This window comes from Rissa tridactyla, chromosome 4 (genome assembly GCF_028500815.1).
Source record: "Rissa tridactyla isolate bRisTri1 chromosome 4, bRisTri1.patW.cur.20221130, whole genome shotgun sequence".
NCBI classification, from domain to species: Eukaryota; Metazoa; Chordata; class Aves; order Charadriiformes; family Laridae; genus Rissa; species Rissa tridactyla.
In genome coordinates, this window is record NC_071469.1 from 71,575,052 (window position 1) to 71,710,330 (window position 135,279).

The 135,279-nt window shown below is 54.7% G+C and overlaps 8 protein-coding genes across 16 annotated transcripts in view; 3 read left to right on the plus strand and 5 right to left on the minus strand.

The window, feature by feature from the left end:
• Nucleotides 1–1,511: 1,511 nt before the first annotated feature.
• CNGB1 (cyclic nucleotide gated channel subunit beta 1) lies at nt 1,512–31,119 on the plus strand. Its single transcript, XM_054199646.1, has 32 exons — nt 1,512–1,610; nt 1,874–1,931; nt 2,077–2,134; nt 2,251–2,380; nt 2,617–2,659; nt 2,830–2,932; nt 3,017–3,098; nt 3,641–3,680; nt 4,047–4,197; nt 4,302–4,377; nt 4,917–4,953; nt 8,424–8,598; nt 9,723–9,820; nt 12,543–12,673; nt 13,026–13,068; nt 15,168–15,306; nt 20,063–20,161; nt 21,150–21,307; nt 21,467–21,646; nt 22,769–22,977; nt 23,841–23,891; nt 24,007–24,093; nt 24,461–24,525; nt 25,011–25,133; nt 26,427–26,568; nt 26,812–26,971; nt 27,543–27,640; nt 27,726–27,809; nt 28,228–28,346; nt 28,957–29,103; nt 29,576–29,762; nt 30,733–31,119. The coding sequence occupies exons 1-32, from the start codon at nt 1,512–1,514 to the stop codon at nt 30,943–30,945; spliced, it is 3,585 nt and encodes a 1,194-aa protein (XP_054055621.1). The 3' UTR covers nt 30,946–31,119.
• A 14,179-nt stretch (nt 31,120–45,298) lies between these two features.
• KIFC3 (kinesin family member C3) lies at nt 45,299–62,176 on the plus strand. Of its 2 annotated transcripts, none has more exons than XM_054199534.1 (21): nt 45,299–45,399; nt 46,058–46,172; nt 47,833–47,978; nt 49,325–49,472; nt 51,558–51,754; nt 54,092–54,157; nt 54,843–54,992; nt 55,079–55,318; nt 55,555–55,728; nt 55,860–56,007; nt 56,111–56,241; nt 56,359–56,470; nt 56,704–56,885; nt 56,969–57,073; nt 57,313–57,443; nt 58,005–58,128; nt 58,579–58,708; nt 58,821–59,050; nt 59,718–59,852; nt 60,394–60,502; nt 61,027–62,176. In XM_054199534.1, exons 2-21 carry the CDS (start codon nt 46,088–46,090, stop codon nt 61,050–61,052), a joined length of 2,769 nt encoding a protein of 922 aa, XP_054055509.1. In that variant the 5' UTR covers nt 45,299–45,399; nt 46,058–46,087; the 3' UTR covers nt 61,053–62,176. The 2 variants fall into 2 exon arrangements, with proteins under 2 accessions (XP_054055509.1, XP_054055510.1); XM_054199535.1 differs by lacking the exon at nt 45,299–45,399 and adding an exon at nt 60,793–60,821 and having other exon boundaries at nt 45,637–46,172.
• Nucleotides 62,177–63,145: 969 nt separating this feature from the next.
• Nucleotides 63,146–81,913, minus strand: KATNB1 (katanin regulatory subunit B1). Of its 3 annotated transcripts, none has more exons than XM_054199538.1 (20): nt 81,601–81,913; nt 81,347–81,486; nt 78,581–78,711; nt 76,352–76,469; nt 74,438–74,538; nt 73,837–73,878; nt 73,056–73,139; nt 71,972–72,087; nt 71,386–71,457; nt 70,977–71,127; nt 69,905–70,092; nt 69,672–69,802; nt 68,803–68,853; nt 68,556–68,632; nt 67,797–67,916; nt 66,692–66,841; nt 66,280–66,356; nt 65,792–65,866; nt 64,932–65,048; nt 63,146–64,301 (listed from the first exon to the last, which is right to left on the minus strand). In XM_054199538.1, exons 2-20 carry the CDS (start codon nt 81,384–81,386, stop codon nt 64,169–64,171), a joined length of 1,974 nt encoding a protein of 657 aa, XP_054055513.1. In that variant the 5' UTR covers nt 81,387–81,486; nt 81,601–81,913; the 3' UTR covers nt 63,146–64,168. The 3 variants fall into 3 exon arrangements, with proteins under 3 accessions (XP_054055513.1, XP_054055512.1, XP_054055511.1); XM_054199537.1 differs by having other exon boundaries at nt 69,672–69,805; nt 81,712–81,912; XM_054199536.1 differs by having other exon boundaries at nt 69,672–69,805; nt 81,601–81,912.
• Nucleotides 81,914–84,035: 2,122 nt separating this feature from the next.
• DRC7 (dynein regulatory complex subunit 7) lies at nt 84,036–100,476 on the minus strand. Its single transcript, XM_054201488.1, has 18 exons — nt 100,281–100,476; nt 98,173–98,327; nt 97,595–97,769; nt 96,605–96,730; nt 95,209–95,403; nt 94,720–94,872; nt 94,180–94,398; nt 93,621–93,749; nt 92,608–92,683; nt 91,990–92,118; nt 91,028–91,156; nt 90,160–90,386; nt 89,003–89,218; nt 87,816–87,926; nt 86,573–86,683; nt 85,335–85,529; nt 84,687–84,826; nt 84,036–84,544 (listed from the first exon to the last, which is right to left on the minus strand). The coding sequence occupies exons 2-18, from the start codon at nt 98,307–98,309 to the stop codon at nt 84,454–84,456; spliced, it is 2,559 nt and encodes an 852-aa protein (XP_054057463.1). The 5' UTR covers nt 98,310–98,327; nt 100,281–100,476; the 3' UTR covers nt 84,036–84,453.
• Nucleotides 100,477–101,074: 598 nt separating this feature from the next.
• On the plus strand, nt 101,075–107,531 carry LOC128909008 (uromodulin-like). Its single transcript, XM_054200094.1, has 9 exons — nt 101,075–101,105; nt 102,028–102,094; nt 102,599–102,766; nt 103,538–103,743; nt 104,339–104,499; nt 105,060–105,311; nt 105,975–106,134; nt 106,573–106,717; nt 107,380–107,531. Exons 1-9 carry the CDS (start codon nt 101,103–101,105, stop codon nt 107,478–107,480), a joined length of 1,263 nt encoding a protein of 420 aa, XP_054056069.1. The 5' UTR covers nt 101,075–101,102; the 3' UTR covers nt 107,481–107,531.
• A 466-nt stretch (nt 107,532–107,997) lies between these two features.
• On the minus strand, nt 107,998–113,877 carry ADGRG3 (adhesion G protein-coupled receptor G3). 2 transcript variants are annotated; one of them, XM_054201475.1, is made up of 13 exons: nt 113,758–113,877; nt 113,232–113,261; nt 112,984–113,143; nt 112,784–112,901; nt 112,086–112,226; nt 111,878–112,000; nt 111,755–111,794; nt 111,569–111,669; nt 110,996–111,108; nt 110,562–110,845; nt 109,925–110,018; nt 109,170–109,456; nt 107,998–108,726 (listed from the first exon to the last, which is right to left on the minus strand). In XM_054201475.1, the coding sequence occupies exons 1-13, from the start codon at nt 113,801–113,803 to the stop codon at nt 108,611–108,613; spliced, it is 1,653 nt and encodes a 550-aa protein (XP_054057450.1). In that variant the 5' UTR covers nt 113,804–113,877; the 3' UTR covers nt 107,998–108,610. The 2 variants fall into 2 exon arrangements, with proteins under 2 accessions (XP_054057450.1, XP_054057451.1); XM_054201476.1 differs by lacking the exon at nt 111,878–112,000.
• Nucleotides 113,878–114,581: 704 nt separating this feature from the next.
• ADGRG1 (adhesion G protein-coupled receptor G1) lies at nt 114,582–127,140 on the minus strand. 3 transcript variants are annotated; one of them, XM_054201111.1, is made up of 15 exons: nt 127,012–127,109; nt 121,418–121,669; nt 121,163–121,250; nt 120,197–120,652; nt 119,598–119,721; nt 119,377–119,521; nt 119,164–119,292; nt 118,805–118,921; nt 118,216–118,261; nt 117,747–117,847; nt 117,551–117,666; nt 116,685–116,959; nt 115,960–116,071; nt 115,426–115,694; nt 114,582–115,256 (listed from the first exon to the last, which is right to left on the minus strand). In XM_054201111.1, exons 3-15 carry the CDS (start codon nt 121,200–121,202, stop codon nt 115,135–115,137), a joined length of 2,052 nt encoding a protein of 683 aa, XP_054057086.1. In that variant the 5' UTR covers nt 121,203–121,250; nt 121,418–121,669; nt 127,012–127,109; the 3' UTR covers nt 114,582–115,134. The 3 variants fall into 3 exon arrangements, with proteins under 3 accessions (XP_054057086.1, XP_054057087.1, XP_054057085.1); XM_054201112.1 differs by lacking the exon at nt 121,418–121,669 and having other exon boundaries at nt 120,221–120,652; nt 127,012–127,140; XM_054201110.1 differs by lacking the exon at nt 121,418–121,669 and having other exon boundaries at nt 127,012–127,140.
• Nucleotides 127,141–133,585: 6,445 nt separating this feature from the next.
• ADGRG5 (adhesion G protein-coupled receptor G5) overlaps nt 133,586–135,279 on the minus strand; it is a 6,472-nt gene continuing 4,778 nt past the window's right edge. For 2 of the 3 annotated variants that reach the window (XM_054199784.1, XM_054199782.1), the window contains 4 exons: nt 134,863–135,128; nt 134,679–134,778; nt 134,048–134,251; nt 133,586–133,865 (listed from right to left, as the gene is read on the minus strand). In XM_054199784.1, the coding sequence (XP_054055759.1) occupies nt 133,622–133,865; nt 134,048–134,251; nt 134,679–134,778; nt 134,863–135,128 (814 nt within the window). In that variant the 3' untranslated portion in view covers nt 133,586–133,621. Of the gene's footprint in view, nt 133,866–133,988; nt 134,252–134,678; nt 134,779–134,862; nt 135,129–135,279 lie in introns of all 3 variants that reach the window. The other variant, XM_054199783.1, reaches the window with a different exon arrangement.

A 135,279-nucleotide genomic window follows, 5' to 3' on the forward strand; every position in this document is an offset into this window, starting at 1 on the left:
CTTTCATTCCAATTCCTAATCATTATTCCTAATGGACTTTCCAATGGTATATCTGGTAATTTGCTCCCTTTCCTCTGGTCCTGGGTCTTCGATTTTGTCTGACCCATCTAGAAATTTTACTGTGGCAATTCCTACAGCCCTTGGTTACCAGTAAGAGTGTCTTGCAGGGGGTTTAGGACCTATCACCCACCCACGAATCCTATAGGAATCGCTTCGGTCCTTCACCGGCCAAGTCTCTCGCGGGAGATTGGAACCGGGGTTAGAAAACCTCCACAATCACTTCGGAACCAGGTTCCGTCTCAATCACACTCTTACACACAGGCAACCGAATCCCACCCAACCGAACGGTATACACTTTAAATACTTACGACTCCGTCGTCTTCGTTCGGATCTTCGCGCGCAGAATTATGGGTAAAATAAACTGCTGCAGCCGGCAAGGGAGCTCATAAAAATAAAAATAAAAATCTTTTCTTTGCTTGCCTTTACTCAGGTTCAGGATGGCGTTAGTCCCGACCTGACCTGATCAGGAGCCACCTAATGGTGGGGCGCCCCTCCTAGATCAAGTCAGAATTCAGGAACTAAGACCATCCCGGACGAGCCCCCAAATTGTGATAAATGATTTAATCACAAACAGGATTCCAATTAGAATTTATAATTTATTAAAGGAATAAAGGCAAGCAAACAGCGCTGGGTGTGCCGGGGGTCTCTGCTCAACCAAGACACACACCTTACAGACCCCATTTTTGGTTTATATCTCCTATACTAATACATATTCATAACTGCCTCTAAAATGGTTGACCCTTGCCAAAAATGGGTGTATCCCCCCTCTTACAGGTCACTATGCAGATAACAACAGGACCGGTTTAAGTTGGTATTCTAGAATGTTCGCCCGGTGGCTCCTGCAAAACACAGACACGACAGACACACCGTCTCGTCTGCGGCCATACAGACAAAACAATCAAAGGTCACACTTCACCCTGTGGCCCTAACACTGTTCCACACTGACACGAATCAGTTAAGCACATTTCACAGGACATGATCTTGTTCATGAGCAAACTCCACGCAAATTGCTGCTGTTTTTCAGCCCTTGGATGAGAAGTGAGGGGGAGCATCGAGGACCCTGAGCAGAGCATCACAGCTCCTGGGATCTGTCTCTGGGGCTTCACGAGCACTTCTCCTTGTGGGGCCCTAGCTGTGGAGGGCTGTGCAAAAAAAAAACCCAAAAGAGTGGTTGCGTTTAGGAAAAGCAAGTTTAACTAAGCCTGCAAGCTTAAAATGGGCGGTGTAGTTTGCTCACAGTAACAGTAATGGGCCAAGGGTTGAGCCGGCTTTGGTCCGGCTGCGCTGCAGTGCTGCGTTTCCCAAGCAGGACGCGGAAACGGAAGGACACTGAGGACCTTTTTGGGCTGTCCTGAGTACAGCGTTGAGCGTCTGGTGCACCCAGCGTTCCCGGGCAGCGTGCACCGTTGCTGCTGGCCAGAGACCCCTCCTGGCTACCCACAGGCGGAGGGATGCTGGGCTGGATCGAGCGGGTGGTTCCCCAGCCCCCGGTGCCTCATCTGACGGAGGAGATCCCCCCGGCCCCAGTGCGGGACCTGGAGCCGGCTAAGGTGAGCAGGGACCCAGTTTGTGGGGTACCGTGAACTGGGTGGAAAGATGCCTGGTGCCTCCATGGCCAGCCCTGGCGCTGCGGTACCCAGGGATGCTCCACAGCATCCCCAGGAACGATGGAGGCCAGGACGCACTCCCAGCTCTGAGCTGCTGGGAGACAGCAGAAGGGATGGGGAGTCCCTGGGGTTTGCAGCTGCCTTTGCAGAGGGGACACTGTCCCCTGCACTTCACCCTCTGACACCCTCTGCCTTTTACCCTGAAGGCACCGACAGGAAAGGCTGGTGGCCCTGGGGATGCTGCTGCCCACGCACGCACCGAGGGTAAGCCCCCTCAGCGGGGGACGCGCTGGCTCGGGCAGGGGACCGGCGTCACTTTACCAGCTGGTCCCCCTCCTGCCCGGCACGCCGGGGGGGCTGGCGGAGCAGTGATGGGAGCTTTCTTTTATTTTCCCTGCTGCCACTGAAGAAACGGAAAAGAAAGTGGGATTTGCGGTCCCCGAGGACCAAGGCTCTGTGTTTGAGAGGTATTGCACTTGCACCCTCCAACGTGCGACACGCTTTGCTGGGGATTTTGCTTTCAGTTGGGGGCTGGATGCCTGGGATGGGGGATCCCAGCCTGACTCACCCCCTTCCCTGGCAGCATGGGGAGCAGTGTACTCTCCTGGCTCTCCCAGGGGCTGGAGAAGGTGATTCCCCAGCCGGTTCCGGCCCCAGGAACGCTGCAGGCGCTCGGGAAGAGCTTTGAGATGAGCATCGACGTTCCCGATCAGGTAGGTGACAGATCTGGGCAAAGGTCTGGCATATTTGGGCTCCTAGCTCTTTTTACCTTCTCCTTGTCTTTTCCTTCCTATCACTCCCCCAGCGCTAACTGGGAGTATGAAACCTGCCCCTGGGGGTTCTGCCTTCATCCATCCCTGGGGAAAGGGCAGGTTTCCCTCCCCACACAGCAGGATGAGCCCCCCCCCCGTCGGCTGCCGGGCAGGTGACAGTCTGTTTGGCTTTTCAGACGGAGGTCCAGATCCTCAAGGACGAGGAAGTGGATGCTTTGGGTAAGGAGAGCTGGGGGCCCTTTCTGAGTCTCCCACATTCCACGTCCTACCTCCCCGGCTGGTGATGCTGGCGCTGTTGGCCCCTTGAGACCACTGATGGGGGGACCCGGAACTCCCAGGAGTGCAGGTCCTGTCTCTCCCCCGCCGCCACAGCACCACTCTCCTTGCAGAGATAACCCCCTTTGATCCCGAGGAGGACGAGCTGGATGGCGGCGGGTCGGAGACTGGCAGCTGCGGGCCGGAGGCTGGCTCAGATACCATGTTGGAGGAGTGGTGGGTCCTTGGGGAGGCTGGCAGGGGGTAACGGGAAGGCAGGAGGGGTGCAGGATGAGCTCCCTGACCATGCTCTCCCCGCAGGGCAGGAGCGCGGGTGCTCAGCTGGCTGGTGCAGGGCTTCGAGAGGATTGTGCCACAGCCGGAGATGCCGAAAAAGCCAGAGGTGAGCACTGCCTTACCCGGAGAGACAGGGGAGCTGCTGGGCAGAGGTGACAGCGGAGCAGACTCCCCTTCTTCTTGCATGTCCTGGCTGGGACCCTGGTGGGGGGAAACTTCAGGGGAAATTTAGCAGAGTGCAAGAGGGACCTCGGGGTGCTGTGCTGGCGCTCCCCAACCTGCCTGCACACCAGGGGGACCCTCCATATGGGACCCGCTGGTGCCAACAATGCCGCTGGGGTCTGGGTTTAATGGTTCTTGTCAATGAAATGGAGGCGGTTTTCACAGAATCATAGAATCTTCATGGTTGGAAAGGACCTTTGAGATCATCAAGTGGAGGGTGTGTGAGACTGCACATGGGTCCCCTTGGGGTGGGGGACATGACTGCCTGGGGTGATGTGGGGCCACAGACCATCCACCCATCCGTCCACTCATCCGTCCACCGATCCACCCATCCTCCCACCCACCCATCCACACACCCATCCATCCATCCATCCATCCATCCATCCATCCATCCCTCCCTCCCTCCCTCTCTCTGTCTCTCTGCAGCTGGAGCTGAGGGAGCAGAAGGGCAAAGCTGTGGCAGGAGGTGAGCAATCCCCCTTCCCTGGGTGATCCTTCCATAGGGGACGCTCTGCTATCAAGAACCCGGGTGCAGGCAGGCACCAGCGCCAGGGGCTGCCCTCCATCCCCGTGCCCCGGGGTACTGACTGCCGAGAGGGGTGGGCACGCCGGGTCCTGGCATCACGGAACTGCCACCATGCCACATCTGTCCCCAAACTGCCCGTGTCCTTGTCCCAGGCTGGGTCCCCGGGGGAGAAGCTGCCAGGGAGATGCCCCAAGCCCATCCCTCTGTGGGAGGTGACCCTTCCTCGCTTTCTTCCCTTCCCCAACAATTTATAAGATGACCACCGCATTGCCTACCCGCCTTCTCCTTCCAAATAAACCTGAGCAGGCACAAAAGGGACTAAAACCCAGGCAAAGTCAAAAAGCAGCGTTTCGGCTGCCCAGAGCCTCCCAGGAGCAGTGGAGCCAGTAGTGGCTGAGGAGCAGCCGGAGACGGTGGCCACCCTCATCCCTCCGTCGCTGGCTGGGGACAGCAGCAGGTAACCGTGGTGGGACATTCTGCCTGGGTACTGTGGCCAGAGGGATGGTGATGTGGGAGCAAAGGCTCCGGCAGCCAGGTCTAACAGCGGTTTCTGGTCACTAGGATGTTTGCCTGGTTCGTTCAGGGCTTGGAGAAGGTGATGCCGCAGCCAGTGACCAGGGAGAAGCAGGACACACAGGTACGCTGGCTGCTGGACAGGCAAAGGGCACGCGAATGCTGCGTCCCCAGCGGGGAGGGCATCCCCTGCCACGCCGGTGACACTACATCAGTGCTGGGGTCTGCTGTGGTTTGTCCTGTCACACAGCTCCTTTGAGAAAACAAATCCCCACGACCTGTCTAGCTGGCGAAAACCAGGATTTGGCCTCTAAGCAGCAAGAGAGAGCTCGTAGTGTGTGCTTTCTTTGCTGTTTCCTTGCCTTTCTGTGTAGCACCAGGTGGTGTCTGGGTCCAGCTCTAAGGAGAAGCAGCAGCAGCAGCTTTCCACGCTCCCCTTTCCTTCCCTGGCCCCTGGGAGAGCTCACTGATGCGCTCCTTGCCCTTTACCGCTGCACGTAGGGATGCTCGTGCCCATGGCCAAGCCATCTGACACGCCCCTAGAAATCACACAGGGAATTTAGGGTAAAAGGGGAGTGTTTACTGCAAATGGGGCGTTTAGGGTAAAAATTTAGGTTTACTCAAAATGGGCAGTGTCTCATGTTTCCCTTTCCCTCCTGGCAGGGAGTGGCTGCAGCAACCTCGAGTCCCGTGGAAGAAAGTAAGTAGTTGCTCCATCTCGGTTAGCTTGCCAAGGTCAGAAAGCAGTTATTGGGATGAGGACCTGCTGGTGGCTTTTATCCCCTGGGCTGCTGTGGCTGCCGGCAGGGACCCCCTGGAATCCCCCTGGGAAGCTCTGAGGGGCTGTTGCCGCTTGAGAAGCAGGAGCAGATCTGGGGTTGTGGCACGGACTAGGGAGATCTCAGGCGGTGGGAGCTTCTCCAGCATCCCGCATCCTCGGGTCCCAGGTTTTGAGGTTAGTGGTGATACCAAGTTCTGTCCTTGAGCTGTGCCAAAGGATGTTTGCCAAGCCAGCGGGATCTGATCAGAGGATTACAAGGGAACTCAAACCTGCCACCGTCATTACCCGCATTGCCACGTTTGCTGCTGAGCTGGAGGGTGTTTGCCGAGCCTGGTGTGAGATGTCTAGGGAGGTACCTCGGGAAAACAAAATCCTGGGATTATATGTGTTAGGTACGAGTCTGCACGGTTGTAGGAAGATGTTGTGGGGCTCATGCCGCTGCTTGCCTGCCCATGGAGGGGGGCACGGGCCAGCTCTGTGGGCAGCCCGGCTTGCCTCCTCATGCCAGCCACGTCGCAGGTTGCTGAGCGAAACGGGGAGCCCAACCGGGAGCCGCAGATGCCTCCATGGATGGGACCCAGCAGGGGAGGTGTCACAACCCCGTGCAAGTGCGCTCCCTGGGAAGGAGCAGTCGGTCGGGCTGTGGGAGCTGCCAATGTGAGCAGGGACCCGCTGCAGCATGCGGAGGCTGTGCATCCCTCCGGGTGCAGGCTGGAAGGTCACTCCCGCCGAGACAGCAGCCGCTTGGTGGGATCTCGGAGCGGGAAATCCTGCCGGAAGGCATTTCTCCAGGTGTTTGTACAAACTGGATGCCTGAGCACTGCCGTGGGCCTTGGGAAGAGGCAAAACCAGCGGGATGCTGCTGCACGGGCAGGGCAGATGCACCCTTTGTGCGTGGCTGGCCCCTGTTAGGGCGCACTTTGGTGCCTCGAGGCGTCTCAAGGTCCCTTAATCTGCCTGAGGAAGGGAGAGATCGGGTCGAGGGAGAGATGTGCCCAGCACCAAACTGTCAGCACGCTCATTAATGTTTTCCTTCTCCTTTTGTTTCAGGGGGCAAAGGGGCTTAGCGCCTCTGAAACAAATGGAAAACGAAGACGGTGGTGGGCCAGCCTGAGGAGAAAGGCGCAGCTGGGGAGGAGAAGCAAAGGGCAATCTGCAAATGGTCTCTAGCTCCTTCCCAGCTGGGGCAGCGGGGACACGAGGCTGGCTGCGTGTCCCTGGTCCCAAGGCTGTCCCTGTCCCGGCTCCCTCTTGGCTCAGGGAACCGGAGCTCTTGGTTTTGCAGGATAATGTCTATGAGACAGGAGCTGTAATTTATAGGAGGGTAGAAAAGCATTGCTCAGGACACTTTGGAGGCAGAAAGCCTCTTGCTGCAGCCTCCCAGCACTCCTGGCCCTCTCAACACCCTCGCCAGCATCCAAATATTCACCTCCGAGACCTCCGGCTGAAGCCCGCAGGTGTCTTTTAGCTGACTTCTGCCTCCAAGGTGTAACGCTATAAAGCTCTTTAAGCTCTTATCAGCTTCTTATTGCTTTTCTTCCATTAAGTAAGTGTTTTCTCCCAGCAAGTGGAAAGGGCTCTGGTTTGCAGCAGCAAATGCAGGCAGCTGAGGTTCATCTCTAGGCAAACAGGTAGGAGTTAATGGTTAAAAGCCTTTGCTCAGATCCTCCTTGTGGGAGAACTTACCCCAAACTCTCCTTACTCCTGGCTATGGCTGCTCACTCCTGAAGCTCACAGCTCCTTGGGTGCAGCACTGGTGGTGGTGGCAGGAGTGTCCCGGCAGGGAGGGGATCCCAGGGGTTGTCTCCAGCCCAGAGGCGTGCGAGCAGGTGTAGCTGGTGCCGGCACACTGGGCTGGATGGGGTGAGAGCCCCTACACCCCCGGTTCTTAGTACAGACCTTAGAATGGCAGAATGGTTTGGGTTGGGAGGAACCTTCAGAGATGATCCTGTCCGTGGGCAGGGACGTGTTCCACCAGATGAGGCTGGTCAAAGGCCTGTCCAACCCGACCTTCAACACCTCCAATGATGGCACATCCCCAGCTTCTCCAGGCAACCTCTTCCATTGTCTCTCTGCCCTCGTTATATGACATTTCTCCCTTATCTCTGATCAAAATCTACCTTCTTTGGGTTTAAAACCGCTGACCCTTGTCCTGTCACAAGAGACCTTGGCAAAAAGTCTTTCTCCATCTTTCGTATAAGCCCCTTTGATATATTGAAAGATCGCAGTAAGGTCTCCCACCATCTCATCGCATCTCTTCAGGACGATCTGGGCAGCCAAGCGACCACCCCGAGCCCCATCCCTGTGTCCTTAACAGACCCCGCTGGTACCAGCCTACAATTTTAGCATTTGCCCTGTTTTCATATAATGCATCCAAAAGTTGTGGCATGTTTTAAAAGCCATCTCACTCATTGCTGTCCTGCATTTTAATTAACGGAGATCGAGAGGGAAGAGGCTAAAGGCAGCATGGGCACCGTGGGGAGGGTAAATACAGCACAGAGCCGACCGGGGGTGGGTTTCCTGCCTTTCTGTAGTTGAATTTGCACGTTTCCTATTAGCTTCACTGCAGGCGTGTAAGATTTGTTGTCAGGCAGACCTCAAAATAAACTGGTTTTACGGTATGCGGATGTGCTTCCTCCTCCTGTTTCTCCGGTGTGTGCCTGGTGCGGTAGGATGGGTACCCCTGGGACATGGAGAGGGCTGGTCCTCACCCACGCTCCGAGGTCGGACCCGCTCTCTTCGCTTTGGAGCTGGTCCGACAGCCTCCCCAGGAACCCGCCGCGGGTTTTCCCCCAGCCACACTGGGAAATCGTGGGGTGCGTGGGATACTTCCTACGCCATGCCCGAGGCAGTGTTCGGAGCAGACACGGCGTGTTGCTCGCGGCGTTGCAAGGTGGGCTCTGGGTTGCGTCTTGCACTGCAAAACAAGGGCCCTTGGGCTGTGCTAGCACAGCGTTTCACTCAGGGTTGGCAAGGGGAAAGGCTTTGGGCTCTTCCCGCTGCTGCTGCTGTTTGCAAGGAGAGCCAAAATGTGGCCTGGAGACAGGCCAAATCGTCTGCTGGTGGAGGTTGCTAACGCACATAGGGAAGCCAAGCATCTGCATGCAAAGGGTAGTAGTTTTCATAGGGCTTTGGACACACTTTGGCACAAAGTGGTGGATTTTCTTCTTTCTCCTTGGCAAAAGTGCCCAAGGCATCCATCTGGCACAGCTCGGGGTGCCGGTGGCTGCGTGGGTCTGTGCAGGCTGAGAGGTGCTTCAGCCCTGGCACATGGTGGCAGCTCTGCGTCGAGCAGCTAAAATATGGGATCTGCCCTGGCCCTACCCCTGGCGTCTCGAAAACGGGCTCCTCTCACTTCATCGCCTCCCTTTCCCCCGTTCATGTTTCAGTTCATATTGTCCCTGGGGAACCCGAGGAGACCGACCTTGTCCTGGAAGAGATCAATGATGACTGGATTAATGAAGCCACGTGCGAGATGGTGGCCTGGGGTCGTGAGGCCAAGCTGGTGGCAGATGCTCATCCCCTTCCCCCCATACAGGAGGAGCCTCAGGAAGAAGAAAACAGGTAGAAGGGAGATGCTGCTGATGGGCAGCTCTGTGTGCCCTCTGGCCACCAGTGTGGTGGCCATGGGAGGGGACAGGCATGTCCCTGGGCATCCCTCCTTGCCAGTGCTGGTGGTGGAGCTGGCAGCGGGCAGCCGAGGCACCCATTTCCAAAGAGGGGGGCACCCGAAGGACCCAAAAAGCATTTGAGCAAAAACAGCCTTTCCTTCTGGTGTTGAGACTCTGGTGTTGGAGTGGCAGAGCCATGAGTGCAATGCTTCATGACGCCCTGCAGAAGACAGCTGAAGCACGGTCTGCTTCGGCTTTCCCTGAGTAGATTTTGGCCCTAAGGTGAGACAGTTTGGACCTCGGTCCTATCAGCTGTGCCTGCAACCATCACGACATTGGGAAATGGTAGTCTTCTCTATATAATTCACCCTGCTTCTTCCAAAAGAAAGAAGAACCCCTGCTGAGGTCCTCCCGAGGGCTGGGCAATGCGTTCAGAGCCAGGAGTGGGCTGTGTTGCTTCAGGGGGCGGGCATGCATGCTCCCAAAGGGTTTGGGAGCCCCCCAAAATGCTCCCTGTGCCCAGCGCATGTGCAGGGGAGGGTGAGCGACATGGGCTCCGACGTGGGCAATGCTCAGGTGCAGTGAGCCACGGGTGATGCCCAGAGCCACATTTGCTCAGCGGAGCTCTCTTCTGCTCAGCCAGAAAACACTGGACATGTTAGAAAAATATTTTTCGGATTTTTTTTTCCCCCTTAGTATCTGACCCTGAGAAGCTGTGGGCAGCAAGCACGCCCTGTCCTGGAGGCTGGATTTCATTTTGGTCAAAATCAGCAACAAGTGACGCCTAAGCACATCCTCTCTCTGTGCTGCAAGGGGAGTTTGAAGGCTCGAGGACTCTGGTTTTGCGTTCCTAAACTTGTTCGCATTTTCCTCCCACCCGCCTGGGGCCACAGACACAAAGGGGCTGTGAAACAGCGTGTAACCAGTGTGCCCGAGTGTGTGTGTCCCCCGCAAGGTGTCGGCTGGGGGGTGGCAGGAGAACATCTCTGCCGAAGGGGCTGCAGAGACTGGTAGTGCTCCTCTTGTGAGGCTCAGCCATACTTTTTGGATTTCACCTCATGAGTTTCTCTTCCCCAGGCTGTGGTCGTGCTCCCTGAGCGCTGCCAAGGAGGAGGAGGAGGAGGAGGAGGAGGAGGAAAAGGAGGAGGAAGAGCAGGAGGAGGAAAAGGAGGAGGAGGAGGAGGAGGAGGAGAAGGAAAAGAAGGAGGAGGGGGAGGAAGAGGAGGAGAAGAAGGAGGAGGAGAGTGTGGGGTGAGTGACTGCCTTTATGGCTTTGTTGGAAACCAGCGTGGACACAATTGTTGTTTCAGCTGCATTCCCAAGCCGCAGATGCTGAGGCACCAGGGGAGGAGGGAGCGCCTCTCGGCAGAGCGGAGCTCCCCAAGCCGGCCGGCGGGAGGGATGCGCTGGGGAGGGGTGCGCTCCGGGAGGGATGGGGTCCTGGAGGCATGCGCTCTGGGAGGGATGGGGTCCGCGAGGGATGGGCTCCGGGAGGGATGGGGTCCTGGAGGGATGTGCTGGGGAGGGATGCGCTCGGAGAAGGATGCACTGGGGAAAGATGCACTGGGGAAGGATGCGCTCGGGGAAGGATGTGCTGGGGAAGGATGCGCTGGGGAGGGATGCGCTCGGGGAAGGATGCACTCGGGGAGGGATGCGCTCGGGGAGGGATGCGCTCGGGGAAGGATGCACTCGGGGAGGGATGCGCTCGGGGAGGGATGCGCTCGGAGAAGGATGCACTGGGGAAGGATGCGCTCGGGGAAGGATGCGCTGGGGAAGGATGAGCTGGGGAGGGATGCGCTCGGGGAAGGATGCGCTCGGGGAAGGATGCTTTCGCAAATTGGCTCAGCCCAGGGCTCGCTGCTGACGCGGCACCTGGTGACAGGCAAGCGTCTCCTAGAGACACGGGCTCCATCTCCACCGCAGCCGCCCGAGCAGCCGCAGCCCCCGGCACTCCCCTCCCGCCGGGTCCGGCAGCTCGGCCGAGCTGGAGCTGCGGCTTGTGCCTTCCTCGGGAGCGGGGACCAGCCCCCGGAGAAGGTCCACGTTATTTAAAACCATATCCAATAACGCAGGGCACTTGAGATTATTATGAGTGTTACGGAGCTGAATTTAAAGACAGGATTATGTGTTGTACCTGCAAAGGCTACTTAATACAAGTAGGTAGAATTTTACTTTTTTTTTTTTTTTCCCTGTTGTAGCAAATAGTCGAGTTATTGTCAGCTGGTTTAGGTGGTGACTTTGGTCTAGATTGTATTCAGAAAAATCTTTTTGCTTAGTTTAGTGGTTTGCTCTGATTTCGTGTGAGATAAGCATTTAGGGATTTATTACCTAGTGCTAAAATATTATCCTCTGTTAATTCCTCTGAAGTAGCTAGATTTTCAGGAAGAAGCGGAAAACGCATGATTATTCAGTGTTAAAACCATCTCTATTTATCTCATCAAAATCTGTTCCTGGAGCTCCGCTATAGAAACTTGAGCTTCAGTTGCAGGGTGAATGATGTGCGGTTCCATCCTTTGATGTGTTGGTCTGTTTATGGGAAAAGAGACTGCAACAGGTTTTCTAGATTAGGATGAAAAGACCCATGATTGATTGCATTCGAAAGGAGCCTAATTAAAAAAAAAAAAAAAAAAAAAAAAAAAAAAGGTGGAAAGTTATTTAAAATCATTTTTAAAAGACCTTGGAAAATAACAGTTTTTCAGGACATGGAGATAAAAGAGAAAAACTATCCCCTGCTTGTTACATACATCTTCTGACTCAGGACCTGCCAAGAATACAGAAAGATGTTTTTTTTTCAATTTTCATGCATTTTGCTGCCCTAAATTTTTTTTTCATTAGCCCCAATCCTCACTTTGCTTCTCTCGCCAGGAAAAGAGCAAATCAGGAGATAAGCACAAAGAACGAACATGATGAGGCTTTTTTTTTTTTTTCACTTGTAAAGTTATGTTAAACCAAGGAAATCTGTTTTGTGAGCCCCCTTTGTCAGAATGGCGGAGCTGGGGTCTGTGCTTGCTGCTGAAGGAAAATGGGAATTAAGCGTCCTGGTGGTGTCTTGCAGGGGCAAAGTGGGATTCGGATGGTGCTTGCGGGACAGCCCTGCCTGGAAATTAGGCTCTCGGCTTTTTATTTGGCAAATTTTATTTATATGAAAATTATTATGCACCGCAGGAGAAGTATACTGCCTGTATCTTTCTGCTTATGCAAGTTTTGCTCATGCATATGCAATGCCCTGCATTATCTAATGCACCTCTCACCTGGTCTCCCACATAGGACTTTTTTGCAAGTCCCTTTTAGCCCAAGCAGCATCACTACTGTATTGAACTAGGATTTCTGTGGTATTGTTCGCCTGCCAATGGGGCTTGCGGCGTAGCTGGAGGAGCAGTGCTCCCCGAAACTGGGCGAGCAATGGGGTGCATCGTTCCCATTGATGTGATGCCTCCCCTGTTGACACGATGTGTCCCCTGCTGGTGTGATCAATGATGACACCCCTGACACGATGCCATCACCATTGATGTGGTGCCCCCCATTGACGTGATGTGTGCCCCGTTAACGTGGTGCCATCCTATTGACGTGATGCCATCCCCTGTTGACGTGATACGTCCCCGTTGATGTGATGCCATCCCCATTGACATGATGCCATTCCCATTGACGTGATGCCATCCCCTGTTGACGTGATACGTCCCCTGTTGAAGTGATGCCATCCCCATTGACGTGATGCCATCCCCTGCTGATGTGATACGTCCCCTGTTGAAGTGATGCCATCCCCATTGACGTGATGCCATTCCCATTGACGTCTTGTGTCCCCCGTTGATGTGATGCCTCCCCATCCGCAAAGTGCTTAACCTCAGAAAGGACAACAGTGAGCTCAGGCGCTTGTCCCTGCTTGATCTGTCCCATCCAGACCCCTGCTCCTGTCGCCTTGTCTCACCGCTGACGAGGGTGTGGATGAAGTCTACTTCACAGAGGAGGCCCTCAGGTTCGAGCAGCTGGAAGAAGCTGAGATAAGTGATCTTGAGAGTGCTTTTGTACAGGTACGTCATTGCTCCCTGCTTGGGCTCAGGTCTGCAGCGAGCTCTTGCTGCTCAGTGCACGCTGCGGGCTCAGAGCTCGTCTGGGGGGACGCAGCGCCCTGGCGAGGAGCAGGGACTGGGATGGGCACTGGGAATGTTGCCCACTGAAACGCCCGCGTCTCTGAACATGAGACAGCAGCAGTAACTGCACCACGGGAGAGACTCTTTCACCCTAAAGTGCTGGGACTGAACCAGCTGAGAAGCTGGGGAATGGCTGTGGGGATATGGGGCACCCAGTCAAGCTGCGAAGTCTGCTCTTTTACTGATGGAGCAGGTCTTTTGCTCCTTAAAATGGCTTTTTTCGTTTTTGAAGGTGGAAGAGGAGACAGCTGAAGCTGCTGAAACTGATGCTGAAGGTATAATATATATCTGCGTAATGTCAAATTAGGGCAAACCAAAGCAGGCAATGCAATGGGCGTGTTGCAAAAGGACAAGGGGTAATGACTTTAAACTCAAAGAGGGAAGATTTAGACTCGATATAAGGAAGCCATTTTTCACACTGAGGGTGGTGAGCCCCTGGCCCAGGTTGCCCGGAGAGGTGGGAGATGCCCCATCCCTGGAAACATCCCAGACCACGTTGGACAGGGCTCTGAGCGGCCTGATCTAGTTGAAGATGTCCCTGCCCATGGCAGGGGGAGGTTGGACTAGATGGCCTTTAAGGGTCCCTTCCCACCCAAACGGTTCTATGGTTCTATGATAACTCCACTGGTGTTGGGGAAGTTGCACAAGGGACGGCTTGACCCGAGTCCTGGTACAGGCTGGGGGTTTCTCTGCCCATGCAGCCCCGCCGATCTTGCAGCGGTGATAGAAAAATGCGTGGTAGGATGCTCACCACCACTGCTACCAACATCCGTGAGCAGAGGGGGGCAACAGAAACCCCCGCAGCCCTGCATTTCTCTGAGCTGACACAGTTGTCTTGTCTCAAACCACTCTGTGTTTTATTGCAGCTTCAGATGCCTTGTCCTTTGCTTGAAGCACCTAGGCGCCTAGCAGCATGTCCGAGCGTGCCCGAGACGTCGAGCTAGATCGGCTGGTGCATGACAAGCCGCTCGACGACGGGGATGCCTCCCCTCCCGGCCGCGGTGCGCTAGAGCAGCTCCCCAATGTCCCCAGCTACCGAGCCACCGCTGCCTCCCGCATCCCCGTCCTTGTCGCCAGCAAGCCAAAGGCTGGAGTTGTCAACCCCAATTTTTGCAATGAGGAGCAATTCCCCCTAGGTATTAGAAATGTCGGCCTCTGCGATGGGCTTGCGTAGCTTGAGGGGGGCAAAGGGTTATTCCCGGACTAGTTGCTTTTTGTCGCTTTTTTGGGAAAAAAATAAATAAAAGCCGGCTTCCTGTTGCAGCACAGAGGCTGGGGAACAAACTTCATGTTTTTTTCTGCTCTCGCCTCATCACTATGTGCCTTTCTAGCTGACCCCTAGGGAGCGCTTGCCAATATCTGTAAATGATACGCTATATGTTTCGGCCTGGTTAGCCAAAAACTCTCCATTGCACGTGCAGTTTTCTCCTTAGCCTTCTTGCAGCCCGCTGGCACTAAGAGGACGGTAAAATGGAGGTTTGCTCTTCATGGTTCTCCGCCTTTTAAGCCAGAAGGACAAATTCTGTTTCTGTAGCTTTGCTTTGCTTTGTTTTTAACCAGCGAGCCAAACTCTGCTGCTTTTCCTGGCACGCAATGGGGTTTTAACTTCGCAGCCCAAACAGGCCTTTTCTCGGTGATTTGACGAAGCCGCGCTCTGACCCTCTGGTCCCCATCAGCGCGAGACAGGAGGAGACGCGCAGGGTCTTTCGGACGTGTGAAAACCTCCCTTAGAGATCCTGCAGGGACTCGCTGCGTTTTGTTATGTAGCCCGGAAAAGGGATGACACTTCGCATCTTGTCCGGCTGCGGGGTCCAGCCAAGACAATCCCCAGCACCGATCCTCCCTTGGGCAACCAGCATCTCTCCTTGCCCACAATAAACGCCCAACCTTCCAGCTTCTAAACTTTGCTCACCGCAAAACAGGGAGGCTGTAAGGCCTTATTTAACCAGTGCCTTGTTCTGCATACAAAGCAAATGCGTGTGTGATTTGGAACTTGCACGGTCTGCATGTTTATGTTCAGAAGATGCAGGAGATATCCTAGGCCCTGTGAGGCAGGTTTGCAGCTGGAAACCCTGGGTTCCTGCGTAACACCTCCAACCGGTAATCCTCATCTCTGCCGTTTTCCGAACCACAGGGACGCTGGCATGGGGTAGTTGCAATCACTGCAAGCTGGGAAAGCAGAAGCAAAGCAGGTGGCGCTTCTCATAGTGTTAAAAACTGTGCAAAAAGAAAAATAAATGCTCCAAACTGTTAGGAGAAAGGAGTGCCGGGCAAGGAGGGAATGGAGGGAAAAGGCGAATTCTTCCAGTGGGGTTTGGGGGATTCATCCTCACTGCCCCCCTGACTGCAATTATTGTCCTTCTCCACGGGCCAGGTAATTACCCCGCCGTGGACATCAAGGACGTGGACAGCGGAGGCGATGCTGTGGAGAACGACGGTACCCACTTACCGGTGCCCACCGCTGGCGCTCCCAACATGCTGGCGGTGCCCGGCGCAGCTCCGGCATCCCCCAGGTACGGCTCTGCCCCAGCGCGGCCTCCAGCTCTGGGTTCTCACCCCCTGACAGAGCTGGTACAGGAAAAAATTTATACAACCGCATGGAGCAACCCGTTTCTGGCAGGTTTGGACAGTGAGCCGGGGTGGTGTGTGTCCCGCAGGTGTCACCCCCGTGCAAGGCAGGGGAGATGGCAAAAGCCTTGCCTCTTGTTTGCATTTTTTAATTAAATGGTTACATTTTGTTTAAAGCTTTCGGGGCCGGGGATGATCTTGTCTGTGTGTCCTCCTGGAGACAGGCTCGGTCCCCAGGCTGTGCTCAGATCCCATTTGTCCTCACAGGTGTCTGTGCTCCCAAACTCAGAACGCGGCGTGTCCATGTGCTGGGTGCAGGCTTTCATCGTTAAAACCATCAATTTTCTTCTTGCTTTTTTGCCGGAAGGGTTTGCAGCGACTCACTCCAGACTTTGTGCCTTTGGATCAAGGATGCTTGGAGAGGGGGAGCGTTAAAACTGAGTTTTAAAATCGAGGCCAGAGGAAACCGATGGGTTTTTTGGTCGTTGTTGAGGTTTCTTTGATGCTCGTTCTTGCAGAGCATTAAAAATAAAAATGAAGGTGATTTTTCCACTGAAAACCAGGTGTTATATTCAGCCTCACTTAATAGTTTGGAACTTTTATTCTGTCCTGTGGCAACAAGCTCATTGCTAGAGAGTGGTCGAGGCTCGTCCTGAGCCGCACGGCACTCGGGATCAGTTTGGGGAAACAACTTTGGCAGTCGCTGCTTGGGACGTATTTTCTCTCTCAAGTTGATGAACAGCACTGGTGAGGCCCCACCTCGAAGGCTGTGTCCAGTTTTGGGCCCCTCACCTCAGAAAAGACACTGAGGTGCTGGAGCGTGTCCAGGGAAGGGCAACAGAGCTGGTGAGGGGTCTGGCGCACAAGTCCTGTGAGGAGCGACTGAGGGAGCTGGGGGTGTTCAGCCTGGAGAAAAGGATGCTGAGGGGAGACCTTCTCGCTCTCTGCAACTCCCTGAAAGGAGGGTGCAGCCGGGGGGGTCGGTCTCTTCTCCCAAGGAACAGGCGATGGGACAAGAGGAAACGGCCTCCAGTTGCGCCAGGGGAGGTTTAGATGGATATTAGGAAAAAATTCTTCACTGAAAGGGTTATTAAGCATCGGAACAGGCTGCCCAGGGAAGGAGTTGAGGCACCATCCCTGGAGGTATTTAAAAGATGGGTAGACACAGTGTTTAGAGATATGGTTTAGTGCTGGGTTTTGTCAGAGTTGGGCTGATGGTTGGATTCGATGATCTGAAAGGTCCCTTCCAACCCAGGCAATTCCATGATTCCGTGACTGGCTATTTTTCTGAGGCAGAACGTTCATGTTTCCCAGTACCATCAGCAAGTGTGGCAGCTCTTGTTCTGAATCAGGGTCAAGGTGAAGGCCTTTCTCTTGTGCCTTCAAGTGACATAGAAATCGGTCAATTCAGACTAACACCCATGTCATGCATCCCAGCACATCTTGGGCATCTTTGGAGCCCACAGTCCAGCAACCCAAAGGCACAACTTGAGTTTATTTAAATCCACTTATCTATGTGCAGTTCCATCCCTACCATCACTTTTTATTGTCTTTCATCAAGACCTTATTGCAGCCTTTTGATGTGTAAGGGAAGGCTTATAAGAAAGATGGAGAAAGACTTTTTACCAGGGCCTGCAATGACAGGACAAGCGGATGTGGTTTTAACCTGAAGAGGGTAGGCCTGAGCTGCACGTAAGGAAAAATGTTGTACGATGAGGGTGGTGAGCCCCTGGCCCAGGTTGCCCAGAGACGCTGTGGCTGCCCCATCCCTGGAGGTGTTCAAGGCCAGGTTGGACAGGGCTTGGAGCAACCTGGTGTGGTGGGAGGTGTCCCTGCCCAGGGCAGGGGGGTTGGAACTAGATGGTCTTTAAGGTCCCTTCCAACCCAAACCATTCTGTGATCCCATGGTTCCCCAGTAGTTATTTTTTGGAGGACCTTTGTTTTCTTCCATTATTTTGTACCAATTTCTTAAAGCAGGTTGTGCATTTGAATTGCACGTATGAGCATATGAACCTTTCTGCCGTGCCTGCGGGTCGTGTCTCTTGAGACAACACTGAGCAATCACCCATTTATACTGTCACTCCTACTGGCCATGTTCTTGAGCTTTTTTCCTACTTGGGGCTGCGAAGGTTTAGGATTAATGTTGTTTAGACAGAGTCACAAAGGACTCGCTGCACGTGAGCCACACGTTGTCTAACTGGTGCCTGGAAACAGGCTCCTGCAGGTGATAAATACCAGGATACATGGGACGATGCCATACGGACGACATCCTATGTCCTATGAGGGACCCCGCGCATCCCACATTGCTCCCAGCAGGCACAGGAGGGTTGTGTGGTGGCCGGTGCCGCAGAGCTACCGGAGCACAGCTGGAGGCTTCGCTTCTGGGCAGCATCAGAGCAGCTGCCCACAGTCCACAGCGATGGCCAAGTCCAGGCAGCGGCTGCCAGCCTCCTGTTGCTCACCCCTATCGCTTTATTTAGGCAATTGCACTCTCTACCTGGTCTCTTGAGATGGCAAGTTCCATTTTTATTGCTTGTATTCAAATTCTGTCATATTTGGTTTCCTGCACATTTGTGCAAGGGGGTTCGTGCAGCTCTTTGTACCTGTGCTGTGCATTTCCACTTCTCAATCTGTTTACAATTAACTAATCGATTAGTTATCTAATCTTTCACCTTTAGCTTTTACTTGGTCTACGCACACTCCTCCTCTTCACTAGCTGTGTGTCTCTTGTGTCGCTTCATATTGTAGGAGATGCAGTTTGAAGTCTTCACGCGTCAGTGGAAAATAATCTGGTTTGTAGTCCCATTTTGACTGCCGGTCTGGAGGTCCTGTCCCAAAAAATGTCCCCCTGCAGCAGGAACGTATCAAAGGACCAAATGTTTTCCCGGGGATTATCACACAGGTTCCTTTTTTGCCATGGATGACTGAGAAACTGCTAGACCTGCCAGGGTTTTGGATTTAGGGTTGCACGTAAATGAGCTTCTCCATGGGACTTACCACAACATCCCCGATTCCCTCTGAGCCCTTCACCCACCAGTTTCCAAAATCCACTAAGGTTCGTGTTGGTTTTTGGTTAGGTTCTGCTCCTTTTCACATCTGCGTCTGCTGGGAACACAGGTGAACTACAGGCACTGCAGAATATCAAGGGATGTCTCCCGTGCTTCCGTATTTACAGCCTTCCCTGGGACATTTATCTCCTTTTACATCTTTCTAAGGGCATCCATTAATCTGAAGCAAAAAGAGGCATTTTTTGCCCGGATGGACACTGACACACAAAGCTTTGCATGTGCTCAGAGGGAGACCACGCAAGGAGCTCTGTGGGGAACCATGCTACAGGCAAAGAGACGGGACAGTGATACCCTCTCTGCAGGGTTCCCCTTACAGAGCAAGAGGCCATTGGGTTGTTGATGTAGGCACCTTGGGCTTGCTCAAGGATGGGAATGGGCAAGGGGGTAACATGTTGCCCCAAGGGAACGGAGACAGGGGAAGGGCAGCCGGAGACTGGTGAGAAGTGATGGATGTTGTCCTAACAACCTTGTGGACCTTGGCAGAACTATTTCTCCAAACTGATGTGGTTTTGGGAATGTCTCCACCCACATCTCAAGTACTTTAATGGGAGAGTTGATGGTTTTCCTCCACCCCTGCGCTGCACACTTGGGGAATGAAAGTTGCGTTGGTCTTGTCTAGCTGCTCCCCTTCCCAGTAGGGCACACCTGAGAGCCAGTGAGGCTGAAGGCAGGTGGGTTCGTCACATTTGGCTTTCCTCAGGAGACTTGCGATGGCAGGACGACCTCCCTCAGTGTCCTGCTCCACACGTGGCACTGAGCCGTTTTGCAGCAGGGTCAGTGAGATCCCGGTTAATCTAGAGCAACAGCTGTGGTGGCAGAGGACAACTTCCTTGTCGCAGTTAAAACCCCAGACTTGACTGCAGGTTTGCAAACCAGATTTTTGCCTTGATTGTCATCTTCACACGCAAATCTTTTCCTGCTACATTGCTTGCCCACATGTAAGGAAGTTGTCCCAGAAACCCATCTGTGCCAAAGGGAGACACCAGCTGTCTTAGGACACATTTTCTAGGAAGACACCAGCTGCCACTGGCTCAGCATCACCAGGACAGCCTTTATTGGCTCCAGCTTCAAGAGGAGCACTTTCTTGGCTGTTGCACTTTGCACTTGGTTTTGCAGCTATCAGCATCCATTGGGGCGGTCCACGGTATGTACCCCCCGCTCCGCCATTCACCCTTTGTCTCAGAGGCTGAAGGTGCGACGGAGCCAGCTCACAGCCCGGCAATGTCCCCAGTAACCTTCCCATTTTTCCAGATTTCACTTTCCTGCTCCGCCTTACTGGTATTGCATTTTTCTTGCCTGCCTCTAGAAGCGCAGCGGTGTGATGGCGTGGCACCGGGACGCACACGGAGCAGTGTCCCCCCTCGGTGCCTCTCGCCGAGTGCCCAAACGGGTGGCAAAATGGGCCTGGGTGGCTTCACGCCCATGCAGCCGTGGGCTCGGTGGTGCCCGGGAAGAAACAGAGCTTTAGCAGCAAGGTGGTTTGCTCCCCTTGACTTCAGGCAACGCCAAAAATTAGGGGAAAACTGACCCTGGTAGGAGAAGGGGAAGTGGAAATGGATGAAACCCGGGAGGAGGAGGAAGAGGAGCTGGCAGAGGATGGGGGATAAGCCGGTGGCTGTGTTTGTGTCCACAGGAGGAGGCTGCTGGCCCCGGAGGATGGTCTGGACGAGGGACTGGTGAGCCAGTCCCCAACCCGAGCGCTGCTGGGCTGGGACGAGGAGCAGAGGGAAAGGTGTGTGGTAGGACCGAGGGCCCTGGGAACAGCTGAGCTCCCAGGGGTTCCAATTCCCGGGCTTGGGTGGAAATAGCAAAGATCCTAGAAGTGCTGGGATACCAAAGGGAGGGGGAGCCATGCCCACAGAGGGTCTAGTGCTCTGTAACAAGTAACACACCTCCCCCCTTCAAAAATAACAATTGCGATGGTCCCTGGAGCAGAAACCACCCTCTTGTTTTTCATGTATCCAGGTAGAAATATTCTCCTTAAGGGCAGCTTTAACCACAGAGGAGATGCACCTTTGATCTACATGTGCTGTAGGGGTATGGGGACACCTTGTTCTTACTGATTGCAGGGAAATTACCTTTTTCTTCCATGTGGGAAGCAAGCACAAGCCGTGCATCACCACCTCAGGTCCTGGCTTCCCTGCAGCCCTGGGGGACAGCTTCAGAGCAGGCTACCCTCCCTGGGAAGCAAACTCTCGGGACGGTCTGCGCCTCCCTACGGTACAGGTTTTTGCCTTCTCCCTGGGCAGAAATCGTTATGCCAATTATCACAATGAACCGGCCCAGAGCTACAGCAATCGGGCTTGTTTCTGTCCTCCCTCCTAGAGGTGCTTCTCAGTCGTGCTGGGTAAAGCGTCTCGGCTGGAATCCAGCTTAGTTTTAATAAAGAGGCTGAAAAGAGATGACATACTTTGTAAATTCATGGGCTTGGTGCACATTTTCATCTCATAGTTCTTCCAAAATCTTCTTCACTCCATCCTGGGATCTTGGTGCTTCCCAAGTACCTCTGAGGGCATCTCATGCCCCAGGGCAAGGACGAGGCTCAGGCTGGTGCTGCTTGATGATATTTTCCTGAAACCACCATATCTTGTGTTCTTCTGATGACACGATAGCCAAATAAATGCGGGTAAATCCTAATTCAGGAGCCTGTAGGTTAAAAAACAAAGGTCATGAACCTGCCCTTTCCTACGTGCATGGAGTGCCTGATGGTCTCCTCGCAGCCTGCCCGAGCGCATCAGTTCAGCCACGAGCCTGAGCAGTGCCATCATCAACACCCGGCTCCAGGAGCTGGTGAAGCTCTTTAAAGAGAGGACCGAGAAGGTGAAGGAGAAGCTGACTGACCCTGATGCCACCTCGGACGACGAGAGCCCTACGACGTGTGAGTTTGAGTAGGGGGTGGGAGGGTTTAACTGATGAGTCCACGCGCACGCCGTGTTTTCAGGGAGACAGCTGCTTTGTTAACAATTTAAAGGCCTTAAACCAAATTGCAGTAAGAAGATTTCCCGCCCTTTTAAAATAACTGTACGGCCTCTCCCAGCCCCTGCCAAGCCGGCGCCTGCGGCAGCACCAGTGCCCCCCCCGGCAGGGGAGCCGGAGGGGGACAAGCCGGCGGAGGATGAGCACTACTGCGAGATGCTGTGCTGCACGTTCAAGTACCGGCCCTGGCTGGACCATCTGAAAAACTACCGGTTCCCCAGCAGCATCGACCCGCTCACCAGTGAGTGAGGGAGCACGGGCTTGGGGGCAAGCTGGTGGGAGAGGGGGTGAGGAGGGGAGGAGGTGCAAAAGGTGAGACCCTGTAGAGAAGGGAGGACAACTAAGCAAGGAGCAACTTAGCTTACACCCGCCTACTAAAAACCGGAGTTTTAAATTCCCCTACAAGGCACAGGATTTCCTAAATAGTTCCCGATGGCTTCCTAAATAGTTCCCAGGAGCATGAGCAGGCAGGGAAGGGACAGCCACCTTCTGCTTTTCAGGCTTTTTAGTGGGCGAATGTGTTCCCTGTGGCATGGACGCCCCAAATAATAATCACAAAATAAAAAGCCCCTGTCCTGGGGACACCCCGCAGGGACCCAGCTCCTTCCTTAGTCTTCGCTATTTTCCATCCCTTTTGAAGCCCGCAGGCTCACGCAGCCAGCCGTTGGCTCAGCACAGCCTGAGGGATTTGGGTCTCTTCAGTCTGGAAAAAAGATGACTGAGGGGGGATCTCATCAACGCTTATAAACACTTACAGGGTGGGTGTCAGGAGGATGGGGCCAGGCTCTTTTCAGTGGTGCCCAGCGACAGGACAAGGGGTAACAGGCACAAATTTGACCATAGGAAGTTCCACCTAAACATGAGGAGGAACTTCTTTCCTGTGAGGGTGGCAGAGCCGTGGCACAGGCTGCCCAGAGAGGTGATGGAGTCTCCGTCTCTGGAGACATTCCAACCCCGCCTGGACGCGTTCCTGTGCCACCTGCTGTGGGTGACCCTGCTCTGGCAGGGGGTTGGACGGGATGATCTCCAGAGGTCCCTTCCAACCCCTGCCAGCCTGTGATTCCATGATTCAACAGGAAAAAAGCCAAGCGAGAAAATTGGTATTGTGGGAGCAAACCTAATCGACCCAGCAAAGTTAGAAGAGGGTTTCTGATAAAAAGCAATGTACAGTGCAGCCAGCAGTATTCACTTTGCATCTAGAGCCCAGCTCACTTGCAATCGCACGCCGTCGATAAGAAACCTCCTGCAGGTTTCCTCCTTGCCTGCAGGGCAGGGCAGGGGATGAAAAATCCTTTCGCCTAGCAGATTGATGTGGACAAGGGATGCGTGCCCAGCTAATCACGGTGTGGTTCCCTGTGCGCAGACTTGATGTACGTGCTGTGGCTGTTCTTCGTTGTCATGGCCTGGAACTGGAACTGCTGGTTGATCCCTGTCCGCTGGGCTTTCCCCTACCAGACGCCGGCAAACATCCACTGCTGGCTGGTTGTGGACTACCTCTGTGACCTCATCTATCTGCTGGACATCCTCGTCTTTCAGACCCGGCTGCAGTTTGTCCGGGGGGGAGACATAATAGTGAGTGGCAGCACGCTGCATCCCACCACTGAGGACCTCCCACCCCTGAGAGATGTGGATGGTGCTGGCCACCGGTCTCTGAATCGAGCTCTCCAAGCTCTCCCACCATGGCCATGGCCATCAGGGCTGTGTCCACTCTTGGAGGACTGCAAGCATCTCTCCTGCCATGTAGCGGAGAAGTCTTTGTGTCCACCAAACATATGTATTTTTCCCCTAAAGTCAACACCAGCCCATCTAGAAAATGTGGTCCATGGCGGCCCCGGTCCTGGGTAGGGATGCTCAGAGGGTGCTGCTCCACGGGGCAGTCCTGCCAGCAGCACGGCGAGGTGCGCGGGGACCAGCCCCAGCACAGCCGTACACTGCTAATTGAGAGCAGGTGGCATAATCAACCGGGTTTAATTTTCAGGAGCACAGAATGCATTAACGATATGACAAAAGCGATTGTAATCTGAATGCATAGATCATGCACCTGAGATAAGTGAAAGCCCTTGATTTCGTTTCCATATCCAATTAAATAAGCTGTGAAAAATAAAACCTTGAGGGCACAACCTTCCTATGGCCCATGCAAATGCTCAGACCGGGAGGTTTCTCCTGTACACTCTGACTTTTGTGGTGCTGGCACTGCGATGTGCTTTCTCCAGGGTGCAAAATGAGCGCGGGATGTCCTGAGGTGGGATGGAAAGATGGCATACAGCCAGGTCTTCTTCTGCTCCTCTTTCTCTGTTCCCTTTCCCAATCACAAAGGGAGCACCTTCCCGGTTGGGGTGCAGAAGAGGAAAGCCAGGCATGGCCACGTTGGCCGTGACTTTCCTTTCTATGAGCAATGATCAATCTTCCTCTCTCCCCCTCCTATTTCCAACCAGACTGATAAAAAGGCCATGACAGAGAACTACCTGAGATCACAGCGCTTTAAGGTTTGACATAATGCTATTTATTACTCCGAATCTTTAATCTGAATGGTAGTTTGCAGCTCCACCCTGCCATGCCTGCAGGTCCCCACAGAGGTTTCCCTCTTTGTGCTGGTTTCAGATGGACGTGGTGTGCCTCCTGCCCCTGGATTTCTTCTACTTCAAAGTTGGCGTCAACCCGCTTCTGCGCTTTCCTCGCTGTCTGAAGGTAAGTTGGAGCTTATAAAACCAGGCAGAACACCAGTTGCAGTGGATGTGAAGGAGTCCCGCGCTGGCTGGGTTAAGCTATGTCTTGCCAGACTCATTGATGTTGACAAGAGGACTGTGAAATGGATGGGAAGTCTTGTCCCGAAGGCTTTGTGGGGCTGTTGGTCAAACTCTTCATTTAAATCCTAAAACACGCTCACGTTTGACTAGAAGGGCACTTAGAAATGGGGTCAAATCTGTCCCTGGCAGTTCATGCTGCGCAGGGGCTGCGGGAGGGAAACGGAGGGGAAATGGGGTTTTATGGGGACATAACTCTCCCGGCGGGGGCTGCGGGAAGCTGGAGCATGCTGCTTTCCTTCTCCTTCCAGTACATGGCCTTCTTCGAGTTCAACAACCGCCTGGAGGCTATCCTGAGCAAGGCGTACATCTACAGGTGAGAGCAAGGGAAGCGGGGATAGAGCGTTGAGTCGCTCTTTGCCACGGGGGAAGAAGGTTCCCTTTGGCGTGAGGCTGTTCTGGGTTTCTGATTGATTTTCCCGCTGTCCCCGGGCTGGCCGATGTGGGTGTTGGCTGACACAGGCGGGACATGGGGGTCCTGGAGCCCGGGTGGGTAGGATCACCTCTGCCCGACCCTGCAGGAACAGGGGGGGCCTGGCAATGGAGAGGAGCCACCAGCCGATAAACTGCTTTTTTCTGGCACTCCTGGAGCCGTAGGGCCACAGGAGGGAGCAGCAGAGCCGCATGTTTGGGTGCTCTCTGATTCTGTGATGCTGCGATTCCTGCATCGGCAGGAGGTGCACGGTCAGCACTCGGCCGTCGTTTTGAGGCTCCTTGTGATGCCAGGGGCAACCTGATGTGTTTCTCCCAGCAGACACCATATCACCTCCCTTCCTGCTCTCTCTGGGGTTTTTTTTGCAGAGTGATTCGGACCACCGCCTATTTACTGTACAGCTTGCATGTGAACTCCTGCCTCTACTACTGGGCATCAGCCTATGAAGGACTGGGCTCTACCACCTGGGTCTACGATGGTGAAGGAAACAGGTACAAGCCAGGGCTTGGGTCCCCACCTGGCACAGCTTGCCGTGATGAGCTGCAGCAAGAAGGGAGGTGTCAGGTTGCAGCTGGGTTTGTAAAAACCCCTGAAGCAAAGGGTTGGGGGTGCCAGGAGAAGCTGCGGCGCCAGGGAGAACGATGGGGGCAGGAGGGATGGGATGTGCAGTAATAAATGGTGCTGCAAGACAAAGAGCCCATAACTGGGCTGTGATGGGAGGCAACGGCAGGTCAAAGAGGCTGAGAAATGTGGAGTGTGGTGCTGGGAAACAAGGAAAGGCTCCCTGGCTGAGTGGGATGGTGGTGTGAGCCCTGTTTCTGTTGGTGCTGAGCAGGTGAAGGCGGAGGCTTGAAGCGGTGTGTGTTCCAGGTGCCGTGTGTCCAGCCCCTCCAACCAGCCCAGCACCCTCGTTCCCAGGGTGCGAGACGGGGACACTGGCCACCCCGTCCCCTTGCAGTGCCGTTTCCAAGACGCGCGTGTTCAGTGTCCGTTGGGCTGCTGGTGATGGATGCCGCAGGGGGAGCACTCGGCTCGCGAACCGAACGCTGCCTCGTAGCCAATGCCCACACCTGTGAGCTGGACAACACGGGCAAAACAAAACACTGAGTAATGCTTGAATAAGTCAGCGCCATGCAGTAAATGAGGGTTTCCTGCAAAAAAAAAAAAAAAAAAAAAGGGTGGGCAAGGGCATTAAAGACTTAGTGTGAGGTGTAGGTGGGGACAAATGACTGTCACCGAGGCAGCCGTAGCACGGGTGCTGCCTTCCCTTTGAGCACTTGGCTTCCCATGTTAACGTTGCTGCTATACAGTTATTTTGTGTGATGTACATATCTGTAGGTGTAACTATAACATCCAAGGGCGTGCCCAAGACCAACAAATCAAGAATTCACTTGACGTCTCCTGAGTGTCATGCCAACAATTTGCTGACAACCCCTTTTTTTCCCCCCTGATTATTTCTAAAAGTGTAAATGTTGCTGAAAATACGTCGCTGGTTTATAGCGGTGGGGCTGAAAAGAAGCAGAAAATGAGAGCAGTCAGAGCAGCTGAGCTGCGCAGAGGTTTCAGGGGTGTCCCTCTGTCCCCCTGGTCCTGTAGCACCTCCAGAAGTGCCTGCAGGTGTGGTGGGGAGGCTGCAGCCCCTTTGTTTTTCCTTCGTCCCCCATAATTACTCTCAGCAGGCTCTGGCTTGCCATGGCCAGAGGATGTAAGCTCGGTACTGAGGGGTGAAACAGGCTTTCAAGCCAGAAATGCCTCCAAAGCTGCCCCCTCTCTTTTCCCCCCAGCTACATCCGCTGCTACTACTGGGCAGTCAAAACCCTCATCACCATCGGGGGCCTGCCGGACCCCAAGACGCTGTTCGAGATCGTCTTCCAGCTGCTGAATTACTTCACGGGCGTCTTCGCTTTCTCCGTCATGATAGGGCAGGTGAGGGGGAGTCGCGGGGGGTTCCCAGCCTTAGGTTGGGAAGGTTCTGGTGGGGCTTGTCCACAGGTTTGTGTCTCCACGTTTGTTTTCCCCATGCAAGGACTTGCTCAGCATCAGCAGAAGACAAAAAGGGTTTGGCAGATGCTGTTAGGACTCAGCATATGTGCTCTAGACTGCTTACCCTACACGATGGATAAGTGACAGCAATTAAAACATCTTTTTCCCCCCCTTCCTCCCATTCAGATGAGAGATGTGGTCGGCGCCGCCACCGCAGGGCAAACTTACTATCGGAGCTGCATGGACAGCACCATTAAATACATGAACTTCTACAAAATCCCCAAAACTGTTCAGAACCGGGTGAAAACGTGGTACGAGTACACGTGGCATTCACAAGGCATGCTCGGTAAGATCCAACTGCTCCGAAGGTCAACACTGGCACCTTGCATTTCACAGCAGTTGCTTTGCAGGGCTGATATGTCACTGACGAATGGCACTGCGGTTTCAGGGCAGGGAGTGGCTTATTTTACTCTTCGCTACACGGGCTGGTTTGCCCACCTAGAGAGTAGGTGGGTCGCAGCGCCAGAGTGACCCAGCATCGCTCACAGCGCACTGAGCCCAGCATCCCACCCACCGGTCCCTGGCCAGAGGGTGTCCGACGGCAAACCCACCAGCTCAGCTGAGCAGTAAATCGTCAGGCAGGACCTCTGTGCCCGCTCTCCTGGCCGAGAAAGATGCTGGCTTGGGCTCTTCTCTGAGAGCTGTCAGGGCAGGGGTAACGCGAAGGGCGGCTCTCCGTCATCCACTGCCTTTAGACCCGCAGGCTGCCGGGTGGGCAGACGCTGGAGGAGACCCTTCTGGGCGAGCTGGCTCCTGGCCTCTGCCGCCAGAAGGCAGGCTGCTTTCCCACTGGCATGCCCAGGACGTGCTCTTGGGTCAAGTGCTGGAAACAGCCAGTTTCCTGCTTTGTCTCACAGATGAGTTGGAGCTGCTGGTGCAGCTGCCAGACAAGATGAGGCTGGATATCGCCATCGACGTCAACTACAACATCGTGAGCAAAGTGGCCCTCTTCCAGGTACCTTCTGCAGCGCGGGTCTTGGCCGGTGGAGCCCGCCGTGCCGGCACAGACTAACGGCCCTGTTGGCTCTGTTTTGGATCAGGGCTGCGACAGGCAGATGATTTTCGACATGTTGAAGCGGCTCAGATCGGTGGTCTACCTGCCTAATGACTACGTGTGTAAGAAGGTAACGAGAAGCTTGAGTGACCTCCCATCCCTGGGGTTGTGGCCGGGCTGCGCGGGACACTAGAAGCAATATGGAGCAAGGAAAGCCAGGCCCGGCCCATCATGGTGGCATCCAACCACTTCACAGGGAGAGAATTCAGAGCAAAACCATCCCACGTTGCTGTGGGTCTTGTGCAGAGACTGACCTCTCCTGCTGCAGCCACAAACAGCAGGAGAGCAGGGAAGAGCCTGCCGAGCTGGAGGAGACTTTGGGATGCTTAGATGAGGATGCTCGGGAGTGAGCACCATCAGGACAAAGTGTTTTGAGAGCTTGGAGGACGGCGGTATGGTCGTAAGGGTTTCCAGCAAGATGCAGGTTAGGGTATCCATAAGGTATCCCTGTTTCTGGGCACCCCCCACAGCACCCGTCTTCACTGCAGGGAGAAATTGGCCGCGAGATGTACATTATCCAGGCGGGACAAGTGCAGGTGCTGGGGGGACCCGATAGCAAAACCGTGCTGGTGACTCTGAAAGCCGGATCTGTGTTTGGAGAAATAAGGTGAGGAGCTGGAGAAACAGAGCTCGTGGGCTCTGGGCGAGGAGGGTGGGAGGTGGGAGATGAACAACACCCCAATTAATCTTTGTCATTGAAAGCCACGGACACTTGAGCAGCGTCTGACGCACAAATTACAGCTGTTTTCTTGGAGCTTTTACACTGTTTTTGTCATCGTGCTGTTTTGTGCCTGGGGAGTTAGTGACAGTAAGCAGAGGTCTGTGAGGGGTGGAAAAAGGAATAAGAAAAGGTGTTTAACTAAAACAGTTCCCCAGCCATCCATCTCCCATTTCATGAGCAGGTAAAGTCCTGTACCAATTCACAACACAGTGGTAGACCTTGAGTCCCTACAGCCCCGCAGACACTAGACTGGTGTAAACCGCAATATTTAAACCTTCAAACCGGCAAATCTTTTTTATATAGTGTGCCATGCCAATGTTTCCCAGCATTCTTGAAAAAACTGGGCTTGGAAAATTTAATTGGGAGTGAAAATTAACCTCTGAGTCCTCTGAAAGAGGCAGTCGAGGGGACACAACGGGAAAAGGGACGTTTTAAATTACAATTGTTATACCGATACTGTTAATAACAGCATTGATGTCTTTGCTGTGTCCCTCAGCTTGCTGGCGGCGGGAGGGGGAAATCGCCGAACAGCAAATGTGGTGGCTCACGGCTTCGCCAACCTCTTCATTTTGGATAAGAAGGACTTGAACGAGATTTTGGTGCATTATCCGGAGTCCCAGAAGCTGCTGCGTAAGAAGGCCAAGTGCGTGTTGGGCTGATGCTTTCCAGCTTTTGGGGTTTAAAAAAAAAAAACAGAACAAAACCAGCAGAGGATGGGTTTCAGGGCCAGAGGGGAGATTTCTCTCTGTGCGAAGCCCTGGGAAAGCTCCCGCCGCAGTGGCCAAACGCTTGGTGTCCACGGGGGGAGACCATGCGTACTCCAGCGGAGGGCTCCCACCCCTCACTGCCGCTGGGGAGGGTGGAGGTGCCCAGAGCCAGCCTGGCCCCGCTGCAAAGCTCCACTGATAAAAGCGCGTGAACGAATGCGTGCATTCAGTTAAAAATCTGCTAAAATATTCATTTTCGGTTTTAGCATTACTTAGATGTGTTATTCTGTCCTTCCTAAGGTGTAAAAAAAAAAAAACATCCCTGTCCTTTTAAAGTCTGATCATTCTGCGTTATAAAATCCAGCTAATACAGCACATCCCTGGACTGTCTCCTTTCCCTTGCTCTAGGAAAATGCTGAAAACCAGCAATAAACCCAAGGATGAGAAAGGAGCCCCCAGAGACCCACTGATCATCCCCCCGAAAGCTGACACCCCAAAACTCTTCCAGGCTGCCCTGGCTGCCACAGGGAGGATGGGGGGCAAGGGGCCGCTGGCCCAGCTCCGGTGGAGGCTGAAGGAGCTGAAGGCGATGCAGGCGACGCAGGTCAGTGCAGGGAGGATGGTGAATTGGCTTTGCTTCATCGGGTGCCGAGTCGCAGCTCTCCCCGCCCGGCTCCAGAGACCGTCACTGAGGTGTCTGAAAGGAGTGAGCTCAGGTCGTCGGGGTCTGCCTCCGCCCAGGCAGATGGGAAGGGACGGTCCAGCATCTTACACGCGGCCTTGGGAGAATGTCATTGTCCCACGAGGGTTTGTTTTGCGACACAAAAGGGGGAATACACTGCCTTTTTGCCCAGCTGTGCTAAACCAGAGTCTAGCCACGGAGACAGAGCCACTTGTCGTGGTAGACAGAGGGGGCTGCTGGCTTCCAGCATCCACAGCCCAGGCAATATTTGCAAAGCTTTCACGGTGCGGTTGGGGCAGAGTCCCCCAGCAGCAGACACGCCATCCCGCCAGCTCTGCGTGAGCTGCAGTGAAATCACCCTTGCATTTTTTTATCATGAGCCACTGAAAAAGAAAATGGCCCTGCTCTTCTTTTCTTATTTTTTTTCCCTTTCCAAGCATCGCTGCTGAACTCGTAAAAAAGGCGCAGACCTTGTTGTTACTCTTCCCAGCATGGGGTCACGCGGACTCTCCCAGCTGGATGTGTAAAGGGAGGCGAAAGAGCAGCTGATAGGGAGCGTGTGGTGGCCTTGAGGCTGGGTAAATATCCGGGGAGACGCTCAGCATAACTGCATTTCTGCCGTCCTTCACAAAAATGAGCCTTCCCCCCATGTGGTGTTTCACGCTAATTAATAACCAGTTAAAGGCAGGGGGAAAGAGTGGCACCGCGTGCTCCATCCGGTAGTGGCAACAAGAGCCAACAAGATGGTTGAGGTCCGGTGCAGTGAATCTCCACAAAACACCCGCCTGGCTTTGCCACAGCCTAGACGCCGTGGTTAGGTGTAGCGGACAAGGGTCTCCTAAGGTTGATTTTGCCTTTTTTTTTTTTTTTTTTCGGATTGCAGGATTCCAGCTTCAGTCCGATCCCACCGAAATCACCAGTGCACCGGAGATCGCCTGTCACCTCCCACAAAGCACATACCCACCTGGGAGAAGAAATATTCTCAAAATCTTCTGATAGTTTAGTCACCATTCGTGTGATTCCCACGGCACAGGAGGATGAAGAAATTCTTGCTGCTGAGATTTCGGAGAAAGAAGAAGAAAAAGAAGAGAAATAAAAAAGAAGCAGGTCCTGGGGCGGGAGTAGGAGTCAGGCAAACGCCTGGGGTAGAAGGTTTTTGTCGTTATCAATTTCCACGCAGAGGCTGTAGGCTTTGCTAAGTGCTGCCGGTAGGATCTGCCTTTCTTTTCTGCTTAGACCTTCACCCGCTGTTGATAAAACCCGCTGCCATATGACCCAGAACCATACAAGGTTTCCATGCTCCGGAGATCTATTTTTATTGAGCATCTTTATGAATATTCCCACTAAATCTCAGTCCAGCCCTCTTGTTTCAAAACCCAGCCTTACAGAGAGGGAGCCCTGAAGAAATTGCTTTTTATGGCTCTGGATGGTTAATGAGCTCTCAGACAAAGCGTGAAGAGTTATTCACCTCTGACAGCTGAGTCACCGCTTGGCCAGAAACAACCCGGGGCGGGGTGGGGGGGGAAAGGGTTTCTCTGTTGGGCTCAAGGTTGTCAGCAGCAGCTGGAGAGTGATTCATCCAAAAAGGATGTGGACTATGTTCACAAGCCGAGCACAGACCAGATCACACTGTCACAAGAAGGCCAAGGTCCATCCTGGTGCGCGTAGACTGCATGATGCTCGAGGGTCCCTGCGTGGTGCCGAGACCGCCTTGGGTTTGCTGCTGGGAAGAGGAGCTCCTGCCAGCCATCCACCCCAGAGAGGTGGTGGGCTCTCCATAGCTGGTGGCTGTTACGGAGAGATTTGATGAGCGTCTTTCAGGGATGGAAAAGCACAATCCTGGGGGAGGAGATGTTCCTGGAGATCTGTTCTAGCCCTGGGTTTCCACGGATTCACCAACCTGCCACTGCCAGGGGGATAAACTGAGTGCAGGAAGGGAGAAGCTGTGTTGGATTCCAGCTGGGATGGGAAAGAGAAGGGCAGTAAGTGCTCTCCTCTCCCAGCCAGCGTTCTGAAGCCAGGCCAGAGCCTGTAGTGCGCAAGCAAGCGTGCATGAGCATGCAGCCTGTCCCCTGCGCTCATTGCTGGACCCCATTGCGGATGGTCCCCTGCGCTCATTGCAGTCACCCACCACATTTCCAACAGCTGTTTTCCAGCCCCTTTCAGTCACTTGGTTGGTTCTTGGCCACGGTTCCCCCGGAGAAGCCACCCTGGTCTTGCTCATCGCTGCAAGACAGGGTGCTCGTGAAGGCCCTCTCCCAGTCCTGCTTAGGATGGGAAGGTGAACACCTACCTGGTCAGCAGCCAGCAGGCCCGGCTGATGGCTCGAGGGAACTGGAACCACCAGTTCCTCATCTTCCTCAAAGCCAGAGCCAACCGGAGCGAGCTGCTGGTGAGCCCAGAGGTGGCGAGCAGCGGCGGGCGAGACGGCACTGGGTGAATCGATGCAGATCCTCCCCAAGGTTTTGGCCGGCCAGGTCTCCCCAGCATCGCTTGCTCCACACAGAGGAGCCAGTTTCCACCCTGGGGAGGAAAAGCTGGGGCAGGTTTTGCTGCAGGGAGGAGCCACAGCCGAGGGACTTTTCAGGTGCTCAGCAGATCCTTGGGAGCAGTGCTGCAGGTTTCACAGGTCTGGCCATGAGACAGCCGGGCCCTTTGTGGCGGGTGCCAGCACCGGCGTCGCTCCCATACGTGGGTCATCCCTCTTCCCACCAGCAGCCTGGGGCTCATCCTCACCTCCGACGGGGTCTTATTTCATTGCATTTTTTTCCCCTCTCTTGCAAAACAGATGGCTTTCTGCGGCGGAAAAAGCCGGAATATATGTTAGTGTTAATTAACGGCAGCTTGCCCTCTTTTAAATAAATTTAATGAGCCACAGGAGGGTCTGAAGCCACTGCTGCCTTAAGCAGGGTGGGGGAAAATCTGGCCTCACCCACACCTCCCTAAATATTTCTCATCCTCGGTCATTTGCAAGCGGCTTCCTGCTGGGCAGAAGGTTTTGGTGGGCAGAGCGAAGTCTTTTTTTTTTTTTTTCCACTATATAAATATTTATAACATCAAACCAGGAAACCTGCAAAAGTCAAACTGGGGCTCTGATTTGCTGCTATGGTTTAGAAAAAGTGTTTCAAGAAATAGTGGGCTGTAATGGCTTTCATAATTCGCTGTATTTACAATAAACACCATGTAGATTACCATTTGCTGTGGGTTTATTTCAAAATTCCGGTAGTTTACTATGTTTTTGCTCACTGGTGCACTGACAGAGCCAGGAAAGTCCTCACGCAGAGTTCACGGATTTTTCTAAGAAACTTTTTTAGCATCTCAGAGGTCACGTAATACCAGCAGTAGAATTGTAATATTTATTTTTTTTTAATCGCTAGAAGGAGGGGAAAAAAGCTTTCCTAAACGGGAAATAACTTGCGTGAAGATCTCAGTTTTCAAGGTGCAGCATTAGATGGTGATGGATACCTAACAGGTAATTCTGGAACCGCATGGGAACTTGGAATTATCCTCCTCTGCGATCTGTTTACGGCTTTAGCTCTTTGGAGAGATTATTCTCCAAGTAATAATTAAGGTCAAGGTAGGGTTGGGTTTATAGGCTGGCTTGGAGAGTTATGCTCGGATCTGTTTGCTGTGCAGGACTATTTAGGAACGGCAGGTGGGCTAAGGAGACGGGCAACTCATTTAGTGCCTCTTGTTTTGGGGGTCGCCAGAACTTGGCTTTCTGCTGATTTTTGTAATTCCATTCATTTACCAGTTTTGCCATGTTTGCAATGGGCTCCCTTTGCCTTCGCTGCTACCAAATAACTTGCAGCGTGCGCTTACCCCGCGTCTGTTCCTTCTGCTGCCCTTGTGACGCTCCTGATGGATCGGGTAACGCTCCACGTACCTTTACTGCATTTCTTATTGGCTTTTGCTCCTTCCGCTTTCACTGTCCTTAAGTGTCGGATCGATCCGATACGAGATCCTCTAATAACGCTAATGCAGTATTCGGGGGATCTTGCCGGGCAGTTGCCTATTGCCAGTCCAGCACCCTGGAAATTCTGCATTGCGGTCTTCCTCCTGACTTGTATTTCTGGTTAACGGATTTCTCAGAGGTGCATATCCATAGAAACCAGGTTTTCTTGCAACAAGATTTTAGCTGTTGCCGCTTTTGAGTGAAGGAAGTGGAATGGATAACTGCTGAAGGAAGCAGCAGAGCTTGCTGCTCTTGGCTCGGTATGACTGCATTAGGTTTTGCCTCACAATCACAAGCACCATCTTTACTGGAGGATTTATATATATTTTAATATATGATTATACACTTTTATATATACATTTTTTATACTGGAGGGACGTTCATATTCCTTATGGCTTGTGCTGTCAACGTCTTTCAGAAAAGTGATACTGATTTAATGTTCTGTATGAAGTTAGAGAAGATAAATGTCTCTGATTAAAAACAAAAAAAACCCCAACTTACAAAAGGAATAATATAACCCACCCCAGACATCTGACTGCGGAGCAAGTTGTTTTCCTCCGGATAGAAACAGGGCAGGTAGCTTCTCTGTATTTATAGTCGGCGCAATCTTTTGAAAAGATTAAGTGCAATTGCAGGTTAATCACTGATAAGGTTATAACGAAAGTAAAAACAAATAAGCAGGTTTGGGGATTAGACCTGGGTTGAGAAAGAAATTGCGGGATAAATGGAAAGCCTGGTTAAACGGTGTTTAATTACAAAGCTTGAAATAAAATTAAGCACTTTAACCTTGAAATCTGGAGACCTTGACGAGCAGGACATGCTTCAAATTCTGGGAGCAGTCTGTAAATCACTTTTTCTGCCTATGTATATATATACATTTTCCATTGTGTAGATCTGCTTTGAGGCCATAGTTGCAATTAAATCCCCCTGAAGCCCTTTTACCTTCCTCTAAAATGGAGCCAATATGAGCCTGGTTCTCTCTGCCCTGAGCACACGGCTCCTTTTAAGTGCAGTAATAATCCCACTGGGGTTAACACCCTGGGAAAAAAGCCAGGCCACCCTTCAGGAAGGGGTCACACAGAGGGACACAAGCCGACAGGTGCCCACGCCAGCGTTTATTAACAGCAGCTTAGGCTTAGCACAGGCTGGATGACATTTTTCCTTTCCTCATTCTTTCCTTTTCTCATTGTTTACTCATTCTTATTTTGGGATGAAACTTTCCGACTTTGGTTCATGTCCTAGGCCAAACGTCTTAGGGAGAGCTGAGCAATACCCAGCCAGTTGTGTTTGAGTCATCTGAAGACGGAAAGCCTAGAAGCCTGCATTATTTCTTGCATTTTTTTCTGCTTTTAGTAGTCACTCGATGCGTGAGAAGAGCTGCAAGCCGAACGGTTCAAGTGTAAAAACTGTTTTCTTGCATAAATTGGAAGGAATGTGGAGAGAAATGTAAACAACCGGAGAAGTGAGATCGATCAGGTTGTGGAGATGTCGCGGGGCGGCCGGGGGACATCCCCGCCAGCTCTGGGCTGTGACATCCAGGGTGGGGCATGGCCCAGTGTGCTTCAGGCGTTTTGCAGGTGCTCGCTCTGCGAGCCCGAGCTCGCCGGGACGGCCACTGCTGCCTTTCCAGCTGCAACTGCCCCGGGTCTGCCTCCCCGCTGCAGCCCCGCTGCCCCAGCACCCGTGCCAGCATCCCTTTGCATCCTGGGATCTCCCAAGTATCCTGGGTCTCCCTACAGACGGTCCAAATTCACCCCGGGGGTGAGCACCACGTGGGCTGTGCCGTGACGCTCTGTCTTAGCACTAACCGGAGGAACAAAGACCAGCCAGACCAGCTACTCATTCGAGATAAGAGGCTCTTTTGTGCTGCAGAAATACCAATATCACGTGAAAAAAAATCTCTGCGCTGCCATGGTTACCAGCCGCCATCACAGCCGCTGGTGAGACAGGACTTGTGGCATTGACAGGGTTCTGGTCTCCCTTCCACAAGGGGAAACTCCAGCTGTAAAACCTACTTTGTGCCCCAAAAAGGAGGGGAGATGTCTGCCGGGGCCACCCAGCCCTCCCGAGTGAGGTGGCCACACCTGGCGTTACGATGCCCAGGGCACGCTGTGTGCAGTGTCACTGCCCAGGCCCTGGGCACAAGGATCTGACCTCTATAAATTCCTCACTAATAACCTGAAATGTTATTAAAAAAAGTGAGAAAATGGTGCTGCGGCCTGGGCGGGCAGAGAGCGACTCTGCCCTGTTTCCTGTTTTTCTGGCGTTTAGGAATGACTTGACCTCTTAGAGCTCTCGCTTTTTACACTAAAGCGCTTCTCATTAAAGTGTTTTCCTGAACACTAATTAGGGTGGTTTTCCTTTTGTAAATTAGCCTGATACGATCTGTGTGTCTTGGCAGGAGCCCTCCGGAGCAGGAACTGAGGTCTTTGCATTTGATCGCTGTTTATTTTGCAAATCTCCCCAGTTTTACTGTTCTTGGCTGCCTTCTAGGACATGCTCGCAGGTGGAGATTAATGGGAGAGAAAGAGAGAAATGGGGCTTTCCAGCTTGTTTGCCTTGAGAAACAGGAGAGATTTGGCGCTTCGGGGGCCCTCGGGCCGATGGAGTGGTGTGGGCGCATAGGAGCCCTTCCCACTGAGCTCCACCCCACCCCATCCCACCCCATTCCATCCCATCCCATCCTGGCATCCTTGCACAGTGTGTGGTGGAGGAGCAAGTCCACAAGGAAAGGCACTGCCGGAGCCAACCTTTGAACAGGTGAAGGAAAAGAAATAATCCAATTAACACACTCCTCCTGTGCAATTAAACCATTTCTTTTGACCGTAGCTGATGGTGTGGCAGACCAGAGCGACCCTGAACCCATCTAAATCTGGACGTCTGCGGAGGGAGGAAAGTCCACCTGCCTGCCGATGGCACTCAATAGATTGTGTCAGCAATTTGCCCCCGGCCAATGGTGCTCAGGAGGGGACGGACTTTAATCGGCTCTCATTTTCCTAATGCACTGGCAGATGGGAGCGGAGGGGACATTGCTTTCTTTGTCTCCGGTCACGGATGGGGAAGAGCCACCAGAGGTTTGCACGGGCTGAGAAATTCAGCAGCGAAGGCGACACTGGGTGCGGGGAGCCATCCTCTGCCTTTGCTCGAGTGGAGCATCCCTGGGGATCCCTGCTGCTGCGGCTCTGCATCAGCCCCTGGGACCCCTCTGGGACTGGGCACCATTGCCGACCATCTTTACAAAAGGTTTAACAAGGGAAGAGGAGAACTGCCAGGGGGCTTCACCCAGGGACCCCTGAGATTGGGACAGAGTTGACAAAGCCCCTGACGAAAAGGCAGCGATTTCTCAGTGCCGGCGTGCCAGCCGCGTGGCACCGTGTGTGGAAGAGCGTGGTGAAACATCCCACCCCAGAGCGCTGCCGTTGGTGTCGGCTGCGCCAGCACGGCCGCACCAGCCCAGCTCACTCCCAGGGCCCCGGGGGGGGCTCACAGCAGGGTTCTGCAAGGGGTGTACCCACAGCTCGGACCCCCTTCCCGCGCTGTGTGGAGCCATGCACGCACTGTGTGCCCTGGCCGGGCTGTCGGCGCAGGGTTGGAGCAAGGGGAGCGGTGAGAGGAGCGGGATGCAGGCTGAGAGCATCCCTGCCCGCAGCGAGGAGGGCGAGCACTGTGGCCTCAGCAGGTATCTCCGCCGACACGCAGGCACCGCGTGGAGACTGGCGCCTGGAGGAGGATGCTTCCAAAAACTGTGCCCGGGATCAGGGTTGGCCTGGCCAGGCCCGCAGGTGAGAGTGGTGGGGTGAGGCTGGGGGTGAGCGGGCAGAGGCCGCGTCAAAAGCAAAGGCTGGGGATGAAAAATGGCAAAATGCCTCTGGATTGGAGCCGTTTTCATGAAACGTGCCCGGATGTTTGCACACAGGCTCTGTATTCCTTCCGCTGCTGTTTCCCAAGGGGTTAATTGAGCAGCGCTTTTTGGCTGGTGGGCTGAAGATGAAGACAGCTGAACAGAGATGTGTGAGCCCTGGGGAGCCCTGGTCCCACCTAGCCTGGGATGCTGAGCGCCCTGGCCATGCCTCCATCCCACCTCACGTACCATTTCTTTCTCCATCTCACCCTTATTTTTTTCAGCCAACGCCTCTCTAGGATCCCCAGATAGACCTGAAAGCCCAGGAAGGTTTGAATGAAAAAAAAGCAGCGAGCTGGCAGTTGTTCCATGTCAGCCTGCACAAACCCTCCTGCCTGCTCCTCTTGCCTGCGCTGCCCAATCTGCCTTACTGTCTCCTCCTTTTTTCAGTTGTGAGTGATTGCTCAAGGGATGTCCTGGCAGAGGGGACTCCGGTTCACCCTTCCCATCCCGCCCATCTCTAAGGCACGTGCAGAAATATACGGGTGTGGGTCCGCTCCTCTTTGCAAAGACAAATTAAATCTGCTCACGCAGCGCCGGGCGCAGGCGGCAGAGCCAAAGCATGCGGCTGTTTAATATTCATTGGGCATAGACGTAAAAGTTTTATTTTCTAAAATAGCCTTGCACGGCGCCATGCTGCTCCATTTCCCCTAAACCTTAGCAGGAGGCTGGAACTGAATGTTTCCTTTGATTGTCTCCCCAACTTCCACTGGCTCAGCCAAGGCGCAGAAGACCCTCGTTGGGCGTCCGACCTGGTTTGAGGACAGATCCTGGCACTTCATTTGCAGTTTTCAGTGCTGCAGCCTGCTGCGACAGCATGATGTCTTTGAAACAGCAGCACGGGAATGAGAAGTTATGCTTTTATGTTGAAACAGGATGAGTTTCTCTGGTAGCTGTGCATCTATTTGCGTGTTAAGTTTTAAGAGGAAAAAAATAGTTTTCCCTGTAAAATTCTGGCAGATTGATTCATGGATCTCTTTGGCGACTCTTCCTGTTAATTAAGTGCAGTTTTCTTTACTAGCTCAACTACACCTTAGAAGAAAAATATGAGAATATGATCCCGGTTGGGTCCAAAATAATTAAATCGCCCTGAAATACATTTCAGTAAGTCAAACTAGAAAGACCCCAGCCTTCTTCCTTGTTAAATGGGAAGCCATGGCAGAACGGGGTGGGCTGGCACACTCTGTCTCAGGGAAGGTAACAGCAGGGAAGAGATCACCCGGCAGCACATGGAGGTGGTGGGAGCATCCCTGTGGTGCTGGGAAAATGGGGGCTGGGATGCAGATGGGTGCCTGGGCACAGCCGAGCCATCACGTCCCTGGGCTGTGGCCAAGAGGCTCCGCTGATGCCCACCTGGGGCTGGCACCGCTGCTGTGGGGCTCCGAGCTGCGTCACCTGTGCAAAGATAAAGACATCCATTATATATAACGTGTGTCAATAATGCATGGGAGGATAACGTTTCCGTCCCGCGAGAGGACTTTTGGTGTCAAAACTGCAGAGCGGTGGTGGTGCCACATTCCGCACACGCTGGCACTGAGACATGGTGGGACAAACGGAACAGCTGGACTGTGCCCGCTGAACGTCCCTCAGGCACATAGAATCACGGAATGGTTCGGGTGGGAAGGGACCTCTAAAGGCCATCTAGTCCAACCCCCCTGCAGTGAGCAGGGACATCTTCAACTAGATCAGGTTGCTCAGAGCCTCATCCAGCCTGGCCTTGGATGTCTCCAGGGATGGGGCCTCCATCACCTCTGGCCAGTGTCTGGGCAACCTGGCCAGAGTCTCACCACCCTCAGTGTAGAAAATGTCTTCCTTATATCTAGTCTGAATCTTCCGTCTTTGAGTTTAAAGCCATTACCCCTTGCCCTGTCACAACACGCCCTGCTAAAAAGTTTGTCCCCATCTTTCCTGGAGCCCCTTTAGGGACTGGCAGGGGCTGGAAGGTCTCCCCGGAGCCTTCTCTTCTCCAGGCTGAACCCCCCCAGCTCTCTCAGCCTGTCCTCACAGCAGGGGGGCTCCAGCCCTCCCAGCATCTCCGGGGCCTCCTCTGGCCCCGCTCCAACAGCTCCGTGTCCTTCTGCTGTTGGTGCCCCAGCGCTGGAGGCAGCACTGCAGGGGGGATGCAGCCCAGGCTGCGGGGGGGGGGTTCTGCGCTGCCAGCGCACGTTGCTGGCTCATGTCCAGCTTTTCACCCACCAGTACCCCAAGTTCTTCTTGGCAGGGCTGTTCCCCATCCCTCCATCCCCAGCCTGTGCCAATACCAGGGGTTGCCCCGATCCAGGTGCAAGACCCGGAACTCGCCCTTGTTGAACCTCATGGGGTTCACACAGACCCATTTCTCCAGCTGTCCACATCCCTCTGGGTGGCATCCTGTCCCTCAGGTGTGTCTTGAGGGTGCACTTGATCCCACCGTCTGTCATTGATGAAGATATTAAACGGTGCTGGTCCCAGTACGGTTCCCTGAGGGGCACCACTTGTCACCGATCTCCATCTGGGCATTGAGCCGTTAACCACCACCCTCTGGATGTGACCATCTAGCCAGTTCCTCCTCCACCAAACAGTCCACCCACGCTAAAATCTGTAGGTGACACCAAGCGCGCCCAGGACCTGGTGGCGCAGCATCAGCATGGCTGTACCCGTGCCAGGACGGACTTGCGGTGGGATTTTGCAGACAGCTCCATACCGAGCAGTCAAAGCCGGTTAGCGGGAAGGCTATTTAATTCCACCGGAGAATATCCCGCCTTGCTTGCATATTCATCTCTCTGTCGGCTGTAGCTTTTGTCTTGCAGCTGGGATGCAGCTGAACCCACCTGGCAGATCACCCGCCGTCACAGCGTTTTCCTTTACACGGTGTGTTTATTTTCCGACTATGGGGGTACTTCCCTGTAGAGGCTCTCACCGATTTACCTCCACCTGTGCCTCAACCCTAAACTAGCCGAATGTTGTTAGTGAGCCCTCCAGCCCCCCCGGCACAGCACAGACACTGACATCAGCCCCAAAACTCTGCTCCCTAAATTATTCAGAATTACTGCTTTTGCTTCATTTCTTCTCCAAAGTCAAGCACGCTTTGGAGGGCACTAAAAATAGAAGGTTTTGCTGAGAACAGGGTGTATTTTTTTAGAGGACATCCCTCCCCTCGCTTTTGCCTGTGCGGAGGAAAGCACACGCGTCACCCAGCCAGGGTACGGGGCTCACTGGCACCACTGGGGCTTGGCTTCAAGGAGAAAATGAGCAGCAGAAGTGGCAAAACTCTGGAAAAAAAAAAATCCCAATTGCCCTCCTGCAGCTCCTATCTTCATACACATTTTTTTTTCATTAAAAAGAATTGCAGAAAGCGCCCAAGGCCCCCGAGCAGAGGATCCCAAGGGTGGCCCATGAGCAAGGGGACCGCCAGCAGGATCCTACCAGACCAGGAGCTCCAGGACCTCCTGTTTGGGATGCAGCGATCTTTTCCAGCGCAGCCTTAATTTTTATTTGCTGGAGAAAATGAATTTACTTGGTACCAAGCAGCACCCCCCCCCCTCCCCTTGCTGCATCCGCTCAGACCAGCGCGGGCATCCCCCAGCCGACAAGGCATCCCAGGGCGGTTGTAGCCTTGGCCGGGGAGACCTCGTGCTTATTCTTAGCCTTGTTTCTAAGAAGCGCTTTAGAAGCAGGAGCCCGTATTGGTTAATGCCGTGAAACATTAATGACTTAGCAGGTGAGCTGCGGTCCTCCCGCAGAGCTCCCCGCTCCCGGCGCGGCGCAGGATGAGCCCGGCTGGCCTTCGCTTGGAGGGAGGCACAAGTGTTAAAGCCAAACCCGAGTCGTACCTGAAGCCAGCCGAAAAATGTGACAAAGAGAAAAGGTGGGTAAAAGGGAGACGGGGAGGCCGAGCTTTTGGTTAGATGGCTCCGCAATGCAGTTGGAGGGAGGAAATGCGGAGCTGGGAGAAGAGTCGCCTCTTTGATGGCTGCTGCACCTTGCAGAGTAGAATCCTCCTCTCCCTGAATCCAGCAGGCTGAAAAAGATGTTGGTTTTGCCATTTGCTTGGTAGAAAGGAGATTTGCGGAAGGGGGAAGGGGGGGGGGCGCAGGCAGAGCTGAGCCATGGCATGCAGCAGCTCCCGGACCAACCGTCCGGCTCCTTGGCTCCGGAGTGGCTCCGAAATGCCCTGGGCTGCTCCCTCCTACCCTGCAGCCCAGACCCGGCCTAGTCAGCCGTGGGGTTTGGCCCAGGGGGCTGAGCCGAGCAGCTGCCGAGCCCCCTGCCACCCCCAAAGCCGCTGCCGAGGCCGGCAGCATCCCAACGCACCGGATTTCGGCAGCGATCCTTGCAACACCTCTCCCCAGCTCCCACTCTCCACCCAGCTCAATGCAACCCTATCTCGAGGATCGGAGCCTCAGGGTTGAATTAATTCAGTTGGTGAACTTTAAAATGAGTATTAAATTTCTAAAGGAGCATGCTAAGACTTAATTAAAACCCCGATCTTTGCGTGAAGCGGCAATGTCGGAATGCAGGGGGTTCGTTCCTGCTTTGGTAAGCGTTTCATGTCGGCTTGGCAAACGGTGCTGCAGCAATGCCGAGAAATCCCCTCACCTCCTCAAGGAGGAGCAAAAATTAGAATAATGAGCTGGGTTATAATTAATTACGCTCTGGGGACACATTCTCACGATGTCTGGTGCTTCTGGTGGGAAGTTTCTACAGGGAGCATCCCAGTGTACAAGAGGCTTCGGGTATGCTGCTGCCCGCGTTCCTGGCGAGGTTATCGAGCTGCTGGAAGGGAGGGGAGGGGGAGTTAAAATTTTACCGGGATTCGGGGGATTTTTTAGCCGCCTATGTAGGTTAAAGATTTCCTCGGGGCTGAACAAATGCCTAATGCAAAAGGCCCCACTCAGCGCTGTGTTTCGATTTCTGGAGCTTCCCTTCACCCAAGTAAAAGGCGAATTAACCTGCCTGACTTCACAGCGTGGCAGGAGCCATGCTTTTCAGCTAGGGAAAGGGCTGGGCTAAAAGCAAAGAGCTAAACCCACGCCGGGGTCACCGTCCCCTGGCGGCGTGCCCCGTGGTGGGCCGGTGCCACCCGCGGCGGGCGGCTGCGTTTTAGCGTTGATGGGTGTCGATATATCGAGCCTCCCCGCTACCTGCTGGGCGCCGGCAGGAGGACGCCGCTGGCGGCGAGCACAGCCGGGCGCTGCCTTTTCTCTGCCTGCCTGCAAAGCGGCGTTTCTAAAAATAACCTTCAGCGATGTCGTCAGCCGGTGTTCACTCAGGTCACGGAGACGTGACATCCAAGAAAAGGAGGAGCGGAGCATGGCTGGGGGACCAGGCTGAGATAACCCCAGGGGCGAGTGGGCATCCCCCCGGGGATTTACAGCACTCCCCGCAGCTAAATGGCATTGCAGAACGGGGGGAAATGGAGCTCGGCCACCGGCGGGCATCCAACCCTAAATCCCTGGGGATCCTGTCCCTGGTCTGCCGGAGCTGCCAAAAATCAGCCCTGTGGAGCAGGGGGAGGGGGACGGGGCGGGGGGGGGGGGTGTTAACGTTCACAGGTGACTATCCGGATACGTCTGTTGCCACACAACCCCGTCTCAAATTTTGCTCCACGCTTATTCATGAAGTTATTTTTCTCAACTGGGGAATTCACACATACGCCCGATTAATTTAGATTTACTTGATGTAATTGATACAACTTGCACGCATTGCATAATTGCAATGCCGTTAAAAAACCTGAAGCACTCAAAAGCCAGGAAATTACTTACCAGTTAAAGTCATTTGCATTAATATTTATTTCACCCTCACAGCTCGTAAATGAACTCGGTGGTGATACGGTGTTACAGTAGCTATCCGAAAGCAGAAAGTCACTTTACGTGTGTCTGTATTACCACCAAACCAGCTGAAGGAGCTGCACAGATAATTAATAGGGTATTTATGCAAATCAGCACGACTGCTGCGGGCCTCCACGGGTACATGTATGTAGATATCTGTGTGTGTACAGGCTCACACATACCCATGCGCGCCGAGGGCTCTGCGCTGGGAATGCCGATAAACCTGGGCTGAAGCGAAGGGGGTGCCGCTCTGCAGAGGCTGGGGGGCGGGGGTCGGGGGGGGGGTTTGCGCTGCGCTGGCTGCGGGGGGAGGCAGCGGCAGCACAGCGGGGGGGGACAGCTGCCGGGCCATGGTGGCATTTGCTTCTCAGAGACTAAGCGCTGGGGCGAACGGCATGGGGACATGGAGGTGACCCTTCCCTGCCCTCTTTCCCCAGGGCGAGTGCCTGGAGCAGCTTGTTCTCCTCTTCCTCCCCCCTCCCGGTGACTCCCCATCACCGCCCCCATGCATGGGGCTGGCTCATGGCAGGGGATGGGGCTGTGTGTCCTGAGTGGTCTCTGAGGATGCCCAAGCGGGACATGCCGGGATGAAAGGACGAGGGTGACTCCTGCTCCAAACCTGGCCAGAAGTGAGCCAGAGGCTGTGACTGAGGGGGGAGGTGGGAGGTGACAAGGCCCTGGCCGGAGGGGAGTACACCTGCCCCGCAGGGCTGGCACCAAACCTGCACCTCCCGTGGGACGGCCACCCCTGCGTCCCCAAACCCATGGGTCAGCCCCACGTCAGGCGTGCGGACGTGAGCCACCAGCACGGGGTGCCTGCTGCCGCCACAGATGCCACGTTAAGTTTTGTTGCGGGAAATATCCGGTACTGCCAGTTAATTACCATGAACAAGTCATGAGTAACTGGTGTCACCCAAACCAGCCATTAGCATAATGATTGGATGTGCAAATACAGACAGGTAGATACAAATCACGCCCTAAAAATGTGCATAAATTATACTTAAAGCACAATTTTTTTATTGCCTTTCTGACACCAGGGCCTTTGGAGAGGTCTCGGGGCACATTGTGCTGTTTTCTTCGTGCCTGAGGGTTAGAAACAGGTTGTTTTCCCAGTGAAATCTGGGTCCCTGGGCCCCGGTGAGCCCGGGGTCCCATGGGTGCCAGAGGACGGGGTGCCAGAGGACTCACCGGTGTTTGGGAGCAGTGGGGACGTGGCGGAGGGTAAGGGCAGGGTTTGTCACCATGGTTCTCCATGTGTGGGTCACCGGCACCGCCGTCACCTTCTTGGTGGTGCTGGTGGCTCTGTCCCCATTGTCCCCGGGGGAATTGCACCGTGGCGGGGTTTGGTGTGGGAGGAGAGGGGTTAGGAGCACCCCAACGGGCCATGCCGGGGGAGAAGGGGGGTTCACCGCGGCTGCCTGCGGAGCACCGAGGCTGGGGTGGGAAGGGCCGGGGACACACCGGGGGTACCCGGGACACTCCGGGGGTACCGGCAACATGCCGGGAGACCCCGTGGCCCTGACAAAGCTGGGTCAAGGGAGCACGGGGACACCCGGGACGCCAGAGCGCGGCGACAGCGGGGCTCCGCTGAGCTCCCCAGGGCTCCGGCAAGAGGGGCTGGGGGGGAGGGCACCGAGGGCGCACCGTGAGCTTCCCCGGAGCCGAGCCGGGGCAGGGGGGGAAGGGGAACCCCGCCTCCGCCTCCCGTCGTTGGGGGGGGGGGGGGGGGGGGGGGGGTGTGTTCGCCGGTTTCCACGGCAACGAGAACGGGGCGGAGCTCGGCGTTTCCGTTACCGAAGTGCCCGGGAGGGCGGGGCCGGGGCTGGGGCTGCTGCTGCCGCCGCCGCCGGCTGCTCCTCCGCCGCCGCCGCCGCCCCGCGCCCGGTGAGTGGCCCCGCAGGGGCGGCACCGGCCCCGACACCGGCACCGTCGGGGGGGACGAGCCGGGCTGGAGCGGAGCGGAGCGGGGCTCCCTTTGTCTGAGGGGGCTGGGGGCAACCGGGGCGGCGGCGAGAGCGCGGTTACCCGTTAGCCTGCAGCGGCCGCCACCGGGATGGGGATCGGCACCGGCACCGGCGGGGCGTTGCCGGGCCTCTGCGCACCGGGACCTCCGGCACCGGGACCGCCCCGAGCCGCGCCCCCGGGGCCGCCCGTTGGCAGGACAAGGGTCCCCCGGGGCTCCGCGCCCCCCCTTCCCCCGCCCCGCGGGAGGCAGCGGGGGCTGCCCGGCCCGGGCCCCGGATCGTCCCGGGAATTCTTAAATAAATAACCCCCAGCTCGCAGTTAGGAGGAGCCTGGAAAGGCTTGAGGAATGAGTAAATTAATTACAGGCACGGTTTATGTCACATCCGCCGGGAGCACAGAGGGAGCCCGGGGCTTTCGGCGCCCCGGGAGGGAAATCGGGATTGATGCAACTTTCCACGGGATTCGGGAGTCAAGGACGGGGTTACCGTCGTGGTTGGCTCCAGCACAGTCCCCTGGGCTTTCCCAGCTGGAAACCGGAGTGGGCTGAGCCGTTTCTTCTCCTTGCGCTTATCTGCAGTGGTGTCACTGCGCTCGGGACCCCCGTGCCATGATCACATCCCGCAAAACCTGGGATCTGGGATCCGTGCCCTCCGCCAGAGCCGCCTGGAAGCTGAAGGGTCTTCCCCCGGACGGTGAGTACGGCGCAGTGGCTTGTCCTTCTCCCTTGGGGCTCAGCCTGCTGCGCTCACGCCCTCGCTCACACTTGGGGAAGGAGAGGCCGGGAACAGGCCAGCCTGCATTTTTCACATTTCTTTCCGGATGAAGCTCGGGATTTGAGAAACGGAGACTCAGAAGCGGGCACGAAGCAGTAGGCAGCTGGGGAGCTGAGCAGAGGGGGACTGCCTCCATCTCCTTCCTGGCCCTTCCAAGCAGGAGGCTTAGGGAGAAAGGTTAAATTTTAACGTGTGAGAAAGAAAATTGAGCGATACGCATGGCAGGGGAGACGTGGGGCCCTCGCTTCTCCCCAGCCTCGGCTCCTTGGAAGGGCTTCTTATCTCTCCCTGGTGCACAGACCCTGTAGGTGAGTTTAGTCGAGGGCTTTTCTCCGCGGCGGCTGAACGGGCAGGCGGCTGCTTGCCCCAACCTGCAGTCGCCTGTTGGGAAACAGCCCTTCCCACTTCCCTTGCGCTGGTGCTGGATGGGTTTGGGCAAAGGGGGAAGCTGAACCCCCCCCATTTGAGCTTTTTTTCCTGTTGGCTTCAGCACTCAGCAGCCCTGTGTGCTGGCAGCTCCATCGCCAAGCGTTGCTGCTTCCCTGGCATTCGGGCCAGCCCGGCCGAACGCCGATGGGCATCAGTCTGAAAAGGGGGGTTTTCAGCGTTTCCTCTGCCCGGCGGCTGCCGCTGCCTGTGCTGGGATGGGGAACTCGAGACGCCTTTTATCCGGGCATTCACCAGCACTTTGGAAACGCTCAATTTTCATGGCGCGCGTGAAATGTTATGGCTAATTACAGGCTGGGAAGAAGTCCAGAGCGCTGGACTGACTTTATCAGGGCACGTCTCCTTCCAGATGCTGCTTCCATCTTGGGCCCAAGTGCCTCCGGATGATTTTAGAGAAAAAAAAATAACGACATTAGTGGGCTTTTATTTGTGGGTTGTTGATTTTTTTCCTGCCTGCGGGAGAAGCCATTTGGCTGGCTGCAGTGGTGGCAGTCTTTGTGGCAGGCAGATGGGGGGGTGTGGGGGGGGGGGCACCGTGTCCCCAAACAGGTCCTGGTGGGACATAGCCCTCGCCAGCCGCTTTTCCCATGTCAGGGGAGGACACAGCCACAGGAAAAAGCTCCTTGAGATCCTGTTTTCCTTCTGTGCAGCTCAGAAGGGCAGGGAACTGCTGCCCTGTCTGCTTTTGGGTTTGGCTGCCTGACAAATAAAGGAAATATTTGGGGGCAGTGGAGGGAGGTGACGCTGGCAGGGTCCGTCCGTCTGGTTTCGGTGATGCAAGCCAGCTTTGGCAGCTTTTCCAAGATAGGATCGCAGGAAGCGGGGCGACTTGGCGAGGGGCAGGGGTGGGATGTCCCCGCTGCGGGGACAGATCTGGTCCTGCAGAGGACAGACGGATGCTACACCCTGAATTCTCATTACTGGTTGTTGGCAACCAGTCTCCGCCCCCTGAAGGGCTAATTTTTCTAATTAACATAATTAACATTTTTTAATAAAACTCATGTACCGTCTCTGCTGCACCGGTGTGGTGGTGGCAGCGGGGAGGAGGAGGTGGGTTTGCCGAGCGAGGCTGAAGGCTGTGACCGTCCTGGGCTCTCGGGTTGATCCAGGGACGCTTTTCGCTCTGTTTCAGGCCCCGGGCAGGACACGCTGGTCACTGGCAGCGGAGCGGGTGCCTCTCCCCAGGTTCCTCTGCTGCCGGCGCTGGTTCACAGTAAAATCTTCGGCGTGAGCTGGCCGGACGCCGCAGTCCCCGACGGGCTCTGCCTGGCTCTCCAGGTGAGCAGCACGGAGCCGGCCGCGACTCAGGTGGGGAGGGCATTTTTGGGGTGGTGGGGAGGATGCCCTGCACCCTGCCGGGACATGCCTCAGGGGGAGCTGGCTGGTCGCCCCCCCATCACTGCGGCTGGGTTGCTCTTCAGTGCCGCGGGGCTGGAGCAGAGCTCCTGCCTGGGTGGAGAAGTCGGAAGGCAGCGAAAAAATGCCGGGGAACAGCCCAGAATAACATTTACTGGGTCACTTCTGGGTCAGGTAGGCAGGGGAGCTTAGGGCAGAAGGGTGACAAGAAAATGCAGCGCAGTGAGTTAGTGTTTGCCAGCAGGATGGAGGAGACAGAGGATGGCTACCGCGGCCAGGGATGGTGTCAGGACAGCGTGTACTGGTGTTGCTGCCACCAGTTCATTCTGGGCTTCAGGCAAATCATTTAAATTTCCCCTTCTTTGAAAAGAAGGAAAACACCACCTTATCTCCTACCAGCCTTGATGAATTCCCCGCGGCAAAACCCTCCCGGAGTCTCAAATGTAGAGGCACCGAAGACACGCGGCTTCTCCGGGAGGATGTTCCCGCCGCCTCCTCTCCCAAATTAATCTCAGAAATATTTGGCACGTACAGAATATTCCCCTCCCTCTCCCGGGATGAGATGGGTTTCCCTGGCATCGCTGGCCTGTGGGGCAATGCCACGGGCTCCGAGATAAGATATAAGTAAGAAAAGACACTTCTGAGTGAGGCAGGGAGCGATTCTACGCGCTCGGCCGATCGGCAGCCCGACTTTCTGAAGGCATCCATGCAGTAGCGCTTTTTTAAATGGTAATTGAAAAACCCAGATCTGGGATTGTTTTGGTTTTTTTTCCCTGCAAGCCAGTGATAGATATGATAGATACAGCACTTTGGGGCCGTCTCTATAGTCCTTTGCCTTCTTCCAGATTTCTCACTTGTTTTTTTTTTCGGAGCTGTGCCCCATCCCATGGGGTGCAGCGTTACCTGAGCCACAGCTCACCAGCAAGCAACGTCGCATTCAGCCCTGCTGGCAAGCCAGAGTCTTTCTTTTTTTAAGTCCGTAGATAGAAAAATGGGTAATATTCAGTATAACTGCATGACCGAGCTGAGGGAAGGAGTAGTTTATGGGGAGAGCTAAAAGCAACGCGATAAATTCATTCGCGGTAGCTTCCCAACACCGAAATTCCTCAGAGGGAGGGTTTCCCCAGGTCCCGCTGTCCTGTCCTCCGCGACCCTGCTGGCTGCTCCTGGCCAGCCCCGTGAAATGCTGGCTGCTGGCACCGCGTCCACCACTGTGGCCGCGGTCACTGCATCTCAGCTCTCTGTCCTGTTCCTTCCGGCGGACGCAGGCCCTGCGGGAGACGGCGGGCGAGCGGCGGGGGGAAAGCGGGCACCGGGCCCTGACACCAGCCACGGAGGAGCCGCCAGCGTCCCCCCACAAGCCGGCAGGTGCCACGCCGGTGCAGGCAGCCTCCACCATGAACCTGGAGAAAGCAGGTAAGGGAGGAGCCGGGATGCACCGGTGGGTGCTTGGGAGGAGGGACGCGATGGGCTGAGCGCTCAGGACCTGCCAGAGGGTACAGGGGGAGACCTCTCCTTTTTCGGGGTGCGCACAGAGACGTGGCGGCGCTTGCCGGGGGGACCGGGTCTCAGTAGGGACGAAACGCCAGCCGGCTGTCGGGTGATGCCGGGCGACTGAGGAATTATTTAACCGGGTGAGCGGAGCAGGTGAGCGCCAGCAAACCCACCGCACTTTCCTCCCTCTGAAGGAAAATGTGACGTTTGTGGAAACGCTTGCAGCCTGCGTGGCTGCGCCAGGGTGGGTGAATCCCCGGGGTTTCCCGTTGTTCTTCATCAGGACTGAATTGGTCAGGCTTGTCACGGCACATCCCGGGAGCTGCTCCCGTCGTGGGCCCCGGCTGTGTCCCTGAGCAGCTCCCGGGGCGGCTGGTGGGAAGGGGCCGGGATGAAGGAGGAGAAGGGAGTCTGCGTGGCGATGGTAATGGGGCCGAGCTGTGGAAACGGCCATCTTTCCAAATTTTGGAAAACAGGAGTGTCAGCGTGCCATGCCTGCCATGCTCGAAGCCCGCATCACCACCGGCACATCTGCCCGCGGGTAGATGTGATGCAGGTCCGGCCAGCAGCTCCTCTCCCAAGGATGCTCCTGCAGGAGGAAGGTGTCGGAGCGTGTTGCCCGTGTGGGATCACCCCTTCCCGTCAGTTTGACTTGCAGCCAGGTGTCGCGGCTTCGAACCCGGCTCTGTCTTTGGTCCCAGCCTGGGATTAGCGTGGATGAAGTGTGCAGACACGCGGTGTGTCTGCAGGAGCCCTGGTGCCTCCCGTAATCTTCCCTTATCCCTGTTTTTTGAGTGGATTTTGCGTGTGTTGGGTTTAAAGGAAAGATCACAGCCCCCTGCCTGAGCTGGGCTGAGCTTTTGGCATGGAAAGAAAGAAAAGCTGGCACCCATCGGTGCTCTCTCAGGCTATCCAGCCCAAGGCAGGAAGACAAAATCCGGCAATCACTTCTGCAGACGTTGCTGGATGAGTCCCATGGCGTGCAGTCGAGAGCAGAGCCGTGGTTTGGTCCCAGCATTGCGGTTTCTGCCTGCTCTGCTGGCTCTTTTAACTCCTTTGAAAGGTAGAAGGTCCGATTCGCAGACCAAAAAAAAAAAAAAAGTCTTGTTTCCTTGTATTCGGGACGTTTCCCATAAAGAGGCAGCATCTGCCCGCAGGCAGCGAAGCCGTTCCCAGCATCACCTCCTGCCTTTAAAACCGCAGGTTTCTGGTGGCAGCGGATGAAATCCACGGCAGGCAGGGAAGGGCGCCGGGCAGCCGGGATCCTGGCCGCCATGCCCCAGTGCCTCATCCCCGCATCGGGAATGAGTCAGGCCAGCTCATTTCTTCTTGGGAACTACCAAGTCATTTAGGGATTCATTTGGAAGGCTCTGATGTACGGCCAGGTTGGCTTCTGTCAGCACCAGTGGCTCTATTAACACACAGAAAGCAATGTTTAAAATAATACGAGGAAAGTTAGAAAGCCAAACGCACAGGGATTGGGCAATATGGCCATACAGGGGACCCGTATAATTTTAATTTGGCTTCCATTATATTTGTGTGTAATGATGCAGTCTTTAATAACATGATCGCGTACTGGTTTTCCACCGGCACCTGCTCATTCAGAAAAAAGGATGCCAGGATGAATCAGAGCACTGCGGCGAAGGCGGTTGTTATCTGAGTGATGCGGCAGCATCCCGGCATGTGATGGGGCTGGGTCATGACGCCGTGGCATGGGCAGGTGCGCCGTGTTATGGCCTGGGATGCTCCGCTGGCATCGGCAGATCCCTTCGGCTCCCACCCGGCAAGGGGCTCACCCAGCTGGACCCCCACCGTGAGCCTGGCTGGCACCGTGGTGCTCGGGATACGCCTCTCGGCACGTCACTGCTCTCCGTGGGACGTCTGCAAGTCCCGCTTCCCGACGTCCCATCTCCACCGCAGCCCCTGGGGACTCTTTCCATGGCTGGCATCCCATTCCCCAGTGAGGCGGCTGGATCCTGACTGCCTCCATCTTTGCTCCCGCTGCAGGAGGGAGGCTCTGCGGTGGGAAACGTGCCAGCCTGCCGGCGGCCCGGCCCTTCCCGGTGATCCAGAAGGTGATGGCCTCCATGGCACATCTGCAGGAGGAGAAGCTGCGGCTGCAGGAGGAGGTGCTGGGGCTGCAGGAGAAGCTCACGGCCCGGGAGAACGACGAGCTCTCCCACTCTCTCCAGCTGCAAGGCCAGGTACGGCGGGGACGGGCGGGCACAAGGGAGTCCATTGGGGTCACCATCTTCAGGCTGTGGCTTGGCAGGAGCACAGTGGCTTGCGGTTAGTGAGGGGCATGCTTGGAAGGAGCATAGGACCTCCCATTGCGGAGCATCTTCTCCGCGCGGGTGCATAGGGATGATGTGGGAGCCGGGTGCTCCTGAGCACTGCAGCCGTCCCACCATGGATGGGATGGATCTCCATGGATCCTTCCCTCGGGATGCTCGCAGACCCCATTTGACATCACGGTGACGCTGCCGTAACGCTGGTGAGGATGTTCCTTGGACGCGACACAGCCGGCAGGGCTTTGGGCATCGGGGTTGCAACCCCATGGCAATCATCCCAGCACAGGAACGCCGCTGCCGCAGGATAAGCTTGTTACACTGACACAGCAGATTAATTTTAGGGACTTTCAAGAATCAGGAGGTGGAAAGGGCACACGAAGGCACGGAGTTGTCTGATGAAGGGGAGAGTGTTTTGGCTGCCGCAACCAGAATCTCCCCCCACCCAAAACCATCTCCTGCGCCGGTGCGGCCGCATCCTCGGCGTGAGGACCTGGGTCGTCCCAGGGAGATTGAAATTCCGGCTGCTCATAAAGGGATTTGCATGTGGCTGTTGTGGAAGCTGTTACAGTCAGGTTCTGCTTGTTCCACGGGTGTCAAAAAGGTGGAGGTAATTGTCCTGCATTTGGTTGGCATAGTCTGCATGACACAAGCGTGAGCGCTGGCAGGATCCGGCCCTGCGCCGGCCAGTTCGGCAGCGAGCGCGGGCAGCGCCGGCTGGAGCGAAGCGCTGTCCTGAACTTCCAAAGCTTGGGGATGGCAGGGCCACGGCTCGAGCCGGATCCAGCTGCCAAGGAGTCCCTGTCACCTCTGGAGAGCGGGATGCGGCTGGAGATGCCCGAGCAGGTAGGGGCTGGAAGTGCATCGGCATTTTTGGGCGCCGCTGGTGCGGGGAGCGGTGGGCAGGCTCCGGCGTGCGCGTTGGCTGGCTGGGGACGGTGGCTTCCCCATCGCCAGCCATGACTCTGTCTACTCGGCCCCTCCCCTCTTTTGAAAATGCTTTTAAAAAAAAATACCTTAATAGTCTCCCTTACCGACCATGGAAGTGGGATTTTCCCACGGAGGTGCAAGGCTTCGCCCCAGGAGGGGGGTTCCCGAGGCTGTCAAGGCAGCAGCCGTCCCCCCGCAGCTGGTGGCTGTGAGTGCGCCGAGCTCGCCGCCCAACACCCGCCGTGCCCTGCCGAGGCGCTCGCCCGCCGCGCTGCCGGCTCTGCGTGGGCGTGGCTTAATAACTTCGCGTAATTAATTACAGCACAATGTCAGCACATCTGCTTTGAGTTTTAATCAGTGCTTCCTAAATTATGGCCCACGGAGGCCCGGCTGCTTAGTAAAAGCTAGTTATTGGGACGGGGCGATCCCCTGCCCGCGTCCCAGGCGAGGGGTTTGGCGACGCGGTGGCTTCCCGGCACGGGGAAACCCGGAGCCGGGCTGGGATGTGGGGGACGGCGGTGGAGCGCACGGACAGGCCCAGCTCTCTCCAGGGTGAGTTTTAGGGAGAGGGTGATGCTCACCCAGCGGCCGTGGGTTTCTGAGCATGGGGGCGAGGGACAGAGCAGGCGGGCAAGCCCTGTGAAAACACAGCCCCCGACACCGCCGGCTTTGCCAAGCACGCACCGCCGCCGTTCATTTGAATGACTGCATTTTTTTTGGGGGGGGGTGGGCAGGGGGGCGGGGGGGGATCCTCACCAGTCCCTGCACAAAACAAATTGGAGGATTGATGAAATCCACCTGGTTTTGCAGGGAGGGCAGCCCCGTCCCCGTGGGGCGGGCAAGTGCCCGGATGGGGTGGCTGGGGAGCATCCTCCCGTCGGACTCAAACACGTGGACTTCTCAAAGAGGTCCTGCCCCCTCTTTTCTCCCAAGATAACTTTCCTAGAAAGAAAAATAGCGAAGGCAAAGCGAAGCTTGTTGCAAGGGCAGGATGAGGTGCTTCTGGCTCCTATTGTGGATGGGTTTGTTTTCTTCCTCCTCCAAAGATGATGCTGCCTTTTTTTTTTTTTTTTTTTTAAATAATGGTTTCTGCTAATGCTCAACACGGACAAATTATACCCATGGTCGAACGAGGTCGAAGCAAGCCTTTCATTAACGCTCATTTTAATCAGCTCATGTGAATCAGGCGCTCAGAGGGAGGTGGAAAATTAAGGTGTAATGAAGGTGCAAGCCAGACTGGACGTCAGTGGCTGGGGTGGTACCGCGGGGTCTCCTCCAAAAGCTGCCGAGATGCCTCCTGGTTAACCTTGCCTGTGTTGACAGGTTGAAACTCTGAAGGCGAAGCTCCTGGAGCAGGCGCAGGAGATCGGCCGGCTGCGCTCGGAGCTGGTGAGCTGCCACCGGGCGCGGGATGAGCCACCCTTGCCCCGAGGGACGCCGGAGCTGAGGGTCCCCGAGGAGGAAGGGGGCAGGCAGGGAGGGCGTAGAAGGGCTAAAACCTCCCCAGGGTGGCAGTTGGGACCCCGGGAGCTGACAGAGAGATGTCGCGGGATGAAAGTTTGTGGGATTTTCTGGCCAACGCCATGTCGTGACGGGTGGCCCTGGGGCACAGCCGGCAAAGGCTCCTCCACACCGTCGCCCTGCGGTGGGAAGCGAAAGCCCCTCTAGGGCAAAGGCTTCCCGGGAGCAGCAGAGTGGGGGCTCCCCGGGCACAGCAGGGGCTCCCCAATACGGCAGGCTTGGGAGGTGCCCAGCTGCGGCAGGCTGGGGGTGTCCCTGGGCACAGTGGGGACCCCCGTGGTGGGCTGGGGCTCCTGGGGTCGCGCAGACTGGGGGCTCCCCTGGGAGCAGCGGGCGGGGGAGCCCCCGATGCTGCAGACTGGGGGTTCCCTGAGCGTGGCAGATGGGGGGGCTCCCCAGTACAGTGGATTGGGACTCCTGGGGGTGCAGCAGGCCGGGGTTCCCCAGTGTGGCAGATGGCGGGGGGGGGCTCTCCTCTGAGAGCAGCAGGCGGGGGGTGTTACGCTGGAGGCTCCCCAGGGTGCAGCGGGCGTCCATCCCCCTCCCCCGGCAGGGCTGCACGGACGCGGAGAAACACCGGGACCTGCTGGCGGCCGAGAATGAGCGGTTGCGGCAGGAGATGAAGGCGTGCGAGGGGGAGCTGCGGGAGCTGCGGCGGCGGCAGCAGCAGCAGGCACCGTGCCAGGACTGCGCCCACCTCCAGGTGAGTCGCGGCGGTGGTGGCCGCGGTGGCAGGGTGACGGGTGCCCATAGGTGACGTGGCCTCGGCTGTGCTGTTTCGGGGGCCAGGAGAACACAGAGCTGCAGGAGCGGCTGTCCCAGCTGCAGCAGGAGGCGGAGGAGACGCGGGCCAAGCTGGCGGAGCTGGACCTGGAGGTGCAGCAGAAGACGAACCGCTTGGCTGAGGTGGAGCTGCGGCTCAAGGACTCTCTGGCCGAGAGAGCCGAGGAGGAGGAGCGGCTCAGCCGGCGGCTGCGGGACAGCCAGGAGACCATCGCCAGCCTCAAGTCCCAGCCCCAGCAGATAAAGGTGAGCACCATGGGGCTCTCCATCTCTCCTGGCTGGGCAACGGGAGCTGGGCTGGGGTGCTGAGCGGTGCCCGGTGGGTGCCCTGCAAGTGCCGCCCACTTCTCTGCCCTGAGCCTGTCGGCGCAGCGCCGTGAGTTTGTAAATTTTCCCCCTGGGCCAACATCAGCTCCATCCTGGGCCCTTCGGGTGCTGCTTCCCCAGGACACCCCCTCTCCGGGTGCTTTTTCCCCCCCTAGTACATCATCAAGACAGTGGAGGTGGAGTCAGCCAAGGCGAAGCAAGCCCTGTGCGAGAGCCAGTCCCGAAACCAGTACCTGCAGGAGCAGGTGGGGATGCAGAGGCAGGTGCTGAAGGAGATGGAGCAGCAGCTGCAGAGCTCCCAAAAGACGGCGGCTCAGCTCCGAGCTCAGGTCCGAGCACAACGGGTGCAAATCAGAAATCACCCCACCCGGCTCCACCGCGGTTCTTGCCTGCATGGAGGACGCGGTGCGGCAGCGGGTGGCCGCCAGCACGGCCTTTATCCCCCTTGCTCCCTTCCCAGATCATGATGTACGAGGCCGAGCTGGAGCGAGCCCATGGGCAGATGCTGGAGGAGATGCAGGCGATGGAGGAGGAGAAGAACCGAGCCATTGAAGAGGCATTTTCCCGCGCCCAAGTGGAGATGAAGGCGGTGCACGAAAACCTGGCAGGTGAGGAGGGGTCGGGGGGGCTCGCTGGGTCACCCAGCCGGTGCTGGGGGCGGAGGTGGGGGGGGTCGTAATGTCTGCCCCTCACCCTGCCTCGTGCCTGCAGGCGTCCGGACCAACCTGCTAACGCTGCAGCCGGCGCTGCGCACCCTCACCCATGACTACAACAGCCTGAAGCGTCAGGTCCGCGACTTCCCCCTGCTCCTCCAGGAGACCCTGCGGAGCGCCAGGGCCGAGGTGAGCCCCCTCCCCCTCCGAGACCACCACCCCGGCTACCCCCCCACCCGCCATTGTGCAGGGTGGGGATGCTGGGGGGGGGTCGCTGAGCCGCTGCCCGCCCTCCCTCCCTCCCAGATCAGCCAAGCCATCGAGGAGGTGCACAACACCAACCGAGAGCTGCTGCGCAAGTACCGGCGGGAGCTGCAGCTCCGCAAGAAGTGTCACAACGAGCTGGTGCGGCTGAAAGGTGTGCGGGGGGGGGTGGCGGGTCCCATCAGGGAAGAGCATGTCCCTGAGGGTGGGCAGGAAGGACAGGGGAGCATCACCCTCCCGGTGCTCCACGTCCCCCCGAGAAACTCGGGTCGGCGATGGGATGCTGCTGTCAGCAGCGGGAATGCAGCGTTCGGCCCGCTCAGTGTTTGCCGGTGACAGCGGGATGTGCCGGGGCTGACACCGTCCCTGCATCCCCCACCATCCAAGGAAACATCCGTGTTTTCGGACGAGTCCGCCCCATCATGAAGGAGGACGGTGAGGGCCCGGAGGCGGCCAACGTGGTGACCTTTGATGCCGAAGATGATGCCGTCCTGCACCTCCTGCACAAGGGGAAGCAGGTGTCCTTCGAGCTGGATAAGGTCTTCCCCCCGCAAGCGTCCCAGGAGGAGGTGGGTGCTGCTCTCCGTGCTGCTGGTATGGCTGGGGTGGGAGACGCAGCCGTCTTCTCCTGACGCTCCCTGGTCCCCCCCAGGTGTTTCAGGAGGTCCAAGCCCTGGTCACCTCCTGCATCGACGGCTACAACGTCTGCATCTTCGCCTACGGGCAGACAGGGGCAGGAAAAACCTACACAATGGAGGTGAATTTCCCTGGCTTTTCTTCCCTCTTCTTCCTCAGTTTCCTGTCCCGTGGTGCCCAGTCTCAGCACCTTCCCTAAACCGGGCTGGCGTCCAGCTTGGACCAGTGATGGTCACTGCTGCAGCACCCCCCGCGGCCTTCACTCCTGCTTAGAAAAAAAAAAACCAAACAACAAAAAAGCAGAATAAAAGTGCAAGAGAGTGTTTTTTTTCCCTCTCCTTTCTCCTCGCAATCCATCAGGGAACAGCAGCAAACCCCGGGATCAACCAGCGGGCCCTGCAGCTCCTCTTCTCTGAGGTGCGGGGCAAGGCGGCGGACTGGGAGTACGCCATCAGCGTCAGCGCTGCCGAGATTTACAACGAAGCGCTCAGGTAGGGGGAGGAGGATTTATTTTTAATTTTTTTTTTTTTATTATTTTTTTTTTAAACGGCATGCGCCTGCCCTTTCAAAGCACTGGCCCTTGAGCTCCGTTACTGGTACAGGCTCCCAGCCCTGCCATCACTCCCGCTCCCCCAACCTCGGTGCAGCGTCCCCCCTCTCCTCCCTGCCCCCCGGGGATGTTATATTTAGAAATCACTAACTGGGAGCTGGGAACAGGAGAAATATTTTCCTCCCCTGCCCAGCCGCAGACGGAGGGGGCCGGGAGGAGGCTGGCAGTGCATCCGTGGGGATAATGGGGACCGGGAATGGCAATAAAGAGCAGGGACGGGGTCGTGATCTGGCTTGGGTGGGAGCAGGCACGTGGGGAGCCGGAGAGCTGAGGTCTGTAAATAGGACGTGCAGCATAGCTGGGAGGAGGGGGCTGCTCTGGCAGCCTTGGCACACAGCTGGGGGGATGCTGTGCTGGGGGGGAACCGTCGCCCGTCATCCCCCACCCCGGCCCCGAGGTGGGGATGGGGATGGTGATGGTGCTGGGTTACCTCTTGGCCCAGGGACTTGCTGGGGAAGGAGCCACAGGAGAAGCTGGAGATCAAGCTGTGTCCCGACGGCAGCGGGCAGCTCTACGTGCCCGGCCTGACCGAGTTCAGCGTGCAGAGCGTGGAGGACATCAACAAGGTGGGGGGAGACGGGGCAGGGGGCAGTGGGAGCCAGGAGGGTTGCACCGGGGGTGCGATGAATTACGAGGGGTGTCTGGTCTATGACCCCCAGATCCAGGAGTATTTCTGAAGACAGGGAAGCTATGGACCCCAAAATAGGTCCGCAGGTGCGATGTGACAGTCACCGTCCCATGGGACGAGCCGAAGGGGGGTTAAAAATAAAAGTGTGGGGCCCGGGCGGCTCCCAGGGGATTAGCGGGGTGCCGGCTGTCACCGCAGTGCCCTGTCTGTCACCCTCTGCCTTTGGTGCGTCACCCAGGCTGAGACCTGGCAGCAGTCATCACCCCAATGGACCGGGCACCTTGTGGGGTTGTGTCAATGGAGTTACGTCCCCAGGAGGGCTGAGGGTGTCGTGGTGGGTTTGTGGGAGACTGGCCTCTCACCCGTCGCCTCCCCGGGCTCTCCCCAGGTCTTCGAGTTCGGCCACGTCAACCGGGCGACGGAGTGCACCAACCTGAACGAGCACAGCTCCCGCTCCCACGCCCTCCTCATTGTCACCGTCCGCGGCCTCGACCGCAGCACGGGGCTCCGTACCACAGGTGGGTGCCACACGGCAAGCCCTTCACCAGGGCATCCGGGCCGCGGCATCCCCAGGTCACGCGGGTCCGGGCGCTGACCCGGCCGGGGGCGGGTTTGGCTCTCTCTCCCCAGGGAAGCTGAACCTGGTGGACCTGGCAGGCTCGGAGCGGGTCGGGCGGTCGGGCGCGGAGGGCAGCCGGCTCCGCGAGGCGCAGCACATCAACAAGTCCCTCTCGGCCTTGGGCGATGTCATTTACGCCCTGCGCTCCCGGCAGGGCCACGTGCCCTTCCGCAACTCTAAACTCACCTACCTGCTGCAGGACTCGCTCAGCGGCGACAGCAAAACCCTCATGATGGTGCAGGTACCCAGCACCCATCGGCATCCCTGCAGCTGGTCGATGCGGTTTTGGGGGTGGGTTTGGTCCCTGCTGGCCCCGGTGGTGGGGCAGGTGGGAGGGATGCTGGAGGGAGGAACCGGGCTGAGACCCGGGGACGGGGCGGACACATGGGGACGTCATCCGCTCTGCAGCCATGGCGGCCAGCGGCAGCTCTGGCCCTGTCTCTGCGCCCCGGACAAGGAGGAGGGATGGAGGATGGACTCGGAGGTCCATGATCCCGCCTGCACATGGATGCCGTCCCTGTAGGCACAGTGTCCTTCCATGTTGGCGTCTCCCCACCTCGCTCTTGCCAGGAGGATTTTATGCTCTGGCAATTCCTCCATCCCTGCCCTGGGAATCCCCCCCACGGGTGCCTGCGCCCACACCGAACCCCCTGGGGGGGGAGTCTGAGCCCCTGCCACCTGCTGCGGCTTTTCCCAGCTGTCCCTCGCGCCGGGGGCCGTTGGTGACAGGGGATGGGGCTGGCTCAGACGCTGGCCGGGTGGACGGGGCTATCCTGGGAGCGGCGGCGGGTTAAGAATAGCATCTCACCAACCCAGCACTGGCGCGTTTGGCAGGGCGGGGGGGTCCCGGGGGTGCACAGGCAGCCGGCAGGGTGACTTTCTGCCTGCTCCTGCCTGCCCGCTTGCAGGTCTCCCCCGCTGAGAAGAACACCAGCGAGACGCTGTGCTCCCTGAAGTTTGCCGAGAGGGTTCGCTCCGTGGAGCTGGGGCCCGTCTCCCGCAAGGCTGAGCTGGCCTCCTGGCCCAGCCAGGAGCAGCTGGAGGTAACCGAGGGACCGCCGGCGCCCTTCCTTTTCCCCCCCTCACTCCAGGGGCTCCCCCTGTTTTGCCCCCACACGTGGTCACTTGCTGTCGGGTGTCCCCCTGGAGCTGCCTCCCTTGGGGACCGTCGCCTGGCAGGAGCGGGCTGTCCCCAGGCAGCAGCACCCAGCCAGTGCTGGCTCTTCCAAGCCAAGATGGACAAAGGGTAATGGCTTTAACCTAAAATGGGAGATTCAGACTAGATAAAGGAAGACCTTTTTTTTACGCTGAGGGTGGTGAGACGCTGGCCCAGGTTGCCTAGAGAGGTGGGGGATGCCCCATCTCTGGAGACATCCCAGGCCAGGTTGGACGGGGCTCTGAGCAACCTGATCTAGTTGAAGATGTCCCTGCTCATGACTAGGGGGGATTGGACTGGATGGCCTTTAAAAGGTCCCTTCCCACCCGAACCATTCTGTGCGCCATCTGCCTGCACCCCTGTCCCCACTCCTTCCCTCTGGGGCCCGGCAGGGGCTGACCCCGGGGCTGTGCCCCGTCTCCCCCCAGGGTGACTCTCCGGGGACCTCAGCACCCCCCGGCCGGGGCCACGCGTCCCCCAGCCCAGGGCAGCTCTCCAGCCGCGCCGCCTCCATCCGCAGGAAGCTCCAGACCACAGGTGGGTGGTGGGGCACCGCGGTCCCGCTCCGCATCCCGGCGCCCGGCCAGGGTCCCTCCGTCACAGAAGGCTCCCACCGCCCTCCTCGTCCCAGCTAGACACAGGCAGGCAAAGCCTGATTTGTAATCAGCTCATGAAGCTAATTAGCCATCAGGAGCTTGGTTAGCGCTTCCCCAAGAGCACCCTGGTGCGAAGCCGTCGCTGGCGGCTCAGGGTGCGCGGTGGGGAGCGATGCCGCAGGGCAGCGGCAGTGCCCCCCCGGGCTGAACCTCTCTCCCCTTTAATTTCAGCCTGACTTAGAGGCAGCCATGGCTGCCAGGTGAGTGCCCGCGGCCGGGAGCCGGTGGAGGGCTCTGCTTCAGCCCCGCTTCCTGGGCAGGGCAGGGGTGCTGGGCTGGGCTGCGCTGCTCGCCGGGATGCTGCCGGGGATGCTCGCGGTACCAGCTCCACACAGCGCCCGCTGAGATGCCGCCGGATGGGGCTTGGGGCAGTGACGGCACCCACACGTGTCTCCCCCTGTCCAGGGAAGCTGAGGCCAGTCCCTGTGTGACGAGTGCCAGCCCCGGCGCCAAGGTGCTACGGAGAGCCAGCTGCTGGAGGACTCAAAGGCTTCGGTGCTGTCCCTTCACCCACCAGGACCCGCTACCAGAGGGTGACAGCATCTCTCCCCATGAGCAGTGCAGGGCCGGGGTCTCCCAGCAGCCAGACCCCCCCCAGCTCAGAGCTGGGGGGCACTAGCCGTGGGCAAGGGATCTGACACCCCTCCTTGGACTTTATATTTTTTGCTGGATGGCTGGGGGCTCCAGCTTTCTTTTTCCGACAGTAGAGGTTTGTGGCTGGAGGTGGGGTTCGGAGCCAGGCGAGCTGCTCCCCTCCCCGCAGGGCCAGCCTGGCTGCGGCTCCCCCAAGACTGCGTCTGGGCAGCTCCTGCTGTCTTCTGAAGGAGGACCCCCTCCTTTTTAAGCCAGAAAAAACCAAACCTCCCAGCAGCTCCTTTCCTCATAGGTTTCCCAAGCCCTCTTGTTGCATGAAGGCGCCCCGGTGCCATGCATGAGCCGAGATGCCGTTCATCGTGGTGCCAGCGCTGCCATGGGCCCCGCACCCACCGCTGCGGCACAGAGAGAGAGCGGTCGCAGGGCTGCCCGTGTTACACGGCACCAGGGTGGATTTAGCGGTCTTGAATGAAGTTGTTGTAAAGTTATTTACCTGTTGTCCTGTCAAGAGAGATCACAGTGTGGTCGAGATGAAAGTGTTTGAAATATTTATACCCTGTTTACATGGTCTCAGAATGGAAAACAAGTGGAGCACAAACAAAAAAGCAACCTAAACCTCCAGCCCAAAAGCCTGTTGGTTTGTGGTGGCTGATGGGGAGGGTCGGAGGAGATGGCACTGCCCCCTGCACCTCCACGCACCCTCCTGTGGGTGCGCTTCCTCCTGCTGCAAATAACCAACTGGATGCACTGATGGCTCCTTCCCCCTGCGGCCCTCTCCTCCCGCCCTTCCACAGCGTATTCTATTTAAGAAGGAAAAAAAAAAAAAAAAAAAAAGGGAAGACAAACTTAGCCTTTTGTAAGATTAGATGTTTCTATGTATTTTAATAATTAAAAAAAAAGAATCCTGTTTTGTAACAAAACTTATTTTAAATAAACTGTTAAAGGCAGCCCTTCTGTGCAGCTGTTGTTTCCCTGCAGCAGGGGTGGGTGCTCCCTCACCCCTCTACAGCAGCTCCCCGCCAGCTCCTTTGGTGCTTGGCCAGAAAAGCCCATTAAATCCCTCCTCCTGCAGCTGTCTCTGGGGGAGCCTGCCAGCGCAGCCCCCGAATTGCAGCTCTCCGGCTCCCTTCATTAGCAGGCGATGGAGTTGTTAAACCCTAGGTAAGCCTCGTGCTGCAGCGTCTCGCTCCGTGGTGCGGTGGCTGCCAGCTCTGGGGGCTGGTGGGGGCAGGAGGCTGGCGGAGCCTTCTCACACCTTGGTTGGATCCAAGCTCGGTTTATCCCAGAGAGCCGCAGCGAAGCAGCAGGCGGCTGCAGCGCCGGCAGGACATGTGCTACAAGTTGCCTGGTGCTCGAAGCATCTCCAGCCCCGGTGGAGCTGTCAGTCACCTCCTCCAGAGCCACGGAGCAGAGCAGGACGCCGCCCTTTGTTCCTAAAAACCTATCCGTGTTTGGATGAAGTATCAGTAAGGTAAGGATTGGCTTTAGCTTTTCCTGGCTCCACCGTGCACATCCAAAACAGCCTCCTACATCCCCCAAGGCCAGCGCCTGGCTCCGGAGCTCACAGAAAACCACGGAGACAAAACACCACCACCAAGATCTGCTGGGGATCAGGTGGGGGGAGCTGCATTGGGCCAGGGAAAAGGACGAGCCACAAACGATGCCGTTGCTCTTTGGGCTGGGAACTCCCCAGCAGAGCGAAACCTCCCCCAGGGTTTCTGCAAGCCACCTGGCGAGAGCTGTCTCTGCCGCCTGCTCACCGCATCCGTTTACTCACTGCAGCCTCCCAGCAGGAAGGGTGAGAACAGCCGGCTTCCCCACGGGACACTTGCTTTCCTCGGACGCTCCCAGCCAGGAGCTGTGCCAAGGTGAACCCTACTTCAAGAGATTCAGGCATTTAACACGTCTTTTTAAAAAAAAAAAAATTACAAATCTTTTAATAAAATTCATCATAAGTTACAGTTTCCTGTATAAAATGGGAGACAGGCTGGGAGGAGCAGGGGAAGCACCAACAGTAACCTCTTTCCCCACAGGAAAGAAGGAGCGACAGCAAGGTTCTGACAGACATTTATTGGAGGGGGGGGAAGGGGGGGGAAGAGGAGGGGGGGTGGGGAGCAATGGACACATGATCCTCTAAAAGCGGGCTAGTGGATATAGAAAGACGTTAGTCCATATCCCTCTCTTCCTCCACCCTCCCAAATCCTTACCCGCAAAGGCAAACACATACAACAAGTCCTGTTTCAGTCACATATATTAACAGATCCAGGCAGACCTCAGTCCCAGCAACAGTCTGAAGATACTAATCTTCTGTGGCCCAGGGCGCCAGCAGGGATTTTGGAGAAGCCAAGGGACAGCCTCCTCTTGCTACAGGTTCTTGAGACTGCACCAGCCAGGGCGGCACGGCCTCCTGCTTCACGTTTGATGAAGCAAGCCAAAGGGGCTGGTCCCACGCGGCAGTTGAAGAAGTCCCTTCTGCAGGGGATGGGCACTCCACCCCACAGCAGGCTTTTGTGGGGCGGATGCTGCACGAGGAGAGCGGGGCCAGCCAGCCCCACTCCACAGACCCGAGCGACAAGAACCGACAGCACACACAGGTGGAGGGGCGACAGCAGGCTCGGAGCCCTTCCCGTCAGGGAAATGCCAGCACACAGAGACACAGCAGCCAAGAGCCCGATGCTGAGATGAAGAGCTGAAATGAAGCCTCTTCCCTACAGGGGCTTTGTGGGACCCTCTGCAGCCAGGTCCCCTCACACAGCGCTGGCATCTCCCCTCTCAGGTCCTCCATCCAGCCCGCAAGGCACCGGGGCTGGCCAAGGCGACCAGCCAGCAGGATTCCACTTCCCTACCGTGCTGTAGGGGGAAGATGGACACACGGAAAGAGGTGAAATCCAGCCAGGCCGAGAGCAAAGGGGAGGTTGGCCACCCGTGTTTGCACGTGAGGAAGCGGCGGCTGTCACTCCAGGACAGCCATGAGGAGATGCAGTTCCCGAAAGGCACTACCATGGCGGCCACTGAGTCCAGATTTGTTCTTGACAATGTTGCTGATGTTTTTCAGCTGCTTGTAGCACAGCTTGCATTTATGGAGCCTGCAAAAAAAAGAACAAAAAAACAGAGGGCAGACACAGCATGAATCCTCAGCTGCTTAAGAGATGTGCTTGCTCCTGTAGTGCCAAAGATGCAACTCAAGCAGGAGAGAAAACACAAGCCCTGCAAATGGCCTGGAAGAGGCTGAAAAATGTGAGTGTGGCTCTGCAGAAACACCATGTATTCAGCCCACGTCCTGATGACGCAGGAGAGTGGCATCCGCATAAGGGCTCTTTCACTCCTCTTTTTCCCCTTTGGCAATGAAGTCCAGGGAGGAGGGAAGGCGGTGCTGGTTTTGGAGGGCCAATTCTCAGAGCAGAGCTATCCTATGAATGAACTGGAAATCCAGGGCCAGGCCAACAACTCATGTGTCTTGCAAGGTAGAGGGTGAAGCCACAGGGTGGTTTTACTCCTGACATACTCACACTTTGCTTAGTTATGACTCAATACACAGTGACGGAGGGGAAAAGCAGTCCTCGGTCTTTTTCTCAGTGCAGGAAGGTTTGGTGTTTGCAGACAAAAGGGAAGGCATGCCCAGTCTAGTATCAAAGCCTCAAAGGTGAGGAGCAAAGCTCACCCAAGAGAATGGCTGGTTCCAAAAGGGAGCAAGTGGAGGTGACTAAGTGCCTCACCTTTCCTCTCTGGTGATGTCCACTCCGACAGAAGGTGGTGCAGCGAGGATGTCTGTGATCAGCGGCAGGAACCTCTGAAGAATGAGTTTCAGGGAAGTGCAGCCAGTCTGCACATAACTGAAAGACAAACAGAGAATCGGGTCCCACTTGAACGTCATTCCTGTCCTCCCAGCACGCAGCCCTCACTCACATCCAGTCACCAGGGATAATCTGCTCAAACAACCCCCCCTCCACCACCTGTAACTCGGTAAGAAGAGCAACAGCCAAGTACCAACACGGGCTTGGTTTGAGTCAAGACCGACAAAGCGAGCCCTTTCAAAAGGTCCTGGCATATACCCTGCTAAGTGGGACCCTTCTGCTCAAGAGCAGAGATGTCCTGCTGAGGGGACCCAGCCAAAGCCTCTCCCCCACTAGGAAGGATGGGCAGAAACTCCATCTTGAGAGGCTGCACTTTTTTACCGCCCAACGACGAGGTTCAAAGCAACCTCCCAAGTGACTCCAAGGCTGTTGCAAGACTTCATTCCCCTTGTCTCAAGTCAACAGTTTTATTCCCATCACTGCGCGGAGCCCACTTGTTCTACATGGATTTGTCCCCTCCTGGCTGCCCGAGCTGCCTTCAATCCAACACACCTACACCAAATCTCAAGATCCTGCTCTTCTTGCCCAGGCATACCTTACGTATCTTTTCCCCCACACACTTGGCAACTCCATTGCTCTTTTCCAAGTGTAATATCGGCATTATGCTCTATCTGCTGTGATTTTTTTCAGGATTTTCTTTCAGCTACAAAATACCCAGCGGAACTCTCCCACGAATATCCACGCCTTTTCCCCCCAAGCACACCATGTTCTTGGGGCCTCACCTTTCATATTTACTTTGGAGTAGTTTCTCTATCTGCGGCAAGACTATAGTACACAAATCCAGCTTCCAGAGAGACCTGAAAAGAAAAGGACGCATTCTGAGACCGGAGACTGAGACTTTACAAGACTGAGTCGACACAAACAATGCTTTCTGGCAAAAAAGTCCAGGCAGCAGCACCCAAGTCTACTGAGCAAGTTCGCTGACTCCCCCTTGTGACAGAAACTGGCAGGTTCCGACTTACTGACTCGGCAGAACCACTTTACGAAGCCCTAAGACTTCGATTTTCCTTGCAAGACATCATTTGCCTACAGAAAAGGCCCCACACAACTCCAGCAGTTACCGGCACTGCAGACTTGAAGATCTGACTACAAGCGCATGCATTCCATGCTGCCATGGCCCGCTGGACACGAGGCAGGTCAACGCAGCACTCCCAACACCCAGCCATATGGCTCTCAGGTATCCCAGGGGCTGCCCCCACCCAGGACTCACGCTTTTTGGTTGACAATATTCAAAAGGTCCACGACAACAGAGAGATCGTTGATCGCCACTGCGGAGTCCACAGAGTTCTGAGAGAAAAGGGGAAGAAGTCGTCATCTAGCGCAAAGCTCAAACTGGCTAGACTAATGCAATTAATATCAAGTGTTGCTTTTCAAAAACAAGGTAGAGGAAATGTGGAGTTGGCTAGGGAAGGGAAGATAACTCTCGCATGAGAAAGCTTTCTCCATGTTGCTTTGTGACAATCCAACCGCAGGTGGGACACAGCGGCACTCTGCAGTGCAACCCTGGGGACAAAAGCTGTGGGACTCTGCATTTAGTGAGAGAGGCAGAATCGGCCCCAGAGAAGCCAAAGGAGCTGCTCAGCTGCTCCCCTCCTGAGCCCCAGGTATCTCCACATCCTTGCCTTGATGTCACCGGTGCTCCATACAGCCCGCACGGTGTCCAGATTCTTGTGGCGGCTGGTGAGTACCACACACATGGTCTCGTGGCCTTTCCTGATCTGGGACATAGCTTCCTCGTCCACGAGCTCATTCTGGCTTTGGTTTTTCACAGCCTGAAAGTACAGACACCAAGGGAGGAGCAGTAAGAGAGCAGGGTGGTACAGAAGGGTAGGAGCTTTTTCTGGCCTACGTGAGAGCTGATTTTGGTGTAGAGGGACAAGAAACACCGACTTCCTTGCACACAAACATTTATACATTTTCAAATGGAAATGCTCAATTTGTTCCAATTTCAGCTACTTCTCTTTTGCCTCTTCTACCGTGTCAATCACAAACATGTTTCAAGCTTTGGAAAAAACTCAAAATTGAAAAAAGTGAATTAAAAGTAAGCTCTCAAAACCAGTATGTTTTTCATGCAAACCCTGTTTTTTTATGTTAAATGCTCACCTGAAGTGAACAAATTTTATTACAAAGCATAAATCTTGCACTATTTATTAGACTCTCAATTTGATTCCTGCCCACACCAGAATCTCTCTTCCTCCGCTCACATTTAGAGTTTGGGATCACAAGGATGCTCTTGTCCTCCCTTTTTAGGACAGGGAACACCCTCCTGAGCAAGGCCATGAGACCTCTGAGACGCAAGAGGGAAAGACTCTTGAAATAGTTATGTACGTGTAATGACAGACACCAATTTTTTAAACGAATGATCGTTCAGTGTCTTTGTCTCATCCCTTGCTCTCTGCTTCGATAACGTATTCTTCGTCAGCATGGATCAATGCTGCTGCGTTCGCACCCGCCTGCTGTCAATGCAATGGGCACTGGGCCCAGCAACCCAGAGGTGCTAACTCCACAGAAACTGCATGTCAAAGCAGCTGGGAGGCAGGAGAGTGAGCTGGCAGGGGAAGCACTGAGTGAGCAGAGGGAGAGCGGGAGACAGCATGTTCTCATTCAGTACTGAGGACAGCAGGCTGCAGAAAGCTCCCAAGACACTGTTCGTCACCTCAGAGAACCCCCTTTCTGATGCCACCCAACACAGACAACGGCTGGAAACTTTTGTCCCGAGACACTTACTGGTAGAAAGTCAGAGACCTTCAGGCCAATAGGCTCATTCCTAGCTGCAGGAATCACCGACGGTTCTGTTCTGGGCAAAGGAGTTGAGGATGCAATCGGTGGCCTCTGAACCGGTTCAGGCTGCAGGAGAAACTGGGATAAAAGCTCTAGCAGCAACAATCTGGTCCTAGCCTGATGTCCTTTTTTCCTGACCCGCTTTCAGCAGGTCCTAAAGCAGAAGCAGTCTCCCATTTGTTAGCAGTTTAAGAGGCAATAAAGTCTCTCTCAGGTACATACCAAGATGTAATTAAGGTTTGCAAAGAACATCGAGATGCCCCAGCAGAAGTGCCAAGTGCTGTCATTATCAGCATCTAAAATTAGGGAAATGGGCCACGGCCAGCCTGAAGGCAAAGAGGGAATTCTAAAGAAGCCAATATAATATATCCTGGCCCATGGGCTGCATGTGATTTTGGTTACAAAACTGCCTCAATTCAAGCACTCGCAGAAATTTGGCACTTGCTTCTCTTCAGAGTGCCTCCATTTTGAGATGCAAGGAGAAACGCCACTGGCAAGTGCAAGAAGCGAACCATCACCTGTTGGGGGCTTGGCCTTCAATTCTACTGCTCAGGCAAGACACATGGCAGGACAAAGACTGGAGCTGCACTTTTACTGCTCTCCAGTAAAGGAATCAGCCTGATTAGAAATCATGAAGGCTCCAGCACTCACATACCTTTCAGAGTGAGAGCATGAGCAGCTATTAACAGATCATACAGTACGTACAAGCTCTTGCTTTGGCAACGGAGTCTGGACATCTGCAGCTTGGCTGGGCTTCACCGCTTCCTTTGCAGTTACGGGCTCTATGAAGACGGAAAGAAGTGGGAAAGCAGAAACTGATTGCTCCTTTCAAGAGAAGCTGAAAAGGTTCTGTATAGCTAGGCTACAAGAAGTCATTTCTGCAGACATGCATCTCTCCCTCTTTTAAGGGCCATTAACCCCATTCCCACCAAGGGGTCATTTTCATACTCACCGTCCTCAGGAGGGGCAGGAAATGGCTCGTTGTTTCGAGGAGGAGTTCGACCTACGGAAAGAGAGAAAAAAATAAATAAATAAACGAAGGAGCATCCAAGGCTACAGATTAGCGATAAGTCAACCTTGGAGCTGTGAGATCTCCAACAACTCCACCGATTAGGGCAATCCGTGATATGGCAAGCAGAGTTATCTCCTTCGGACCTTGACGCTATTGTTGAGTTTAGCCAAAGGCTTTTGGCCTTCATGGATGGGAGGGACAAAACTAACCCGTGTAGTTCATTGCTGCTGTAGAAGTGTGAAGCACAATAAAAATCACTGTCACAACAAGTTATATTAAAAAATATTCACCTCCCATTAAATTGAGTTACATAAGTAAATCAAAATAATGACTATTAATTCCTTAGAAAGATATCTCTTTTTCCTCATTTACATAAAAGTGAGATACAAGCATTGCACTATGTCTCTTAAACAACAATCTCTGCTTTAACAAAACATTTTGCATTTCCTTCTTTAATGGAGGCTGCTGATATTATACATATGAAAATTCTAAGCTAATAAAGATCCCGTAACACAGCAGTCACTCCTAATCAGGGCAGAAAGGCAGCATGCTTACGATGGAGCTCTAAGTTCTGAGCCAAGCTTTGACCAGACATCACTGCACCCTAGTAAAGATGGCCAGCAGTTCATCAACGTGATTTGTGGTTCAGCATCCAAGCACAGAATACTAAATAAAGGTTTTCTAAACTCTCCCAGTCACAGGCGAAGCCTCTACTACAGCAAGCCAAGGCTCACTTCTACTGAAACAGTTTAGCACCTACAGCTCTAATCCAAACACCACTCAAAAGCACAATAAACCCTGGTACTGACAGATAGCATTCTTGGGCTGGAAGATCTCTTTGTAATCCTCTGCGTTCTGGATCTCAGCCTTTGATTCCTTCTCATCCCGGTCATCTTCACTGCTGGGACTGCGCCTCTCGCTCTCCGAGTTGTGCTTCACTCTGCTGTGGAAAAAGAGATGCTGTCAGAGAGAGCAAGAGCACTAAGCTCCTTTTACATTTTCTTAAAATCTTGAAATTCAACAAGCCAGCAGATCCCCTTACCTTTGTGGCTTGCTGCAGCTAGTTGAGGGCCTGTCATAGATGCGGCGAAGGGAAGACCCCGTGGGGGTAGGTGGCACAAGAGGCTCATCGTCCCGGATCAGCCCATGAGGAATGGAACCCGACTTTGTGACTCTGCTGAGATCCACAACGAAAGAGGAGACTGTGCTTTGTGCAAAGGAAACCCCTATCTGTAGAGGCAAAAGATCAAGGTAATTCATGGGTCCAGAGGAGGCCACAAAGATGATCAGAGGGCTGGAGCCCCTCTGATGTGAGGACAGGCTGAGAGTTGGGGGGGTTCAGCCTGGAGAAGAGAAGGCTCTGGGGAGACCCTAGAGCAGCCTTCCAGTACCTCAAGGGGGCCTACAGGAGAGATGTGGAGGGACTCTTCATGAGGGAGTGTATCGATAGGACAAGGGGTAACAATTTTAAACTGAAAGGGGTGAAATTCAGATTAGATATTAGGAATAAATTGTTTGCTGTGAGGGTGGTGAGCCCCTGGCCCAGGTTGCCCAGAGAAGCTGTGGCTGCCCCATCCCTGGAGGTGTTCAAGGCCAGGCTGGACGGGGCTTGGAGCAACCTGGGCTGGTGGGAGGTGTCCCTGCCCAGGGCAGGGGGGTTGGAACTAGATGGTCTTTAAGGTCCCTTCCAACCCAAACAATTCTATGATTTACCAGGGAGCAGGGTACATCCCATCCTTTGAGAGCAGGCATGATGGAGTGACCCTGAGCAACTGCGCTTGAGAATTTCTCCGTTCAGTGCTTTGGCTTTTTCAATTTGAAGCTGCCAATGTTTTATGAGAGGCTGTGATAAAACTTTTGCCAAACATAGTTTCTAAATACTGGTCAAACCAAGCCCCAGTTCTTTCCTCCAGAAGCCAAAGAGAGATGAAGTGGAACACGAGGCTGCTGAAAGCAAAACCACACCAGCTCTGTCTAAGTGCTGGGCCCATTGCAAGCCCTGGCCACTTATAGTCTGACATAAGCTTAAAGGTCAAGAGGCCTGCAAGGAGGCAGGAGGATTTTATCTCGTGTTTCACAGGTGCCTGCCCCACTCTTCAGGAGCAGTGGCTTACCAGCTGGTTGTTGCAGATAGACAAGTCGGCTACTTTTCCCCAGTTCACCAAGACCACATCAAAACAGCGCTCTGGTTCCCAGCCGTACACACGCAGTGAATCCTGGAAGCCACTATACAAGCAACAGCCATCTGGGTTGAAGAGCACGCACCTGGGGGGAAGGCAGGTGGAGAATTAGGCACAGCTTTCCAACACTGCATAGTCCCACAAGGACCCCAGGGCTGTATCCCTGACTTCAGTGAACACCTCCAGCCCCGTTTCTAACAATGAAGCTACCGATCTGGTGTTCATCTGTGCAACATCTCCAGCAGCCCAAACCTCTCCCCAGTAAAGTCTCTCTTTCAGAAAATCCTCCTTTCACCCCCTCTCTCCTCTCTGTCTAGTACACTGCAGCAGGAATTTAATATACCTGACAGGAGTAGCCTCCTCTTCAATACAGCTCACAACCTGAAACTTCTCCAAGTCCCAGAACCGAACAGTCCTGTACACACAACAAAAAAAAAATCACCACGCATTCCTCTAGAAATATGTTGTAGGATCCAGTATTGAAATAATACACTAACGGCTAGAATGACTTTCGCTGTTGTGCACACATGATGAACCTTACCCAGAAGGCTAGTCTAGTCCAGCCACAGATACTTAAAGGCTCTAGATACAGATAGGTATTTAGAGCTGACCCAGAGCTGAGAGGACACACTGCTAGCTGAGCAGGACTGCTTGCTGTTCAGATAGGATGTCAGCTGGATCAGTGAGATGCTTAGGGCTATCACGTTGTTTTCTAGTGTGGCAGAAGGTGCCATCAATTTTGGATGAGAAGGTAAGATCTCCATGTTCTGCACATCACAGATGTGACGTGCCACTGGCCAGATGTCAGGCTCTTGCAGTGGCAGGTTTGATTTGTGCGACATGCCTATTTACTACATTCCTAAAAAGAAGGGCATTGGGAAAAGGAACCAACATATACAGTTCCCTTCTTTCTTGCTCCCCTTACGTACCTGTCAAAGCTGCCAGAAGCCAAAAGGTATTCATTGGGATGGAATTCAACAATGTTTACTGGGCCGGTATGTCCTGTAAACTCAAACATTATCTTCCCAGCAGCCAGATCCCACAGCTGGAAGAAGGAAAGAACAGAGAGACTCTTGAAAAGATTTAATGTTAGAGAATTCCAATACACTTTGTATGTCCTTGTACTGGCAATCTTCTCCACCTCCAAGAACAGACTCAAGTTTGTCAAAGCAAGCACTGATCGGGGAAGAAGTACCATCCCAGGCATTTAAGGTTGCATTATTTTTTTTTGGCATTCTCTTTTAAATTTTCCATTTAATTTGTTCCCTAGAAGTTTCTGGTTTGTATTTAGAGACTAGAATAAAATACAGCAGTTCCACCTGGCCCCACAGATTATATCTCAAAAGCAAACAAATAAAAATCTGAAAGTTCTGAATCCCTTCACAACTCATTCTTCCCGCGCTCTAGTCTCCACTGAAAAATCCAGAGTGAAATGACTGATGGGTTTATTTCATGCGAAGCTGAAAACAAAAAGCAGTCCTTCGCCCACGTTCCTCCATACCACATCTGAAACAAGTGAAGTTACTGCTTCAGTCTGTACTTTCCTGAATTCCTTCCCTCACTCTGCTCAGTCCTGACAGCAATTTTCAGACTGATCATCACGTGCAATGCGTATGATAACACACTCCTACTGCATTAACTGAGCGGAGCCAGAAACTGGTATAGCGAAGCAATGTGCAGTGGACAATTCATTCTGCACCATTTACTGAGACGACCAGGCTAATGTTCAGGTATCACAACTCCACCACCACCAAAACGTGAACCTTCATGTGCATAGAGCCCATGTGCCTGTTGGATAAGTACATTTCAATACATGCAGCTCTCTTCTGGATGTTGTGGGCCACTGGACATGATGCTCATAAACAGACTGGTCCCTGCAAAGTCACAGGGCTCAGCCAGCTGCCTAATGAACTAAAGGTGTTTATAAATGAGTGCTGGTAATGCCTGGTAAAAAGACAATCCCAGCATTCCTATGTCCCACGAGCACATAAGGAGGGTGTCACAATAAATTACCTTTACAGTGTGATCATCCGCAGCAGAGGCTAGCCATTTCCCATCAGGACTAAAGCGGAGACATCGGACTGCTTCTGTGTGACCCTGAAGTGAAAAAAACAAATAGTATTTTCTTTCTTTTTTTGTTGTCGTTTTTCAGAGGGAATCCTGGCTTTTGTCTTTCAATCCTACACAATATAATAATATAAAATCAAGTCGCTGTTTCAAAAGTCCACAGCTTGCAGAACACTAAACACTACACTCAAGAGCTACACCCATCCACACTAAATGGGTGTAATCTCTCTCGTCTAGACATTTCTGGCATTGATTTAAGCACGGTAAAAACAGATCTGGCTTAATTAATAAGAATCAATTTTAAATTATGCAGATTTACGGGTGGTCAGACAGAAGTGCTGTGCCATTAAGTTGGCTTCTAAATGAAATTAACATCCAGAAAGTTCTTTTGGTAGAGAAAGACCCCAAGAACAGAAGCATCTCAGTGCAGTGGGAATATCAGTACATGGTAATATCAATCAACAGTGTAAAGAAACACTCATGGATGCTCTCCATGCCCCCAGTCAAACTACAGTACATTAACTCCTGTGATATCCATTCCACATTCCCACACAGTTCAGAGAGGCCTGCAGAGGTTTGCCAGTCCACTTCAAAAAATCACGCAGATTGTATTTTTATACTGGAAAACTAGGAAGTTAACTGTACATAATCACTTTTACGTTTGCTCACAAGTCCTCGACAGAAATCTTTCTCCCCTCTTTGCCTGAAGACTAACAAAGCATTTTACCTTGTACCTGAAGACACAGCCTTTTCTTCTTACATCCCAGAGCTACAGGGAAGAAAAGCAAACACAAGATATGCTTAGAGCAGTACACAGGGAGCCCAAGAGTGCTGTCACAACAACAGCTCTGCCCATCACTACACTGATAAACACCGCAGGATGAAAACACTGAAGGGGCTGTTAAACCCCTGTTTGCTTCAGGGGTATTTCCTAACCTAATTCCCCAAGTGATTCTGCAATTCTGTGAAGTGAGAATCACTTCTGTAAGTTAGTTCTTACTACAGAAGCTCAGTTCCTACAGTCAAATACCAGCCTGATGAAGCAGATGCAACCCACAGCAATCAGGACTGCTGCGCTTGCCGACACCAAGTCTCGGCTGGCACCTCACTTGGAGCCACATTCCACAACAGAGGAGTCACACTCATGAGCTACCACTGAAAATACAGGTAGGAATTTCACAAGCCCTCGCAAATACACCTGCCCACACACATGGAAATGATGATGTGCAGCATCTACCAACAGCTTGGCACAAAACACATTCTGGCACTCTTTGTAACAAAGATATTGCAAGTAAAGTGGGTAGTCTCTAGGGGAAGCTGAGCTTTACCTTAATGTTTGTGTCCAAAGAACCGGATGCCACAAAGCTTCCAAAAGGATGGAAATCAAGGCTGCAGATATTCGCTTTGTGACCAAGTAAGGTACGAAGAACTGGGAAAAGGAGAGGTAGAGAAAGGAGAAGGAACAGGGAACAAATATTTAGTAGTTCATTTCCCCCAAACAGCATGCAGAAGTTTAGCCATACTATCCTTACCATTAAACACATGCTAACACAATGTACATTATACATGCTACATACTATTTATTCAGCAGTATACATTGTTTTAGGGAAACATTCCTGACTTTACCCTTGCAATGCAAAGAAACAGCAACAGAGGGCCCATGTTAAACGATCCTAATGAAAATCCTGTCCTCAGGTGTGGAAACCATGAATAAAACTCAAAGGTTTCCAATCTGAAAACGAAACTGAAAAGCCACACTGAAGCAGCTGTCAGGTAGCGTTATCTTTCCACATGTTACAAAGGGAGCAAAATGGGGCGGGGGGAGAAAGGGGAGGAATCACAGTTTTACCCAGGAAATGAAAGGGACATTTGATTGCCTGCATTTTTCACCTTGCAGCTATTAGACAGACCCTTTCCTGGGACTCTGCACCCCTGTCCAGGCACAAGCTTGACTTCCACTTCCATCTCTTATGTTCCAATATTTGCCCTGGACTCCCTCAATCACCCCTTGCAAGAAGCATCCCAAAGACTGTGAAGGGACATTCAGGAAGCATGAGACAACGAAATGATCACAGTGTTTCAGCAAGTCATCAACCAAGTGACACCCCTTGTAATTCTGGAAACCAGAAAGGACCAGCGGAACTGGTACACTGTATCTCTGAAAGTAGAGACAAATGCAGAACCCAACTTCGAGGAAGAAAAATTGCTCAGATAATAACAGGGGCAATCTCTCTCCATCATCCGGGACAGTTTGATGATTCCCCTGGCAGAAATTAGCTCTTGAGCCAGACCTAGAGTGCTCATTTGTACAGACACTGGCTCACAGGTCTCCTAATAAATTCAGGCAGATCAGTTACTCTCCTCTGGTAGGGCCAAACTATTTTATAGCTGAACCGATGCTAACTGTCTGAATGACAAAAGTGCTTTTTATTATTCATGCCACCTGCTGTTTGCCTTCTTAGCTCAGCGAACATAAGTATCTTCAATACGCATTCTTTCTATGAAAAAGTAGCAACCTACAAGAAATGTTCAGTCATTTTACAGTATTCCTGCTGGAATGCAATCAAGTGATTCATGACACCTTTGCAAACTTGTTCTAGGCTTTGAAAAAAATGCAATAAATAAAACATGACTCAACAGTTGGCTTTTAAAGGATCAGAGCTCGATGAGTTCATAGCTTTCACCATTTACCAAAAATTAGGTCTTTGTCTATTTATACGGTCATGCAAAGCAGAAGAGGAGAAAAATCACTTGAGAAACAAAATAAAAGTTAAGAGCCTAAGAACGAGAAGAAGAAATCAGCAAGCAGGGGATTCCTGGACTTGTGCAAAACCTAATATACTTAAAACCTCCAAACTGATTTCGGATTCTTTTATTAAGGCTGACAATTTTAACCTGAGACTCTGAATACAAATTCTATATGCCTAGTTACTCTATACATGCACAGAAACCAATCTGGAATACAGATTTCAACACACTCAGGTCAAAAGCCTAGAAACCAGTTCCTCAGATCAGTCTCCACAATACACGTACAAACTTCTGCTTGAGCGTGCATACACACTTCTAAAGTCTCAGTAGGAAGTGCACAAAAGCCTTCTAAGAGGGCTGGAAATGAAGATGAAAGTAATGCCAGGATCCTGTTCCCCCTTAAGTTAGGAACCTTCTGGGTCAGCATAGATATTAAGCATAAGGATATTCCAAAAAGCATGCATTATCAGAAGCAAAAACTCACGGAAACGTACTTTTGGCAGCTTCCAGGTCCCAAACTCGAATGGACCCTGACTGGGACCCTGCAACAATGAGTTCCTCATTCGTATTGATCTGTAGGCTCTCAATGGGAGTTGTATGGCCTGTCAAGCTCTGCAAAGAAAACCGTGAGTCACCATCAACAGCTACTGACGCAGCCCTGTCCACAAAGGCAGTGCTCACACTCGATTGGTGACTGAAGTATTTAGACAGGGGCCACCTGGTTGTGCCACTGGTCCTTTTTCCTTATCAGCTACCAGTATGGTCGAGCATCCTAAAGACCATCACTGCATACAGCACTGGGCACATATCTTCCATGTTATTCCACTTTCTGGGGCATGCTGACTAATTTTTAAAAGATGCATCAACACAGACATGGGCAGTTAAACATTAGGTGCGGACACCCAGACAAGGTTGACACACGCTTACATCATAAAAATTATGCTGTGCAAATGCAATGGCACCGTGTTTGCTCTAAATGGGTCACGTAAGTGTCATGAACCGGTTACAAAATCAAAGCAAGAGCAAAATCAGGGCTACTTCAAAACCTTCACATAAGCAAGGAGCTATATGTTGCTGCCAGCAATGGGTGTCACAGTGATAACGTGGTGCTATTACTGAAGTATTAACTTGGTGCATAAGGTAGTAATTCACATGCATGCAGTTCCTTTCATCCTTGAGCATCTAAAAGCTTACAAATTGCGTAAGTATTTGAAAAGGACGGTATTTAATTAAAACACAAGGATATTTAAAACTATCTGTAGAAAACAAATACTACTATTGCGGACTTTCGGCTTGTCAATTAAGCAATATTCTGTGCTTTGCTCCATCCTCAAACAGGTCTTTTTAAATAGCTAAGCTAGCTCTGTGCCTCCCACACACGTGGCTGGGAATGCCGGTTGAAAGCTGCCTGTTCTGACAGGGCTTTCTTACGATTTCACGCGCAACTGAAATCCTCTACATACTCTACAGCTGCACCTGTCACTGCTCAGAGAGAAAGACAGCTCACGCTTGAAGCAAGTCACAATCCTAACTGAAAAGTTCCTCTTCTCCCTTTTCCCCAACACATACACAGGTGGAATCCTAACAATATAAAAACTAAAGATGAATATACACCACAACACCAGAAAATCAAGATTCTTTCGATATAACAAGAATGGCACAAGTCCTCAGCAGCTCCAGTCCCTGCCTCTCAGAAACACCAGCTTCTACCGTCTGTGGTTCCCTGGCAGCGCAGGAGAGCTGCAGCTCTCTACTCCCACAAAAAAGGGTATGGAGGGTGTGGAGTCCTTCAACCTTCCTTCTCATGGAAGGCCATACTCTGGTTTCAAACTACTGCCATGCCACCAACCAAGGGCTGGAAAGACATAGTCTAGCTACGCTATGCAAGAAGCACAGCACTGACAAAGGTGAGCAACTCCTTTTGCACCCATTTCAACCTCCTTATACTTGACCTCAGAAAATGAAAGGAAAAATAGGCACATTCTCCTTTTAGCTTTTTTGACCCCACTTTCTTAATTTCTTCCTCACAAGGTTCACACTGGCTAGAGAAACGCCTTCCATAACACAACATTATCGCTTTGTTAATTAAACAAGTGACGAGGGATACTCACTAAAGATGGTTTCCCACAACACCCACTCAAAGCAAGAGCAATACAGGACAGACATCTGTTAAACATATTTATGGTGCACTTTAGTGATCACTACTGGGGTAACCCTACTCTTTCTAACACGCTGCACCCAGCATTACTGTTCCCCAGGCAAGTTAGCAAACTATTCTGACAAACTTTGTGCTGGCAGTTAGTGACTGTGGGACAGGTGGGAATGCATCCTGCTGGGGATGTTTCCTGCAATGAGGGCAAACCCCAGGGTATAGAACTGGCCCCTGTAGCTTGCGCTATAAAACTACCTGATCTCATACAAAACTCTGAGTTTAATTATCTGTAACCTGGTAACAGAAGGCACAATATTCATTATTTGAGCAAGCACGGGCCCAGCTGAAGCAGCCAGTCCGCCCAGATTCTCTCTGGAGCTGTGGTCACACCAGTTAACAAATTCCATCCCTATCTTTAGCTACAATCCAGTCACCCAGCTTTGTGTTGGTAAACTCTATTCACAAGTACTATAGACTACAGCTCAACAATTTTTTCCCCTGCATTCACACCCTCCATACCTCAGAATTAATATTCCCATCCCCAAAAAGCTGAGGACAGACCTGTTCTTACCATGATGCAGTTGGGCTTGTTAACTGACCATACGTTGACCCGACAGTCATCTCCTCCAGTTGCCAGCAGCCGGCCCGAACTTTTCCCCAGGACTAGTGAGGATACATTGCTGCTGTGAGCCGTGATCTCTTCTGCACAATACAAAGCAAAGAGTTACTACAGACTAGTAAAACAATTGTCACCCCATCCCCCGCAAAGGACTAAAAAAAAATCTTCTTCCTAGAAAAACTTTCCAGTTTCCACCAGACAAACTGCAGCAGCCCATAGTTCAGATAAGACAACACACTATTATCTTGCTTGAAACAGTCTTTCTTGGCTCTGCCTGCTGTACTTAAGACATTTGCTGACCAGGCTTCACAACTCCAGTGCTGATGTGGATTACAAAAAGCACCTTCTCTCACTAGCAGCAGCTCAGCAGCTTTTAAAGATTCGCTCAACTGTGGCAACCTGCTCACAGAAGCTGCTTTACCTTCTGTACCCGGGTGGGTCTCAGTAAGCTGAGCTGTCTCAGAAACTGCAGTAACACGCAGCAGTGAGAGTCATCTAGCGAAAGGCCCTGTAATCCTGTTCTAGAAAACAACAGCAGAGTGTCCAACCTGAGGAGATCTGGCAGACTAGCAGCAGTACAGTTTGTTACCTTACACAGCAAAAAAGTCAGACTCAGCAGCGGGGACACGTGGAGCTCCCTTCTCTGAGCTTTGGCAGAGACTTTGCTACGTTCCCACTATGTAACACAGGTGAAACTTCGCAACGCAGAGTGTGAAACTGGGACAAAGGAAGGAAAGTGCCTGAAAGGGCACAAAAGAACAAGTGTGGCTGATACTAAAAGACTGTTTGTTTAAAAACTGGGGGCTGCAGGGACACTCTGACACACAGGGCTTTGCAACGACAGAACTCCAAGGAATCCTCATCAGAAAGAAACAAGTTTGGGGCAAAAGAGATGCCAAACGAGCATCTTTGCTTAGACTTCTTATTTCCACAGTAGATTTTTAAATCCACACAAATTTTTGGCAGGGTCTTTTGGCAGATGTCTTCATCAATTTCTTCATCTTACAGTTCTCTCCTTTGAAAGGTCACAGGATTTGCGTGCCTAATAGTTATGAAACTTGTTTGTAAAAAGGCTAGGTAGCAATCAATTCAGCTTTCATTGGGATTATTTTGGTGGGAGGAACAGTTTTATCATTTTACACGCAACACTAATCCAAAAGGATATTAGGTGGCTGCAATAATAATTACAGGTACTTTGATCTCAAGCTCTCAAGAGTGCTTTTTCGAAAGCAAAACTGCGTAACTTCCACTTTAGCTGGAAAAACACCTTTCAAATTACAAAGGTAACTGCATTGTAAATTATGTGAGAAAGGCAAATCTGAAAATATTATTGTATTGTGTTGAAAGACAAATCTTCCATGTGAGAATGCTAAAAATAAAATACCTGTGTATACACAGACTTGAAGGTAACAAACAGTACAATTAGTATTAACAGACCAACTCACTAGTTAAAATTGAAAGGATAGATGCTGAGTGTTGCTGCTGAAATGAGCGTGTCAGCAGCTCCACTTTTTCCCCTCCTCTTGATTTCATTCTTAATGATATATTGTAAGTTTAACAGCCCTTGTTGAAGCATTCAACCCTCTGCTCAGAAAAGCCAGGTTATAAGCTGATGCCAGCCTTGGCCAGATAGCTTCATCCGTTCCCTCGCTGAAGTGATGTTTCCGTAAAGCCACAAACCTTTTTTTAATGCAGCATTCATCACCAGATATCACCCACCAGTTCAGTAATACTAAACTTCTAATTAGCATTGCCAAAAGATTTCTAACATTCAGAGCGTTTCTTGCTCTGAAGAGGATGCTAAGATGGGGCAGAGCCTAGCAAAAATGAAGATCAAGAACTTCTGCCCATTTACAAGAGAATGGAGATTGACTGACTTCCAGCTTTTCCTACAACTGGAGTTTCAGGGATGGCAAGACAACATAGCAAATTGGCTTTCTGCTCAAAAAGATATGGAATTACTAATTCGATTATCTCAGCTTCCTGAATGTGTTACCAGTCAGGAATACCACATTTCTGCTAGCCAATTTCTAGACCAAGTCACTGGTCTAAAGCTCGCACTTCCAAACAACCAATCACTTCCCATTGCTACTACGCATTCCTCAAAACCCCTATGAAATAACTCATCAGCGACCAGCAAAGCAGCTAGAAATTGATAGTCATCAACTGTTTACTGCTCCTTCTGAAAAAAAAAAATGGATGTAAAAGCAGATTCTTACTGTCTCTTGCAAAGCCATTTCAAGAGCATGAGACCTACAGGCCCTGCAAAGACAACCTCATCCCTCCTGCAGCAGGGCTCAGTGCACCTTCTGTAACAAGTGAGCACGGATGAACAGCACCCCAAAGGGACTAACTGACCGAGACCTCCCTGCTGCAGCCCAGGCTCTGGGGCAGGGTTTCCATTGCACCCTTGGTTGTTCCTGTGCTACGTGAGAGTCATGTGGGGTTAGCTAGACATTTAGGACTGCATTACAGCAAAAAATACAGGCTCTGACCTTTGGAAAATAGCAATAGCAAGGCTCTATGCTATTCCACTAAGCGGCTACGTTTTCAAAAAGCATTTCTAGGAGTTAAAAATTCCAGTCAGCAACTTGGGAAGAGGGCCGGGGCACCCACACCCACGTCAGGGATTAGCTGGTTCCTCTCACAAACCGCCTCTTCCACCCCCCTCCCCGCGGGGGGAACTCCTCTGCCCTCCCTCAGCCCGGCGACACTCACGCAGCTTCCACGCCGTCTTAGTGGTGACGGCCACAGCCATGTCTCTCCGACGGGCAGGGCAGAAGCGCCTTCCTCCTCCCGGCGGGGCCTCTCCGCGTCCTACCGCCGCCAGGCCATCCACCCGAGTTTCCCCAGCCGCCCTGCAGACAAAAAAAGACACCGGCCGAGGTTACGGCGAGGCCCCGCCGCGCCGAGGTGGGCAGGGGGCGCGGGCCCAGCCCGCGGCCCGGCAGCGGCGCGGGACGAGGCCTCACCGCTGAGGACAATCACGGTAGCGACGGGACAGTGGGGAGCCCGGCGGGCGGTGCCGGGGGATGGGGCGGAGAGGGGGGGGTTAAGCGCTGCTGGGACCGCCGCAGCCTCACCGGGCGATGAGGAGCAGCGGGCGGCGCCCGGAGCTGCCGTGAGGACGCTTGAACGGTGGTGGTGGTGGTGGTGGCGGCGGCGGCGGCGACAACGGCGCTCGGCGGGGCCTGCCCAGCCACCCCGGCTCTACCGGCGGCTCCGGTGGCACCGGACCCCCCCCCCCACCCCCAGCGACGCCGCCGCCTGACAACCAGCCCCTCACAACGAACCCCGACCAGCCCCGCCCCCGCCCGGCCGCCGCCGCCGCCAATCAGAGCCGCCGGCGCCGCTGAGCCCCGCCGCGCGGAGCCGCGCAGCGCCCGGTTTCCGTACGCCGCTCGGCCAATAGGAGCCGAGAGAACCGCGGTTGCCTTAGCGACCGCAGAGCGGCTGGCCACTCGCAACGCAGATTCTTGGCGGAGCCTTTCAAGCACGGCCAATAAGGAGGGCGGTGCGCGGGAGCTGCGGGGCCGCCATTTTGCGGCGCGGCGGGGTGGAGGCGGGCCAGGCCGGACCTCCCTGAGGGGCGGTGTCGGGGAGGCGGGAGGCTGCAGCGGCCCCCTCAGCCTAGAGCTTGCATGGGGGTGGCTGAGAGGCCCTTCCTTGGCCTTCTGCCTCAGGGCCCGCCGGCGGCCGAGGCGGTTGTGCCGGTGCCCCCCCCAGAGGCGATTCCCCTCGCCGGGTGTGACAGGCGCAGCCCTGGCTGGACCGGGGCTCTTGGGGTTCCCCCTTTCCGTGTCTTTTTGCCAGGTAGCGTTGGCACCAGCTTCTCCCGGCTCCTGCAACCCCCGGCGAGTCGGGCCCGCTTTTCCCCCGGCTGGGAGCCGTGCTCTCAGCCTGGCTCAGATGGAGTCGCGCTGCTTCTACGCTTCCCTCCCTGTCTCTGTAGCCAATTACTCCATCAAAAGAGGAAATCAAATTAGTTTGATGCTAGTCCTTGATAATGTGTATAAGCTGATTATTTTTGGCAGCTGCTCAGTCCCTAGTGTCTGTAAAAAGATTTTAAAATTAATCTGTTCTGTTGTCTTTTCTGGTATTGAACTAACAATGATGAGTTCGTGACCACAGGCTTGCTTGCTCCTTTTTTTTTTAGGTTGTTTCTTTTCTTCCCAGTTCCCTTGGCTCCCTCAGTCCTTCAGCAGTGCGCGGTCCTTGTCATTCAGAGATTATTTTGGCTAGTTCCTGAAACTCCCGATGTGCCTTTTTAGTAGTGTGTCCTTTTGGAATACCTCTCTCCCTCAAAGAGGGAGCTGTTTCTGAGCTTTCTCCTCTCCTGGCCTGTTTCTGTCTGTGCTAGGTCGCCACGTTAGCCAAGCACTGGTGGAGGGATGCAGAGCTGTCAGAAACAGCGTGTTGGCGTGAAATAGACTGCTGCTGTTGTTGAATGGCTTGGAACATGATGCGCTGTCATGAAACATCTCAGAGCTCCAAATCTGGGAGCTGGGAGGCCAGGGCAGATCCAGGGATGGGTCTGCGGTGGGTGCCAAACGCTGCACCCATCTACCACAGGAGATGCTGAATTCTCTGCTCTCCCTTTCTGAGCCCAAAATGGAGTGCATCTTTGAAGTGGCACCTAATGGGCTGTCTATACGGGTAATTTGGTATGTTTTAATGACCCGGGATATTGAGATTAGGCATAATGAGCTAATGGCGGCTTTTGGTTTTAACGTTGCATTCACCTCTTGAAATGTGACAGAAACAACACAAAAGAAAATGACTCCGTTGCAATAAAATAGGCAGTCAGGGGGGTGGTTCTCTTTAAAAGCCCTTTAGCGTATCTATTGCATTTAAAATGGACAGCTACCATAAAATAAGAAATTTAATCGGCTCTGGGTCGTGCTGTGTTTCTGGTGTAATGTCCCTTACCCTGCTGTATCACAGCAAAGTAGTTTCCTGCAACTTCACTGACCTCATTTAGAGCTCTCCATAAATACAAAAAGCATGGCATAAACTTATACTCACATTTACAAACTTTCGGATTCTTAACATCTTTATTTTTCTCTTTGAATATCTCCACTTCGCTGTTTCACAACCTTGGCAGACAGGGTAAAAGTCAAGAGGACTTCCAAATCCAAGAAATCTTAGGTAATTAAGTGACTTCCATTTGCGGATCTCAGGGAATGCCTATCAACCAAAACACTTAATTACCTAAGATTTCTTGGATTTGGAAGTCCTCTTGACGTTTTACCCTGTCTGCCAATGTTTGTGAACAGCGAGTGGAGATATTCAAAGAGAAAAATAAAGATGTTAAAATCCAAAGTTTGTAAATTTGAGTATTAGTTTTTGCTGGGTTTTTGTAGTTTTGTAGAGCTCTAAATGAGGTCATAAGTTCAAAATCTTTGCTTGTGCTACTTATAAAACTAAATGATAAATTTGTTAAAATATTATGTTGGAAAAGAACCGGTATTCCCAAATAATCCTGCTCCTGATGTCAGCAGGTTTGGGGAAGAAAAGCTCTGCAATACAGCATGCGTAATTTGTAGCAATGTCTGAGGCAGACCTTAAAGCTAAGGTCTCGTTCAGACTTCAGTCTCAAACATGACGGAATTGCACAAGAAGACAATCGACGTAATTGTAGATGGGCCTTAAAACAAAAGAGGGGAAAGAAAAATACAGTGGAATGCTAGAAGTCCATTAAAATCTCCATTAATCTGATGATAATGAAAGATTTACTGCGGTCAAGTAGGAAAACTCCATGGTTTTTTTCTCAGGCTGCTTCTAACAGGCTTCAGCACTGATTTCCAGTGGAAGGAATAAAGAAATCAGGTATGACCAAAGTGCTCAGCCAGGCGAGGATCCCTGCGCAGCTTCTCTTCGAGAGCAAGGTATTTCTGTGGTGCTGTCTGCTTTTCCCTAGAACAAGAAGGGCAATATCAGAGGTAAACTGCAGCAGGACACGGAGTGGAACATTTTACAGGACAGCTGCAATGCCGAGTCCCGGCGGGCTCAGCGACAGACCTCCCCTGGGCACTACCCAAGCAGTCGTTCCCAGTACCTGTTAAGCCTCAGTGCTAGAATCTGGATATGGAACGTGGTTTCAGAGCGACGGGCGAGGAAGTCATCCTTCTCCTCTGCACTGAGCCGATTCTGGTTTTGCTGAAACCACTGGTCCTTCTTCTGCAGTTCTTCCGCCGCCTGTTGGGGGAGTGAGCAACCAGAAGTCAGGGTAATCCCGAGGAGAGCGAGGAGCTAAGGGACACAAAAACGCAACTCGGAAGTTCAGGGAGCTAAGATGAAGGAAACCACAAATCAGAGCTGGTTTATTTTCAGGGGAGGCAATAAGTCTGAGATGAGGTCTCACAGAACAAGAAAACAAGGGGAATCAAAACACGTGGAACAGCAAGAGGCAGCAAAACCCAAATGCGTTGCCTCACTGTAGTTAAGAAGCACTTGGAGAACTAAATCAGCTCCAATTGGGATAGGGACTAAATTTCACCCAGGAGCTATTTTGTTCTTTGATCTCACATGCTAATGAAAAAAAAAAATACATATATATATATATACACACAGGCATGTTGATGGCTCTCTTGAAGTAATCAAAGGAGGTTTGTTTCTTGCTTGCTGTCAGAGATGCGTGTTACCCTCCTGCCAGTACAGAAGAGACTCCAGTAACATGCACACCCTGGAGCATGGCTGGGAATACCTTTTCCAAGCGAGCCTGGATGATGTTAGCTTTATTAATGAGACGATGCTTTAAATCAGTCAGGCAGTCATCTCTGACACGCAGGGCCTGTCCCTTGGTCATCTTCTCTCTGTGGCCTACTTGAATAAGAAAAGGTTCCAGGTAATCCAGATCCTGTTCCCCTCGACCCCAGAGCTCATCCTCCGTTGTGTTCTTCTGGAGAGAAAAGGACAGAGAGAGTCACAGTCCCATTCCCCTGCTTCCCCAAACACCCTGTGATAAGGCAAAATAAAAGCAAAGCCCAAAACTCCTCCCCCACCCCCACAAAGGAAATAATGTTTCTTTTTCCTACAGGTTGATCAAAATGACTGTAGCTTTGCATTAGCTTTGCACCCCGGCCCTTTCCCAATGCGGGTTTTATTCTGTAGTTTATTTTCTATTGACCTTTTTAACATTTCTCCCAATTTCCTTGATTGTAGAGACATCTCTTACGTGTTATCCACCGAGGTGCAAGAAAGGTTCTACAAAATGCATTTATATTTGGGCAGAAATATCAGGACAGGGTATTTTGCGTGGTACCAGCTTGTCGGCTGGCAAACAGCTGGTTCGTGGATCTTTGCCCCTGCTTGTGTTTCACGCCAGAAGTTTGGCATGTAAAACCTAACATCACCTTTTATAACCTCTCTATTCAAGAAAGCTCAGTCTAAAAATAATTTACAAGAATCATCTTGGAGATCTTGAAAAATTAAGTCATTATTATTGAATCTTTTTGTATTTGTCCATAACATTCGTAAGGTATTAATTCCTCAACAGAGATCCTGGAACAAAATTGGCTTTGCAAGCAATAGTCAAAACCAAGAAAATAACCAATTCGTATCACACACAGCGTGTATTTGCCTAATAAAATGAGCCCTGGCTACAAACATGCAGCTTGGAATCCATTATCATACTCCCTCCATCATCCCTATTATCAACTAATCCTTGTTAATTATTTTCTTTATTAACTAAACAAAATAAAACAGTAATCTTTCTTGGTAACACGAGTTTTCGCAGAAAGTCAGACGGTCACAGTGTGATCGTGTTATGTTTTCATGGGAAGTCAAATGAAGCTGTGCTGACTTACACCTGCCAGGGACTTGATCCAGTATATTTTAATGATACAAACAGCTCTTCAGAGATAATTCCTCAGACAGCAAAAGCTTGCTCTGGATTTCTTTGTGTACATGTAATAAATATTGGGATTAACCCAGAGTACCTACCATGGCTTCATACTGTTGTCTTCTCTTTTCATTCCTCTCCGTATTATAAATCGAAACCGTCAATTTAACATTAGTTTCTTCATTCTCACGGATCTTCAAAATCTTTAACGCCTTCCAAAAATCAGAAAAAAGACCCTCAGCTTTCTGAAAAAACGACAGTGCTTTTACATGCTTGACCTGCTAACAGCGGATGCTGCATACAAGAACTGTAGCATAAGGTTAAATATAGAAGATATATACAAATATGTTCATATCCTGCTGACAGATCAAGCCAGTAGTGGTCTTATTTTTAGGTTGCTGCTCCGTATGAAATTCTTGAACACAATTATTGATATTATCTGTTCAAAAAGCTCATCTGGAGTCATAGTCTTGCCACTACTTTTGAAATTATGCTGACAGCTTTGGCTTATTTTTTTGTCTTAACAGGATATACAGCACAAGCAATATGAATATTTTGTCCGTTAATACGTCGAGACTGTGAAATTTGGCAAGGTAGTTCATGAGGTCACAGTGAACTAGCTTCAAATTTCTGAAAAAAAAAAAAAGGGGGGGGGACTTTTGCAATCTTGTTCTTAATTATTGCTAGTAGTCCGTGCTAATATAGTTGAGCATTCCCTGTCCAGCTCCTTCAGGAGTTCCTCTTCCTCACAAAAACATTTTAAAAAAATAAAATCCAATCGCTTTGCCTCCATCTGCTAGGATGGTTGTATTTATCATGAAGTAATTACAAAGACTTCCAAGAACATGGATTTGTTACACCGGTCACAGTGTGATTAGCAATACAAGCAATGTATTTTATGAAGTATTTCTCTACAGTTGCTGCCACAAAAAGTCACTTTGGTATTTTGGATAGGGCTTCCTGGAAATGCCTAGCAACTAGATATGACATTACATACAATACCCTTTCTTTTTGTTCTCCTTCCCAGGCAAAAGGCAGGTACGTTCCTAGATGCCCCAATTCATATGCTGTGATTTGCTCTCCGAAACCATCTTCCTCCCAGAGAATGAAGAGCAAGGGCAGGTACTAGGAAGTGCACGACTCGCCAGAAATATATTTAAGCTACATCTTTGCTGCACAATGACTGGGTTCCAAGCTTGATATTTCAGCATGGAAACCAGCTTTGTGACACCAGAGTATTATTTTGAATCGCGGTTTACGCTGAGGGTGCTTTGGCAACTAGTCAGCTGAAACCGTTTCCATGCCTGACCAACTTTGACAATGGCGTGGACACCTCGCTGGTACCTCAGCTTCAGACTGCTGGACTTGTTGCTTCAGCTGCTTCTCTTCCGCCGTTAGCTCCAGCAACAGTTCGTACAGATGGAGCAGCTTCTCTTCTTTCTCAGAGGACCCCGCCTGGAAGCAGATAAGCTAGTGAAAGCCAGTAGCGCTCTCCGGTTCACGGGACCAGGTGCTCTGCTAACAGAAACTGGCACAGTTCTGCTATGGTCAATACAGTGGCACCAATTTCCACCATTGAAACATCTAGCCCACGGTCAACAGTTTATTAGACTTCATTTCAGTTTTGAGTCCATCAGTAATGTGAGCCAGATGGCACATGTTGCATTTCGCTGATGCTGCTGTTACTTGGTTAGAACCGGTTTGGCAGGGTTAGAGATGAAAGGATGGCACTCCAGCAATTGCGTCCTACATGTTCTCTCCAGTGGAAAATAGAAACTTTAATAAAACATGCATAACATTAAAAAAATCCTCTATTTGCAATCTTTCTTTGATTTTCCTAATTGTGCAGCATCACTGCAGAATTTACTAGCAGGCTGCTGGCCCTGTTTACAGACTCACATCAATGATATCAGTAGAGTGACCTCCCAGCCCCAGATGACAGAATTTGGCTTAAGGACAGCACTCCACTTTTTTTGGAGTATCTTTTATTTAAGGCTAACTATCTATCAGCAATGCATTATGCCTCAGCATCTTGCTGTGCGTCTGCAGGGTAAGCTCTGGGACATTTATGCAACGATGTGACCCAAGAAGTCCATGGCAGAACTGGAGCTAGAAGCCAGGATGTCCGCTTCTCTGCTGTTGTCTCATCTTCAAGAGAGAATGGCAGAGGAAATTTCAGCTTCCCTGCCATGAATCCACGGGATTGAGCCCAACAGCTGCTGAACCAGCATCGTGCAAGATCCCAGTGGCTGTATCTACACTGCCTGATGACCAAGTCTGGGAAGATGACCTCAGGCACGGCTAGAGCAGGCCTTTCACACTACACTACACCCTGCATGCCCCGTCACTTCCAGCATGGTAGCGCACCTCTAGGGGCATTCCTGTTGTCAGTCTGGAGGCTATCTGTGAGGAAGGGGGGCAGATGGAGCGTGGGATTTGTCATGCTTGTAGTTCTCCCACTGACATTTCACCTTCCCTTCGTGTCTTGTAATGTAGAAAAACTTCAAAATATAAGTAGTTTTTCTCCATACCTGATACGTGATGCACATTTCTGGGGTCATGACGATTTCATTTCCTTTCCTATCCCCCTCTGCCGCTTTGAAAAAATCCTTCTTTGACGCAGTAATATATTTATCCTTGAGGTGATATGTCAGTTGGATCATGTCCTCTCTGATCAGAAAGATACGTTCCGCTACATCTTCATCAGCAGGCTTTTCTGGGTTTCTGTGGAAACACTCCTTGATTTGCTAATGAGGGGTGAAGAGAAAGAGATGGAAGCTGGTTAGACAACACAGAAAACTGGCAAGATTTGCAGAGTTGGGTAAAATAAATAAATAAATAAATACCAACAATAAAAAGTTGGTTAAAAAAAAAAAAAACAAGGTAAAAATTGGGCTTTTCTGCCTGGACTATGATGGCATCTCTTGGCCCATGGTCCTACTGTTCTTTCCTGTGCCTTAGAAAAAAAGCCCAAAGCTGCCTAAAGCAATACAGAAGTCTCCAATTTGTGGAGCTGAGTATGCTCTCCAAGCTCAAAGTTAGCTTGGGATGCATCCCTGCCTGAGGGAACTGCAGGAAGCAAGGTATTTTGGACCACAACAAAGTGTCCTACATTAACCAACATAGGGAAGGAAAAAGGAGCATGCTGGGCGCTGCTGCAAAGGCAGGCCACTGCAGGGCTCTGTCCTGGCAGGCGGAGTGTCTGAGCCATACTGCCAGATGTCAGATTTCCTCCCTCTTCTGTTCTCCAAATCAGACCTGACTAGAGGAAGAGGTAGATTACCTGCTTGTAACAAATCAGAGTGATGGGATACTTCATCAGGAACCTAAAACGTTACTAGCTTGGAGTCAGAACATGGAATCATTTGACTAGCTTTGAATCCTGCAAAAATTTCATTCCAAAATCCCAGTCAAGCTTTTTTTCTTCCCTCTGACACACACTTTCCAAGTCTTAGTTTCCTAGTGTCATTCTAGCTGCTCAATGCAGTTCGTGACAACTGGTCACACTGTAGCGCTCTGTCAGGCAAGCAACTGTGAGACACAGCAGCTGAACAAGGCTTGGACATCCCATCTGGACTTTTGCCTTGGCTGTGCCCGCTGAAAATGAACGTAAAGCCCTAGGCACTATGTTTTGCGTAGTAGAAATATCACAGCAACAGATATTTTTCTGTTCCTGCCTTGGCCGTACCACTATAGGCCGGGAGTTAATGTCAGTTCTGGTGCCAGCCAAGTGTATTTTCTTTCCTCTTTTGCCAAACTCCATGTACCGGACATGCAGGAAGTCATCCCGCCCCGCGAAGTACTCCGTCATCTCATTAGCAGTTTCAACACGTTTCTGGAGGCCATCGACTCGCGCCTCATTGTAAAACTCCATTGTGTATTCAGTCTCTGGTTCCAGGGACGTATAGGTGTAAGCTAAGGACATAAAGCAAGATCGCGTATGTTTTCAGAGTTAGCAACCATAACACGGCGAACACAAGTGTGTCCAGAGGAAGCCTCATTTTCTTCAGCAGCCAATAAACCAAATGCATGTTAAGAGCGTAAGAAGGGAATATTCTCACTGCTGTGTACCAATATTCCACGGCCTAAGGACAGCAGGACAGCTCTGCAGGGCCACTGCCTTCCTTACAACCGTAAGGCAGTAGTGAGGGAGTGCAGCCTGGATCCTGCTCTTCCCAAACCAGGGTGAAATGCTGCTTTAGCGACAGACCTGATGCAGGACTTTCTGTCCCCCACATGCACAACACTGAGAGACCAAACATAATCCTAAGGAAAAAGTTTCTACTTCTATCAATCACCTCTACTAGTAAAAGTAAATTATATTACCTTATATATGTGATAGGTACGTATTTTTCTTGTTTTGCTGGCGGGGAGCACTGTCCAGGAATGGAAGCCAACAACCCAATTCCCTACTCTCCACTGGAGACCCTATTATTTATCTAGGTGATTCATCCCACAAGTTTGCAGCCCCCCCAACTTTGGGCTTTTGCCACTGCTAGAAGGGATTCACGTAAAGTCCCAGAGGCTGCAGAGGCTGCCCAGATGAGCTGGAATACCTTTAAGACTGAGGAGGTGTCCTGGGCTGAAGTAATCTGTGGTCAGCTGCGTCTGTTTATTCACTTCTCTCATATCCAACATGTCTTCTCGGTTTTTGAACCACTCCCTCACCTCCACCACTTCAGTACCTGGCAGGAGACAAAGCGTTTCACAACCTTACGTCACCCTGTTGGAGGTGCTAAGGTTCATCTGATGAGCTCTCAGTGTCTGCACAAGCACCCCATGCTCCTGCTGCAGCCAAAGGAGACATCAGATAGTCGCTGGGACTGGCACTGTGTCCAGGGGCATTTCGTAGATGAATCCTAATCTATGTTTGAGTAAATGAATTATGCCTTAAGAAGGTTTATTCCTCTCCCATCAGCAAGAACTAAAGTAATCAGCTCAGGGGGAGAAGGTGGCACAACGAATGGCTACAGCTAGGGGAGAGAAATTCCATCCCAAATATTTAATGATAGTGTCGGGAGTGAAGAGAAATGAGACGGGGACATTACGCTGTCCAAGAGGGCTAAGGGCAGGACACTGTACGTCCAGTTAGGAATCTGCACAGTTTCTTGGACCAGCTGTTGAAGAATAATGCTTTAGAGTACAGAAATATCCACAGTCCATAGCTGCCCCTTTTGATGGCTCCTGTCGACACCAATGAGAACAGTGATACTGTTGATCAAACCAGGCTTCCATTTCCCTGAAGACTGACAATCCAAGCAGCTGACCTGCGACACTGAACAGCCTCACCATTGGGGTGTAAAACGGATTCAAACTCTTGCAGGAACCCCTCTCAATGCTGGAAAGTTCTGGGGCTTGACAGACAGCGAGCATGATGAAGCTGTCCCCCACAAAAAGTGAAAGGAGGATGAGAAAGCAGAAGAGCGACTGGCAGAGAGTGATTGCCTCCCCCTTCCCATCAGCACACCCCAGGCTGTGTTTGTGAAGTGATTCCAGTGTGTTCCCTCATCCCTCTTACAGTCTAAGTCTGCGTAGACGGTGAGGCGTTTCACCAGCCCATTTCCATTCAGGTACGGTGCCCATTTCTCCAGTTTTGCTTTCTTGTACAGGATCACCTTCCTCCCCTCGGAACAGCGGGTCTCAAACTCTGCAGCGGGCAAAAGAGGTGTCAGAAAAATTGACTCCCTTGTACTCAGCCCCAGGAAAAAGAATTCAAGAGGGAGAAAGCCATGGTCTAAGAAAAACCACACATTTATGTATTGTGTTCAGCTGCCAATAAAGCTGTTCAGACCCTGCCTGTTGTGCTTTCATGTTACAACAGTATAACTCTTTTCTCTCCCAAAGCAAATATTTGATAATGCAGGGGCAAGTCCCTTGTGCACAGCGGTAACAGAAAGTCCATCCCAGGTAAAATTATTCAGCTAGCAGGAAAACACGGTGGGTGGGTGTGTGCGTGTGTGTGCATGCAGGGAGATGAGACAATGCAGTGGGGGCAGGCATTCGAACCAATAGCTGGTGCTGCCTTCATCTACTGCACTTCGCTTCTGAAGGGAGAACTCGAGTGAGACAAACAAATGCCCCAGATCCACTAAAAGGTTAGCTGGGGGCAAGCAAAAGCCATGGGAAGAACACGTACCTCTGGGATATATCTGAATTGGGGCTACCCACGATGGTGGCATGTCAAAACTCATGTCTTCCTCCTCCTTTTCCTGCTGAAAGAGAAGCAGAGATTTGCATTTTTGGCAGCTTCTCTTACTGCGCCAGGAGGCATTTTGGTTCTAAAGAATGCGGTGCAGCCATCAGAGCTCAGTTAGTGCGAGGCTGCGCTGGTCCTGGGGAACACAGTGGCACAGTTACGAGGGCTGTGTCGGTCACATGCGTCCTGAGGACAGAGGCAAGCAGCACACTGCAGTTTTACATGGAAGGAGTGTTTTATTGCATTCCCACGCTCTCACTAGCATACCCCTACTCAAGCTAATGAAATTATCTTCTCCTGGCTAATGCTCATGCTGGATAGGGGATGAATGGGACAATCGTCATTCAAACTAATGACCGTCTTGTTTTATGTAGACTGTGGAAGGCGCTTTGCTCCCTGGTTACAGGCGTGGGCTGAGAAGGATAGATAACAGGACGGAACATACTGTTACTGGCGTTCCTGCGTCCCACTGTGCTGGTGCAATGCCTGCTTTATCATGCTGTGTTCTCCCACCAGGACAATATACCATGTTTTGCTTCCAGTACACAGCATATTTTGGTTTATTAGAATACATACATTATTTCTACATCTGGCTGGCAACTCCACCTAGCACCCAGGAGAGCAGGGTGCTGACCAGCAGAAAAAGCGTGTCCAGAAAAATTTCAGTTTGGATTTTTTTTAAATTATTTCATCCCAAAAGTCAATGCACCGGAGGCCTACAGAGATCCCTAGCCACTTAGGACACCAGGAGTACCACCTGGAGTCCTGCTTCAAAAAGCATCACAACTATTCCAAGATTGAGAAAGAATCTAAAGTGCCAACCAAAGCTTCACTAGAGCAATAGTGATCTGACCTGGAGAGGGCAGCAAGCAGGCAGACATGGGCAGGCCTCTGAACACACCAGTTCCATACAGCATCCCCACAGCGCAAGAGCCACCATTTGGGTCACTCACCGTATCATCCGTCTCCTTGTCCGCGAACTCCTTTTCCTCCTCAGCATCTGAGAGCAGCTGAAGAGGCTTGCTGCTCCCTGAAAGCATAATTTCCCAGCGGATAGTGTCACTCAAGTCAAAGATGAGATCCTAGGCCATATAGAAGAAAGCCACTTAACTACAGGGCAGTCTCAAGGGCCTGACACTAAACTGAATGCTGCTCCTGCATGTCTGTGGTGCTCTAAACCTGACTGGGTGTCAGAGAGTTAAAGGACTCTAGACAGACTCTGGATCTCAGTGAGGTTGGTTCATCAGACCCTTGGCTGGCTGGTGGGGCCCCAAAAACTGCCCCCGTGCCTAGAGGCGTGCAGACCCCTTTTCTCATGGTGCCTCTGCCACAGATGAGAGGAAGTTGCTGGAAATGCAGGCATACATGGCCCCAAGGTCAAGCTGATCTAACCCAGAGCCAACCCAGGGAATGGTAAGTGGAAACTGGGATCACCACTGATCTTGGACTTCCCCAGGACTCAGGTTAGCCCAACTGTCCCTCCCAGGCACAGGGTGCTTAAGGGCTTGTTACCTTGCAGCCATTCCGGCAGTCCTGCATGTTCACCCAGTAGTTCTTGTGGTTCCAGACACTCTCGATCCCAAGGAAGCGCTCATCCATGGTGCTGTGGCTGTTTCCCGTGAAGGGGTTGATGAAGAAGGTCTCGGGAACATCCTTCTTCCCAGACAGAACCAAAACCCATGCGTGCACACGTAAGCCATGCCAAGGGTCATGCTCAGGCTTTTCCACTTCCTGTAGCGCAGAGGAGAGGGCAGTAATTATTGCCATTTTATCGCCACTTTAGTCCAAACCGAGGGCAATCTTATTCCTCTGCCCACTTCTAAAGATCTGCAGGCCCTTAACACTCTTCAGAAGAGTGATGTAGTACATACCCGGTACCTATTCCTGTGCCAGCACACACTGTGCTCCCAGAGGCCAAATGGTCATGGCCACGATCGGGGTTGTGTTATACTTCATGGCAGAGGGTGGTGACCTCCTTTCTTTGGTCAGCCACTACCTGCGTCTCAGCTCTTGCTCCTGGAGTTCACAGTGAGGTGGACCTCACTAACTCACCGTAACCTTCTCCTCTTCTCTTTCTTTGTTCTTTGGAGCAGCTTCAGTTTCTGCCTTCTTCTTGGCCTCCTGCTGAAGCTCAAACTTGCTCTGCAGGTCTCGTGGGGGCTTAACTCTATACTTGTTGGACTTCTTCATCCCCTCTTTTGGTACCTGCCTCCACAAAAGTAGGGTCGTGCTGTGAAACCCAGCGGAGATCAAGAGAAGGGAGAAAATGTATGGCTTACAGGTACCTCCCGGTCCCCAACCCTTGGCAGTTTGCAGTATTGGACCTGGTGAGCACAAATTCAGTGAAGCCAGAGAGGCCTCTTATCTAATTGTGGAAAATCACTCAAAAGATCCCTTTAGTGAGATCCCTGCTCAGTACAGACTGAAACCCAGTGTTGACCTGAAGCCGTTCCCCCTAGCTCAACCCTGGAGCTCGGTGGAAGCAAACAGGCTGAGCATGCAATGCCGGGCTCCCCCCTGCTCGCTCATCGCAGGTCTCACCTCCTGTGGCTTCCTGAGCAGTGGGCACAGTTCTAGAGTCTCGTCCAGGGTGCATATCTCACGGGTGGCATACCCGTGCACGCAGTAGGCATCATACCCGGCCCCAATCAGCATGGAGCACAGCAGCACGCTGAAGTCAAAGCAGTTCCCTCGCTGGTATTTCAGGATGGTGGTTGGGGAATAGAGTGAACTGGGCTTGAAAAAGAGAGATGCGCCTTCTCAGTGCTTGTCTTGTGAAGCTGAAGCACACACCAGGCAGAGAGCAAGAGAGAGAGAGAGAGAGCGCTTTGCCCATATCCCCGGGCTCTGCACTCATAGGGAATCTGTTACATAAAATTCCTATGTAAGCCGCAGACCCCAAAAGTCCCCTCCAAAGCGATCTGGGGAAATTCTGACCCCAAATCTGGTGACAAATTTAACTATGGGGAGAGATAGGCGGGACAAGCTTGTCAAACTGCTGAAAATCTAATGCTAGCCACAACTCTGGAGTGGGGCTTACCTACATCTCTAGCTGGTCTGTCTGCAGCATTTCAAAGCAAAAGACCCATAAGTTATAGTTCAAAGGAGGGAACATATTCCCTTCTGGCCCTCACCAGTGACCAAGCAAAGGGATCAATCTGCACATACTGCATACAGAGAGGTTCTACATAGACAGTCTACTCCCAGATCTCAAACATCACCTTAGGTAATCAAAGCAGTCTCCATCTGCTAAATGGAGATACATTCTCTGTGGTCACAAAGTACCAGAGTTCCTCTTGAGACCCTGGGATTCTTGGGACACACTCGGCCAGCATGGAGCTGGTGTAGATTGTTTGGGGCACTCTGCAGGGCGTCAGCAGTCCTTGTTAGCAAAGAGCGCGCTCCCTTTGCCTTAGCTGATTCACATCAGCCAAGAACTTGCCCTACCTCTGGCATCATCCCTTTTGGCCAGCCTAGAAATCTTCCCTTCAGCCACCCCAAAATATCCCCAAAATTGGGACAGATATGTCTAAAGCCCCTAAAGACTGAGGTCAAGCACTGTTCCCTGGACTTAATATGCTCCTTTGTTCCAGGGTCTCTTGGTCTTTGGAGGGGAAGCTTGTCTGCCATTGCAACCCACAGCAGACCAGCTGGTCATCTCGGATGACTGAGAGCAAGGTCAGGCTCGATCTTGTAGAAATGGTGCTTAATTGCTTGACAGGTACAACACTGCACTGTACTGGGATTACCGGTCCAAACAGAGTGCACAGGGCCTGGGAAAATCAGGGGGTTACCTAAGTAATGAGGCGATGATGTGAGGGGTCAAAGACCTTTGCAATCCCAGCCACTAGGGTTTCCACATTGTGTCCTGCTGAGAGGCCCTTCTGTCACCTCTGTCATGGGGCTGTTTCAGACAGGACTGCAGCCCCTTTCTTACCGGTGTGATAGGGGACTCGAGGGGCTCCATGGTGAGGTAATCAGAGACGAAGCTGGCACAGCCATCCCAGTGGTACAGCTCTGCGTAAGGCAGCAGAGTTGGCCTCACCGTTGTGCTCACAAACTTCTGTAGGGCAACAAGAGGACTTTGGTTAGCCAACAGGTGCCTGCCAGAGTCTACTGTCCAAAGCCATCCTCAGACCACCCCTGGATGTTGCAGCTCACATTCAGGACCTCCCTAGAGCATATCTACAGCATCAGTAACCCTCCTCATCTGTTCCGAGATGGAAATTGCATGAGGCCAAGAGGCCGTCTGCTTGTCTGTTGCTAAAACTTCAAGCTGATCTCAGACACATTACAGACGGTTCTCTTGGTTTTCAAGCAAGACAAATAGCTACTGCCCTTTACAGCTTTTACATCCTCCAGCATTTTTTGCCTTGCATGTTAATGATACAATAAAGGTTGGGGAAAGCTGGTCCAAAGTAGCAATTCTAGTTGCCCAGGGGAGCCACCAGGTCCAGAACTAGACAAAAGTTGTGCAGTTTGGGCCCAGTCCTAAACAAAACCAGACCACAAACTTCTACATTTACTTCCTTCCCTGTAACTTCTGGGAAGTTTGGAATAAGACCTACTTATGGATCCAGACTCCGTATCTGTGACTGAGCCCGAGCCTTAACTATTCCATTTGTTTCTTTTAGTTTTCTTTATGTTTCTGTGGTCTCTCCTGTTTCCTAAGCATCACGCTGCAGGGCTGTGAACTGCCTGCGGCCTATATCATCTGTGTATGGTACAACGTGCTTGTGGATTTGGACAGCTGCGGTGTTCCCAGGGTGCTGTGTGCCTGCTCAGGGTGCTGCGGGCACAGCAAGCGGGTTCCCATTCCCTCTGGCCAGCAGGGAGGGCACGAAGGGCTGCTGTCCTTCCCCAGCATTCCGCACTATGGGAGCCAAGTGCTCCCTGCACGATGGCCCAGCCCCACACCACCCCGTACCTCCACGCCACACTCGTTGACCCGGTGGAGGAAGAGCGGCTTGCGGTCAGGGCAGAGGTGAGCGTACTGCTGGAGGAAATGGTCAGCAATGTGCAGCAGCTTCTTTTCCTTCAGGGAGTTTGTCTTGTACGAGGATGGTAACTGGGACATGTCAGTGGAGCTCCAGTCAAAATCACTTCCAGGGCAGAAGGAGGCAGAGAGACACAGGTAATAAGCTGGGAGCAATTCGGGCAAGATGACCTGCTATCAAAACACAGCAGGGGCTCCCTGTTTCCCAGGGAAAAAATGGGGATCATATCCAAGGATATGATTTTGACATCGCCAAGCTTCTTTGGAGTGATGGCAAGCTGACATATACCCAGAGGCTCAGGCGTCTTTATATAGTGTCATGATACAGCAGCAAATGAATGTACAATGCAGGGAGTTAACTTGTTGTACTCACACGTGCCCACTCTTGGACAAACACACTGGGCACGTGAAACTCGCTCATTCCCCTCCCTGTTCCAGGGGACCACATGTGCAATCTCCCCGTGGGCCCCACAGGGACCAACTCTGCTCATCCCAACAAGTACACTTACGGTACATCACTTGGGACGCAGACTTGCTCCACGGACACCTTTGTTTCCACGTCCTGGAGGTTATCACTGATCTCCAAAGCCTTCAGCTCTTCTTCTTCTCTTTGCTCCTCTTCCTCCTTCTCCTCCAGGACCTCCATTCTGCCTCCTCCTGGGCACTGCAGAAATGTACACACCAGTGTGAATTCAGGGGTGGGACCTGGATACACAGCAACACAGAAACGCTTGCACTCTGGCCGCAGTGATTTAGAATCAAGAATGGTTTGGGTTGGAAGGGACCTTAAAGCCCACCCAGTGCCACCCCCTGCCCTGGGCAGGGACACCTCCCACCACACCACGTTGCTCCAAGCCCCGTCCAGCCTGGCCTTGAACACCTCCAGGGATGGGGCAGCCACAGCTTCTCTGGGCAACCTGGGCCAGGGGCTCACAACCCTCACAGCAAAGAATTTCTTCCTAAAATCTAATCTAAATCTCCCCTCTTTCAGTTTAAAACCATTTCCCCTCATACTATCACTTCCCTCCCTGATCCAGAGTCCCTCCCCAGCTTTCCTGGAGCCCCTTTAGGGACTGGAAGGGGCTCTAAGCTCTCCTCGGAGCCTTCTCTTCTCCAGGCTGAAACCCCCAACTCTCTCAGCCTGTCCTCACAGCAGAGGGGCTCCAGTCCTCGGAGCATCTTCGTGGCCTCCTCTGGACCCACTCTGACAGGTCTGTGTCCTTCTGATGTTGGGTGCCCCAGAGCTCGAGGCAGTACTCCAGGTGGGCTCTTACCAGAGCGGAGTAGAGGGGCAGAATCACCTCCTCAAATTTAGTCTGTAAACATGGCTGAGGCTTGGTAAATAAGTGGCTGCATGTTCCTGCCTCCCCCCCCGAGCGTGGCGAGATGGCAGAACCGGGGAAGCCTGGCTTGGTGTGGCACAGCACACCCCCACGTCCAGTCTCGGATCATGGTGCAGCCTCTCCGTGTAAATGCTGCTTCCTCCACCCTGCCCGGGGTGCTACTGGCTGGGAAGCAGCTCCGAACATCGCTGGGCACCTGCCGATGGCCCGTGCCATCTGGCCTGCTCTGAGCCTGGCCGGCCGCTCAGGGACCTTGAAGGGAAGGGGATGTTTTGCAGCGGAGTCAGCAGCCTCCAAGGACAGAGGGCTGTTTATATTATTTATTTACATCTCACGGAGGTTGGGGGCTGTCTTCTTCCCCCTCCTTGAGGTCAGGCTGACCTCCTGAGGAGCAGACAGCACGAAGGCGGCACAGACCTTGCTCGCGGAAGGGAGCAGGGGGCGGCGGGACGGGGGCGTCCCGGGGCCCGGCGCTGCTCCCCGGCCTCTGCACCACCCCGACAGCCTTCCCCCCCGCCTCGCCGCCCCTTCAGCCCCGCGGCCCCGAGGACAGCCAAGCTCCGGCTGCTGCTCCCCTGCCTGCCCGCCCGCCCGCCCGCTCGCCGCCTCCCCCGGCCTCACCGCCGCCGCCTCGCCGCCGCCGAGCCCGCGCACCATGGCAACGCCCGCCGCACGGGGCGGCCTGTGCCCTGGCGGGGTGTGCGGCCCCTCCCGCGCCTCCCCCCGGGGCCTGCCCCCGGCCTACCCCGGGGCCTACCCCGCCCTCTCCCAGAGCCTCCCCCGGCCTGCCCTCAGGCACCCCCCAGGCCTCCCGCCACCCCGGGCGGGCCGCAGGCAACCCCGGAAGCCAGGGGCTCCACAGGTGGCCATCCCGCACCCCCTCACCACTGGCCCGAGCGTCTCCGAAGGCTGAAGGCTCCCGACAGCCGCCTGGAGAAGGCACGTTTCTGGTGGCAGTCCCCTATATCCAGATTTTTGGGTGAAATGAGGGGGAAGTGGACAAACCCTGCCAGGCAGGACAGCTTTGCCACCAACCCCTCAGAGGCCGCGAGGCTGCTGTTAAACTCACAAGTTTCACCCTCTTAAAAAAACCAAAAAAAACACAACCACCGAACCACAGCCCCACCACACACACACACATTCCTCATCCTTTTCCTTTGTTGCTTTCTCAGCCTGCGGGCTGCGCTGCCTTTGCATCTCTAAGCCTGTCTGTGCAAGCTTCTGTCTTAGTTAATTGCTTTGTAAAATAGATAATGGAAAGCAGAGGTTCTCACCCAAAAGCTGGCAGCAGGAGATGGCAGGGAGCCTTTTTCCTTTTTTTTTTTCTTCCTTTATTTTTTTTTTAAATTCGTAGTTCATTAGGCTGTAAGCAGGGTCAAGTGTTAAACACTTCTGTTTTCTAGCTTTCGTTGTGGTTAGGAAAAAAACTAGATGGATGAATGTTCACATTTGCCGCTATGTTATGGTGGCTGTAGCAATTAAAGCTCTAAGGATGCAGAGTATAGTCAATATAAATCACGAGCATCACTTTGAGTGATTACTGCTATTTGCAGCTGGTTGCCGTTTCCCAAAGCGTGGCAGGGCCAAGCCCTCATCCCTCCATCTCTCACCAGTACTTCTCACCAGATCTTAGATGTCAGAAGTCATTACAAAAACATCCAAAGCAAATGTACATTGTGGTTGCGAAACCGCATGTGTTCAGTACACGCAGTTATCTGGCCTTTGATTGTGCTGCCGTGGTATCTGTTGTTGTTGCTGTGTCAAACGCAGGTACCACAAAACCAATTGGATGTGCAAAACCCCGGATTCCCGGGGATTTTGCAGATAGTCGCCCTGTTTGGGATCCTCTGAGGGCTGTGAATTGGGTCAGTGTTCCCAAGCCGTCAAGCTGATGGGAAGGGCCGTCCATGCCAGAGGATGGACTGTCGCGGAGTCCTTTCCTCCCTGGCCAAAGGATGCTAAGCTGGCTCTTGTGCAATCGCGGAGGCAGCGTGTTTGCGTGGGGGAGAAGGATGAGCTGCCGGAGGGCAATATAAGGCACGCAGCCAGGAGCACGAGAACGACCCAGGGGTGGAGGAGCATAGAGTGGCCTGGCAATGGTAAGTGGGATGAGAACAAGGGGAGATCTTGATGCTGGTGGGATCTATTAGGACTGCTGCAACGAGCATGGAGTGGAGCCGGGAATAAACCCTCCTTGTCCAGAGGTCTGGTGGTTGCAGCCACTCGGGGCAGGGTGGAGGGGGTTGTTGCCAGACCAGATGTGTTGCTGGAGCAGAGTGGGGCTTTTGGCATTGGCTCTGTCCCACTCTCTGCAGGGCAGAGGGGTGTCAGAGCATCGCTCCAGCTGCCAGCCATGGCTGATACACATTCACATCTCTGATTAAGGAGACTCCAGCGTACAGGGCTCATCCAGCACTGTGCCATTAATTTCCCTAAAGAAATCCATTAACTGTACTAACAGGGGAGATCAACTTAATCTGTGTCTTTGTGGCATTAATTTTAGTTGTGTTCAGGGCTTTGGGGGTTTTTTTTTAATCCTGTTGTCTCCTTGTTATGGATATGGGTTACTGGAAAAGCAAGGATCCTTTTGCAAATCCTAACTCTTCAAAAGAGCTGTAGTGGGAAGAGAGAAACTCCTTTCCTCTTCAGGGAGCCTGGACTGGTGCCTCAGCTGTGTGATTTTACTCAAAGTGCCTGTTCTTACTGAACTGGCTTTGTCACTGTCAGCACATTCCTGCAGGTCCACGGTCTGGTGCATCCCACCCTCTCTTACCCTCTCTTTCTGGAATAGCTACCCAAATTCAGGACAGCATTTGACCCTTGCATTAGCCTGGCAGGGAGGTGTTGGCCCTTTGGGATGGGAAATGACTTTGTGTCATTGAACCTAGAGTTTTTGGAGGAAATACAGTACAGAAATTATTGCGCCTATGCGTGAGGATTGGCTCTTTCTGAATGACTGCAAACATCTCCACCGAGCATTCTAAAAAACCTGAGTGACCCAGAGCCTGCCTGTTTCTACAGGAAAGGACCATGAGATGTTTGCTGCTGGTCTCTGCCCTCTGCCTGGCTGGCTGCGAAGGCAACAAGAGTGAGTCACAGATGGGTAATACAGAAAGGAGAAGTCAAACCCTCACCTGATCCATGTCCAGGTTCCTCATTCAGGACACTGCTGAAGGCTCCTAAGAGGGGCACAACAGAACAGGGCTCGGGGTGGGGGGGTGGGGGCAGGAACTGGGGTGCAAAATAGGCAGAAACCTTGAGCTCTCCATCCCAGCCGTGTATGGTATATAACCTGTGGAGAAGGGCAGAGGTGCTGTGACGTGCTGCTCTCCTTGCTAGCTGGTGGCAGGCTCCATAGCCCTGATCCAGATTACGGCCATGCTGAGGAGGTCTCCCAGGCTCTCAGTCACATCCTCCCAGGCGAGCCAAGGTGGCAGGTTCTTCCTCAGATGGGCTTGCTCTGGCTCTAAGCAAAGATCTCAGCCCGTGTGAGCTGGGCAGGGCTTCACACCGTGGAGCGAGTTCACTCGTATCTCACATTGGGGAGATATTCTTGCTGTGTTTCAGCTCTCTCGCCTTTCCTTTGCAGCAGGTGAGCTGGCAAGCCCGCATGGCCTGAGGCAAGGGGTTGCCCTCCGTCTTAAGAGGAGCCCAGACGCCTGCCTGCCAAACCCGTGCCGGCATCAGGGGGACTGCCAGGTGATGGAGGACAGACCAGTTTGCAGCTGCAAACCAGGCTTCACAGGGGCATTATGTCAAGGTAGGGATGGGGATGCTGGTGAGCCCTCCCCAGTCTGTCCAAGGGGCACCAGAGGGAAGGGTGATGGGCACAGTGCACTGGTGTTACCACTGCTCTTCACTGCAGGCTCCAGGAGCACGTCCCAGCTCCTGGTTCGGGTGCATTCTCCACCATCACTGCCACTATGTCCTGACTACATGTTGGTACAAGACCTAGTCACAGGCTGTTTCCTTCCTCCTCAAAAGTCTTAATTCCTGTAAGAAAGAAGCCTTGGCTGTCAAGAAGCCATGCCGCGGTGCAGCCATACCAGGGCAGCAGAGAACAGGTGCCTCACAGTCTCGGCACAATCACATGCACTCCAGCACGGCTGCAGTGAAGGCTCCTTACAGACACTCCAAAAACTGTGTCTTCTTCACCTGGAAGTGGGGATCACTGTCCCTGCCTGGTGCCCGTGGCAGACTGCAGTGATTCTGTAGACAGCTCTTGAAGGGGGCCATACCCATGACATCTGCCTTTGATGTCTTGAGCTTAAGGACTGTGTCTGTTCAGGGTAGCGGCAGCCATGGACTTGTGCAGGTCTTAGGCAACCAGTACAAAATGACAGACCCACGTTAACTTCCACAGGTTCCCAAAGGTCTTTTGCCCAGTGTCTCTGGAGAGCCCTACCAGCAGCCTCCAACAAGGCTGGGCTGAGGGTCTGTTGAGCTTGGTGGGACTGTGCCATCCCATAGCTGACCTAGGGCTCCTTCAGGCCTCTTCCTTATTGCTATTGCAGATCGCTTTTTCCCCCAGATGTGGTACTGAAGTTGGCCTGCAAGGAAGAGCACATGAAGATGATGGTGAGGAAGGAGGTGTTTGAACACTTGAAAATTCCTCAGGAGCTTGTCCACTTGAAGAACCGGGCATGCAAGGTCTCAGAAAGGGAAGAAGAGGGCGAGCTTTTTTTTGCAGCCATTCTCACGGGTGAAAACCACACTGCCTGCGGATCAGTAATTCAGGTGAGGATCCAGCAGGGCCTCTCTGCTCTCAGCTCTGAAGCCATGAGAGGAGCAGACATGCTGAGTGGGGACAGCAAGGGGAAGCCCCAAAGGCTTTTCCTTTTATATCTAGGTGTTGTAAAGTTCTCATTCCCCTTGGAAGGCTTCCCTGGAAGCTGTCAGAAAGCTCTTCTGCCTCCACCAAACCCCTGCTGGCAGCACATCTTGTCTTATTCAGCAGAGCATGGAAATCTCACTGTGCTGATACTGGCTGATAACAGCCCTCAGCTTTCTGGCAGCATCCTCTGAGCTCTGCAGCCCTGGCTGTAGACCCTTGGTCCCTCACTCAGTTCATTGGTCTGGGAGGGTGCAGAGGAACCAGTGCTCCAGCTCTGCATCGCACAAAAGGGCTCTCACCTGTGGTCACTATGCTGACTCCTGCCTACTCCTGTGATGGTTGCCAGTAGCCCCTGGACACAGGACTTGAGCAGCACCCCAGCAGACATCCAGGAGGCCTGGAGCAGCTACAGCTGAGTTGCACCATCTGAAGTGGAGCTTGGAGCTCTGTGTATGGACTTAGACATGGTCTGGAGACTTGGTTTCTGTGTCATTCCAGCAAAACAACTCCCACGTGTCGTATTCCAACGTCATTGAGTCAGAGCGGGAAGCGCGTGGGGGTATGATCTCCCGGAGTTTCCAGCTGGAGGTGCATTTCTCCTGCATCTATGCCTATGAGCAGGTGGTGAAACTGCCCTTCGCTCTCACTGCTGTTGACAAGTGAGTGGTCCCTCTTCATCTTGCTGCCGACATGGTATCTATGAGCTTGCAGAAAAATAGATGCCTTCAATGAGATGATCTGCAAAGGCCCTGGGGAGCCACTAGAGAGCTCTGAGAGCAATGCCACATCAGAGTGTCTCCCTTTCTCTTCCCAACATAGCCCAAAGACAAGGTTTGGGCCCAGGATAGAGCCAGTGGGGCACGCACAATCTATCTTTCTCCTATCCTCACTGCTTGAAACCAGCTAGCCAGAAAATAAAGGGTGGGAACAGGAAGATGTCCCCACCAGCCCCCTGTGGAGGTGCAGGTTAGGACTCCCTGGGTTGCCTTTCTTGTAGACCTCACTGGCCAAGAGGTCTGTGGGAACACCTGGAGCTCCTTGCCTGCATCCACATATGGCGCGGGACAACTGGGGGGCAGCTCGGGGCCTGGCTTTCACGAGGTTCCACCCAGGAGCAGAGGCGCATCCAGAGTCATTGCACCTGCGCCAGTGGCCTGACTCGTGCTTCATCCTTCCTGCCTTCTTGTTCTGCTTGTGAGCTCTCCTCCTCTCCTCTCAGGCTGGTGCAGTTCATGGTCAGAGAAGGACACTTCAACGTCAGCATGACACTGTACAAGACTCCCTCCTACCTCCAGCCCTATCACCTGCCGACCACGGGCATCCCCATCATGAACACGCTCTATGTCCTTCTGAAGATAGAAGGAGAAGGACAGCACCACCTCAGATACTACCTGCTGAGTGTTGAGGACTGCTGGGCCACGCCAGGTGCTGATCCCTACCAGGATGTGCGGCACAAGCTCATTGAGAAGGGGTGAGTGGAGTGCCCCTAGCACGTCTGGTCTGCTTGCACCATGAGCACAATTGTGTCTCTTTGCTGGGTGCTAAGGACAGGTTGCTGTGAGGGAGCAATGAGCCATGACACCATCATAGGTGGAACCTGTGGTGGACATCATCACTGAATAGGTGGAACAGCCCCATAGGTGAGCCCCCCAACTGCTCTGAACTGAGCTCGCTCTCCTGAGCCGGCTCTGCTGCCAATAGTTCTGCCTTCCCTCTAGCATCGCTCCTGGCCAGCTGGGGAGGAAAAGGGCAAGGAAGGGAGAGGGGACACCTTGCTGGGATGTGCATAGAGGTATCTGCTGAAAAGCTTGCATTAGAGCTGGCTGCAGCCAAGCTAAAGCCAGTAACGTGGATATTTGGGAAGTAGGAGCCACAGTCAGGCTCACTCCAGCCCTGCAGAGCAGCTGGGGTCCCACAGAGCAAGACATGAGCCAGGCCCTGTGCTGGTGGCACCTCCTCCCTGAGCTAGGCACAACGCACGGTGCCAAGGACAGGCACCCCCACCAGCACCGAGACAGAAGCAGTCCCGTTCAGCAAAGCTTGGGGCCTGCACCCAGTCCCTGCGTGCTTTGGTGTCCCAGGCTGGCATGCTCCCCCTCGTTTACCACCTTCTGACTCAGCCATCATGTCCCAGGTGTCCCCACGATGAAACAGTGACATACCTGAATGCTATTGGAGAGAGCACCGCCGCCAAGTTCAGCTTCCAGATGTTTCAGTTTGTTGGTTACCCCGAGGTGTTCCTGCACTGCCGTGTCCGACTGTGTATCACTGACAGCCCGGAGCCTTGTGCCAAGGTGAGCTCTCCTGGCAGTCTGCACCATGCCCTGCCCGGGCAGGGGAGCCTCTCTTCCCTTGGCCTGCTGTTTGGAGAAGGGGCTCTGCTCTGGTTTCCGGTGCCTCAACACAATAAACACCTCCCAGCAGCAGGAGCTCACTCCAGCAACCCGAACTAAAGGTACGAGGGCTTGAATTCACCAGAGAGCTCCTTTACCTCTTCCCTCTGTCTGTTGGGTCTTTGTAGGAGGAGAGGTTTATGCTAGGACTTGGGGAGGAGCAGGCTCGGGTCCTTCAGGAATCAGCTCCTCTCATGCTCAGGGGTCTGGACTGCTCCCAGGCTGCAGCCCCAACTGTGCCTCTGATGGGGGGAAACCACCAGGACAGCTCTTGGCCCCCGGAGTGGGTTTCTCCCCTGCTCTCTGGTCCCATCACCCGTCCCTTGGCTTTGTTGACAGCAATGCCCCAGGCACTGGAGGAGTAAGCGGGCGTTGACAGATGACTACAGTAAGATTGTCTCCTACGGCCCCATCCACCTGCTGGCTGCTCCTTCCTTGGGAGTAGAGACGCACCATTCCAGGGCTGACCAACAGGACCTGGGGGGTACGTATGTCCCTCCAGGGAGGGCAGGAGCCGCTCACAGACCCTTGCCACTGTCTAGGCAATGCCGCGTTATTAAAAAGGGCTGCTAAAATCACTGCCCCGCGCAGAAGCGTGGAGTCTTTCAGGTGTCCTGGCCATGCACAGCGTGCTCCAGAAGCCAGCCCAGCACAGAGAGGTTAGCTCTCCGTGAGTGGCTCCGGACCAGGCACAGGTCGGGCCAGGCAGGGGGGCTGAGTGGGAAGGGACCGGGAGCCAGAAGGCTGTCGGTGCAGCACCCCAGGCGAGGAAGGCTGGGTTTTCACGCTGGACCTCCACATCAACCCAGCATGGCAGGCTCGTTCTGAGCACCGAGGTCAATCCAGGAGATCCAAGCAGCAATCTGGGACCAAGGCTGGGGGCAAGCCCACCTACAGCATAGCTCAGACCAGGCGTAAATGCCAAGCTAAATGGAGCCCCTGGGCAGCGGGTGTGGGTGGAGGCCCCAGGTGAGGCCAGTTGGGGTGACTGAGTCCTGTTAGTGCCCTTAGGGACCTGAAGCACCCTCAGCTCCAGTGGGTCTTACCCCTCACAGGAGATGACCTCCCCTGAATCTGCTGCCAACCAGGGCTCAGCGCTGGCTCAGGGCACCCAGATGTGTAACCAACCTTTCTCCCCTTCAGCAGGACCCAACCTGTGGCTCCCCGGGGCCCTCATTCTGCTGTGTGCGCTTGGTGTGCTCACCGCGGCTGCTGCAGCCGTCAGCGCGAGGCGGCAAACGGCGTAGAGAATGGCTGCTTCCAAATAAACATGACGGTGGCAGAGAAGTTCTTGCCTGTTTCTTGACAGGGTTTTGTTGGGGAAGGAGGTGACGGTTGGATGCCAACGGTGCTTGAAGGATGAATCACAGAGCGCATTCCTAGGACCTTCTCATCCCCCTCTCTGGCCCAGGCTTTCTAGACTCGAAACATGTACCCAGGGATGGGAGGTTCCTTCCTCCTGCTGTCCTGCTCCCCAGAGGGTCACCCAGGCGCCTGCGAAGATGGAGGTACCCATGCTAAATACTTGCCCACCACAGCTGGACTTGGCGTGGTTGTGTGTGACAGATGCAGCGTGAGCAGAGAAAGGGCTGCTCTGTGGGTGTATACACCTATCCATGCAGAGCTCTCCCTTCCTTCAAAACAGGTTTCTCCTTCTGTTCATGGCAAATTGCCAGCAAGATTTTTGCCTATAAATACATCCCTAATGTAAAGCAAACAACAAACAATATTGTAAGCGTCGAAGACTAAGTCCGCTGTGCTCGGACAGCTGGCAGAGATTTAATACTAAAATACAGATAAGGAGAAGAAAAAGAGGGTGTTTTGCAGGAGGGACGTCCAGCAGATCACTGCCCAAAGAGCTCGGCTCTGGTCCATTTGGAGAGGACATATTGTAAAGAAGCTCATGGAGTTTCTCTCTCTCTTTTTTTTTTTTTTTTTTTTTGCTAATTCCTGGACCAGAATCTCCCGAGTCAATCCTCCCACCTCCAACGGCAGGTCCATCTGGGCTGGGCTGGTCCGGCACCAAGGGCCATCTCTAGCAAAGAGGGGGCTGGCTCCATCCTGGCTGAAGGCAGGTGGGTCATGGGCTTCCCTTCTCATCCCAGTGAGGTCCCCTCAGGAATGAGATCAGGGGCACTTTGAGACCATGGGGGAGCCACAGCCTGGAGGTACTTAGGCAGAAGGGATGCCTCCAGAGCTCCTTGCCCAAGGTAGGCCACAGGGAACTAAAGCCAAACCAAAGAGCCTGGCTAAGGTGGATCATGCCTGCTGAAGGGTAAATCAAGCCCTTGTCCTCCACGGAAAAGCTGCATCCATCGGGATTGAAGCTTGCTCTCAGCGGGTGCACACACAGGCAGGGAGGGAGGTCCACCAGCAGCTAGTCCTGGGAGACTGTTGCGGTTTTGTCATGTCTGATGATGTGGGAGAGGGAACCAGTGGTCTCCTTTGTCTTTGGGTAGTAGAGGACAACCAGCCAGATGAATATGAAGATTCCTGCAGGAAAAGGAAGGCAGACATTCAGCAGCAGCAGCAGCTGGAGATGGTGGGAGGCATCCTGCTGGGATACTGCCAGCACTTCCCTGCTGCTTCCAGGGGGTTCCCCCAACTCACTCCTGCTCCTGCAGGAGGGTCTCCCTGTGCTTCAGATGAGCCATTTGGCTGGGACATGCCCTGGGTGGAAAATGTTCCTGTTCCTCTGCTGAGGAATGCTTTCCTTGGGGGAAAACCAACCCCAGTGGAGTGGATGTGGTTGGGAACCACAAGCAACTCCACGCTAGTGGCTGGGACCTGCTGCTTGACATGCCCTGCCAAAGGGAAGGGCGTGACAGTGCTGGGTAGGTGCCTTGGGACCCCTGGTCAACCCACTGTCAGGCTGGCTCCTGCCTCATCCATCTTCCCCATCCCCCTGGAGAGCCCATCTCAGAGCCAGCCCTGACCTTGGAGAGAGTTGAGGATGGTGAAGATGTAGAGCACAGGCGCAGAGGAGGTGCCATAGGTGAGGAACATCAGGGCCCAGGTGGCTCCCAGCAGGCAGAAGAGCCCTGCTGCCACCAGGGCCACCTTCCAGGCCTTACGGTCCCCCTGCACAGCCCCGGTGGCCTGCAGGCAGCAGCTCTTCTGGGTCACCACCCCGAAGACAGCCATGTTGAAGAGGAAGATGAGACCAAAGTAGCCACAGTTGGTGATGTAGTGCACGAGGAGATGTTTGGAAGTGATCCAGCACCTGAAAAGAGACAACCATGGTGCCTCTAGCGGCTCTCCTAGCCCTGGCAGCACCCATGGGACCCTCCCCAGGTGGATGTGTTTGGGGATGCAGTGACACTCTCGTGCTGGTGGGGTTTTCCAAGGCCAGGATGAAGCAGGGGGGACAGTGGTGAGGATCTGCTGCCCTCGTGTTGCTTAGTTGGGAAGGAGTCTGGGGAAGCTCCAGGTGGACTTTGGATGTCCTTCCATGACCGGGAGTCCTGTGGGCATGACCAGGGAGGCTTGGCATGGGAGGTGGTGGTGGTGGGTGGTGGTTACCACGCCTGTAGAAAGCTGCTGTGTTGTAATCGTAATTAGGGAAGCAGAAGTGTGGCGTAAATACGAGGAGGATGGGCGCAATCCCCTGCCGCTGCGCTCCCACAGGACCAGGGTTACCGCTCCCCATGCCAAAGGGCCACCTGAGCCCTATGGGCGGTGGTGCACGCACAGGCGAGCTATGACCTGGTGGTCCACGGTCTGGATGCGGTATTCTCCGTAGCTGCCGATGGCTCCTGCCACCACCACGATGAGAGCAGGGAAGCCTGGAAGAACAAGGGACACATGTGGAGGAGGCCAGAAAGGCAAGCAGCGGGTGAGGTGGTCAGATTAGGGTCTCTGCATGGCCCTGGATGTGCCGACCTCAGGGAAGATTGGGCTTAGGGACCTGCTGAGGTTGCGCAAGTGCCGGGGGCAGAACACTTGCTGGGACATGATGTGGAGAGGGAAGGACAGTGCGGCAAGGCTCAAGGTGTCCCCTAACTTCTCTGCAGGATTATCTGCTCCAGTGCCTGTAGAAGGCTGGTAATGGGTGAACAAAGACCCCCGAGGACATCAAGTGCTTGATGAGCAGGAGGCTGGTCCCCAGCAGGTTGGAGGGTGCCTGCGGATGCTGCTCGGAATTTGGTGCACCGAGCCCATGTAAAACCCTTCCCAGCCCTGACCATGGCATTTGGAAGAGCTGCGGGCAGGACAGGGGCTTGCGCGCTCTCTGCCCATCACTGCACCATCCTGTTCCCCCTCTGGCCATAACCCACTGCCCCCCTCCTTTCCCTGCCCTGGCTCTTGCCCAGGCTGGTGGTGCTCACCCCAGCCGACCAGGCACAGCTTCGCCAGGTAGTGGTGGATGTAGGTGCCGAGGACCTTGACGAAGAGGAGATAGAAGTGAAAGCCCTCCAGTGCTGTCCAGGTGAAGCAGCAGAGCAGGCAGTAGTGGGTGAGCCCCCCCAGGACCTTGCAGGTCCATGGCTGGGTCCCATTGGAGAGCCCGCTGTTGAGCAGGAAGGCCAGGTTGAGGAAGATTAGGCTGCCCCCGAGGTTCACATGCAGCCCCAGGTTGATGCGGAGGGTCTCCTCAAGCCTGAACCTGCACCTGAGCATCCCCAGAGAGAGCAGACAAGGCGGGGGTCACAGCTGAGCAGGACCCCATGCCATACTGCAGCAGGTTCATGCAGAGGCACCAGAATTGCCCCACATCTCTCCCAGCCTGATGAGTCCTCAGGGAGCTGCTGGCACATCCTACCTTAACAAGATGCAGAAGGCGATGGTGAAGATGGAGAAAGCCATGGCTACCCCACAGCCAGCAGTGGCCACAGCCATCAAGGCTTGTGCCGTGGACCTGTCCAGAACTGGATTCTGCCAAACATGTGCATGTTGGGTTAGACAGACCCTGGTCCAACATAAAAATCCCAGCTGCAGCTACCAGAGCCACAGGGCTGAAACAAGGAGCCCACGCAAGCCCTTCGTTCGTCCCCCCAGAAGGTCTTCATGGGGGAGTGGGATGGTGGTGGCTCAGAAGAGATGCTCCCTGGGGTGGTGAGAGGGATGAGTGAAGGTTATGGTGGACCACCATGAGCACCCTTCTGCTGCTCCAGAGCCTGCATTAGGCTGAGGGCTGCTTCTACCTTGTACCTGCTCTGCTGAGCTGCTGCTGCCCTCCTAAGCTGGGGCTGGGCTTTATTTTGGGACCTGGGCTTGCCTGGGAGCAGCTATAACTGTCCCTGTGCAGCTACTGGTGACACCTGAGGGGCCACCAAGGTGGGGCAGGCAGTGCAGCTGGGGTAGAAGCAGGAGCTGGGGGGAGTGGGATTGTCACCAGGAGGAGAGTGAAGAAGGTGAGATGGTCGCAGGAGCAGACTGTCCCCTTGTCCCCAGGCTGCGTGACACATCCGCTGATGCTCCAGCCTCCTGCCTGCCCTGCGACACAGACAGGGCAATGGCCATGAACACCGGGCAAAGCACCTGCACCCGGCCCCGCGCCCAGCCCCACCAAGGACCGTACCTTTGCTGAGATCCCAGAAGACACATTGCCGCGTGACACCCTGCAAGGGGGGAGAGCAGCATCAATTGACGCCACGGTGAGGGGCACCGGAGGAGAGGTGGAGGGAGGGCACAGCTAGCTTACGGGGGGCAGCTGCCCATGGGCGAAGGTGAGCTGCACAGGGTCCCGCAGCCCAGAGATGCTCGTCTCTCCCACTGTGATGCCCACCACAGTGTTGTCCAGAACCCGCCCCGTCTGGTTGACCTCCTGCGTGGGAGCAGCTCTGCCTGAGCTGAGACGGCAGGCAGCGAGTGCTGGTGGCTGGAGGGGTGCCGGCCATGCCAGCTCCTACCTTGAACATGTGAAGCTGCTGGATGTTGAGGACCGTCACCACCACGCGCACTGTCCGGCTGCTCAGGGACTGGAACATCTCTCTGGGGAGCTGGATTTTGCCTGCCTTCCCCTTCTCTGTCATATTTGGCATCCTAGGGCCCTGTGGTGGAGGACAGCTGGGGCCGGGGGCGTTGCTTGCTGGCAGTGTCACCTCCCTGCTCAGGACCCACCAACCTTGCTCAGGGCACAAATTCAACCCTCCCGGATGGGTTTTGCTCAGCAACATCAGCAGAAGCCCCAAAGGCAGAAGGGGAGAACCTCACCCCCAGCACCCAGCGGTGAAGGGGCAGAGCTGGGAGCAGCTCCCAGAAGAGCTCCAACTCCCCATCACCCCATGGGACGTGGTCCCCTGGGACATCCAGAGAGTGGGAGAACCTGGGGATGGGCAGGAGGCGCAAGGTCCCACACATTCCTCCTCCACTTCCTCCCCCTCCCGCCTGCTGCTAGGACTGCTCCTCAGGGATGGCTTTTCCCTCCCAAGCACCATTTCACGTGACTCCTTGCCAAGGGATGCTAAAGTTGATGTGGGTCCATGGCACAACGGTGGAGCAGGGTGGAGGGAGAGCATGCCATGGCACGCTAAGCCCCGAGGGCAGGGTTTGAGGGCTGCTTGGAAAGCGTGGGACCTTCTGAGCAAAGGAGAGGGGTGCACCTCACCTCTGTGGGGGAAAAGGTGATGAGGACATCACGGGTGACAGCCCTGCTGACGTTCAGGAGCAGCACCTTCAGCCCGGCCAGCCTGTTGCGCAGAGCTGGCCCTGCCAACTCCAGCATCCTGTGGGGTGGGAGGGCTGTGGGACTGGGATACACGGGGGGCTGAGCCCCCAGACCCCACCGTGGCCATCCCCGCCCACTACCTGAACCAGCACCCCCGCAGGCAGGCACAAGAGGGGCTCCTGGAGTGCCCCAGCTCCAGGCAGCGCCGGGGCAAGTCGGGGATGAGGGTCCCATCGCCTCGCTCTTCCAACTCCACCGTCGTGTTGCAACACTGGCAGTTCCTGTCACGCCGCCCCAGGGCTGGGGAGGAGGGGAGCGGAGTGACCACTGGGCCCCATGGCACCGAGCGGGCACCGGGGGTGAGGGCAGGGATGGGGGGATCACTCACCGGCACAGATCTCTTGCTCCCTGGCAGCATCTGGAAGAAGAGCACATAGGGAAATGCGGGGGGGGGGAACCCCAAAATCTAGGGTCAGTCCTCCTCCTGCCCATGGGGGAAGTGGGAGGTGGGAGAATCTGGCAGCTGCAGGGTGGAAAGGAGCAGCCCTAGGGTTACACAGGCTTCAGAAGGGAGCTGGGCAGACGTCGGGGCTGGTGGAGGCAAAGCCACCGTGCCTGCGTTGACACATCACTGCATCCAGCCCCACAGGGTGGCTCACAGAAGTGACCCTGGGCTGCTGGTCCGGGGTTTTAAAATAGCCCCCAGCAGCGAAACCCCCTGCTCTGCTCACCTCTGCTAGCTCCCCGCACATCCCAGAGAGGACCCTCCCTGCTGGCCTGGCCACGTTCCAGGGTGAAAACCTGCCATGGTCTTTGGGTCAACGCTTTCCCATGGAAAAACCTACCCCCTGAGCCCACGCACCCCACACACACACGCATCTGCGGTGCCCGTGTCCCCCTCGCCCGCCACTTACCAGGCAGCACCAGCAGCAGCAGAATGGTGCCCAGGAGCAGGTTCATGGTGCTTTGTGGGGTCTCCTGGTCACCCCCAGCCCTCCCACAACACTCTGCTCCCCTTGTCCCGGCAGCTCTGCTCCTCCCCAGGCTCCCCCAGGGCTTGCAGCTCCTCCTGAGGCAACAGCCGTGTCCTCATTTCCCTTCTGCAAACCCTCATGCCTTCCTGTGGCTTGGCAAGTAACCTCCTGCCCCAGCTCGCAGCAACAGCGATAACCGTCAGAGCCACATCGTTTCCCCCTTGGCTGCTTCCCCCAGCTGACTTGGGGCTTTTTTCCTTACCCTTCTCCCCGCCCAGTCCTGCCAAATCCTTGGCCAATGTCCCCCAACAGCCCAGTGCCATGTCAGGGCATCCCTCTCCCAAACGGGGTACACTGCCAGGCATTGCCGCGAGCAAAAACATTCCCTTCCCAGGAATGTCCCCATGCCCCAGCCGGGAGCATCATCTGGAAGGGGAACTGGCGAGATGGAGACGCGATTCCCATCCTGCGAAGCTTCTCTCTTCGGATTCCTGTCCTCTCTCTTTGCTGGGTAGTGATGGTTCCCTAGAAACTACGGCAGCTTCCTGAGCCGCAGCATCCCCCTCCATCACCCCGACCCCTATGGCACCGGGGTGCCGGTGGTCTGCTGGGAGCGCCGTTACCGGTCCCAGCTCAGCAGGACCCTACAGGGTGAAACACGGGGTCCTGCCCCGAGGATGGGCCAACCCCAGGCAAGGGACAGATCCCATTGGAAAGCCCACCAACGGGCCCAGCAGAGAGATGCCAGCGAGCCGCACTCCGAGTGGGAACAACTTTAATAGGCACAAGTCTGGTGTGCAGGTGCGCTCATTAAACTTCTACACCATTCAAAAATAGACATCCAACAAAATAACAAAAATAGATTATTTCAGCTGCTAGATGATGCTGCAGGGGCAGAATTATTGTGTCTTCACTGGGGACTTCTCTCTTCACTTCTCAGTGACCACCAGCAAGGGCTGAAGATGGGGCCTCTCCCACACTGGCCTCAAGGCATAGGAGGGGACATCCAGAGGCACTGGGGACCCTGTCCCTGCCCCTTCCACTTTCTGCAGCCCCCGCTGTACAGGTGAGCATTGCTGCCCTCCTGCCCCAAGGACGCCAAGCCGAGGGATGTGCCACTGCCTGGAGAGGTGCGGTGGGTAGGAAAATTGGGGAGGGGGCCGGCAGAGGCAAGGGGGGCAGGCCCCACTGTGGGTCCCTGGGCTCCTAGCAGCCCTACGAGGTGGATGCAGTAGCAAAGCGGACGGCATCGGTCCTTCCCATGGCTGTCCTCCATGCGGGGAGCCCCGGCACGGCGTGGCACAGCCATTGCAGGGCTCAGGCAAAGTGGCTCTGGCTGCTGTTGGGCTGCAGCTTGACGCTGTCAGAGCTGCTCTGCGAGTCAGGGGACTTCCTCGCCTGCAGCACCATGGTCCAGTACCAGAGGAAGATGAGGAAACCTGGGAGAGGGGAGAAGAAGGGTGGGTGAACCTCCTCGAGGAACCAACAGCAGCCAAGAGCGAGCCAGCCAGCCTGCCAGGGATGGCTCCTTTCGTACCCATCACCACCCCACCAATACCCCATGAAAGCCCCAGTGCTCTTTGGAGGAACCCAGCACCCCAGGCTCACCTTGGAGGGAGTTGATGATGGTGAAGATGTAAAGCGAGACGAGGCGAAAGACTCCGGAGGTGAAGGAGAAGAAGACCAGTGCCCAGGGGATGCCCAGCAGGATGCTCAACCCAAAGAGGGCGAGGACGTGCTTGAGCTTGTGGCCCTTCTTGTTCTGCCGGAGGATCTCCCGGACCATGGCCCCCAGCATGACTGAGTTAAAGAGGAACACCAGGCTGAAGAAACCCAGGTTCACGACGTTATGTATCAGGGGGCTCGTAATCCAGCATCTGGAGGGAGGAGAAAGGGCAAAGGGTTATGCTGTGTCATCCCACAGCAACATGAGCTGGAGGGGCTGGAGGAAGCAGGACGGTGCGGTGCAAACCCAGCACCCAGCTTAGTTAAACAGGGAGGGGGGATCCCCCACCACCACCCCGCACGAAGCCCCAGAAAAGCCACAGGTGGGCTAAGGAAAGCCTGTAGGACATGGCGAAGGTTTAGCCAGTTGACTTTATCTAAGATCAGGGACCAAGCAAGACATTTCCCATGACTTACATGGTTGCGTTGGTGGATTTGCCACCAACGGATTCGTAGATAGGAATGGAGAAGGGGCCATAGTTCGTCCAGCTAGCCAGGAAGATCAGCGTCACACAGAAGAAAGGGAGTCCTGGGTGGCAAGAACAGAGTGAAGCAGCCACCCTAGTCCCAGGCCTTCAGTCCTTCCGGAAGGATTTGTTGCCCCGTTCTCCCCATATAGAGCACAAACCAATGTCCTCCCGCCCAAGGGGGAACCGAGGACGGAGCATGCAAAAAGGACACCTGGGGTAAGCCATGGGAGAGAGCTGTGATGCTCCAACCCCAGCCAGGGGTCTCTCAGGGTCGTGGAATGTTATGCCACGACAGATCATGAGATCTTCCTACCACGGCCTCCTGCCCAAAGCACAGCAGAGATGCATGGGTGCTTGGTGCATCAAGCCCATCTCTCTGGGCTGTCCTGGATGTTTCCTTCAGAAAGAGAGCATCCCATTACTATTTAAAGACCCCAGGCAGTGGCTCTCACGTGCCTCCCTTGCTGGGTGACCTACCCTTGCTCTAGCACCAGCTTTTGCTCTCAGCCACTGAGTCTCCTTCTCCACCGAGCCTCTTGACAGAGACACGCCTCTGCTCTCAGACATCTGCTCCCCCCCAGCTATGTCTCCATCCCCATCCAGGCACCACACATGCTGCCCCTCCATCCTGTTCCCCTGCTTTCAGGGCGTCTCTGCCTCCCCCATGCTCACCCCAGCCCACCAGGCAGAGCTTGAGGAGGAAGTGGTCATGGTAGGCATTGAAGACTTCAATCACAAGCCGGTAGAGGTTGTAGCCCTCGATGCCCATCCAGGTGAGGCAGCTCAGGAGGGAGAAGTGCAGGAACAGACCGCCGGCTCTGCAGACTGCCTCGCTGCTGCTGGAAGCCAAGTGCTCGGAGATGAGGAAGGTGACATCCAGGAGGAAGATGGCACCCAGCAGGTTCATGTGGATGTGCATGCTTGTAATCTGGTCTCGCTGCTTGCTCCTGGAAAAGCGAGGGGGAGGAGACCTCACCACTGTGCCTGGCCAGCATCCTTGGTGTCCCACAGCTCCGCATGGGGCAACTCGCCCACGCCAGAAGAGCCAGGAGACCCTCTGGTGGCGTCAGGGGCTGAGACCCTAACCCCACAGGTGGGACCACCCGTTACACATGCAAATTCAGGTCCCTGCAGCTGACCCTGCATTTCAGGTCTAGGCCATTGTGGGGTAGGGAGCGACCTCATTTCAGCTCTGAATCATCCACGTAGGGTCAGCAACATGACTCAGGAGAAGACACTTATGCTCTCCACCAAGCCATTGAGAAGATCTTTGCAGGCTTCTGCTTGCCAGATCCGTAACTACAACAACCTGATTTTCTGAAATCATTGAGAACAGACGGTGTTTTTGAACGCCCTGTGGGAGACCTGCCCAAGGGGGTGGTTTCCGGAGAGGAGAATTCCTTTTTCTTCAAGAACGGCTCCTTCATCATGCTCCTCACCAGGCCACAAACTGCATTTGGAGAGCTTGTGCCCACCCAGGTGTAGCGGCAATGGACAGGATGCAAACAGGGAGCATGGGATGACCTGTAAGACCATACCTGAAGTAGAGGAAGAAGATGGTGCAAATGGATGCCAAAGCTGAGATCAGGCAGCCGATGTACGTTATGATACTCAGGTAATCCCTGTGTATGTAGGTGATCTCTGGGGAGGATACCTGAGGAGGAGGAACAAGACATGGTGAGGAAGAACAGCTGGTGGGAATGGTGTAGGGAGCTGCAGAAAAGCACTACCCACCATCAGCACAGCAAAGTAGGTGAGGTGGTTGCACCTGCAGTCCGTCTGGCTGCCTCCCGTCACCGTGGTACAACCGTAGCTGTCCCAGCTCCCAGAGCTGGCTGCACAAGAGAAAGGGAGAGCGGCCAGTGAGCCACAAGAACATCTGCTTCGGGTTTGCGGATCTTCAGGGCAAGGTATCCACGGCGGAGGGAAAGGGCGGAAAGCGGGGGTCCCAGCTTGTCCCAGGCCAAGCACATACACTCCAATAGCACCCTCAGCATGAGGACCCATCCCCAGGGAGGCAGAAAGCTCTTAGGTTATCTTATGGAGGACAAAATCTGATGTCAACCCTGTGGGAAAGGTTTATGGAGCTGGAGCGAGGAAGGGAGGTGCAGAGCAGCTTTTACCCCTACCAGCAGGTCTGCGGTACCCTGCTAAAGGAGCAAAGGCAGCACCTGGCTTCACACCCAAGTGCAGGAGCACTCACCGGTGGTGTCCTCCCGCCAGAAGACGCACAGCGGGGTCATGTTCCTCTGCAATGAGAAAACCACAGGCCCTGATCAGGATGCAGCTGTGGGTTTGTTGCCCAGCCAGCGCATTTGATAGGGGAGAACATGGGGCAGGAGGTGAGATGGTCCCTGGAGACAAACCATCTCGTATCATGGGAGCGGGCTCCAGGCAGAGACTGTTCTCTTGGCAGCTCACAGAGCAGATACTTCCTCCCAGGTCCCCTTTTTCAAACAAGGGGTTCAGCTTTGAGCAGGCACCTGACAGGGACAGGCCTGAGCCAAAGGACTGTGTAACTCATAGTGTCCCCCAGCCCTGGACACTGGGCTGGAGGCAACACATCTGCAAAGCAGCATCTCCTGGGCAGGAGCAGGCAGCGCCACCACCAGTGCACATGGCGAAGCCATGATCGTGATACAGTCCCAGAAGACACGGCAGACCCTGTACAGGCAGGCCAAGGGCATGGACCTGCTGGATGGTGACCACTCTCCAAGCTGGTAGAGCCTGAGCCCTCCTTACCCCTCCATTCCTGGTGGGACCAGGTTCGATGTGGCTGTTTCCCCACCTACCGGCAGCGGGTCGTGGAATAAAGTGAGGACCACTGGGTCAGAGAGATTGGCCACCACCGTGTCCACCAGGGAGATGCCGACCACCTTGTCACCCAGGACGTGGCTGCTGTTTTCATCCTGTGGGAGAAGAGGAGGCGATGGCAGCATGGGAAGGGACTGCTGCTAGGCACAAAGCAGGTGAGAGTCCCCAAGAAGGAGGTCCCATGCCTCTTTCCCTGTCAAGCTTCTAGCTCGTCTTTGAAGCATCTTCTCCAAGCGAGCACCAGCACCTTGCTCTAGGTGGAATCCCTGCTGGCCTGTACCACTGTATCCCCTGGCATGGCAAGGCCACCCCACCATGCCATGTGCATTGGCATTACCTGGAACATGGTCTGGCTGTTGATGTCCATGAGGAGCACCCTGTGCTCTACCCAGTCCTCCCTCTCCTTCGCCATCATGAACAGGCTGCTTGGCAGGTCCACTGCGAAGCCATGGACCTCTCCGCCCTCCTGCAAGGAGAGACTCATCAGGAGAGAGGTTGGGAGAGGATGCTGGTGGACCAAGACCAGGAGGGAAGGCTGCCCAGGACCCACCTCTCTTTGGGAAGCAAAGGCCAGATGCTGAGCCTGAGTGGGCTGGACCCTCAGTACAGTCGCATGCACGGTGGCCTTCCCAAAGGTCTGGTTCTGCCCTTCGAGCCCCACCTTGGCCAACATCTTCTCCAGCTCCCCGAGTTTGCTGTCAGGGAAGGGGCACAGTGAGCAGGATGCAGCAGGCACTGCACCAGCAGGAACGGCACAAGATGGGAACTCACCGCCGAAGCATCTGCTGCTCTGTGGCTCCCACCGCTGGCGCCGGGGGCTGAGCGATGAGGCTCTCCAAGGCGGTGAGCTGCTCTTCCACATCTTCCTCACAGATGGGCATACCCTCTGGAGAGGCTGATGAACACATGAAAGGACATGCCGTGAGATGCACAGGCAGAGCCAGCTTCCCCGTGCCCCGAACCAACCCGGCACAGCCCCGGTGGGAGCAGAAAGCAGAGGGCTTCAAAGTAACCTCAAGCCCAGGAAGCTGATTGAGACCCCCAACCCAGAGGGCTTCTGCCGCCTGGAGCGCAGCTCCCCCCCAAGGCCATCATGACTAGGCTGGCTGAGGCTAGCTAGGTGCCTACCAGTGCAGGCAGGACCCTTGGAGACCTCAAGGCCCACAATTTCAAGGGGTGAAACACATGAAAAACTCCATCGTTATCTTTAGGGAGCCTGGGTACCAGGCCTGCCTCTAGGCTGCTTCAAGCAAACCTATGTCCCCTTCCATGACCCTTCAGCTGTGTCTTCACGTCATCACACTATACCATATACTGGGACACCACCAATGCTCTGCTGATGGCTAGAACAAGCTGGGGATGAAACGAACCCTTCATTTCGTTAAAGTAATTGCCTCTACAAGGGAAGAAGTATTCAGATGCACTGTCAAGGGACGTGTTCTTCCCGCCCTTTGAGATGTAGGACACGTTGAAGATGGAGGTGCTGGTTCTTTCAGTCTTCTGACTCTCCTCCCCCCGGGTGATGCTGCTGGATGGGTCCCCACCCAGGATGAAGCTCTGCTTCCCGTATGCCAGCTTCAGGGTCCTGTTGGCCTTGAACCAATAGACGCAGAAGCGGTACCTGCCCAAAGCAGGGGGCAAGCTGTACTTGTAGTAAGAGTTTCTCCTGTTTGGCAAAAAGGGCCTTTTTATTATCAGCGCCTGGGCTGTGTTCTCGATGGAGATGGTGGCAGGGCCGTGCTCGTAGATGACGGAGCTGTTCTGGGTCTGGTTTCGGTCACCGCAGAAGCGGAAGTCCTCTTCCCGGTGGCTGCTGGCTCCCACCCCTGCGGTGCACAAACACACAGAGACGCTGGTTCAACCGGAGGGGCGGCCACCCCTGGCGAACACTGCACCCCCGTGGCAGCCATCGTGTGTGGCACGTCAGGCTTTCTGCCCCAGCCATCCCAACCCAGTCCCGGATGGGCTGCGTGATGCCAGCTGCCTCCCCGATGTCCCCGTGGCCATGCTGGGAGGCTCTGCTGGGGAGCTGAGGCTCCTGGGGCAGCAGGACTTCCCATCTCTTGGTGTCACCCTCTCCTAGGTGCCACCACCAGTGTCAGCAGAGACCGACAGAGGAGCTCTCCACCTCCAGAAGGGATGGATGGAGATCATCTCCTTACTCTGGAAAAGACCTACTCTGCCCCAGGGACCCCACCAGAGGCACGTCAGCCCATGAGATGTTTCACATCTGTGGAAGCCATGGCCCCAGCCAATTTTTTGGGGCTACCGATTATGTCCAGCGGCTCAAACCTGGTTCACCAGCCCAGGGCAGGACATAGCTGGGAACTGCCTACCTTGGAGGGGGGAGAGAAGGAGCAGAAGGAGGACCTTCATCCCAGGCAGCTCTCTGCTTTGGCTGAGCCTCCGAGAAGAAAGCAGAGCCTGGAAGGGTACAAAGAAAAGGGGCCACCTGAATATTTAAATATCACCCATCCCATGGGGTCAGGGGATGGAGAGGAAAGGCTGTGCCGGTGGGACAAGGGCTGGTGTCACGGCCAGCTCCCTGGTGCCTCTGCCACCAGGAGGAGCCACGAGCAGCGGGCACCCACCTGGCTGCGGGCTGGAGGGACGAGAGAGGCCGGCAGTTGGGTCCCCGGGCTCTCAGCAAGGGAGGGCACCCCACCGCCCCAGCACAGGCACCAACTGCCAACCACTGAGCACGGAAGGGGTCCCCTCTTCCGCTCCCTGCATCACCTCTCGGTTCTGGCCGTGGGTTCTTATCGTCAGCAATGAGAACAGAAGGAAACGGTGGTTTCCTCATTCGCAAGCCCCGAAATTATTTTCTTGGGTGCTTTCAGGTCCTGCAGATCAGCCAAGGAGCCAGGCATGTTGCAAACCACTCCATCATTTCAGCTCAGCAATAATAGGCTCTCCCTGGCTCTCCCTGCCGATGCTGACACAGCAACCACGGCTGCCAAACCCCTTCTGCCCCTCGCAACCAGCCGGGCAACACCCTCCGCACCCCCTTTCCCCATCCCTTCATCCTGAACTCTGCTCCACGACCCTTTTCTTTGTCTTTCTATGCAGCTGGGGCTCCTGTGACCTGCACCCGGGCCAGCGCTGAGCACCCCAGGGATGCTGCCGCACCCGCACGCTCCGCCCGGCCGCAGCCTTCCTTCCCATCATGCTTTCTGCCTTCCCCATGCTGCGAACTGCCCCGCCAGCGCCGCTGCGGTGCACCCAGCTTCGCCTCCTCCTCACCCTGCTGTCACCCCAGCGACCGGCGGAGGCCGGTGGGACCCATCCTGACAGGGTCTGGCAACCAGCGGAAGCCCCCTCAAGGGTGGGACAGCATCGGTGGGGGCTGCCGGACCGGGCGGCAGAGCCGAACGCTTGTCAATGCCCAAAGCCAAGCCAGCACCCAGTTTGCCACCACTGCATCCCACTCCCGTGCTGCTCCCAAAGCATCCTTCTGGAAACGCACCCAGGGGCCGAACGGTGTTTCGTTCACTGTGAGAGGGTGCCAGGGCACCCACCGGCATCGCCTGCAGAGGCTGGTAAGCTCTCCCGGGCACCCAAAGTTTGTCAGATGGGAAGGCTGGGGGAAAACCGCTCGCTTGAAAACTCAGCGTCGCTGTTAGGAAGTTTCTCCCACCAGCACGGATTTCTCCCGGAGGTTTCTCCGGCCAGCGCGGATCCAGCTCACATCCTGTGCTGGTGCATCACCGCAGGCACAGCCCACTCACCGTCCCTTCCTGTCTGCTTCTTGCAGCAGTTATCACCGGAAGACGGGAGCTTCGGGTTGTTAATTAACCTGCTGCCATGGGTATAATTGAGTGTGTGGCTAACGAGGTTCCCCGGTGTGGGCTGAGAAGGTATGGCACAGGCAGGTCTTGGCAGCAGTAGCTGGATGTGGACGGGGTTGGAATCCCGGTGCCTTGCCACACGCTTGGGAATCATGCGCGTGCACCTGAAAAGCACGGATCCGGGGTGGCAAAATGCCCGTGGTGATGGGAAACACCTGGATTGCTTAAAAGCAATGGAGCAGCATACGAACGCCAACCGTGGCATGATGGCACAGAGCCGGCATGCCGGTAAAGCTTCCCCTCCGGATGGGGAATGCTGAATTCCAACGAGGCTTCGGCCCGTCCCGCTGCACTGGTTCCGTTGGGATTTTATTGGGGTGGTCGGAGGACAGGATCAGCCCCTTTCAGACGTTACTCAACCAGGACCAGCAATGCCTGCAGGGCTGTGGGTGTGGGAGCTGGTATTTCCCCTCTGAGCCCTATATGGTCCCGGTCGCCCCGACGCCGATTGCTGTTTCCTGAGCTGAACAATAGCGAGAGAAAATCCCCCGAAAATGGTTTCACAGCGGGAAAACGCGGTTCCCATCTGTGCCAGAGCTAAGCAGCACTGGGGAGGGAGCAAGATGCACCGAGCCCACGCCGGGGCTGGATCCTGCCCCGTCGTTTTCCCATCCTCGGGTGGCAACAGAGACACACGGCATCACCGCCCCCGGGTACCCAGCGATGCTGCATGTCCCCACTGCCACAAGGGCACTTCCCCAGTGACATCCATCTTCAAAAGCCCCGCGCTATGGCGGTGACCAAGCAAAGACCCCCCCTTCGGCACTGACCCTACCTCCTCTCCATCATCCCCTGGCCAGGATGGTTTTACCCGCTGCCTCAGCCGGAGCCTGGGGGCTGAGCTCCTCCAAGAACAATAACGCATAAAAAAACCCTCCTAGTTTGGCCCCCAAATCAGGCAGATAATGTAAAAGGAGGTGGCAGGCACCTGCCGGGGCTACGCAGTCAGGAGCAGGCTCCCTCCCTGCCCGCACAGAGGGAAGGTCAGTCCCGAGCCTTGCGTTGTATCCTCCCATCACCCTTAAAAGAACACGCTGGTCTCAGAAAGAAAAGCCAAGGAATAATATTATGGGCTTTAAACCTGGAGGCAAATGAGAAAGAACAACCTAAAAAACCCAAACAAACACACACACACAAAAAAAAAAAAAGACTGGTGTTTACTATCACATTACTGCCCTGGGTGACTTGGCAGCAGGTATTTAAGGTTTTGGAGGTGGCACATGGCTTTTGGACGTGATATTCTTCCCAAGGAGAAGGGAAGATGGTCTGACGCCTCAAACAAACACCGGAGACGGGGAGATCCAGGGACTTTTATCCCTGTTTTCCTTCCAGGTCTGTTCAAAAAAATACGGTGACGCTCTGTTCCTCGAGATGCTAACGAGTGTGCAGCTTGTCACCTGCCAGCCTGTTACGCAGGCAAGAACTCAGGAACCAGGTGGAGAAACTGAGGCACCAGAGAGGCAAGCCAGGACGTGGCTCCCCAAGACGCAGAACAGCTTTGCGTGACCAGCCTCCACCGCAGGGGCCGCAGACCACGTGCACTGGGGACAGAGCTACCCGAGGAGGTGGGGACCCCAGCGGGGACCCCCCCCCGCCCCCGCAGAGGAGATGCCCCAGCATCGGTCACCCGGCTGCTTCACAAAGTGCCCTTGTCCTTGGCCAGTGGCCTGTGTGAGCAGGGGCCAGCCTGCCCGTTATTCACGCCATCGGCATGTGAGCCTTTCCCGTCACCGGTGGGCGGCAGGGGCTGACCCAAGCGCCACTGTTAATGCCCAAGGAGCTGAGCAGCAGCTGCGCCGCGCCGGCAGCCCCGCCGTGCCGAGCCTGTGCCACGGGATCGGCTTTTCCCAGGGCGTGGGGTTGCACACAAGACCCAGCACCCGTGAGCTGAGCTTTGCCAACGGGGACAAAACCAGACCTAGACAAAGATTCCCATGGGAGCGGCACAGATCCACCCTTCGCCAGCCGCTGGCAACCATCCCTTCCCGAGCAGGCGCGGGGAGAGCCCAGGGGAGGCTGGCACAGGCAGACCACCGGCGTCTGAGGCTCTTGAGACGGAGGTTTTGCTTAAAGCTGGGTCTTGATGTTCAAAATTAAAGAAAACTTCCATTTTCTAAAAACCACCACAGGCAGAAATATTGCAGCCAACTGAACCAGCGCTTCCTCCTCCTGTGCCTGGGCAACACGGCGCTCGGCTCGGCAGCATGCGAAGCCCGCGGCTTTGGCAGGGCTGCGAACGCTCCGCGAAGGAGCGGGTACGCCTGCGGCAAACTGAGGGGTGCCGAGAAATGGGAACAAAGCAGTGCGGGTCGTCCTCCCATGGCACCCCAACTCCACGTCACCAGCCTCGGCGCGGGGGTGGGGGGGTGGGGGGGGGTACAGGCAGACGTCCTTACGGTGCGCTCCCACTGCTCAGCCTTCTTCGGGAGCAACCCCTCGGCCTCCTCCTGCACATGTCAGTTTGTACCTTCCACCCACCCAAACCAGCCTCCTGGGTTTTAAATCCCCTCCAAAACACCCCGTCCCCTCCCAGGTCCCGTCCCACTCCGCATGAGCAAGGCCCCCATCGCCCGCCCGTGCCACGGGTGCTGGGGAACAGAGGTACGAGGCAGCGCAGAGCAGCCCAGGACCACCCCAAATGCGGCTCCCAGGCATTTGGCACGGGAAGCAGCCAACCTGGAGCCCAGCAAGGATGAACCCAGTCCCGGGGGGCTTTTCCCACCTACAGAAAAGCCAAGTGCAGCCAGGATGAAGCTGCAGCACCCGAGGAGCCAGGTAAGAGGCCACGGCCCGCCCCCCCTGGCCCCGGATCCCTGACAAACCCCGGCTGTTGGCAAGCTGATGGGAAAGGAGTTGGCGGATCAGAGTTCTGCCGAAAAACAGGCGCTGGCAGGCTGCTGCCCAGCTGGTACCACCGGGCGCTGGCACGCCAGAAGCCACCCAGCCTGTCTGCAAACCCTGCAGGGCCGTGTCCCTCCGACACCGCACGGGTGCCACCTCAAGGTGCAGGGCCGGCCAGCCCCGGGGTCCCCGTCCCGGCAGCGTGCAGTTGCTTGCAAACCTGTTGCTCTGCAAATAGCAGCCCCCCGGGGCCGTAGGATTAAGAGCTGGACTGCAACCAAGTATGCAGCATTTTTAGGCCTTGGCTTAATTCATATGGGAGCTGCAAACCCAGCAAGGGGCACGGCAAAACCCACCGTGGCTGCAGTCCTGGGCTTAAAGGATTTGCCCCCCACCCCCCCAAATCTCCAAAACACTCCTGGCTCCCCGCTGGCGGTGCAGCTTGGAGGGGGGTTACTGCAGCCCTCAGACCGTGAAATGAGCTTTGGCTGCCTTCCCTCCTCAACAGCTTATTTGGACTTGTCGCCAGGAGGTTATTCCAGGAGACTTCATTTCAATTCTCCAGCTGGCCTCACTGGGTTTTGCTGGTCCCTCTGGAGAGGCAGCTTGCGGGCATGGAGCACCCAGAGCATCCCACATCCCGCAGTGGCGTCCCAGGACCGGCAGCAGCAAGCTTGAGATGTTGCGGGAGGAATCCCCGCAACAGGCACTTTAGGGGGAGGGAGATCACGCTGTTGAGGCACACCGTCGGTCCTGCGGGGATGCTGGGAAGAGGAGGAGGAATGGGGCGTCCCGGTGGGTCCCCCGAGGTGGGAAGTGGCGGCCGCAGCAGGGCGCGGTGGCTTCGCAGGGCTTGGCTGTGCCATCGGCAGCAGCCGGCAGCAGCTGGGCCCGGGCGGCGCTGGGGGCTCTGTGGCCCCGCAGCCCAGGAATTCAGGCTGGCTCCCGGGCAGGGGTGAGGGATGGCGGGGGAGGCAAGGGCAAGCCCCGTGGAGCAGGGATGGCAGCTCCACCGGACAACTCACGCCATGGCCACGAGCAGGGACCCCCCAGCCCTTCCCGGACAGGGGCATCGCACCCACCACTAAGGCACGGTGAGGCAAGATGTCCCCGTATCTACCGGAGCGGGGGACATCCCAAATCACCCCACGGAGCACCCCTTAGCTCCAGCCAGCCAGCCAGCCCGCTCCCTCCCTGGCTGAACACCCCGGGGTGCTGCCCAGTAACACCAGTCCCAGCTACACAGATCCCCAGTGCCCTCCCAGTCCTGTTGGGCTGGCCCCCGGGGTGGGGGGGGGACGGGGGGAAGATCCCTTCCCGCACCGAGGACCCCGCAGCATCCCCTTCCAGCCTCCCTAGTAAGGCCGTGCCGGGCAGCGCCCCTCACCGCGGCCTTTGGGAGCCCGAAAAGCAAACCCCAAACACCACACACACACACACACACCCCGCTCCTTCTCCCTCGCCCGGCTCAGCCGCTCCCCGCCGCCCCCCATTACCTGTGACCGGATCGGGCCGAGCGCGCTGCCTCGGCTCCGCTCGCCACCGCTCGGCTCCGCTCGCCACCGCTCGGCTCGGCACCTTGCAACCCCCCCCCGCCCCAGCCCAGCGGGGCCGGTGGCGGTGCAGCGGGAGAAGCCGCCCCGCCCCGCCCCGCCCCGCCCCTCCCGTCCCGTCCCGTCGCGTCCCGTCCCCCCCGGGCAGGCGGTGACTCAGCGGGGCGGGACCGCCGCGGGTCGCACCGAACCGGCCCCTCGGAGCCCCTCCGGTATCGCTGCGGGGGGCGAGGACCCACCAACCCTCGGTCACGGCACCTGCCCGGCTCCGCCCAGCCCGGCTCGGCTCGGCTCGGCTCGGCAGCACTGGGCTGCGTCGCACCGGCACCGGCACCGGGCTGGGGGAGCTGGGCTGGGGGGCAGCGGCGGTGCCCCGACCTGCCTCCCTTCAGCTCCGCGCTGGCGGGCAGCCAGAGGACGGAAGGAGCTGGGAGGCCGGCGGGCTGCACGCCTGGCTGCCAAGGGGATTAAAAAAAAAAAAAAACACACCAAAAAAAACAACAATTAATGGGAAAGCAGCCGGGACGGAGCGTCCCTGTGAACCCTGTCCCGCTCCCCGCAGGAAACGAGGGAGGCGAGAAGCAGGGCAAGGAGCCCAGGCCCCCAGCCGCGGGGAGGTGGGGAAGGGGCGGGGGGGGGGGCCGTCCCTCATGGCACATCGCTGGAGGAGGTGGGCTGGGATGTGGGGGGCAGAGCCTGGATGCGACCCACCGGCTCCCACCACCCATTCCAAGGCCGGAGGTGAGCTGGGATGCGGGGGGGCAGAGCCTGGATGCGACCCCCCCCGGCTCCCACCACCCATGCCAAGGCTGGAGGTGGGCACTGCGGGGCCTCGGGACCCCGCGGCGGCGGTGGGAGCTGAGGCTGGAAGCATCGCGGCAGTGATGGGCGCTGCAGGAGTGGACAAAGCGGCTGCCAAATGGTGCCTGCATCCAGCCATGCCAGCCCTTTGTGCGCCCTGAAAAGCAGCCAGGCCGGAGAAATCCGGTGCTGCTGGGAGCCAGAGGGAGGAGGGAGGGCAGGGAGAGCTCCGGGAAGTGCCCTGGGTAAATAGTTGCTTTTGCAGATATTTTCAATGGCTTGAATGAGACTTTTCTTTCTGCTGGGGGAAGGGTGGAAACAACCTCTTGCTCCGGCAGGGAAGGCGATGGAGATAAAAGGCGGCCACGGCACCGGAGGAGCCATGGCTGTGCTGGGACCCCCGGAGCAGGGGACAACCCCCACGCTCACATCGCCCCCCAGCTTGGTTTCATTTCCAGCTCCAAGCCCCGCTTCCGTGGGAAGAGGTGCCCATGGGAAGAGGCTCCCATGGGAAGCAGCTCACGCGGCCGGACCGTGGCTAACGTAGCCGCCTTTGAAGCCCAACCATCCCCATGCCGCAGGGAGCGGGGCCGGCTCCGAAACACACACTGTTGGCAGCCGGAGCCATGGGAGCATCACGGTGAGCCAAGCCTCCTGCTGCGGGTCATCCTGACCGGCTCCTTCGGGAAACACTGTAAATCCACCTCCCCTGAATAACCCTGCTAAACCCAGCGGCGGCTCCCGCAGGATCCAGCCCTCCTGGAGCAGGAGTTCAGGTGCCGACCCCGTGTCCCAGCGAGGAAAGGACATTTTAGGCCATCTTTTTGCTGCCGTGGATGGAACAAAGAGCCTTTTGTCTGCACTTGACGTTATCAGGAGTTATTTTTAGGTCGATGTCTGCACTTGTTGATGTTATCGGGATTATCTGTAACTCGGCAGGCCGTGCTGCTGTCTTCAAAGACGCTGCCTGAGCACGGCGAGGGAGGAAATCCTTGTGCTGTCCCTTGCAAGGGACGTTTGCCCTTGGGATCAGGCCAGCGGCCCTCACTCGGCCGGAAAATTATTTATTGCTCAACCTGGGGAGTTCCTAAAGCCTTAAAAGTTCCTGAAAACCCTAAAAGTTTCTCAAAGCTGTAAAAGTTCCTATCAACTTTCAAAGCTCCTCAAAACCCTAAAAGATTCTCCAAACTCCAAAAGCTCCCAAGACCTCTAAAAGCCCTAAAAGATCATAAACCCCCTGAAAGTTCCTAAATACAACTAAAAGTTCCTGAAGCCCTTAAAGATCCTAAAAACACTTAAAGGTTCTAAAAGCCCTAATAGGTCTTAAAAACCCTAAAAGCTCTAAAAGATACTAAAAGCCATAAAGCTCCTAAAGCCCTAAAAGATCCTAAAAACCCTAAAAGATCCTAAAACCCCTTAAATTTCCTAAAAGCTCCTAAAAACCCTAAAAGCCGTTAAAGCTCCTAAGAACCCCAAAGGCTCTAAAAGCCCTAAAAGATCCTAAAAAAAGCCCTAAAAGCTCTTAAAAGCTCTAAAAGCCCTAAAAGATATTAAAACCCCTTAAAGTTCCTAAAAGCTCCTAAGCCCCCTAAAATCCCTAAAAGATCCTAAAAACCCTTGAAGTTCCTAAAAGATCTTAAAGCTCTAAAAGTTACAAAATACCCTAAAATCTCCTGAAGCCCTAAGGGCTCCTAAAAGCCCTAAAAGATCCTAAAAAGCTTGAAATTCCTAGAAGCCCTAAAATTTCCTAAAAGCTGTAATACTTCCTAAAAAACCTTGAAGTTCCTAAAAGTGCTAAAAGCTCCTAAAGCCCTAAAAGCACCTTAAAGCTCCTAAAGCCCCAGAAGATCTCAGAAGACCTAAAAGATACTAAAAACCCTAAAAGATCCCAAAAGCCCTAAAAGATACTAAAACCCCTTAAAGTTCCTAAAAGCCACTAAGGCCCTAAAAATTCCTAGAAACCCTAAAGTTCCTAAAAGCCCTAATACTTTGCAAAAAAACCCTTAAAGTTTCTTAAAGCCCTAAAAGCTCCTAAAGCCCTAAAAGGTCCTAAAAGCTCCTTAAAGCTCCTAAAGCCCAAAAGATCCCAAAAGCCCTAAAAGATACTAAAACCCCTTAAAGTTCCTAAAAGGCCTTAAAGCTCTTAAAGCCCTAAAAGATCCTAAAAAGCCTAAAAGTTCCTAAAAGCTCCTAAAAACCCTTACAGTTCCTAAAAGCTCCTAAAGCCTTAAAAGTTCCTAGAAACCCTAAAGGATCCCAAAAGCCCTAAAAGTTCCTAAAAACCCTGAAGGACCCTAAAACTTCTAAAAGCCCTAAAAGTTCCTAAGACCCCTTGAAGTTCCTAAAAGCCCTAAAAGTTCCTAAAAACCCTAAAGGATCCTAAAACTCCTACCAGTTCTTAAGAACCCTTGGGGTTTCTAAAAAGCCTAAAAGCTCCAAAAGAACCCTAAAACTTCTGAAAACCCTAAAAAGAAAAAAAAGCCCTAAAAAAAGTCCTTAAGGAGGTGCCGGTGCTGGCGGCAGGCACGCCGGAGCGTGCCGGGGGAGACCGGTGGCATGGCCATGGGACGGGCAGGCTCGGGCCCGTCCTGCCCCGGCTGCTGCCAGCCCCGGCGCGGCAAGTACAGGCAGAGGTGTCCCAGCGCCGGCTGAGGCTGAGCCGGCGGGCGCCATCCTCGCTGCCGAGTCCCGGCTCAGGGTGCCAAGACCCGCCCCCCCCCCCCCCAACCCAAAGCCCCTTGGTGCTCCCAGGGGAGCTGCAACCGCCAGCGGGGCTCGGGTGGGGTGCGGAGGAGGGTGAGGCTGAGGATGATGAAGCTGGTGGGGACGGGATGCCCCGAGGTCCCCCATCCCAATCCGGTGAGCGATGCCGAGGCAGCCTTGGGAAGCTTGGAGGACGCTGATCCCAGGGGAGCCCGAGGAAGCGCTCCGCAGCTTTGAGAGGCTGGGGGTGCTCCCGCTCCCCCATCGCCGCCACTTCCCCCCCTCAGCCTTGCTCCCGAAACGATATCCAAAGGGGAGGTGAGTTCCCCCCCCGGCAACACGCCGGGGTTTCTCTGGCCGGCAGCAACGACGACAGCGACTCATCAGATGCCAGGGCTGTAAAACCCAACCGCAGAGAGAGCGATAAACCCAACTTCGAGAGCGATAAACCCGACTTCGTTGTTGAGGCTCGGCTAACGAACCCGCCGTGATGGCAGGGAAGTCTAGGGGGAAATTGGCTCTGGGGCCGGGGGGGGGGTGGGAGGGGGCGGGGGGAGATTTGCACAAGGTGAGGATGATCCCGCGGGATGCAGGAACCGGGCTCACCTGCTCTCCGGCAGCCCAGTCTCAAGATGGTGGATCTCAAAATAGAGCGGAGGTCTGCCCCCCTCCATCCCCCATTCCCAAATGGATTTTCCATTTGGGAAATCTCTTCCCTGGCTGCTTGTTTCCCCGCAATTGGGAGAATTTGCAATATTTCCAGACCTTTGCCCCTCGGGCTTGGGCTGGCAGCAGAGCATGAAGGCACGGTGGTGACGCCAAACCGCCTTTCCTGGGGAAAAAAAGGACGGCACAACCCCCCCCAACCCCCCCCCCCGCGTCCGGCAGCTCGGCACCGGCCTCCTGCCCGATAAGGCGCAGGGAAAGGCGAACAGGATTCTTTCTCCTTGGGGAGGTTGGATGGGCTGGCTCCCCCTTCTCCTGCCCACAGTGCCCGGGGCTGGGGGGCACCGGGGGCAGTGGGAGGTGGGAGCCCACCCTGCGCTCCCAGGGGATCTCGCGGGGCTTTTTGACCCTGCTGCTGTTGTGGTGAGGTGGGAAAAATGCCTTTTCTGCCCCAATTCCCCAATGATGGGCTCAGCTCGCCGGGGACCACCCTGTCCCACTCATCCCCAACGGTGGGCTCAGCTCCCCAGGGACTGCCATCTCCCACTGGTCCCCAACAACAGGTTCAGCTCCTCGGGGACCACCGTGTCCCACTGGTCCCCAACAACGGGCTCAGTTCCCAGAGACCACCGTGCCCTGCTGGTGCTGTGTTCCCGCTGCCGGGAGGCAACCACCAAGCGATTGTTTTCCAAGCACCACCGCATACCGGAACAAGGTTTATTCCTGCGCCGGAGTTGATGCATACACAGGCACCGGCAGCCAGCATGACTCACACTGCGAGCCCCCGAAATCTTGAGGCGGGGAGCAAGGAGCATGGAAAGCACGTCCTGAGAGCAGCCGGGGGTACAGAGCCAGCGCAGCTGGGATGTGACTCTCCCATGGCGGGGCTCATGGGGGGCAAGCCGGGCGCTTGGCACCTCACCAAACCCCCGGGCTCCTTATTTAAATAGCCAAAGTCAGCCGCCGGAGTGGTGAGCCATGCACAGCTCATCGTCACGCGGTGGGAACGCGCCTGCAAAATGGGGGTCCAGTGGGGCCCAGCGGGCTGGCAGGCGGCGGGGCACGGCCCTGGCAGGACGGGCTTTTGTCCTGGGGAGAGATGGAAACTCGGCGGCGCTGGCTGCCCTTTGTGCACGGAACAAAGAACAAGAGCCAAGCGGCTTCCTTTGCTGCCCAGAACCGGGCCCCGGGAAGCCGCCAGGAATGGAAATGCCGCTCGGCGGAGCGGCACGGAGAGGCAGAGACGGGCAGCGCGTCACCCCACCAGGCTGCCTGTTGATGCCCGGTCCCCTGCCACCAGACCAGAAACGGGCAGCGCTGGCAAATGGCACCTCGCCGGCACACCCCGCGAGCTGCAAGCATGGAGACGGTGGGCACCCCGCTCTGCCCCCCCTCCAGGAGGATTCACGGTCATGCCGACATCACCGGTGCTGCTCTGTATCCCAGCGGGCAGGATGGGATGCCCGGCTCCAAAATCTCGGGCACCAGGAAAGGCGAAACCGTGGGTGTACGGGGACGCAGCGAGGGCTCAGGGCTGACTCGCCACCTCCGACCGACGGTTTTAGTCCCTGCAATTTGGCCTCGCTATTTATTTTCCCACAGACTGGGCGGCTCAAACCCCGATAAAGCGCTTGGTCGTGCTGAGGAGCTCTGCTCAGGGTCTGCCTTCCTGAGCTGGAGCGGGAGGAAAGCCAAATTATCGGTTCACATATTCACTTCCCACCCTCTCCTCCACTCCAGCATGTCCGCCTGATGCCAAGCCGAAGCCCTGCTTGCCTGTTTGCCTGCCGACCCGGGGCTGCAGGTGGCCTCCATCTCCATCTTTGGGAAGAGCGGGAGGGCTTTCGGTGGGGTGCTGTCACGGGTGAAAACCCGGGGTAAGGGGGAGCTTGGGGGTGCCGCATCTTTCAGCCACGCTCACCAGCCCATGGCCGTGCCGGCACCAAATGGGCTGGGGGGGGGGGGGGATGGGACGTAGCCAGGGAGACCCTGCTTCTGCCTGTGCCACATACAATGCTCTGGTGGCAGCTCCCCGAGGGGGCTCGGATGTCCCCTCCTGGCTATCAGGGGGCTCCTCCGCACCGGTAACCAGCACCGGTAACCAGCACTGCTAACCAGCACCGCCATCCAGCCCTACCACTGTGCACACTGTGCACAGTCCAGAGCTGGGACCATCTTCGAAATCCTCATGCCATCTAGTGGGACCGTCACTAACGACACGGTGGAGGGTGGCTGCCGGCTCTGCCCGCTGTGGGGCCGGGGGTGACGGGGCAGCTGTGGGACCCCGGGGCAGAGCCGCGCCGCTCTTCCGGCAGTGGGGGAGACCTGCGTCAGCAATTAAAAGGTGCTTTTAATGAGAAGTGACCACCTTCAGCAAAATAAGTCAGTGTTGGTTACTAATGGAGGGGCAGCCCAAATTCTTCCTTTCGAAGAAACCCGTGGTGTCTGTAGCGCCGGCTGTCTCTCCCCGGGGGGCCGCCACCACGCCACGTCCGCAGGGAGCAACTCCTGAGCTCCCCTCGCAGCCCCTCACCCCGGCATCGGGGCGCGTTATCTGGAGGTGTTGCTGCCAGTGCCCGGCTTGCTCCGGCGGTGCACGATGACGTACCAGAGGCAGACAAAGAGACCTGTGGGTGGGTGGCGACACGGTCACTGCTGTGGGTACACCAAGCTGCTGCGAGGAGCGGGAAAATGACGAGGACCCCGCTGCTCAGGGGGTCCAACCCCCAGCACCCCCCCCCCCCACCGACCTTGCAGGGAGTTGAGGATGGTGAAGAGGTAGATCTGGGGGACGAGGAAGACGCCAAACCTGAAGAAGGCCAAGCCCCAGGTGGTGCCCAGCAGGCAGGTGAGCCCCAGCACTGTCGCCCAGTCCTTCCACGCCTGCCCCTTCTGCTGCCTGATCCTCCGCAGTATCACCGCCACCCTCCCCAGCACCAGCGTGTTGAAGAGCAGGATGAGGCCAGCGTAGCAGAGGGTGGCGTAATGGGCCGGCGAGCTGGTGAGCCAGCACCTGGTGGAGGAGGACTCTCCTGGGGACAAGGGCCAGCACCCCGAGAAGGGTGCCCCCACGTGCAGCAAGATGAAGGTGGGCACCCAGCAAGAGCTGGGCTCACCAAAAAGTGTCCCCTGGCAGAGCTATGGCTGGGCCCCTGCTGGCCCCAGCCCTGGGTCAGCCCCATGTGCTTGGGCTGGCCAGGCTGCATGGGGTGCACGGTGCGCTTGGGGTGCCCAGGGTGCACACTGTGCCCGAGGTCCATGCCGTGCCCAGGGTGCCCAGGGTGCACACTGTGCCTTGGGACCATGCCGTGCCCAAGGTCCATGGGGTGCCTGGAGTGTGTGATGTGCGAGGGGTGCCCAGGGTCCACAAGGTGCCCAGGGTCCATGGGGTGCCCGATGTGCCCAGGGTGCCCAGGGAGCTGGCAGCCCCCTTCACTCACATAGTCGTGTTCCTGTAGTCCCCAGAGGTGCTGATGGTGTGGTACCCATACGTATCTCTCTTGAAGACAAAAACAGCCGCCACGGCCAGCACGGGCAGACCTGTGGGCACAGGGGGAGGCTGTGTGGGGCCGTGCCAGGGCAGCCATGCCGTGGGCAGGCAGGGCCAGGTAGGTGCCCACTCACCCCAAGCGAAGAGGGAGAGCTTGAGGAGGTAGCGCTGGATGTAGATGTTGTAGACCTTGACGAGGAGGAGGAGAAGGTGGAAGGCCTCAGCGGCCATCCACGCCAGGGCACAGAGAAGGCTGGCATGCAGCAGGGCAGCCGCGGCCTGGCAGAGCCCCTCGGCGCCGGCAGCCAGCGGCGCGCTCAGCAGGAAGCTGCAGTTGAGCAGGAGCAGCGCGGCCAGGAGGTGCATGTGGATCCTGGTCGTGTTGTCCCTCAGCCACTGCCTGCAAGAGGGGGAGGGCAGGGCGTGCCGGTGGGTGCCCGCCGGATGGCATGGCACCACAGGGCACAGTGTGGCACACATGGCATGGTTGAAGCATGGCATGGCACGGCAGGGAATGGCATGGTACAGCCCAGCAAGGCATGCATGGCATG

Coding starts and splice junctions, on each gene's coding strand:
- CNGB1 (XM_054199646.1), top strand. CDS start 1,512: ATGCTGGGCTGGATCGAGCGGGTGGTTCCCCAGCCCCCGGTGCCTCAT. Junction 2,660..2,829: donor CGAGGAAGTGGATGCTTTGG/GTAAGGAGAGCT, acceptor CTCTCCTTGCAG/AGATAACCCCCTTTGATCCC. Junction 24,094..24,460: donor GCTTTCCTCGCTGTCTGAAG/GTAAGTTGGAGC, acceptor TTCTCCTTCCAG/TACATGGCCTTCTTCGAGTT.
- KIFC3 (XM_054199534.1), top strand. CDS start 46,088: ATGATCACATCCCGCAAAACCTGGGATCTGGGATCCGTGCCCTCCGCC. Junction 56,008..56,110: donor GGTGCACGAAAACCTGGCAG/GTGAGGAGGGGT, acceptor TCGTGCCTGCAG/GCGTCCGGACCAACCTGCTA. Junction 60,503..61,026: donor CAGGAAGCTCCAGACCACAG/GTGGGTGGTGGG, acceptor CCCCCTGTCCAG/GGAAGCTGAGGCCAGTCCCT.
- KATNB1 (XM_054199537.1), bottom strand. CDS start 81,386: ATGGCTGTGGCCGTCACCACTAAGACGGCGTGGAAGCTGC. Junction 78,712..81,346: donor TAAGACGGCGTGGAAGCTGC/GTGAGTGTCGCC, acceptor TGTATTGTGCAG/AAGAGATCACGGCTCACAGC. Junction 76,470..78,580: donor ACAAGCCCAACTGCATCATG/GTAAGAACAGGT, acceptor TTTTCTTTGCAG/AGCTTGACAGGCCATACAAC.
- DRC7 (XM_054201488.1), bottom strand. CDS start 98,309: ATGGAGGTCCTGGAGGAGAAGGAGGAAGAGGAGCAAAGAGAAGAAGAA. Junction 92,684..93,620: donor ACAAGGAGACGGATGATACG/GTGAGTGACCCA, acceptor CTTCTCTTTCAG/CAGGAAAAGGAGGAGGAAGA. Junction 90,387..91,027: donor ACACCTCCTCAGTCTTAAAG/GTATTCCAGCTC, acceptor TTATGTCCTTAG/CTTACACCTATACGTCCCTG.
- LOC128909008 (XM_054200094.1), top strand. Junction 102,095..102,598: donor TGGCTGCGAAGGCAACAAGA/GTGAGTCACAGA, acceptor CCTTTGCAGCAG/GTGAGCTGGCAAGCCCGCAT. Junction 102,767..103,537: donor CACAGGGGCATTATGTCAAG/GTAGGGATGGGG, acceptor TTTTTCCCCCAG/ATGTGGTACTGAAGTTGGCC.
- ADGRG3 (XM_054201475.1), bottom strand. CDS start 113,803: ATGAACCTGCTCCTGGGCACCATTCTGCTGCTGCTGGTGCTGCCTG. Junction 113,144..113,231: donor GGAGCAAGAGATCTGTGCCG/GTGAGTGATCCC, acceptor CCTCCTCCCCAG/CCCTGGGGCGGCGTGACAGG. Junction 108,727..109,169: donor CATCCTCAACTCTCTCCAAG/GTCAGGGCTGGC, acceptor CTTTTCCTGCAG/GAATCTTCATATTCATCTGG.
- ADGRG1 (XM_054201110.1), bottom strand. CDS start 121,202: ATGAAGGTCCTCCTTCTGCTCCTTCTCTCCCCCCTCCAAG. Junction 119,293..119,376: donor CCTTTGCTTCCCAAAGAGAG/GTGGGTCCTGGG, acceptor CTCTCCTTGCAG/GAGGGCGGAGAGGTCCATGG. Junction 118,922..119,163: donor ACAGCCAGACCATGTTCCAG/GTAATGCCAATG, acceptor CTTCTCCCACAG/GATGAAAACAGCAGCCACGT.